Source organism: Diceros bicornis, chromosome 4 (assembly GCF_020826845.1).
Source record: "Diceros bicornis minor isolate mBicDic1 chromosome 4, mDicBic1.mat.cur, whole genome shotgun sequence".
NCBI classification, from domain to species: Eukaryota; Metazoa; Chordata; class Mammalia; order Perissodactyla; family Rhinocerotidae; genus Diceros; species Diceros bicornis.
In genome coordinates, this window is record NC_080743.1 from 34,924,580 (window position 1) to 35,060,643 (window position 136,064).

The 136,064-nt window shown below is 36.4% G+C and overlaps 1 protein-coding gene across 2 annotated transcripts; it reads left to right on the plus strand.

Annotated features, from left to right (window-relative positions):
• The first annotated feature begins 35,716 nt into the window (after positions 1-35,716).
• On the plus strand, positions 35,717-108,862 carry AGL (amylo-alpha-1, 6-glucosidase, 4-alpha-glucanotransferase). Of its 2 annotated transcripts, none has more exons than XM_058538617.1 (34): positions 35,717-35,779; positions 36,634-36,783; positions 48,128-48,338; positions 49,144-49,310; positions 50,208-50,411; positions 58,512-58,693; positions 59,097-59,208; positions 62,413-62,539; positions 62,894-62,996; positions 63,090-63,187; positions 63,841-63,980; positions 65,290-65,477; positions 67,172-67,295; positions 67,885-68,048; positions 68,331-68,432; positions 68,562-68,717; positions 68,817-68,967; positions 71,682-71,806; positions 71,893-72,005; positions 72,123-72,257; positions 74,776-74,906; positions 77,358-77,494; positions 77,745-77,878; positions 79,036-79,211; positions 82,203-82,305; positions 85,180-85,405; positions 86,621-86,732; positions 92,420-92,555; positions 93,576-93,688; positions 94,541-94,752; positions 95,997-96,094; positions 97,674-97,761; positions 97,871-98,004; positions 106,316-108,862. In XM_058538617.1, the coding sequence occupies exons 2-34, from the start codon at positions 36,702-36,704 to the stop codon at positions 106,431-106,433; spliced, it is 4,602 nt and encodes a 1,533-aa protein (XP_058394600.1). In that variant the 5' UTR covers positions 35,717-35,779; positions 36,634-36,701; the 3' UTR covers positions 106,434-108,862. The 2 variants fall into 2 exon arrangements, with proteins under 2 accessions (XP_058394600.1, XP_058394599.1); XM_058538616.1 differs by lacking the exon at positions 35,717-35,779 and adding an exon at positions 35,786-36,069.
• Positions 108,863-136,064: the final 27,202 nt, after the last annotated feature.

A 136,064-nucleotide genomic window follows, 5' to 3' on the forward strand; every position in this document is an offset into this window, starting at 1 on the left:
CAAACACTCACGAAAACAGCCTCAATTAAAATGTAAGTCTTCTCCAACTCAAAAGATAATTTTCTCTTATCTCACTTGATTTCCTTGTGGTATTGGATACTATTGGTCACTCCAAGTTTCTTGATATTTATTTTCTTAGCTTCTGTGACCGCACTTCCTCCCAGTTTTCCTCTGGTGGCTCTGACATGCTGTATTCAGCCTTCTACATGGACTTCTAATCATACTCTTAAAGTTTAGGACTTACACATTAATGTTCCTCAGACTTCCACTCTCAAATCTATTTCCCCAACCACCCATTCTCCAAGCTAGAAACCTGGTGCTCATCGTATGCTTCTCCTTTCACTTATCCTCCACATTTTATCAATCATCAAATCAATATTATCCTACCTCCATAATATTGCTCATAATCTTCCATGTTTTTCTAACCCCACTGCCACTATCTTAGTTCGGGCCCTCATTGCTTCTTGCTTCCTAACTGGTCTTCCTGCCTCCAGTCTTGCATCCCTCTAATCCATCCACTACACTGGTTTGGATGTGTCTTTCTAAAGTACAAATCATCACATCATTTCCCTGATTAAAATCTTTTCCTGTTTAAAATATTTTCCATATTTAAAATGTTCTGTTTTCATAATCAAGTCCAGCTCGATAGCATATCACTCAAAGCCCTTTAGAATAGGATTCCTGCTTACCTCTCTGGCATCATCTGCCGCTTACATACACACATTCTTTGCTCTCACCATTGAGAACACTTTACAGTGCCCCAGATGTTTCAGGCAGCTTCATGTCTCCAGACTGTGCCACCAAATGTTTCCTCTGTGGTCCCCCCTCATTGTCATCTAACCATCTCCTTCCTGTCCTTCAAAACACGGCTCCATTATCAACCCCTCAGTTGACCCATCATGCTTATCTGCTTTCCACGTGAGACTATAAGATCATTGTGGGCCAGATCTTACCAGACCTTATGACCCCTCTGCTTAGCAAACAAAAAAAAGTTGTTGAATTAATTAATTGACTAATTAATAATTAATTAATATGTCCTCCAATTTCCAACTACTCCTGAACATAAGCTTGCAAATGTTGGGTCTTCTGATAGGTCGGTCTTGTGATAGGTCTCTCCTCCCCAATTTTGACTTCATACTTCTGTCTTAGTGCTCTAAGAATTTACCCAAGTTCCACCTTTCTATGAGGCTAATAAAAGCCATCAGGAATATATTGGGAGCTCAGTCTCACCAGAAGGTAAGGTCTGGGTCCAGTTTTCATATCCAATGTGCCCTAGGCAAATGTATTTCCATAAATAATCCACCTGTGCCCACACCTGACCCTGCATTGTTGGCCCAGTTTATGCATCTGGCTATAGCCTATATCTCCCTCTCTACCACAGAAGCATTCTACAGAAACATTACAGACTACCATGATCATTTTTGTAATTTGTCAAAGTTCCTCTGAGAAACCACCATGGCACCTCATCTGAATTCAAATATTGCCTCTGGCCTAAGTTTTCTACACATCTTTGGACAATGGAGATTGTTTTGTGTTGAGATGTCAAAACCAGGGATGGTGGTGAGGGGTGGGGAACAAAGACTGAAATATCAGAAGATGAGGCCTGGGCAAGTTCACGTTCAGGATTAGCCTAGTTTAGGGTTGGATGTTGGAGAGTACTATGCTTTGAACAGCAAGGTACTCATCAGATCAGTTCTATAGACTGATCAAGCCTGCACAGAACTGCATGAAACTACCATCCATTGCCCTTTTGGTTGAAATTGAGCATGCTTCACAGCCAAGCTTGCCTCAATTTATGCCAAAAAGTGAATATATCAGCACTGTTTGAGTCTAAATGTATTTAAGCCTCTGTACCAGAGCTGAATAAATACTGTTCTGGTTTTCAAAAAGGAGTTTAAATTAAATTCTAGAAACTGCAGAGCTTGAAGCCAACCCCCTATAAAACTCTAGAATGGATAAAGTAAGAGACCTTTTATGAGAAAAGCAAATGCTAATCATTAGGAGCAACTTAGATTCACAAATAACTCACTACTACAGGTTAACTTCCTTTATATTATCAGACTGGTTTATCAGAAGCATGCCATTGACATAGCACAACTGGCTTTCCAATAACATATATTAAATTTAGTGTAGTTATAAAAAACTCCTGGTTATTTTTTAGGATCAAGTTGATGGTCTGTGATGAAAGTAGTCACTCCCTGTCCCTACTCTTGCCTTTTAGCACCACTTTGTTACTCTTAATCAAGTGTTTCATGGGGCATGAAGCATTTTTTAAATTAAGAATAAAGTTTAATATCAGTTATGATAACCATAGCTGCAATAGTGTAATTCATCTGGAAATTGATAAATTATCTGACAAGGTGTGAGGTCTCAGCTATAGGCTAAATTGTGCTCACTGCTGGATTTAGCGGATTTAAGCCTGTCTAAGCTTATTTGGGGAATTACATATACAGGCCCCACAGAGCTCTCCTTGTATGAGGAACTGAGGTACCTCCTGAGAGAGAACTTATCCTAAAGGAATCAGGCACAACAAGCTGATTCAGTAATAGAGTCTTGGTGGGAGGGGAGGGACAATTCTGAGCACACAGTGGTGTTTGTCAATTATATTTATTTCCAAGAACAGTCTCCTAGGACTTATATTGCAGTCCTGTGAAGAGAGGAGTGATATAAGTAAAACCAAAGAACTGTATTCATTATCTGTTGCTGCGTAACAAATTACCACACTTTTAGTGGCTAAAAACAACAAAATATTTATTATCTCACAGAATCTGGGCACAGCTTAACCGAGTCCTCTGCTCCAGGGTCTCTCATGAGGCTGCAATCAAGGTGTCTGCCAGGGCTAGCATCTCAACTAAGAAGCTCAACTGGAGAGTGATCTGCTCTCAAATTCACATGGATGTTAGCAGGATTCAATTATCTACGTCCTGTTGGACTGGGGGCCTCAGTTTCTTGCCTGCTGACAGAGAGTAGCTGCCCTCAGTTCCTTTTCACTAGGCCTCACCGCCACAGCAGCTTGCTTCATGCAAGCCCAGAAGACAATCGAGTCTCTAGCAATCTGGAAGTTACACTATGTAACGTGATAAGGGAAGTGCCAGGCCATCGCCTCTGCCACATTCTATTGGTTAGAAGCTAGTCACAGGTCCCACCCACATTCAAGGTGAAGGGGCTACACAAGGCATGAATATCAGGAAACAGAGAAAATTGAGACCATTTTAGAGTCTTTCTGTCTCAAACTGGTGTATTAAAAACTAAAAGTCACTGGGATACCAGCAGCATGGCTTTCGTACTGCTTTAACAGAGTGCAACACAGGGAAGAGAAACGCATTTAATAATGGAAGGTCTTTGTGAGTCTGAGAACACAGGGAACCGAGAGGGGACTTAGGAGCCATCTGAGGTTCAAGGACACTAAAACATACTAACAATTCTTTGTATTTTGGCTCAGGACCAGGCTTAACAGAAAATACTCAAGTTTGAATTCAGTAACTGTAAATAACCACATGATGGCAGTAGATGCCAGGAAATTCATAGTATTCTGAGCAACAGAGAGCACAGAAGAGCAAATTTATCTCCCTCTGTGGCAACCCACGTTTTCCTTTCTGTCTGATCATTGGAAGGAGAGGGAGGTAACTAGTATCCTTCTACCCACCCACCCTCAAAGCAGTACCCCAAAAGCATTCCTCCTGAAGAGTGAGGACCCAGACAGTTTGCTGCATTCCTCCCACAATTCCCAGGACAATAGTAAGGGTCTTAGGGAAGGGTGAATGAGGCCTCCTGAAATAGGTGCAGATGAAGACTTCTCCTATCAAGTACTAACAGCCAAATGTTTCAGAGCTTCACTAATTAAAACAGTGTCTTACTTGGTCTGGTAAAGCCAGTCTGGTTCAGAGTTGACACCATTGGGGAAATCCCAGGAGGAAAAAAGAATCAAATAAAAGGGGGAATATTATTTCTACAAATGAGACACATTAAGGAGAAAGACTTATTGCTATATACACATGCCTACACACACATACTCATATATTCACACACATACTGTGCAGAAATTCATATTTAGCACTACCCAGTAAGAGTAGGTAGATCTGGCATTAATACAACAAGAAGTAACTCTATCAATTAGAATGCTCCAAAGAAGTTTTATTATCAGGGAAGTTTTATTATCTGAGTATATGCATAAACTCAGAAATCTTAATAAGACTCTTTCTGAATATCTTATATCTTCTTATTAATCCACACCCAGAGAGGCTGATACCTGGCAATGTTAGGATTCCTTTGATCTTGGGATACCCTACAAAGGTGGCTTGCTTTGCAAAAGTGAACATGCCTCATATCTTTAGGTTCTTTTTCAAGGTAACAGAACCTTCCCTTTTGTTAACAGGTGGGCCAAAGAGGTAGAAAGTTGTAAGTCCCTTATCAAACCTGAACTGTCGTGCTTGGTCTCATAGAAATGACAATGGTTAAATAGCTAGTCTTGGAGGGATGATAAGCTCTAACATTATCCTCTGCCAATCCTATTCCCATACAAATCACAATAACATGCAATCATTTAGGGGTTACTAATTTGAGCAAAGATCTGAGTTAACTGAGAAGGTAAGCCATGCAGAAATATGGGGAAAAGATTATTCCGGGATGAGAAAGTAGGAAGAGTGCGCTTGTTGTTTTCAAGGAATGGCATGATGGGCAGTGTGGTTGGGATGCAAAGACAAAGGGAAAGAGCGGTGGGCCATGAGGTCAGAAGGAGAACTAGGACCAGATTTGTAGGGCCTTATAAGCCACAGTAGGGGCTATGGATTTTACTCGAGGTGTAATGGAAAGCCAGTGAAGGTTTGTGAGCAGAGGAAAAAACATAATTCATGGTTTTAAATGATCACTCTAAGACATATTCTAAATGTCATATATAACGTTTATGATATCCATGATTCATATTTATCTAGAGGGCTGGAGTAGGATGCTAGCAGGACAAGTGATGAGGTCTGAATTACAATATATTTTGAAGATAGGGCTTACAGAATTGAATGGGTTGAGTGTAGAGATGGGAAACATAGAATACAGAATTATTTCAAAGTTTAGGGAGATGATGAGAGAGGGTGGGGTGTTAGGGAGAAAATGAAGGTTTGGTTTTGGGCAAGTTAAATTTGAGATGCCCAGAAAGTTGAGAGTCATTTTAGACCTAGAACCAGCAGAATTGTATGACTAGTTGCACTGGAGTTAGCAAGGAGGAGGGAAATGAAAGAATCCATACTTAGTCAAATGTCTCTCGAGCTTGCTGTGTGTGGCTCTCAGATGATCAATTTCTAACACCTTCAGGTACATCCAGACACAAAACCAACACAACCAGGATTGAGACTCTCTGGTTTACAAGATGATGAAAAACTCAGAATATTTTCCTGCAATAATTGTAATATGTTGAGTAAATGCATCTGGTTCATATTTAGCTATAATTATAATTCAGCTATAATTCAGCTCTAATAGCCAATGGAAAAGACTTTTTTTCCTTTCAATTGGTAGTCACAATTTCCTTTGGATTATTTAGCTAAAAAACAAATATTATATTAAGATCACTCCCAGCATGGTTACCCCATATTTGCTGCAGGCTCTGAGTGGGTATTGTGTGTAACAACTAATTAATGAGCAATTATTACAAGTCTGTACTCATCACTGTGGGAGAACAACAAAAAAGAAATTGTTCCTGCCATGGATGATCTTACGACCAAGTTCAGAGACCAAGAATAATAGGAAACAATTAGAAATCAAAGCTAGAATTGTGCGGTATTCACTGCAAGTTAAAGTAGAGTGCATTGAAGAAAAACGATAGTGTGGGTTGGAGTACTTAATAAGGGCTTCATGAAGAAAGTATGCCTGGAATTAGACATTGAAAATGGACAAGCAAAGGGATAGGTAGTTTATCTCAGATGAAAAGATGTAAATACATAAGCTTGGAGGGCACTGAAGTCATGAGGAGATGGGTCTGACTAGAAAAGAGAGTATGTTTATGAGGGCACAGGGCAGTAAAGATAAATGGCAGAAGTACAAAAGTATAGTTGCAGTCCCCAACTAGCAAACAATGCATAATTATAAGCATACTACCAGCTTCTTTAATACCACACACACATACAAATATCTCATGCTAAAGCTGATGACCTTGCTTCTTACCTCCCCGAGAAACTTGAAGGAATCAGAAGAGAAAAGCATCCCCGACCTCCTACCATCACATCGCCCAACCTACCAGCATTTGCACTCTGTCGCTCTGGCTTCTCTCCTGTCCTGAGCATGAACTGGAGGTGTTCCTATTTATGGCTAATTCTTCCACTGTATACCAGCAACTCTCCCTGTGCAGCATTCTTCCTGTGCAGAATTTTTTCCATTTGCCCCTCCAGATCCTTTTTCCACCTTCCCCTACCCCACTCTCTGCCGGGAAGTCTGACCTGAATCAACAAGCTCCCTTGCCCTCTGGCTTCCAGATTATTTTGGCCAGTGGGAAGGATGGGGATCCCAGGAAAGGACAAGGGATGTATAGGAAGGAGGAAAGTGAAGGTAGAACATTTATTCTTCCAGCTCCCTCCCCACAGGTTGGTTCAGTCTATCCACCAAATGGCACAAATAGGTCTCTCCACACAGCTCTCATTTTCTGGGTTCTGATAACCTTTCCCCTCCCCTTGTCTCTTCATGCCAAAAGGTAGTATTGATGCCAAACCATAACTCACCCCAGGGTACTGCAGTATTTCTGTGTTTTCCTTATACTCTGACCACAATTTTGTATAATAAATAATCCTTTTTAAAACTCTCTTCAAATTATCCAATTTGTCTACACCATCTGCTTCTTGCCGGGACCTAGACGGATAACATTCCCCTTTCTCTCCTACATCATCAGTTTTTACCTCTCTCTTGAGTCCTATGATAGTAAATAGACATGCTGGTTTTTCTCACATATTATACACAAAAAAGAGGGTCCTCACCCCACATTCCACCTCAGCTACCACATCATTTCCTGCTCCCATTTAGGGAAAACTCCTTGAAAGATTTGTCTTACTAGCGGCCTCAGTTCCTTTCTTCCTCCACCTCTCAGGTCTTCAGCCCCACCACTCCACCAGAACTGCTCTCATCAGGTCACCGATTAAATCTCCATTCTTAGGCCTCTTCTTACAGGACCTATCAGCAGCATTTCATTCACTGATGTCTCTCTCCTCCAGGAAACCCTTCCTTCACTTGTCATACAGCATACCACGCTCTCTTGTTTTTCCTCCAAGCTCCAAAGTGGTTGTTTCATCTCAGTTTCGTTTTCTTTCTTTTTTTTTTCCAACCTCTTAATGTTGGAGTGTCTCAGGGCTGACATTCTGAACCCCTTCTCTTTTCTACATGCATCACAGCGGGGCTCTCACCCAGTCTCATGGATTTTGATACCATTTATAATATCAGGACTTCCAAGTTTATATCAGTGCCCCAGATCTCCACACTGAACACCAGATTCCTATATCCAACTGCCTCTTGACATCTCTACTTGGATTTCTAATATATATTTCAAATTTCACATGTCCTAAACTAAACTCCTGATCTTCCTCTCCAAACCTACTCCATCTATAATTTTCTTCACCTCATTTAATGGCAACTCCATACTTACAATTTCTCAGTCTAAAAATTTAAAGTCATGCTTGACTCCTTTCTCTTTCTCATGTCCAACCCATTAGGAAGTCCTATTGGCTCAACCTTCAAAATATAACCAGAATTTAACCCCTTCTCACCACCTCCACTGCTACCATCTCAGTCATATGCACCATTTTCTCAGCTGGATTCTTGTGACAGAGCCCTAACTAGTCTCCCTGCTTACACCTTTGCCCTCCTAGGGCTGCTGTCAACCAAGTAGCCACAATGACAGTGTTAAAATGCAAGTCAGATCAGGTCACTCCTCTATTCCAAAGCCCCCGTGGTGCCCTGTTTCACTCAGAGTAAAAGCCAAGTCCTTCCAACTGTCTACAAAACTCTACACCATCAAGCCCCTTGTTCCCTCTCTGACTTTCTCTCCTATTCTGCTCCAGCCACACTGGCTACTCAAACACATCTGGCATGCTCCTGCCTTAGGACTCTGTACCGACCAGTTCCATTTCCTGGTACACTCCTGCCTGAGATGTCAAGATGGTTCACTGTCTCACTTCCTTCAAGTCTTTGCTCCAACATCACCTTCTCAATAGGCCTACCCAACCTTCCCATTTAAGTTGCAACCCACCCCTACGATCCATTGGCACCTTCAATGCCCTTTATATTCACTTTATATTCACTTATTACCTAACTTGTTACATAATTGTCTTATTTATGATATTTATTATCACTTTTCTATCTTCATCCATTGGAATGTAAGAGCCACTCACTAGAATGTAAACTCCATAAGATATATCTGTTTGCCTAAAAAAAATGACTTGGCATATATTAGGTAATCAATAAAGATTTACTGAATAATTGAAGGAGTGAACATTTACTGAGCACTGTGCTAGATATTTTCCACTTGCCCCTCCAGCTCCATTCTCCACCTTGTTTTATGTCCCAAGAGGCAGACCTCTATGGCCTGCCTCAACAAATGCCAAGAGATTATTCCATTTAATCCTAACAAGTCCATAGGGAAGTAATTTTTATCATACCCATTTTTTAGATGAAGCATGGAGGCTGAGAAGATTTAAATAGCCTCTCTTTGAATCCAAGCAGTCTGATCTAGAGAGCACTAATTAATAAGCCCCACCCATGCATATCAATGTCTTATAAGAAGACAAAAGGAATCCAGAAGAAACAGAAATATTTCAGGAAACAGAAAAAAACTTAAAAAAAATTCAAAGAGATATGAGAAGATATTCTATCTACTTAAAAAAAAAGGTTGGGGGGAAAAAATGTTGATAGGAATAAGGAATAAGCAAGGAACCAGAAAGAATTCTTGAAATTAAAAATATGAGAGTCAAAAGCAAACATTTAAATAGAAATTGTGGAAGGTAAGGTTGAAAGAAAGAAAGAAAACTCCAATAAGCAGAATGAAGAACAAGCAATCAGATGGAACATATGGAAGAAACAATAAAAGATTCAGAGGATTGAGTTACAAGACCCAATATCTAATTAATAGGAGGAGAGAGATAGAGAACAGAGAAAATGTAGATGAAGGATAGTCTCAAAATAATAATACAAGAAAATTTTTCAAAACCAAAGTGCATTAATCTTCAGATTAAAATTGGCCCACCAAGTGCCCACCACAATGAATGGTCCCCAGGGAGAAGATAGGATATGTTTCCTAGAACAGAATTATCTCAAATAAAGGCAGTTCTCATGCTGGACCACAACACCTTCTCCAGGTTGGGAATTCCATCAGTTGGCTCAGTAGCCACCAGAAAAGTCCTGGGTTCCTGCTCTTCATCTGTCCTCCATGCTTCTTTCTGAGGAGCCTCAATAACTTCTGGGTCCGCTTCAACTGGATATGATAAGGGATTATCTCCTTCTTCCTTTAGGTATACTATGCCACAGTCTCCTCAAGCCCCAGAAGCCTAGGTTAATGCAGAGGGACTTTCTCAGAAATCTCTAGACTAGAAATAGGCACCAGTCTCTATATTCATGTTTGCCCCAAACTCCAGGAGACACAAGCCAGACTTTCCCAAAACTTGCATCACCATAATTCCATGAGAGTGCCAAGGTAGACCTACAGGTTCTGCAGCTCAGCAAGCAACCATCTGAGAAAGAAGATGCCCTTCTCCTCCTTCTTGCAGGCTTACCAATCTTTTCAATTAACTCTCTTAAAGCAAGCACACCTTTGTCTATATGTGTGTGTGACCACACACACACAAATACGCACACAACTCTGCGCTCCTCCCAAGGCTGCTTCCACTCCCCACTAACTTTGTCTTTGACAAAATTCCGCCTATCCAGTCTTCCTTCAAGCCCTCAAAGGCAGGTGTGAGGCTCAGTTGGTAGCTCTCCTTAGAATATGGAGAACTAAGTGCCTCTGGTCCTCACATCTGTGCTCTATCTGTAACTCTGGGAATAAGAATTCTGGGATACGAGGAAAAATCTCACTTAACATCCTGTTACACCTGGGATCCTGTCACACTGAATTTAGCCCAGGAGACCAGCCAGGTGAAGTCCCCAGGACCACTGTGGAGCAGCCTAGAGAGTGATCAGCCCTGAGTAGAGCAGAGGCAAGAGGATTCCAGGAGGGAGGTTTCTGGGAACAAAATGGTGGCAGAGGAGGTGTGGAATTATTAAAGAATAAGTTTACTGAATATGATGCAGTTTATTTGCGGGGAGAAATACATTATATGTTTGAAACTGACACTACGAACTTTTCAAAAAGAAATTTGCCACCAGTTGGATCTGACCTAGGGGGTGGGCTGGATGGGGGCCAGCCCAGTGGTGTAGTGGTTAAGTTTGTGCTCTGTTTCAGTGGCCTGGGATTCGGAGGTTCAAATCCTGGGCTCAGACCTATGCACCACTCATCAAGCCATGCTGTGACAGCATCCCATATACAAAATAGAGGAAGATGGGCATGGATGTTGGCTCTGGGCTAATCTCCCCTCAGCAAAAAGAGGAAGATTGGTAAGGTATGTTAGCTAAGGGCCAATCTTCTTACCCAAAAAAAAAAAGGGTGGGGGGAAGCCAAACACAGGTAAACTCAAGCCTTTCACTCCAACTTCAGAGTGCTTCCGGTTCTATCTGGATAAGGGAGTGACCTGCCATAGCTCAGTTTTACTAGTACTAGCATTATTACTTTGGCTGCCCTATGCTCCCAGAATAAGAAGAAATAGAAGATAACCTTGGAATGTTTTTCTGTGTGTTTTTTGTGGGGTATTTTTCGCTTTGCAAAGTCAATTAAATAGCCCCTTTTAGTTATGCATCTATAAGGCCAACATGCCCTCAGCTCTGGTGTGTGAGAATTCATTATCCTCTTAGCAAAGTCAGCCTCTCCTCTTAGTACAGCCATAGGGAGGGAAATTTTGCTTAAGGAAACTTGAGACCCTCTGTGAGGGAAAAAAATAATATCTTACTGCCTTTTCTCTGAGATCTGGAGTTAGGAAGCCTGGATTGTATGGATTCAGGCTAGTCACAGAGAAACTCAATGAGTTTCATGAACTAAAGTTATCACGGAAGCATAAAAGGAGGACCAATGCCCAGGACTGAGCCCCAGAACTGAGCCAAGGGAGGGAAAACAGTGATTTTTGAGTCCATAAGGCAGTGTGTGATGGGATCTGCCCTAATCCAGCCCACCTGGGGGCAAATATGCATGTGGGGAAGGTCACTGCGTGTATTTCAAAGATTAGTTACTGAAGTCTGATATTAGGGGCCCAGGCTCACTGCAACAGAAAGTCCATGAAGTAGCAGACTCTAGACTCTACACTGAACCTGCTCTCCTGGGTAGATCTGATAGATTCAAATCCTCGGAAAGCGGTTGGGGGAAGAAATTAAAAGAGCAATGATTCCGGAGTTATGATCAGTTTGAATAGACTCTTTTTCTCTAAGAATAACACAAGGCACTTGAGATTGCCTATCTTCAAAAATCGGCTACTGCTGGTTTTCCAGCCCCAAGGCAGCCCTGAAGCAGGGGACTAAGTCCCTGTTATGCAGGGAAAAATTCTGAACTGAGGACAGGCACCTCCAGTGCAGACATGGACTTGTCAACAAGACAGCATCAAGGTGGTCTGGATCAATCCCACCCTCACTCTCACTTGTTCCTAAGTACTATAAGAAGTACACAAAGATGCCAGGACAAATAAAAGGAGGACCCAAAGGGAAATGGGCTAGAATTGTCCCAGTATAGGCCTGTAGATCCCCATGCTCTGTTCTATAGCACTAATGGGAGCTATCTCCACCCCAAACTACAAAAACGTTCACCTCAATTACATTGTTTAAATATTAGGGTTTGAAAAGAACGTTTCGCAACTGAGAATAAGTGGGCCAACACGGTGTTCTTCCACACCCTCAGGCAGCCTCCATCCACTTGACACAGCTGTCTGCTCAAATCTGCCAATAGGACGGTTAAAAATAGATGGCCAGCTCCTGTAAAGGAGTTGCATGATTGATTTATATAGTCCGTCATATTTATCTGTCCAGATCAGTTGTCTCCAAACATTTTGGCTTGTGTACCCTTAAAAGAAATTTGAAAAACTATGTATCCTTCGTGAATTTTTTAAGTTGACCACCTAATATTTTTAATATGTTTAAAAGTTTATTTAACCATAGATTAATATTATTTTATTGCTAGAATGAGTCAGGATTCAGCTATTCTTGTTTTTCATTTATATTTATAGCACTAAAAAAACCTTGTTTTTACACATAAATAGATGAGAATGGAAGTTTTGTTAGCAAAACTTAAAATACATTAAGTATATATTTTGCGTCTGATAATTAAACTAACATATTAATATTGGAGTTTTGTGCCGGTCTCAGACTATCAGTAAGCAATGTTGTAGTCAGACTGGCCCTTGTGGTTCTTACTATGATTGTAAGATGCCCTTCAGCAATAACCATCAGGAAACTTTGAAAAAAGGAAGGTTTACTACTTACAGGACTTGGAAATTACACAGCTTACCTGGGGCCACACAGCAAGGTTGCAGGTAGAGAGAGAGAGCACACAGGACAGACCTGGGATTCTGCTTTTATTGGGGTCAAGGATGGCGGCCTAGGATATCACAAGCTCACTCTTTATTGGTGAATTTAAAACATAAAAGTAGGCATGTAATGCAAAGGGAAGAGAAAAAACAAGTTGCCCGGATGGTCAATTATCTAAATCAACCAAGATCTCTCAAACAAAGGAGCCTCAGTGCGGGGGAGGTGGTCAGGGTCTTTATCTGGTTGTGTGGCTGGGGATGTGTTTATTCCAGGTAGCCACCTTTGAAGTGGATGCCTCGACAATCAAAGATTAATTCAGGCACTTGCCTTACAAAAAAGAGAAAACTGAACTGTCAGGGTTTATACTACAATGGGAGAGGGAAGAATTAATCTTAATTTAATGAAACTGGTTTTCTAAAGCTTAGGGCACTATATCGCAGGTGATATTTTTGGAATATTTTGTTCTACATCCCATATATACTGGTATAGGTCCTGCTTTTAAGAGCATGAAATACAATGATGAGAGAAACAGAGAGACAAAGAGAAAGAGCAAGATAGAGAAAAGGTATCAGGTCTGGGGATGGATTCAGGTTTTGTTCAGCCTGAAGCCTATATAACTAGAGGTGCAGACCTCTTTAGAAAAATACCACATTATGAATAAAAAATTAGGTATAAAGTAAATATTTATGTAATATGAGAACAAAATCACAACAAATTACAAATTTTTAAAAGATGATAAATTCCAAAAACATCACATAACACTAGAAAAATATAACAATAGTATTCATTAATATGTCTATAACACTTTTTCAACAATTTTCGGTTGGATACTTTCAATCTTCTCTTTAAATGACAATGTTTTTTATATCATTTCCTATGGAAAAGATAGAAAGATAATCAAGACTTTCCTTCAACATAGTTAACATTCTCTTTTTTGCTTTTGATGGTTTAGAAAAGCTTCTTTCTGTTTCACCATTTTGGTAATTATTGGTTAAGCCACATCTATCATTTCCTCCCAGTTTCTTACTCAGGAGGTGCTTCTTGCCAGGGTAAGCCCTTAGAGATTCCAGCCCTTTGATTGGCAAGGCTATGGCTACAGCATCAGGGCCAGCTCTGCCAGGTCCTCCCTTTCCCCCTCTCTCACCTTCCTGAGTTAAGTGAATGTGTTGCTCTGACGTGACTTCCTCAGGAGTAACTCATTCCTTGACAAAAGTAAGAATATGAAAGAGGTAATGTGGTCAAATAAAAATTGTCATCACTCCAACTGTGCCATACTATTGAATTTGGAACATCCCAGCAAGGGTCAAATTATCCCTTTTCAAATGCCATGCCTCACCCTTAACAGACATTCATATAAGGCAGCAAAAGACAATGGCCTATGAAAGGTTTATAATTAAAAGAAATTTCTCCAATGCCAATATTTTGATTGTACCTCTGAAGTTTTTATACCCCAGAATGATGCATCGTGGAAGATTTGGGATGGATAACAGGTATTCCTTTCTTTTGAAAAGTAGGAAAATAGTGACTGTGAAAGAGAATTTGAGCAAGGGAAAAGGAGAAATAGCATCAATGTATATTCTCTAGTTGTTTGGTGTATTATTCTCTGAGCCTGTATTGTTCTCTGATTCGAGCCAACATCAATACAGCTACTTGCATTATTCAAATCTTTTACATCTTTAACTAACATTTTATCTGCTTCACCTATCATTAATTGTGAGATATGTGTTGAAATATTCCACTGTGATTGTGGATTTGTCAATTTCTCCCTATAGTTGTATCCATTTTTGCTTTATAAATATTGAGTATATTTCATTATGTACACATAAGTTTAGAATTGTTATATGTTACTGGTGACTTGAATCTTATCCTAGCACTTATCTCATTGTATTATAATCATTAGTTTATTGGTATGTTTCACCCATTAGAGTGCTGGCTTACTGAGGAAGGGTCAATGTTTGACTCATTGGTGAATACCCGGTACTGCTATTATAGATCAGACTCTCATTACCTCTTTCCTGACTACTAATACATCCTCTTAACCAAACCGGAAGTAAGCTGCCAATTTCAGCCCCTTAAAGTCCCTGTTAGATTAATCTTCTGGGAGAACAGCTCTGATCATTTCATTTCTTTTTAAAATTGTGGATTCCTATTGCTCATAGAATAAAGTACAAGCTCCATATCTCATCATTCTAATTCCTCAATGACTTGAAATTAGCCTATTTTCCACCAATTTTCTTCTCACATACAAGGGAGTCAATCAAACTGAAATCTTCACTAGCCCCACACAGATCCTGCATTCCCACTGCTTTCTGCATATAATATTCAGATCATGGTATAATTTCCCTTCCCACTCTGCATGTTCAAACCCTTTAAAGCCAATCTTAAAAGCTTGCTCTTCTGAAAGTTTTTTGGCATATTCACTCAAATAAAAATATTCTCTCCTTCTTTTGAATGGTATTATGGACTGGATGTTTGTGTCCCCATAAAATTCATATGTCAAAGCCCTAACCCCCGATGTGACTGTATTTAGAAATAGGACCTGTGACGAGGTGATAAAGGTTAAATGAGGTCATAAGGGTGGAACCTTAATTGGATAAGGCTGGTGTACTTATAAGAAAAGGAAGAGAACCCAGAGCTTTCACTCTCCATCATATGACGACACAATGAAAAGGCAGCTGTCTGCAAACCAGGAAAAGAGCTCTCAACAGGAACAAAATCAGTAAACAACTTGACCTTGGACTTCCCAGGCTCCAGAACTGTGAGAAATATATTTCTGTTGTTTAAGCCACTCAGTCCACGGTATTTTGTTGTTAGCTGATTAATACAACTAGTAATATACTGTTTTATCAATATCTCTTCAAGGCTGTAGATATTTTGCATTGGATCATCATTGCTCATTTGACAGTTATTTCTCAAATTATTTTTGCTTTGTTTTGTTTTGTTTTTGTGAGGAAGATCAGCCCTGTGCCAACATCTCCCAATCCTCTTCTTTTCTTTTCTTTCTTTTTTTTTTTTTTTTGCTGAGGAAGACTGGCCCTGGGCTAACATCCGTGCCCATCTTCCTCCACTTTATATGGGATGCCGCCACAGCATGGCTTGCCAAGCAGTGCGTTGGTGTGCGCCCAGGATCGGAACCAGTGAACTCCGGGCCACCGCAGCAGAGCACACGCACTTAACCGCTTGCGCCACCGGGCCGGCCCCTCAAATTATTAATGTCTAATAATTCATAATGAATCAAAGAACCCAGTGACCTCAGTGTCAGATAAATATTTTCATATGCATGCTTGCAGAGCCAGGTTTGCTTGTCGGATTTGTATTTATTTGGTATCTTTTCATCAAAAAATTGAGTCCTTGCAAGTTTGTTTACAAGATCTTCTGTGATATTTTAAAATTGAAATGGTTCATTGTTATGTAATCCTTTAATCTCTAAGACTAAGATGTTTGTTTTCATTGTCTGTTATGAAAAATTATGTCTACTTAATGTATTTAATACAGGAATTTGAATATAAAGACTCTGACTTCACTGATTCTGTTATAATTAACTCAACTAGCATAAAATACTGTTTGAATTCTCCTAGAATTAGGAAATCACCTATTTTCCTCCTGGCATAGGTTCTGCAAGTGAAAATAGTGAATGACTATAGAATCATTTTAATAACAATGCAGAATCTCTACTTTTTAATTTACACAAATGGTCTGTAGATCTTTTTAATATGCTTTGCATTTTATAGCATTTCTTTTTCCCAAGACTTTAACTTATACCTTACTCTGACAGTTACTACATGCCTACTATGTGTCATGAACTGTGTTGGCATTGCCAAAAAAATGATGAGCAAAAATTGTGGGAGAGACAGATGATAACTAAATTTTTAAAAATTACAGCCAACATTTACATAGTGCTTACTAGGTTCCAGGCACTGTTCTAAGCATTATATATTCAGTACATCATTTAAGTAACAGAACCTTAAAGGTAGGTTCTATTACTGTCCTCATTTTAAAGATGAGGAAACTGAGGCAGCAAGAATTTAAAAGCCAAGATTCCAAGCCAAGCAGTCTTGGCTCCAAAACCTCTTCTCTAAGCCACTCAACTGTACTCTGCTGCCTCACTAATCACACAAGTAAATGTAAAACTGCTACCGTGCCATGCAGCAAGAAGGAGATGTGCAAAGGCCATTAAATTCTGCTTGAGTTGAGATCTGAAAGACGAGTTAAGTCGGCAGAGAAGGGTGAGAAGAACATTCCAGGCAGAAGGAACAAGGGAAAAAGCCCTTCAGTGGAGCACGGTGAGGACAAAGGACTGAACCGTGGCTAGTCGGCTCAAGTAGGAATGCACGAGTGATAATGATATAAGATGAGGTTGGGGAGGGGAGAGAGGTGTGAGAGGTAGAGGTGGAGGCAGATCATTTAGGCCCTTGTAGGCCAATTTAAGGAAAAGTATTTTCATCTTTATCTGTATTATTCCGAGGAAGAAGGAAACAAGGAAGGAAGGAAGGAAAAAAGAGACAACCCAAGAGGTAAAAGGAAAATCAAAAGAATGTTAAGTCATTGGAGACAAGAGGAAAACGTTTCAAGAAGGGAGAGGTTAACAATGTCAGATGACACTGAGATATCAGGTATGATGAGAAATGAGATTTAGCATTGTAAAATTCCTTGGTAACCTTAAACAGAGCCATGAGGATAGAGCAATGATTCTCAAGCAGAGGTAATTTTGCCCTATAGGGGTCATTTGGCAATGTCTGAAGACATTTGTAGTTGTCACAGTTGGTTGCAGTCTTGGCAGAAGCCACAAGGAAGACAGAAGTGGAAAGTAGTATAGGGTACCAGCAACATTATTATTGAACAATACATCATGGAATCCTAGTTGGGCAGGGAGAGATGTGAAGGGAGACAGAAGGATTGGAAGAAAATGCATGAGTTAACATATAAATAGGAGGACATTTTTATCCAAGGCAAAAAACACAAATATGGCCAGTGACTTCAATCCATGTTACAAATATGCAAATTGACATATGAACTGTCCCAAATCAGGGTATGCAGAACAAAGCTTTGATTATCATCAATAAACGTGTTGTGCAAAATGAGTCCCTTTGTGGTGGCCACCTGAGGTTTACCAGAGCTCAGGATCAATTTTACAATATCATATTGTAAGGGTTAAAAAAACAGGCTTTATTGAGGAAACTCAAGGAATGAGCAACAAGAAAAGTTACAGGTCCTTTGATTCTCCCATTTTTGCCATGAAGAAGTATGTAGGGGCCTGGGCCATCTAACGGACACTCAGTCCAGTATGCCAGGGGAGAGACTCCATCCCACTGTTGCTCTCCTTTCTTATAGGACAAGCATGAGAGCAACCTTATCAGAAGAAGATAAGCAGACAACTTAAATGTTAGGCAGTCTGGACTGTATGCAATCTATATAGAGGAAATGACTGTGCAAGCTAGCTGCCCAGCACCTCAGGACAGCAGAGACCATAGAAAGTTGTAGTTCCTACTAATATAATGTTATATATCAATCATATCTCAATTAAAAAAAGAAATTTTCTTAAAAAGTTATAGTTCCTGCAAGAGGGTAAGATAATGCCATCAGTCTTATAGGAAGCTGAGTTCACGTTCTCCCGCTGGTTGAAGGCTAATTCCTGGTTCCAGATGGCTCATTGGTTCAGGTAACCAAGAGTGAGTTCTTAGGGCCACTTTTAGACAATCCCACTCCTTCTGCCATGAAAGTCTACGGATCATTCAATAAATGACATTTAGAATAGTTTGTTGTAAGTATATTTCAGCAGACTTCTCTGACTTTATTTCTTCATCCTAAGTTGTTTTCAGAGAAAAAGAAGAAACAGAGGATATGGTTTCGAAGTGAAGAGGGATCTTATGAAACAAACCATAATGTTGTTGGCACTTACCAACTAAAAATGTTGAAGTGTAACTTACAGAGAATATTTCTAAATGTGGCTTCTGATACATACACAAAAATAGTATATACATAAATCCCTAAATTTCAAAATGGCAACGTGTTCCATGAGAGTTTTTTCCTTTTATAACAAAGATGGAAAAAAATAGAAAACAAAGCTAAGAGAACAGAGAGGAGAAAACGTCCAATAAAGATTTCTCCCTTAATTTGTTTAGAGTTATAGGATAAAATAACAGAAGGCTTATGGCTAAGACACAGAAAATATAGCTATTGCTGGGAGAGATGAAATTTCTGAGGTCCAAGATTTCTGTAACGTTATGAAAAGCCAAACAAAACAAAAAGTTGAACGTGGCAGAGAAATTGACCATGTAGTCCTTTTGGTGGTTTTATTTTTAAAGGTACTCTAAAGCTACCTAAAAATATGCAGTATTGAAATTAATGGCAACTCACCTTTTTGATAAAATTCAACAGTAAACAGGACCTCAGTACCTTAATGCTGTTGAGAGAGATGCCATAAGAAAGTTTCAAGTCGACTGAAGAGAAAATACGTCTCCTGAAAGCTAGAGGTGACGCTTTGTCTCCAAAAACAAAAATCATCAGTGGAAAAGAGGCAAAAAATATGAAGAATGTAAAAGAAAAAAGTCCCCCTTCTCTGAAAAAAATAGCTCAAGACACACAAAGTTACGGGTTTTAGAATTAAAAAAGCATTTGACTGAATTGGCTAGCTGATGGCCCGCAGATTTTGGGAAAGTAGGAAAAAAGGGTCCCTAAAAGTGGAGGTTTAGGAAGGAATGAACTTGAGGCACAAAGGCATGACTAGAGCTTCTCAAACTTGAATGTGCTTGCCAATCACCAGGAGATCTTGTTAAAATGCACCTGGATTTAGTAGGTCTAGCATTAGGCCTGAGAGTCTGCATTTCTAATAAGATGATGCGTATGCTGCTGGTTTTGAATAGCAAAGTACCGATGACGCCCGACTTGACATATCTTCCAGAGAGCCCAAATAGAAGCTCTCCACATATTCATTCAGCCACAGAAAGGTACAGACCTTCCCAAGATTAGGAAATTGGTGGCACTGGGAAACAGAGTGTGTTACCTTTACATATGAGTCATTGAATTAAGTTTGCTTTATGCTGATCAAACTTACTACCATAACCCTGTCATGAGAATACTTGTGCAATTTTCCCATAGTCCTAGAAGCACTAACAAAGCAGTATGTGCTCACCTGCAACATCCCAGGAAAATATACATGGGGGTTATTACAAAACGCAGTGGCATCCATTTTACAAAGAAAATGTGTGGAAATGTTGCCGTTGTACGTCTGTGGACGTATGTGAGCAGGGTATCTCACTTAAGTCTCAGGTAAAGCACGTGCCTTATAAGTTGAACCATGTACTCAAGTGCCCAAACAGCACTGCTTCTTGCCCCTGTCCACTTGTGCTCTGTCCAGCAGGGAGGACTAAAGACATCTATCAGCAGATGGAGCCCTGCCAATGAGAACCACGCCTGGTATATGTCAAACGGTCTAGAATTAGCCTATTGTCCCAATGTTTCACTTCTGGGATGACATTCCTCAGCCTATTAAATAGCAGCAGTCTCCTCCCCAAATACCATGCCCAATTCTCACTATGTTTCCCCAGTCTTTTAGATCGAACAGCTACCCCTCACCTGATTTGTGTTCCACTCCTGCAACTAAGACTAGAGCCTGGCAAAGAATCCTAGACAATATGGCTTCTGGGGCCCTGATATTATGCTTAGTCCTTGTAGTCCTCTGTGACCTGTGGTCCAACTCCAACCCCAAGAACAAAGATGCGTCATTTGACTAAAAGTATTAATTAAGGCTATTGTTACCATGTTTCACCCAATCAGATTGAATCCTTGCCTATTTATGGCAGCCTGGATGGGATCCACACCATCTCTGAAATTACACTGTTTTATTCTACAAAATATTAGTTGTATGGCCTAATCTGTTCCCTTTGTCTCTATGTAATCCATAATATATTGTGGCTACACCTAGAAATCAAAAAACCTGGAAATTAGTTCCCTACCACCATTGACTAGCCAGATTATGTTACCCAAATCACTTTACATATCAGGACGTCATTTTTCTTATCTATAACATGGAGTTAGTAACTATTTTGTCTTCACAAAATTGTTGTGAGGATTAAATGGAATCATGGATACTACAATACTTTGAAAATCTATAAAGTACCATATAAGTGCCAAATATTATCACTGATATTGCAAGTTTAATTTAGCAGATGAATAAACTACTTTTAAAAGCAACTTCTCCAAGCACGGAGTAAAGAAGTGACAACATCACATTCTGCTTCTTGAACCCCAAGGATTAAGGAGACAACTTGACCCGTGGTTATGCTGCCAAATAAAATGCAACTAACTTGCACAGGTTTAAGTCTCCTTGAGGTACTGTCTAACAAAACATGATGACTGAACTTGTCACAACATTCTGTGGCTCACTTATTCTTTGTAGGAAAACTAATTCTGTACTTCCATAATTTTGATTTTTTGCTGAGAAATTCCATTTTGGTCCAAGTTCATAATATCTCAAATGAAGAGCCAGATACAAGATACCTGGTAGGGTAGACACTAAGTGTTATAGCACTGAGAGTGGTGATGAGAGTCCCTGGGGCTGAGCCTCATAATGGAGAAGACAGCTGTGAAGAGCATTCTTAAGCTTACCTGGAACACTGCCTGATCCACAGTGGACGACCAGTTCCCAACAGGAGTATTATGTAGCAGAAAGTACATTGCCAACAATGGACTAAGAATTATAACTCGCCCCTATATTCTAGGGCCCCACATAGGACCCCCAGGATTCCTGTGAATTCTCTGGGAGAGACCTGTTGGGAGTCTCAAGATGCCCAGAGATTCTCCTCCCCATCACTATCCCACGCCTCCTTGCCTCGCTGAGTGAGGTCACATCAGTGAGAGCATGCCAGGGCTTCTTCTATTTTCTGCTTAGGAAGCAGCTATCTTATGAGTCAAGTTGGCTAAAAGCCATCCAAGTCCTCCTGAAATGCAGCATTATCACACTGTATCTAGCAGAAATTCCTCTGATTTCTGAAATATGGACAGTACCTCACTCCGGATTCTATTCCTGATGCAGATTTTCCCCTATTTACGCATTCTAGATTAGAGATCATCATATTGATACAAAATTAAGGCTCTGTGAGTGAACTGTCTACACAACTAGTTAGTGGCTCAGCAGGGTCTACAGTCATCTTACCTGACATGTACTCCAGTGTCCTTCCTTTTATGGCACCTTGCCTCCTAAACAGTTCAGAATTAAGAACACAAGAATGTTGTTTGACATTTTTATTTTAATGTTACTATTAAAATATAACATGAGGAATTAGGAATCACTTCAAATTTTCATTACTTTTTAAAAATTTTATTTTAACATATCAAAGAATCAATAAGCCTTGGAAAGGAGAGAGAGAGAAGTCAAGATGGATCCTAGAGAATGTATTAAATGAAAATGGCATGATTTACAAAATCAGTTCAAAGACTAAATATTGAGTCTGTTCTGAATTTAACGTATATTTCATATATTTGTACTTCAAAAATACCATTACTATCAAATTTAAGCATCATTATTATGTAAAATGTAACTTTACTATGTTTGAATCTCTAAATAAATTCTTCCCAGTAAAACACTTAAAAAAAAAAAAAGAAAGCTTATCAGTATTTTTCTATTTATCCAAAGAAGCAATCATTTGCCTTGACAGCACATGTAACCTATATTCATGGAATAAACTTTCCAAAGTGCTGATTAATTTAATTTAACCTTAAAGTTTTGCTGATTATCCACTATGCTGCATTCAAGATATAAACCCCTTTATCACTGTGTAAGCAGGAAAACGATTCTCACTGTCACTGTAAATTGAGAACAGGGCTTTTTTTAAACCTTAAGCAATTAAAATAGATTGGCCTTTGTAGTTATACCCTTGACCTTTCCTCTGAGTTTACTTGAGCAGCAGTGAAACACTTCAGTCAAGTGTTCTGGTAAATTAAGTTGTGTTGGTCATCAAACTGAGAATCTATATAGCAGGTATCACTCATAGATTATACTTTATCTAATTTTATTTTCACACAATGTACTATGTGATGCTCTGTATAAAATGAAGACTTTCTTTGAGGGGTTAGTCAAAGTACCTTTATTTTCCAATTCTGGCTTTATATTACTGCTTGGCCATCTACCCTCAGACAGTTTATCAATTCTTTTGAGCATTGAAGAATACATGAGTCTATATAGCTTTGAAACGAGAAAGCAATCAATATTGACATGGCAAAAACAGTACAGTTCTTTCTTAATACCAAAATCTAAATTTTTCAGCTCAACAATACTGAATCAAATGGCACAACTGCTCACTTTTTCACTATTTGCAGTACTTGGATACTTCAATATTTGTACTTCACAGCATATTAACTATATGAAAGTTACTGAGTTTGACGCAATTTCTCTTGGGGAAAGGAGAGGGGAGAAAGGGCAAGGGATGCACCGTTGTCCTTTGATTCCCTCCCAAGATGTTTTATTAAGAGTTTCCTATAAAACAGGCAACAATCTTCACTTCTTGGTACTGGGGATTAAAGGGAAAAGATATTTCCTCCCCTCAAGGAGCTCACTCTCTGGTAGGAAAGATGAACCTATAACTGTTATTGTCAGGATATCTTATGCATTTTTCCATTTTAAAAGCTTTGTTTTGAGAGGTTTGTTTGTTTTCCACCCTTTTGAGCTGAGCAAAAGACTAATGAAATCAGCTGTCAAATCAACTCCCATTCATAAGTGAGAAAATTTAAAAACCTATCCAAAATTAATAAGAAGATTGCTACTTTTGAAAAGACAGTAAATGCAGCATTGGTACCACCATGTTAGCCATGGGCTTATCATACTGTCATGAGATATGGCAAATTCAAGCCCCCTAGCCTTTCCTGTGACATTTCAAAAGGGAAAAGGAAAGGCATGTTCCTAAAAAGAAATAAAGGATCATCTCAATTGATGCAGAAAAAAGCATTTGACAAAATTCAACACCCTTTCATGAGAAAACTAGGAATAGAAGGAAACGACCTCAACAAACTAGGAATAGAAGGAAACTACCTCAACAAATAAAAGCCATATATGCAAAACCCACAGCAAACATCATACTCAATGGTGAAAGACTGGAAGCTTTTCCTTTAAGATCAAGAAAAAGGCAAAGCTGTCTTTTTACCACTTTTATTCAACATGTACTAGAAGTCCTAGCCAGAGCAATTAGGTAAGTAAAAATAAATCAATAAATAAACAAATAAATAAATGGCATCCAAATTGAAAGGGAAGAAGTAAAATTATCTCTGTTTACAGATGTTATGATCTTCTAGTAGAAAACTCTTTTTTAAAGACTCCATAAAAAAACTGTTACAACGAATAAACTAATTCAGGAAAGTAGCAGGACACAAAGTCAATGCACAAAAATAAGTTGCATTTAAACTGTTACAACGAATAAACTAATTCAGGAAAGTAGCAGGACACAAAGCCAATGCACAAAAATAAGTTGCATTTCTATACCCTAACAATGAACAATCTGGAAAGGAAATGACAAAATTAATTCCATTTACAATACCATCAAAAAGAATAAATACTTAGGAATTAACTTAACCAAGGAGATAAAAAAAACTTACACAATGAAAACTTCAAAACATTGCTAAAAGAAATTAAAGAAGACATAACTAAATGGAAAGCCATCCCATGTTCATGGACTGGAAGACTTAATATTGTTAAATGTTAGTACTACTTAAAGTGATACACAGATTTAATGCAGTTCTTATCCAAATCCCAAGGACTTCTTTTGCAAAATAGAAAAATCCATTCTAAAATTCATATGGAATGTCAAGGGACCCAAATACCCAAAACAATCTTGAAAAAGAAAAACAAAATTGGAGGAGCCACACATTCTGATTTCAAAACTTACTACAAAGCTACAGTAATCAAAAAAGTATGGTAATAGAATAAAGACAGACATATAAACCAATGGAATAGAACAGAAATCCCAGAAATAAACCTTTGTACATATGGTCAAATGTTTTTCGACAAGGGTGCCAAGACCATTCAGCGGGGAGAGGATGGTCTTTTCAACAAATGGTGCTGGGAAAACTAGACATCCGTACGCAAAAGAATGAAGTTATCTAGACTCTTACCTAACACTGTATATAAAAACTAATTCAAAATGGATCAAAGACTTAAATGTAAAACTAACTAATTATAAATGCATATATAATATATATGTAACTATAACTATAGTTTATAAAACTATACACTATAGAACTATAAAACTTTTAGAAGAAAACATAGGGCAATAGGTTCATGGTATTGGACTTGGCAATGATTTTTTGGATATGACATGAAAGGCACAGACAATAAAAGTAAAAATAAATTGGACTTCACGAAAATTAAAAACTTCTGTGCATCAAATGACACATTCAACAGCGTGAAAAGGCAATTCATGGAATGGGAGAAAATATTTGCATATCTATATCTGATAAGGGATTAATATCCAGAATACATAGAGGCAAACAAAAAACCAAACAACTCAATTCAAAAATTGGCGAAGGACTTGAATAGACAATTCTCCAAAGAAGCTATATAAATGGTCAATTAGCACAGGAAAAGATGCTTAACATCATCAATCACTAGGAAAATGCAAATCAAAACCATGATAAGACACTACCTCACACCCATTAGGATGGCTACTATCAAAAAAATAGAATTGGGCCGGCCCCGTGGCTTAGCAGTAAAGCACGCGCGCTCCGCTACTGGCGGCCCGGGTTCAGATCCCGGGCGCGCACCGATGCACCGCTTCTCCAGCCATGCTGAGGCCGCGTCCCACACACAGCAACTAGAAGGAAGTGCAACTATGACATACAACTATCTACTGGGGCTTTGGGGGAAAAAAAAGGAGGAGGATTGGCAATAGATGTTAGCTCAGAGCCAGTCTTCCTCAGCAAAAAAAAAAGAGGAGGATTAGCATGGATGTTAGCTCAGGGCTGATCTTCCTCACAAAAAAAAAAAAATAGAAGTAACAAGTGTTGGCAAGGATGTTGAGAAATTGGAACACTTGTGCCCTGTTGGTGGGAATGTAAATAGTACAGCTGCTATGGAAAACAGTATGACAGTTTCTCAAAAAATTAAACATAGAATTACCATGTGATCAGCAATTCCACTTCTGAGTACATATCCAAGAGATTTGAAAGCAGTTTCTCAAAAAGATATTTGCACACCCATGTTCACAGCAGCACTATTCACAGTAGCTACAACATGGAAGTAACCCAAGTATCCATTGACAGATGAATGAATAAGCAAAATGTGGTACACACATACAATGGAATATTATTCAGCCTTAAAAAAGAAGGAAATTCTGACATAGGCTACAACATGGATAAACCTTGAGGACATTATGCTAAGTGAAATAAGCCAGTCATAAGAAAGACAAATATTGTACAATTCCACTTATATGAGGTATCTACAGTAGTCAAAATCATAGAGACAGAAAGTAGAATGATGTTTGGGGTTGGGGTTGGAAGGGGGGAGGAATGGGAAATTTATTGTTTAACAAATATAAACTTTCAGTCTTTACAAGATGAAAAGAGTTCTGGAGAGATGGTGATGGTTGCACAACAAGAATGTACTTAATACCACTGAATTGAACACTTAAAAATGGTTAAGATGATAAATTTTATGTTATGTCTATTTTACCATAATCAAAAAAATTGAGAGAAGAAAAGAAATAAAGAAATGTAGCTCAGTGTGTTCGTTCTGGGAGCCTTGTTCAATAAGATATTGAACTACTTACACAAGAATGAAAAAAGAAAAAACAGGGAAAAAAGATTTAAGATGATAGAAAAAGCTAGTCTAAGTAAATTATTCATTAAACTAGAAACAAACGTATAGATATTATAATTCATTTACTTATTCATTCCTTCCAACTTTCATTCATTCCTATAAGCATTACTGAATGCCTTTAAGTGCCAGGTACTACACCAGGCAATGCAGATCCTGAAATAATAAGGATAATATTTTTAAAGATATCAGTGTGCCTCTCTCATTTGCCTTTGCAACCAACATTTGGCACAAGACATCTGCCTTAGTAGGGGACTTGGAATCTTATAGGACGGATGCAAAGAGAAAGAAGAGTTTACATCTGACATTCAAAATAGGATTTTGCAGCAAGATTATAGGCATTTTTGAGAGAGAAAAACTTTCTAAGTTCTTTTCTCTCTCCTTTAACATATTAGGGGATGAGACTAATGAACTAGTTCCTGATAGGAAGGAAGGGAAACCCATTCCTTCTGGGTTTGAGTGATTGTGAAGATGAGACAACCTAAAGAAGAGAGAGGAAGGTGAAAAAAACAGTCTGATGTGTCCTGATGGAAGCAAGTCAGAGAAGCTGAGGGGATTATTAGAATAGAAATTCTATATGGGCAAGGATTTTTGCCTGTTTTATTCACTACTGTACCCCCAGTGCCTAGAACAGTGCTTAGCTCACAGGAGATACAGTATTTGTTGAATGCATAGAGGGCTTTTTGTTCTGCTCCCTGTTCTGAATTCTGGGTGAGGACGCAATGGAAAGCAAAAGTGGGAGTCCAAAAAGGGGGGGGTCCCAGCATAGTTAGGAGGGTAAAGCAAGGAAATCAGTTACAGGTAGGACCTAGTTTTCATCCCCAGCACACATTTCATGGACCCACCACGGCAGACGTGAGGTAACTCCCAGGCTTATGAAAATAGATGCCTTGGGCCTTGGACCAGGCTAAGAACATTTCAGATACTCAAAGGGTCCTGCAGTGAAAGTAGGACTTCAAGGAAGGCTGAGACAGTAGGGAGGGCCTCTAGCCTCTGACAAAACCAGAAAGAATAATCAGGAAGTTATCAGCTACAGACATCAGTAGCTTATGCCAACGAGATAACCAGGAATAGGACTAGACAAACGTACTTCAGGTGATGCCAGCCCCTGCACAATGACAAGTTCAAGGTCACAGAATTCAACTCTTCCAATGCAACAAGTTCATGTGAGACCCTGCCCTGTATGCTAGACACCACCTTAGAAAGGAGTAGGGAGAGGAAGGGGGATTGAAATGATAAAGCAATAATTTCAAAGAGACAGGGTTAAAGAGATTATTTAAATAATTGGATCAGAATTGGTTTTAAAACAGACTAGGCTAAAATTGTTTTTGTTTTCTCATGCTTACCTAGCAGTTGGGGAATGATAAAGTAGATCAGAGCAGTTGTTAAGAATAAAATATATATGGAAACAACCTAATTATCTGTCAATAAATGAAAGGATAAAGAAGATACAGTATATATATCCAGTGGAATATTATTCAGTCATGAGAAAGAAACAAATCCTGCCATTTGCAACAGTATAGATGGACCTTGAGGGCATTATGTGAAATAAATCAGACAGAGAGAGACAAATACTTTATGATATCACTTATAGGTGAAATCTAAAAAAGCCAAACTCATAGAAACAGAGAATAGAATCGTGGTTACCAGGGGCTGGGGGGTAGGGAAATTGGAGAGACATTGTTTAAGGAACAAACTTGCAAACGGTACATGAATAAGTCCTGGAGATCTAATGCATAGCATAGTGATTATAGACAACAACACTGTATTATAAACTTCAAAGCTGCTGAGAGACTAGATCTTAATTGTTCCCACCACAAAAAAGAAACGATAATTATGTGATGTGATAGAGGTGTTAGTTAACTGTGGTAATCATATCGCAATATATAAATGCAACAAATCAACATGTTGTACACCTTAAACTCACACAATATTATATATCAATTATATTTCACTAAAGATAAATTAAAAAAAAAAAAAAACACAAGGAAAGACTGAGAAGCTGTCACAGCCAAGAGGAGTCTAAAGAGACACGACAACCAAATGTAATGTGATGTCCTGATGGGATCCTAGAACAGAAAAAGGACAGTAGGTGAAAACTAAGGAAATCTGAATAAACTACAGACTGTAGTTAATCATAATGTGTCAATATTGGTTCACTAATTGTAACAAATGCATCATACTATTGTAAGATGTTAACAATAGAAGAAACTGGGTGTGAAGAATTCAGGAACTCTCTGTACTCTCTTTGCAACTTCTTTTTTAACTCTAAAACTATTCTAAAATAAAAATGTATCTAAATTTTTAAAAAACACATATATAGGGGCCAGACTGGTGGCGTAGTAGTTAAGTTCGTGCACTCCTCTCTGGCAGCCCGGGGTTCGCAGGTTCGGATCCTGGGCGCAGACCTACTCACCGCTCATCAAGCCATGCTGTGACAGCATCCCACATACAAAGTAGAGGAAGACTGGCACAAGTGTTAGCTCAGAGACCATCTTCCTCGAGCAAAAAGAGGAAGATTGGCAACAGATGTTATCTCAGAGCCAATCTTCCTTACCAAAAAATATATATACATAATGTTTTTTTACCAAAGTCCATTGGACTTTGTTTTATGTATATACATAGTTTACTTAGTATTTCTAAGTATAAATAATTTTACAACTCTGCCATCCAGAGGCAGAAAACACAGTTCCTGTCTCAAGGACTCTAGTGGGAAAGTGAGAAAAGGATAAAGGCGATTATCATACAACATGACACAAGATATCAAACAACAAAGAAGCATGAAGGAGGAGCACCTAACCCAGACCCACAGGAGGGAGGGCAAGGCAGCAAAGATTTCCTGAAGGAGTTGTCCTGAGATGACTGAGTTTTAGCTTCCACAGAAAATCCCTAGAAGCAAGAAAACAAAATCACTGCTGACACAGCCATATACAAAGTAACCAACATCCAAATTCAATTTACAAAACTTTTATTGATTACCAAGTCACAGGGATGATGTGAGCGCCCTTACTGAACAGAATCACTGAAGATGCAAATGAAATCACATTCCTCCACTTGCTCAGTATGTGACTTGAAACAACCTACTTAACCTTGGGGAATCAGTTTCCTTATCTTTAAATTGAAGGTAATAATAGTTTTGTTTTAGGAATTGAGTTACATGTGATGGGCTTAGAACGGTGTCTCATACCTCCTAGATGCTCGTTAACTATTAGCTGTTATTAACTATTTATAGGGTGTGTATTACTTTGCAAAACATTTCATACGTTTTATTTTTGTATATCTTTGGAAGACAGATTACAATTTAGGAATTAGGGCACAAACGAGGTTAAATGACTTGCCTAATCCCTGAAAAAGAATGCCTTTCCCTAATTCTGTTTTCTTTGAAGAAAGAGATTCCCTAAGCAAACTCCTGGCTTCTCTTGGCTCTTTGACTCACTCCATTCCTGGGGAGGCAGAGTGACTTACCTGGTTGGTGAATCTGGGAAGAATAACTGGGTGAGTTTGAGTCACGTCTGTTCCTCTTCCTCTGGGGAATGAGCATGCACAGAGGATACTTTCCTCAGCCCTTCTGCCACGGGGAGGGAAAGTTGGCCAGTTTTGGAGTTTGTTTCAGCTAGCTCATTTGGCTGACGGATCTAAAGCTGCAGTCTCCAACTGGACTTTTATTTTTTGGCGTTTGTTTGCTTAGTTTTCTGTGCGCCAGTCAATGATTCACCCCAAAGCTCTCTGACAGAAAACTGTGAGGTGTTTCTGAAATATCTCTCAATGTAGCCAAGCACGTTACATAATCAGTTCCATTTTTTTTCCTGGAGACATTCCTCCCGAGCCTTCCATCCTCCTGCTCCAAACTGTATTGCTTCGATAACAATCAAAACAAAAAATAAAGTAGCATGCAAACTGTGGCAGAGACCACTAGGTATCTGCCAAAATTATCCTCTCTTTCCTTAATAGAGAAGGAATTTGGCTAGTCACATTGTTGCCTAGATAAAGGTTACATTTGTGTCTAGCTTGTGACTAAGTTTTGGCCAGTGAGATACAAGCAGAAATGTTGTGTAGCATTTCCAGGAATTCTTACAGGCAGGAGGATCACCCTTCTTTTCCTCTTCCTCGGTCCTGTTCCCTGAACGTGGATATGATAGCTGGAGCTCTGGCAGCCTTATTGTACTATGATGGAGGCTACATAACAAAAGGGAGGAAGCTGTGAGCTAGACAGCGTCTGGCTTCCTGACGATTTCATAGAGCTGCCATGCCAGATTTGAATTGCTTACCTCTAGACTTTTACGTAAGAGTGAAATAAACCTATCTCTTGTTTAAGGCACTGTCGTTTTGGTTTTTTTTCTGTCATATGCAACTGTAGACGCCCTGACAAATACAGAAAATGAGCTTCAAGTCCTCCTTCCTTGCTCCTTTGTCTCCAACCAGATTGTCAACTCTAAACTCTTCTATATGGAAACTCTGGAGCCAGGATTCAACAGGAAGTTAAATTTATGTAAGGGTAAAATGATTTGGCTTTAAATTTGGGGCCAAAGAACCTTTAAAAGATCTATCCTAAGAAAAAAGAAAAGATCACCACTAAAAAAAAACCCTCTCGTTTCCCCCTATCATGGTTTCTCCAAGCATTCCATACACTGTTTTTAGCTAATTTGTTATATCAATGCTTAGGAATTTTTTAACGACTTTTCCTATGCAAGCTCTAAGAGTCCAAGATTTGTTTTTTGATTGAATAGAAACACAACAATATACACCTCTCTATATGTACATCTCAATAAGTTTTCTAACAAATATTTATTGCACACCAGTTAACCCTTACTTCATTTGTAGGCTCTATCCTTCCTCTATTTTCTATGATTTAGCTGAAACCTTGAGCTCTGACTTTGCTCTCTGAATTCACCTTTACAATCCCTCCTCACAGAGTAAGAGACCTTCCGATTACGTCTCTTTTCTCTGCCATGCCCCGGGAGTCTCTTCTCCATCTGCTTTGTCTGACTGCCACCCTCGACCCAACAAAGACAACTAGCCATCACCTCTTCTTTTTTTAGGCTATCATTATTAAAAGCCTAATTTTTCCTCAACACTACAATAGACACTTTAAATGCTTTCATTATTTCACCTAATCTTTTCATCTACCCTACAAGTGAGGTGTTGTTCTCTCCATCTTATGGATGAATCAACTGTGATTCAAAGAGATTAAAACTAATCCCAGGTTTGTTTGTCTCCAAAGTCCATTTTCTTTAAGTTGTATTATGTCCTTTTTAAAAATGTCTCTTTGGTTTTCCATACTCTGTATCATTCTATCAGGTCCTCCCACTTCTCTGACTTCGACTCTATTCCCTTTCCTTTCTTCTCTTCATCTCCTCACTGGATATTTCAAAACATGCAGAATAAATTACTCAACTTAGAAGGGATTCTGGAAACACAATCCCAAATTTTATAAGATAAAATTATTAATAATGTTAGTACATTGTCACTACAAAATAAAATACACAGAAAATATTGATTAATATAAAAGCCAAATAAGGCAGCCCTGTCCACTTCAGACCCAGAAGATCACAAGATTGGGACCTAACTATAATACCTCAAATAACTCCTTTCCTTTCAGAAAACATACACACACATACATAAGCCTGATGAAAGCCCCTTCGGATTACAGATCTTCTCTCAATCCCCAAGTGCGTTAATATCTATGTTTTAGAAAACACTAGAGTCACTGCCAAATAGCTGAGATTATCCATCAGTTTTTCCTCAAGGAGATTCTTCTCCTAACAACTCCAGTATGAGATTACTGTGTATATATAGATCACTGTCATGCACAGGACACGCACATGACAAATGTTGACCAAAATGAAGGCTGCACATGGCAACACTGTAGCCCTAGACTGCAATTCATTGGTATTCCAAGAACTTCACAAAGAGCACACAAGCGTGACTTTTCTTTTTAAAAAGGACACTATGTGGCTTGTAAAATTAATCTTAGAGACAGATCATATCAAATCATGTTTCCATTACTTAACAGTCTTCACTTTCTTTCACAATATGAAATCTCCAAAATTAAGGTCATTGGGATGAACAAATCTTTTAAAATTCAAGCATTTGTGTAAGAATAATTCACTACTAAAGGAATTCATTTCATCAATATGTTTTACTCCTTATATCTAGCTGAAATATTGGGCACTAAAGTGAGAGTTTTGCTGGAGAAAGGACAAAAGGAAAGGCTAATTTTGGAGCCTTGGAGAAGAGTGACCAACAGCAGGGAGTGTGATGAGACAATCATAGGAGAGACAAAGTGGAAGAGGGCATGGAAAGGAGAGTCTGAAGACAAACATAAATGTGAACTGTGCTTCACAGTATGGTCAGGGGCCCACTCTGATCTAATATTTGTAGTTACACAGTACTTAGTATGTGTCAAGCACAGTTCTAGGTCCTCATTTAATTAATAGTAGGCACTATTTTTACCCCTATTTTACAGTTGGAAAAACCAAAGCACAAAGAAGTTGAGTATCTTCCAAAGCTCCACAGCTAGTTAGTAGCAGAGCTGGGATTCAAACCCAGGCACAATTTCATAATCATGAATTATTGTGATTTTACACAGCATATACTCGAAAGCACTCAAACTTGTTTTTGTTTTTGTTTTGGTTTTTTTGGTGAGGAAGATTAGCCCTGAGCTAACATCTGTTGCCAATCTTCCTCTTTTTGCTTAAGGAAGATTGTTACTGAGCTAACATCTGTTCCAATCTTCCTCTATTTTGTATGTGGGATGTGGCCACAGCATGGCTTGATGAGCGGTGTATAGGTCCACGCCAAAGCTCTGAACCTGCAAACCCTGGGCTGCTGAAGCGCAAGAGCCCGAACTTAACCACTACACCACCAGACCGGCCCCTCAAACTTGTTTTTAATCATTACCTCCAGTAGGAATACATGACCCAGTGCATCAAAACTTAAGTAACAGAAACAGAAGTTTTGTGAAATAATACTCTTACCAGATGCAATGCATTCAGATTTTTCCTCTTTTAGTTTAAAAATTATTGGTTGCAACTAATAAATTGATTTAACAACCCTCAATGGGTTATGGCTCACAATTTGAAAAACACTAATTAGAGACCAGGGCTACAAATGATAACTTGGTATCTCCACTTGGATGTTTGACAGTCCTCTCAAACAAGCAGACAGTCATCTTTATTGGGTTGTGGACAGTCTACAACCAAACTCCTGAATTTCACCCTCCAATCCTGCTCCTTCCCTTTTCTTCCTCTCTCTTAAATGGTAGCTTCTTCTGCACTGTCCCTATGGCAGCCACTAGCCACATGAAGCTTCCAGCACTTGAAACGTAGCTATCAGAATCAAGACGTGCTGGAAGGGTAAAATACACACCAGATTTCAAAGACTTAGTGTGAAAAAAGAATCTAAAATATCTCATTAATAACTTTTTATATTTATTGCATGTTGAAATAATGTTTTACATATACTAAGTTAAATAAAATATATTATCAAAATTAATTTCCCCTGTTTCTTTTTACTTTTTTGATGTGGTTGCTTGAAAAATTTTAATTACCAGTGTGCCACATTATACGTCTATTGGACAGTAATGTTCTGGTTGCTCAAGCTAAAAACCTTAGAATCATCTTGACCCCTTTCTCTCCATCAGGAAATTGTGTAGGCTCTACCTTCAAAATAGATCCATAATTCAACAACTTCTCACCACCTTCATTGCTATACCTTCTTTTCACACACACACACACACACACACACACACACACACACCACTCTTTCTTGCTTGGATAATTGAAATAACTTCTTAACTGGTCTCCTTGCTTCCTTCCTCACCACACCCTACAGTTTATTTAGCTATTCCCTATAAAGTTGCAGACTGATCCTTTTAAAAGGTCTATCAGATTACGTCACTCCTCTGTTCAAGATCCTCCGGTGGCTCTTTTTCCCAGAGTAAAAGCCTAAGTCCTTCCAATGGCCTACAAAACCTTATAAGATTGGTGGCCCACGCCACCCCATCTATCTGTCCTAAATTCTTACCACTCTCTTCTTCACTCAGCTACAGTGGCCTTCTTGAATTCACCAAGTATGCTCCTATCTCATGGCCTTTGCACTTCCTGTAGCTCTGTAAGTAACCCTCTACCCTGGATATCCTCTCTTCTTTTTCTGTTTGGGATCAAACGCCAATTTATCAGCAAGTCCTTTACTGACTGTTGTATCTAAAACTACAAACCTCCCTCTCCTGACTCTTCCATACTTTCCCCTTCTCAGCTTTATTTCTTACAACCTTTAATTATCCTATATAATTTACTAAATTGTTTATCTGTCTTCCACCAAGAAAATGTAGGAGTTCCATGAGGGTAGTGACTTTGTTTTACTGCTGCCTTCCCAGCACCTATATGCCTGGCAAATCGTAGGTGCTCAATGAACATTCGTTGAATGAATAAATGAGCTGTGGGTTTCCAAACTCAGTTTTGGACCATTTGCAACTAGCCATTCTCACAAACCTACTGAAACAAACAAACATTTCAGTATCTTTAGTTTTCAGCCCTTATACTTCTTGGACCTACAGTAATTCCACAATAAAGAAAGCAAGATTTCTCTCCATACTCCAAACCTTTTGTCCATTTTCTCATGATCCTTAGGTGCCCTCCAAAACCTTGGAAGATGAGTTTTCCTTTTCCCTCAGGCATTAAATCTCCTTAGGCATCTACACCACATCCTGAATTTCTGGCCTAAAATATGTGCAACAATAGCCAATATAGATCCTTAATCTCAGACAATCTTCAGGTCTACGCTGTGTACATCACATACAACCAGACGTTGTAAACACAAGGGTATTCGCACCCTGGATTGTTTGTAGACTGGCCACACCTCACCTACCTAGTCCTTCCGTGTCTGCATTCAGGAAGGTGTGCGCTGTGTTAGGACTAGAGATGGTGGACACATGAAGGATGGAATGTCAGAGACTGGAACCCAGCCTCTTATTTCAGACATGGGGAAATCAAGGCTCAGAGAACTTAGGCCAAGTAAATTAAGGCCACGTAAAAAAAAAAAAAAAGGAAAGAAAAAAAGTCATAAAGACACAAAACACATTGTGGTAGAAAAGGCACAGGAAGCCAGGCTGCTTGCCTCCCACCATTAGCCGTTCCACAAAACAACCCCGTTGTGCAGCTCCACTTAGCTCACAGCCTTCCACCCCGGAATTTTTACGTCCAACCACGAGCTCGCGGCTGTTAAAGGAGCAGCGCACCCAGGCCTCGCACCTCCCCTCCGAGGAGAAGACAGAACGGCTCGCCCCTCGGCCGCAGCTGCCTCCCAGATTCCGGCTCCGGGCGACCACACTCTCGCGAGAATCGCGGTCGGGGCGAGCGGGTGCAGAGCCTCCCGGAAGTGGGCGAGGAGAGCTGTCCACTCCCACCCGGGGTGTGTGCGCTCGAGGCCGCTTGGGGTAGTGGGTCTCCTCGGGGACCAGCGCGAGGCGGGGTCACGGAGAAGCTCTCTGACGCTCACACAGCGGCCTCGGCCTGGCCCGGCTGCCGCTGCCCCTCCCTTTGCCCTTCACGGCGCCCGGCCCTGCTTGCCTGGGGCTCCTTTCTGCGCCCGGGCAGCTTGCCTTTCTCCTTTTGCTCTCCTTCCCGTCCCCTCCCCCGACTCTAACAGCGGAGTCGCGGGTCCTGCAGTGTCCCAGACGCCGCACGTACAGCTTGCTCGGTGTAAGTGCTAGGAATGCCGCTGGCCTCTCGGGGACATGCATTCTTTCCATCTATAACTCTGTAGGTACATCCTATGTCTACAGCAGCTATTCCAGGGACAACAGCTGTGTTCCCTCTGTTCTCATCTCCCCATTGGTGGCTTCCAACCCGAATTTGGGAATGGGGAAGATCTCCCACCTGTTATCTTTGAGCAGACTAATCTCTTGTAAGCAGAAGTGCCATTTGGAGACTTCAAAGCCATTTGGCTTGAGACTGGGGATTTTTTCCCCTACCCAACTCCAGGCTTTCCAAAACCTATTGCTTTTCTCTCAGAATACTTTAGTTTTTTGGTTTTTGTTTTAATTGTAAGAATCTACACTACAATATTTTTGCTTGGGTCTTATTGTGCTTGAAGGGAGGAAGCAGCTATCAATTTGCCTTCTCTCGTCTTATTTATAAGATTCATTCTTTCTCTTTGCCCTTCTAGGGTTAAAACACATTTAGAACATGTAAGTGCGGCTGTCAGCCTTAGAAAATTTAAGAAAATAGTTATTTTCTTTATCTTAATTCCTTTTTGTTTCATAGGGGTAACTCATTCGATTTCAGAGCTCTTTTAATTCTTCTGAAAGATTTCAAATCCTCTGGAAGCCAAAATGGGACACAGTAAGCAGATTAGAATTTTACTTCTGAACGAAATGGAAAAGCTGGAAAAGACCCTCTTCAGACTTGAGCAAGGTCAGTAGCAAGTTGTTTTATTAGCTCTGTGTCTTTTAAATTTTTAATCCATTGTCATATTAAATTTTTTAAAACTTTAAGATAGATATAATTTCCAAGGACCTTTCTAAAACTTGGTTTGTGCAAAGATGGTGCTGTATTCTAAAAATATCACTAATGAAAGTTGATTTTAGTTGAAAATATTTTATATCTATGTTAGAATGAGAGTAAAATAGTTCACTTTTCTTTGCATGCTAACTTCCACTTAAAACAGAAGTTGCATATATGATCAGAAGATTGACCGTATTATTTCTATTAGCATTTATTATTAAAACTTGGTAAATTACTTCATATGTAATTTTACTTTGAGTGTATCTGTAGTTTTGCTTTTTTATAGCTCTCTCTCTTTTCCTTTACTGGAACTTGGAATTAGTAAAATAGATCACAGCAAAAAGTAAAGAAATTATTATTTATGTTTATCAAAAGCCTCTCAAATATGGAGAAGGTAAAAGCTGAAAATATTTTTTTGCTGAATAAAAAGTGAAATAACTCATTAGGTTATGTTGAACTATATTTGAGCTGTGATTTAAAAGATCAAATTTTATTTTTATAAGACTAATTAGATACTTTATTTTCTTAGACTTTATAATTTTTCAACGTTGAAAAACATTTCACACTCATTTATGTTAATATAACTTGTGAAGTAGAAGTTTAACGTATGAAAAAATAAAATACAATCTCCTTTACTAGTGTACCAAATGGATATTGATAGTAGTAAACATTTTGAAGGAATTTTTTTTTTCCCCAATATCTCAAGAGTAATTTTTGAAAAAATTGCACTGGTCAAATGTGTTACCTCCATGCCAAATCTTCATTTTCTTCCAACTTTGGCATTTAAGATCACTGAGTACTTACTCCATTTTTGGCTTTCCTGACTCTGCACTTTGCTGGTTTTGATTTTTTTCCTACCCTCCTGAGTACTCCTGTCTACTTGGTGGTGTCTCTTGCTGAGGTCTCTTTCTTCCACATTTCAATTAATTGTGTCTATCTGCAAGGAATCCTTTCTTTTTCTGTACTCCTGCCTTCAAAGAACTGTCCATTCTCATGGCCTTGGCTGTGGCCTCCGTGCTGATGACTCCTTTTGGAAGAAGAGCCTTGAGCTTTGTTTGCTTCTTGGAAGCCGGCGAGTATAATGGCAAGAGTAGGGAACTAGAATTTTCCTGGCTCTGCTGCTAACAAATTGTTTGACTTTGGGCAAGTCACATTATAAACATTAATTTCTTTATTTGTGAAATGAAGGTATTAATTTTTGTTCGTCTACCTTCCTAAGTGTTGAGGCTCAAAATTAATAACGTATGGCTTTAGAGCCCTAAATCGAGATAAGGCATTGATAGATCACTATCCCTATCTATTCTTGCCCTAAATTCTTGGCTTCATCCCAGTATTATCCTGTAAAATAGCCTTAGGATAGCTCTGCTTGGATATGTTTAAATCTAACATGTCCAAAATCATCTCTTCCCCTTTCTCAAACCTTCATTTCCCAACTTCCCTGTTTATTTTAGCGATATCTTCATTTTCACAGTTTCCAAGGCTAGAAACTTTGTACTCTTCTTTGATGGTTTCTTCTCTTTAACTGCAGTCTCTCTTTAAGCCCTGTAATTTCTTTCCAAATGTTTCTGCTTACCTGTCTCTGTCTCTTCCATATGCCTGAATATGGATGCTAGAATAATCTTCTTATGCAGTCTCTTCCCTTTTTATTAATTGGTGTCTGTAAAGTCAAATTTAAACACCTCTGCCTGGCTTCCCAGACACGCTATAATGGAATCCGCCTTCCCTAGCCAAGATTTGTATCTCATTGTTCCCCATTATTAGTGTCCTACATCTTTACAGTTCCCCAGTTAATTCCCTCCCCTGTGACCTTTCACATACCTGTCCTTACACCTCCACTCAGGTCAGATTCCTCTGTATCTGTTAAACCCCTTTAGTGTCATTCTGTGTGTTGCCTACCTCTCAGCTTTCAGCTAAAATTCCACCTCCTCCATGAAGTCTTTCCTTAATTTTTCAGCATCTCCTTTTTTTGATTTCCAGTTACACAATGGGCACAGAATAATTAAGTGCTGAACAACGTAGCAGTGTCTAAAAGCTTGTTAGTCTTATAGTGTCCAATTAGAGTTTAAGACCTGTGAGGATAGGAACAATATTGCAAACTTAGTGCAATGTACAGCACTTCATAAATCCTTGCTCATTAGTTACTAAAATACAAAAGTTGTAAATTCAGCCGAGTTGTTTGAAGGGGGGGCTGTGAAGGGTTCTTGAAATAAGAATGATGTGGTTGACTCTGTAACTCTGGTTAAAACCAGTAAAGTCATTGAAATGATATAAATGGGAATGTGTCAAATATTTTTTGTGCAGTAATGATGTGATCATTTTATTTTAGAAGATAATTATAATGTGAAGGATGAAGAGAAGGGACATTGAAGACGAGAAATCATTGAGAAGGCTATTTTAAAAACATGTCTGGTTAAAGATAAGGATTTAAGTACATCAGAGTTGAAAAAGCAGGGACAGAGTTTGAGACATTTTAGAATTCATAGAACTTGGTGACAAATTAAGTGTGAAGAAAAACTCTGGCAGTTTTTGGTTTTCTCATATTTAATTGGTCATCAAGCCCTTCATTTCCCTTTCCTTTTCACTTTTCCCTAAGAAAAGATTCCTCCTCATTTTCAAGGGTAATATCTCTGTAGATTCTTCTAATTCAACAAGTACGAGACCAAATAATTATCTTTTCTAGCCAAATCATAGACTTTTCATGTATTCCCTATTTCATTTGTTCATAGTGAACAAAATCAGTTTTCCCCAAACCTGGAATTCTTCCATCTTTTGTACAGGTTTATCAAATTTCAATTTTTACTTTTTTTTAAAGAAAATATTCATAAAGCCTTGATTAGGAGCTCGAGTTTATATGAATTAAGTGGAGGGAACGAGATAGAAAAATTTAGTTCACAAAGAAATAGTATAATCACTCATCTTGCTAGTTGCCTACAAGAGGGATATGGCTAATCTGAGTCAAGTATTCCTAGTGTTAATATGAGGAATAAGATAGCCACACCGTGTACTGCTATGACCTAAGCTAATTTTAGCAAACAGCAATTAATTATGGAATCTGACATACTCTAGGTATTCTAATGTTTCATTTACTGTATATAAAAACTTCAGTTTCGGGAATTTGGATTAAAGCTATACAGAGTAACTGTATATCCTTGAGGATATGCACTGATCTGTCTGTTGGAATGTAGAAAGAAAATAGAAGATTTATCTTTATTTCTTTTTTTTTTTTATAATTTTTATTTATTTATTTTTTTCCCCCAAAGCCCCAGTAGATAGGTGTATGTCATAGCTGCACATCCTTCTAGTTGCTGTATGTGGGACACGGCCTCAGCACGGCCGGAGAAGCAGTGTGTGGGTGCACACCCGGGATCCGAACCCGGTCCGCCAGCAGCGGAGCGCGCGCACTTAACTGCTAAGCCATGGGGCCGGCCCTTTATTTCTTTTCTTTCTTTCTACCTATCTATCTATTTATCTATCTATCTACCTATTTTTGTTTATAAAAAGTGATTAAATTTTGCTAGTATACAAATTGACATTGACGCTCTCAGTTTGTATGTCAGATGAGTTATAAACAAAAAAGACATTCTGAGGAAAGAGTGGAGGTTGTAAATCTAGAAGGGGTTGACAGTCACACCATCACTGGTTTGCTTGCTGTATGTTGCCATGAATTACACTTTAACCTAAGCCAGGTTAAGTAGATATGCAAGTTATATGATCTTAAATAGTACAGTCTTTACAATAATTTGTAACGAGAGGTAGAGTAACCATAAATGCTTCTTACCTCAAGAAGTTGTCAGACTTAAAGATAAATTAGAAAGTGTTTAAAATTTGCTGTTTGAGACATTGTCCTTTTCAGCAATGACATGTAGCTTTTGGTAGTGTGATACTTAGAAAATACTTTCAGAAAAAATAAGCACAAGTTAACTTTCAGATAAACATGAGTGAGAAAGTGAACTGTTTTTTGATGGAAATTGATGCTATAGAGCAGAATCCAGCACATTTTTTCCTGTAAAGGTTCAGATAGCAAATATTTTCAGCTTTGCAGGCCATATGCTTTGTGGCATATGCTTTCTGGCAGCTGTTCAACTCTGCCATTGTACCATGAAAGCAACCATAGACAATACATAAGTGAATGGGTGTGGTTGTGTTCCAATAAAACTTTGTTAATAATACAAACAGGTAGTAGGCTGGTTTACCAACCTTGCTGTTTATAGCTTACCAACTATAGTTTACCAACTCTTGCTGTAGTGAGAGCATTTTGAATATGTATTTTTGTTAACACTTACATGATTTTACCCATATAAATGAATATCTGCCCACTTTAAAAAGTTTATAAAATTTTCTAATATCTGTTTAAAAATCTTCCAAATAAAGGATTTCAGTTGGTTTTTAAGTCATCTGTTTAATATATCAATATAGAACATCTTATGATGAGCTTGTGAAAACAGTTGATGTATATCAGGGAAAATATATATTTATTAGCATGTTTCAACAAAAATCTTTACATAATTGGTGAATCGGATTGAAAACTTAATGTCATAGATTAGTAAACATAGCCACAGAGAACTTATTCCATTGGATTTGGGGTATCTTTGTGTGGTTTTTTTCCCAAATCTGAGGCCATTAAACCAAGTATCAAAATAAACAGAACTTGAATCTTTAAGTTACTTTATAACAACATATGAAACCAAGACTTTTAAAATTAATGAAATTTATTTGATCACATTGCTTTCTCTGACATACTATCAATATTTTTAGTGAAAGATAAAAGATGTTTTCCATCCAGTAATAAATATAGTAGTTATTTTTAAAATATTGTTTATTTTATTTACGTCTTATCCTTATTTTTGTGTGTTATAATTTATATAATCTACTAAATCATCAGACATGTGTATAATATAAATAAATAAATATACATATTGGGACAATGCTTGTCATTTTTTTTTCCGAAGGCAGACCACTGATCCAAATACTGTTTTAGAGATTTGGGATGAGTTTTAACCTTTGTACTACAAGTTCTCTGAATTCTTGTGTAATTTTAAAAACAATATTTGTATAAACTGAACAGGGGACAGGTTGTTTAAATATGCTCACAGCTAACCTCTGATATTTGTACTTGTTCAAAATGACACCATTTCTTTTGTAACAAATTTAATCATTCTTGTAAAGATGTAGATATTTATGATTCTCACAGTCATTAAGTATTTCACTTCATGTTTTAATTCTTTGGGCAATTATTTCTCAATCAATCTCTTCATAATTGTGGCTCTAATTTAAAAATAATGTTTCCTCATTGTAAAATTATAGAAATGCATAAAAAATCTTTTTTCTATGCTTTTTGTTTCAAAACAAAATTGGGTTTATTCTATCTAAATAATTTTGAAACTGGCTTATAGTATTATGGTATGTGAATTCTACCTCCCTGCTTACTGCCACCTTTCAGCCATACTTTTTTCCAGAAAGGATGTAAAAAGATCTATGTAGTTGCATCAAATGTAACAAAACAGAATAAAAGTAGCCACATTATTAAATATCTTTTGATAACATGATTTATAATGGCTTTATAATATTCCAGCTTGCAGAATACCATAATTTGTACCATAATGTATTTAATCATTTGCAATCATTAATTATTTAGTTAGTCGTCAGTTTAATTATAATAAATGAAGCTGTGATGAACATTCTTTTTTTTTTTTTTTTTTTTTTTTTTGTGAGGAGATCAGCCCTGAGCTAACATCCGCCAATCCTCCTCCTTTTTTTTTTTTTGCTGAGGAAGACGGCCCTGGGCTAACATCGGTGCCTATCTTCCTCCACTTTATATGGGACGCCGCCACAGCATGGCTTACCAAGCAGTGCGTCGGTGCGCGCCCGGGATCCGAACCAGCGAACCCCGGGCCGCCGCAGCGGAGTGCGCGCACTTAACTGCTTGCGCCACCGGGCCGGCCCCTGAACATTCTTATATATAATCTATGTTTACATCACTGATTAATTCCTCTGAAAATATCTGTCTATGTGAAATTATTGGGTCAAAAACATAAACTTAGGGGCCGGCCCCCTGGCGTAGCAGTTAAGTGCGCATGCTCCGCTGCTGGCGGCCCGGGTTCGGATGCCGGGCACTCACTGACGCACCGCTCATCAGGCCACGCTGTGGCGGCGTTCCATATAAAGTGGAGGAAGATGGGCACGAATGTTAGCCCAGGGCTCGTCTTCCTCAGCAAAAAAAGAGGAGGATTGGCATGGATGTTAGCTCAGGTCTGATCTTCCTCATAAAAAAACGAAAAAAACAAACAAAAAAAAAACCCATAAACTTAATTGACATTCTTAGTATGTTTATGCCAAATTGCTTTATAGAAAAATTTGTGTATGTAGCTACTGGGAAAAGAAATTATTAGTTTCACTGTACAGTGTGAGAAGTAAAAGTGAGTCCCTGGATTTTTGCAAGGTTACTTAATAACTCCATTTGGATAATTTGTTTCTTGCTTGCTAAAGCTGTTTACTATGAATAAATTTATATCCATATTTTAGTCCAATCTAGGAGTATATTAGCAGTACTTATCACTAGATTGTAATTTTTTCCAGGAATGCTCAGAACTTCCATTCTCTCATATTATCCATGCTGCAGTATGCAAAACAGAGCATTCATATTTCCCTAAGCAAATATGGAAGTATTTAATTGGATCAGAGTGAATTGGAAGAGTCTAGCATTCTCTTAATGTCTTTTAGTGAAATCCTTTCTTCACAAAGAATATCTTACCCAATGTTCAATATTGTGGTATAGAATTTACCATCTGTCAGACATCACTATGAGGGATTTACTTCTACTAAAGAGCAATTTAGACATGACTGAAACATATCTCCATGTTTTCCATTTCAGAATTTGTCTTGAACCAAACTGACATTCTTTGTATATAAACAAACAGCAGTTCATATTCATATCTCTGATTCATATCCACCGCAACAGGGTGCATTGTAGCTTCCCCCCTTGCTTATTTGTAACATCTTTCTCTGACAGTGAAAAACCTGGCTCTCATCACCTTTGTTTTTGAAAGATATTTTCACCATATAGAATTCTAGGCTGACGGGGTTAACCTTTCAGTACTTTTAAAGATGTTTCTCCACTGTCTTCTTGCTTGCATTGTTACCCATGAGAAATCTGCTGTCATCCTTATCTTTGTCCCTCAGTACATATTGTATCTTTTTTTCCCTCTGGCTACTTGTAAGGTATTCTCTTTGTCACTGGTTTTGAGCAGTTTGATGTTTCTTGGTGTAATTTTCTTCATGTTTCTTATTTGGGGAATTTGTTGAATTTCTTGGATCTGTAACTTTGTTGTCTTCATCAAATTTGGGAATTTTTTAACCCATTATTTCTTCAAATAATTTATGTCCCCCCTCTCTCTCCTCTCCTTTGGGACTCTAATTACCTATATATTAAGCCACTTGGATTGTCCCACAGGTCATTAGTGCTCTTTCAATTTTTTAGATTCTTTTTTCTCTCTTGGTTTCCTTTTGCATGGTTTCTATTCCTGTGTCTTGAAAGTCACCAATCTTTTTTTTCTGCCATTGTCTCGCTATTAATGAATTCTATCCTGTGTATTTTTCATCTCTAAAAGTTTGATTCTCTGTGCTTTTTGAAAAATATTTTCCATGTCTTGACTTAACTTTTTGAACATATGGAATATAGTTATGATAACTGATCCTTTCTTATCTGCTAGTTCAACATCTGTGTCATTTCTGGGTCAGTTTTCATTGATTGATTATTCTCTTTGTTATGGGTTGTGTTCTCCTGCTTCTTTGTATGTTTCGTAATCTTTGTTTGGATGCCAGACATTGTGAATTTTACCTCGTTAGATGCTGGGTATTTTTGGATTCTTATAGATGTTCTTGGTCTTTCCGCTGGGATGAAGTTAAGTAACTTGGAAATATTTTAATCCTTTTGAGTTTTACTTTTATGATTTGTTAAGCTGGTCTAGAACTGTGCCCTGTCCAGGGCTCATTATTTCCTACCATGAAGCAAGTTCCTTCTGAACTTTCTACCCAGTGCTTCATGAATTATGAGGTTTCCCAGTCTAGCTGGTGAGAACAAGCACTGTTCTTGGTCTCAGTTATTTTCCTCACAGATGTGCATTGATCAGTACTCTGCTGCATACTCAGAGGAGACCTGCTGCAGATCTCCAAAGTTCTCTCTCTGTACAGCTTTCTCTTCCTCATGCACTACTCTCATCTGCAACTTCTAGCTGCTTTGGTCTCAACAGATTCTTAGCTCCATCTCTTCAGCACAGGAAGTCCATTGAGCTCTGCCTGGTTCTTGCTTCCTGCGCCTCAGCCTAGAAACTCTTTCAAGGTAGTAGGCAGGGGCAATTGTAAGGCTCAGCTCGTTATTTTCTCTCTTTCAAGGTTCACTGTCTTTCGTTACCTGATGTCCAGGGCCTGGCAAACCATCATTTCATATGTTTAGTCTATTTTTTGTTGGTTTCTTTCTTTCTTTTAAGTTTCAGGGAGGAGGGTAAATCCAGTCCCTGTTATCCCATCTTTGCCAGAAGAAGCCTGAGGTCCTTTACATCTTCTGTGTAGCTCTGTGTGGAATGCCCTGCTTTGGATATCTGTGGTCAACTCCCTCACCTCTTCTTTCTGTTTAGCAGTTTTTTATTGGATGCTGGACATTGCGAACATTCTATTGTTGTATCTCTGGATTTTGTTGTCTTGCATTAAAGGAGTGATGAGTTTTATTTTAGCAGTAATTTACATTATCTGTGGATCAGCTTAATCCTTTTGAGGCTTATTTTTAAGCTTTGATAGGAGAGGTTTATAGTAACTTTTACTCTAGGGCTACTTTAGCTTTACTACTTAAGGCGTGACTCTTTGGAATACAACAGGTGTTCAACAAGGCCTCTTCACTCTAGCTACTTAAAAATTGCAATGTCTCCCAGGCCTGAGTGAGCTCTGGGAATTGTTCTGTTTATAGCTCTTAGTAGTTGTCCTTTGCCCAGCCTCATGGAGTCGAATCCTGCTCATGTAGAGCTTATTATTCAGGCTGACTCAAGATGACCGGAGGTAACTTCCTGGAGCTCTTTCTTTGCATAGCTCCCTTCTATGCCATACTCTGCCCTGAAAATTGCTGTCTCTTCACCCTCCTCAAACTCTAATCTCTGTCTCCTCAACTTAGTGATACTACTGTTCCTGCTCCCTGTGTCACAGCCCAGAAAGTTCCCCAAGTCTGAAAGCTAGAGAGTTCATAGAACTCACCCTTCTCTCAGGCATCATAGTCCTTCAATACCTATTTCTAAAAACAGTTGTCTCATATATTTTTCCTAGATTTTCAGCAGAATGCAAGTCTAATACCAGTTACTCCATTATGGCCAGAAGCAGACATCTTCAGAATGATATTTTTAAGACACAAGTTAGGTCATGTCACTCTTCTGCTCAGAACTGTTCACTGGCTCCTCATTTCAGTCAAAGAAGCCAAAATACTTACAGTGGCCTGCAAGACTCTGCATGATCTGGCTGCTTTGTTACCTTTCTTTCCTCATATCCTACTACTCCTCCCCCAGCTTATTCCAGTCTAGCCGTACTGACTTTCTTGTTATTTCTGGAACCACTGGGCATGCTTCCACCCTAGGTCTGTTGTGCCCTCTGCCTCCTTTGCTTGGGCAGTGCTTTCCTTAGATGGCCACGAGTAGCCACGTGGCTAACTCCCTCAGTTCTCCCAAGTTCTTCAGCTTCTCAGTAATCATCCTATTTAAAATTGCTACCACTTCCTCACCATCTCCTCTTTTCCTCTGTTTTCCCTACACTCCTCTGATTTTTCTTTTTTCCCTTAGCATTATCCTTTCCTGACATACTGTTTTTTCTTGTTTGTCATGTTCATTGTTTAATGGCCCCTTTCCCCCTTTAGACCTCAAGCCCCACAGGGCAGAGATCACTGTCTATTTTGTTCCCTATTACACGGTATGCACTCAGTACATAATTTTTTTATTACTTTGTTGGATGTTTAGTAAATTGAGCATTAAAAGTATAAATATTAGTATGCTTCTTTCTTCTCAAAAGGTTCCTTAAGCTTAAAGATTATAACCAGCAGGACTAAATTTTCCTGCCTTCATCAGTTATTATTACCCATCATTAATTGAAATGTTACATCCATGATTAAAATTATGTGCCTTATATTTCTAATAGACTTTACTATAGTCAGGAATTTCACATTCTAATAATTATAATCAAAGTTTAAAGTCTGCCTTGAATCAACCAAAATTTTTCTTTCACATTAAAATTATAACTGTAATATGTTAATTTTTTTTCTTTTATAGCAGAATACTTGTAACACAGTATAGAAGTCTCAGATATATTTTAATAGAAATAGCCTAACTTACGCAAAAGTGGGAATGTTTTGGCTCTCAGAATTCCAAAAAAAAAGCTTAAATAACTGTACCAGGAAGAGTAGGGATATAGGTAGTAGTATGCCGGAGTCACTTGTGTTGGCTTACAAGAGCTGATTCTGCATATCCCTTCCCAATTCCATGTTCAATGATGTCATGTTGGTAGCTTGAGATTGACCATAGTGAGATTGTTTCCACCAGGAAGTCATCAAACACTGCAAATCAGGGCTCCTCACCCCCCACCCCCACACACACCGCCCCCCACAGTCCCCCACAGCCACTTGTTAACCCTTTATTACCACACCTCTGGATTTGAGCAGACATCAGCAACAACTGGTGTCAGGGACTCAAATGCCTCTAGAACTCCTCTTAGAAATCTGAATTCTGCCTCTCTAGAGGTTGACTTCTCTCAGGGACGATTGGCTTTCTCCATATGGTGAGATAGTTGTCCCATGATACCTCCCAGGTTTTACATACTCTGACACCACAGAGAACCTCACTTTTGCTGTTGCAGTTTGAAAAATACTAGCGAAGGTCTCTGGTTAGATGCCCACCTCTGGGCAGTCAATTCAGGGTTAGGGTAAGGGATTAGAAGGGGTTGAGGGAAATGGGGTCGTGTAAGAACTTGCATATCCCAAAGTAGTCATATGGAGAAGAAAAGAGGGACAGTACAGAGCAGACAATTCTATAATGAATACTGTTTGTTAAAATATAAAATTCAGCTAAATTGAAATACAAAGTAGTTCCAAACACAGCATTACATATTTGGAGTTATTTAAACATAGTTGAGAAATCATAGTTATTGTAATACTTTAAATAGAGCATCTATTTTTAGTGTGGTAATTTAAGTCCTACAATGAATTTATTAAAATGTGCTTTTTGTTCAGGGTTTGAACTACAGTTCCGATTAGGTCCAACTTTACAGGGAAAAGCAGTTACTGTATATACAAATTACCCATTTCCTGGAGAAACATTTAATCGAGAAAAATTCCATTCCTTGGAATGGGAAAATCCAACAGAAAGAGAAGATGATTCTGATAAATACTGTAAACTTAATCTTCAACAAGCTGGATCGTTTCAGTATTACTTCCTTCAAGGGTAAGTCAGGTGTACGGTATGTGAAAAAAAGTTAATGTATTTTATAACTTGAAGTTATTAGCTTGTAAAAAGTTACTATATGAACCATGGCAGTGCAGTTTTTACAGGACTTTCTTGAGATGCAAATAGAATGTAGTTCTTCGGTTTCTAGGAAGTAATTGTAAGGCTTATTGTAGGTTCAAAGTGTTATTACTTTTTTTTAAGTAACAGCTTGAATACTCTAGTCTTTTCATGCAACCTGATTATAAGATGCTGTTTACTTGAGTGCCCTTGTTATCACTGATAGATTTTAGTATACTTATTTTTCCTTAGAGCAACATTATTAGATATTATATATGTTGTATTATATCATTATATAGAGATTGAAAAGGATAAAACGTGACTTTTCCATTGAGTTTTATTGCAACTTTTCAAATGATTTTACATGCTTCAAAATATATGTATAGTGAAGAAGATTCGCCCTGAGCCAACATCCATTGGCAATCTTCCTCCCCCCTTTTTTCTTGCTTGAGGAAGATTAGCCCTGAGCTAATAATATCTGTGCCAATCTTCCTCTATTTTGTATGTAGGATGCCTCCACAACATGGTTGATGAGTGGAGTAGGTCTGCGCCCAGGATCTGAACCTGTGAACCTGGGCCACCGAAGGGGAGTGCACAGAACTTTATCCACTCGGCCACGGGTCGCCCCTGTGAAATATATTTTTAAATGGGACAGTTCACTTTCCAGTTAGAGAGTCAGACTGATAGATGAGGATTTTTTTTTCCAATCATTAATTGAGAAGTTTTTGTTTTGTTTTTTCCTTAGAAATGAAAAAAGCGGTGGGGGTTACATAGTTGTGGATCCTATATTACGTGTTGGTGCTGATAATCATGTGTTACCCTTGGACTGTGTTACTCTCCAGACATTTTTATCTAAGTGTTTGGGACCCTTTGATGAATGGGAAAGCAGACTTAGGGTTGCAAAAGAATCAGGTAATGTCAACTTTCTTTCTTTTCTTCTTTTTTAAAATAAATGTAATTATTCTCTGTGATACAGATTTCAAAGGCTTTGTTTCTCCTTTTCATTTTGTTTCTTGGTATATTTAGTAATATAAATATATAGAACCATATGAAATTGTTGATACTTGACCATTTTTAACCTACAAAAATGGCAAATTATATGGTTCAACTTAATAAATTACAGGACTCTAAGATAAAATGAGATCATTATTGTTTGACTTTACTTTGACATATAAAAAATTAGTAATAAACTATTAAGCTGTGTTAGAAAGTGTATTATCATTATATATAATTTTAATCCAACAAACACTGATTAACTGTCTTCCATGTAGAAGGCATGTGCTGCCATACATACCAAGAGTAAAATGAAACTTAAGTTGTATTTTACTTGTAAGTAAAGAGTAATATTAATTTGAATAATAATAAGTTGTATATAGTGTAAAGAAAGAAATGAGAACTTCACTGACATAACGAAAACTGAATACAAGTATTGTGGAACATTAGAAGTAGGGGAAAGACGTACTGATATACTGGCATAGGACGTATTTTCTACGTGTAAATATATCCATTCAACAAATATGTGTTGAACCCCTAATAGTAACTAGGGACTGTGTGTGATGTTTTCAAATATATTATCTCATTATCCCTGTGTGGCATGTGAGGACACTGATATCCTGAAAGATTGAAGTAGACTTACTTAAAGTCACTTGTGGTACAGCTAGGATTTGAACCCAAGTCTTTGACTCCTTTTCTAGTAGCATGGTTGCCTTGCTATTTAGAATTCCTTAAGGAAGTTTAAACTTACATTTTGCTTAGTTTTAGGTGTTTTTTTTCCTTACAGTGGTCTTTGTTTATTTTCTTGCATTGCAGGTTACAACATGATTCATTTTACCCCATTGCAGACTCTTGGTCTATCTAGGTCATGCTACTCCCTTTCTGACCAGTTAGAGTTAAATCCTGACTTTTCAAGACCTAATAAAAAGTATACCTGGCATGATATTGGACAGCTAGTGGAAAAATTAAAAAAGGAATGGAATATTCTTTGTATTACTGATGTTGTCTACAATCATACTGGTATGAGCTTTATTAACTACTTCTATTAATTTTGATGAGAATATTATATTCTAATATTTTATTCCTCGCTGTTTTATATAACATAAATTTTGAAAATACAAATGATGCTTAGATGTCCTTTAATTTAAAAATCACTTTATATAGTACCACTTTTTTTCTTTCAAAGAAAACAATTTAGTTGAAGATATAATCAATATATAAGTATTTTGCATGTGATGATTATAAAAAACAGGAGAGTGATCTTAGGAGGGACATAATGATCACATATTTCAACTTACAGTATTAATACTTTCCAGACCAACTAATGAATCCTATATCGTAGCAGCTTTGGTACAATAGCATATATTTGAAAAAACTGAGTGGTTATTATTTAAAGAGAAAATTATTGGTAAACTCTTGAAAGTTAAATCTGGAAATTGTATCTTTTATATGTTAAAAGAGCTTATTAAAGTTAACCTGTTTTGGATCCCAAGATTCCTTACCAATATATAATTCTGGGAAATATATCAGAGCTTCCCAACTGGTGATCCTCTGGGAGATGATTGCTCCCCTCACCTGACAGAGCAACTGGACCTGGGGAAACCTCTGGCCATGATCAGCTTTCAATTTAACCCAGTGTACCTTGCAAATATTATCTTCTGTGTGTGCCATGGTGTAGAAAAGTCCAGAAACCACTGATTTACATTTGTAAACAACAGGAATTCTAGGTAGTACAAAATATTTAACAATAAAAAAAAAATCTGGTGTGTTATAACGTAGTTTTCCAAGGAAGATATTTAAAAGCTCTAAGATTTGGTTCATCAATATAGATAATAATCTCTAATAATAATAATAAAACATCAAAGTTAGGCAAAGAAATGGATACATTCTAAAATTTGGTGTTTCAATATGCACATGGAAACTAAGCATCAAAGTCCACGGTGAAAACTTCTTAATATCCAAGAACTCAGTATTCTTCACTTGAAAATTTGACATTATTGAAAATTATTTTGACGTCTATAGTAATATTCACAGCAAATTGATCAAACCACATAATGGTATTCATTGTATGAGACAGGATATGGCTTAGGCAGCTATAACACAGAGGCAAAAAAATATAGTGACTTGAGACTGAAATTGTATTTATTTTTTATAAAAGATTAAGTAGGCATTCCAAGACTGGTATGGTGGCTCAGTAGTGATAGGGAACTAGGTTCCTTCTTTCTCTCATTGCTCTGCTGTCTCTAACACTTTGCTTCCAACTCTTAATCAAATATGGCTGCTTCAGTTCCCAATATCACCTTCTACCCTGTGGAAATGAGGGAAGGGAAGTCATGTCCTCCTTCCTGCACATAATCTGATGTATATATCACTTCTGCTCATATAGCATCAGATAGGATTTTGTCTCTTGTCACACGTAGCTATAAAGAAGGCTTGCAATGTAATCTTTTGTTTGTCAGCCATGTGTACAGAGGAACCTTGATAGTTCCATTACTAAAGGAACAAAGGGAGAATAAAATTTGGGGAACGGTAACAGTCTCTGTCAGAGACTATATTTGTGGAGCATTTGAGAGATTCTATGCAATATAAAAAAAGTGAACTTTGCTTAAGCCTTACCTGGAAAATGTTGCAAATCATAAAGTCCTTTCTGTGAAACAGGTTTTCATTAAAAAGTTACTATCCAGGGGGCTGGCCCAGTGGCATAGTGGTTAGGTTTGCACGCTCTACTTTGGCGGCCCAGGGTTCACTGGTTTGGGTCCCCTGTGCAGACTTACACACCGCTCATCAAGCCATGCTGTAGTGGCATCCCACATACAAAATAGAGGAAGATAGGCACAGGTGTTAGCTCAGCGCCGATCTTCCTCAAGCAAAAAGAGGAAGATTGGCAACAGATGTTAGCTCAGGGCCACTCTTCCTCACACACCCACACACGAAAGTTACTATCCAGGGGGAATCAACGTCCGGAATAGCAGTGTGAGGGCTTCACAGACCCTTTACCCAGCAAAACAACTATAACTGGTGAAAATTAATTCTTTAAAAAACTGTTTCGAGTCTGGGAATTGTCCTAAGGGCATTCAGCATATGGAGAAGTATTTATTCAAGAAAATCTACTAACTCTCGATAAGAACAGTGAGAGTCTGTGACATTTGAACCACGACCAGCTCCTCCTTCCCCACTCTGCCCCATCAGAGTGATGATAGGTCTACTCCTGACAGGTGCAGCCAATAACACAAGGCCTCCTTTCTCCCCAGCTCCCAGGATAGAGTTACAGTTGAAAGGGGCAGTCTTCCAACATTTCTCATCCTGCCCCCAGTGCTGTGTTGCAGAAACTCTCTTCCAGGCAAGAGCAGCTAAGAGGTATGGGGCTTGCTTCCTTCACCCAGCCCCCACTCGTAGATGGAAAGCTCTACTCCATGTGTGGCAGGTCAAGAATTCTTGGCCCCAATTGCCCTTGCCCCAGCTTGCTGTGGGGTGGAGGTTCTACACCTTGAGAGGTAAGCCAAGAAAACCAGTGGCTACCATCCCCACCACCAGCTATGGAGCAGTGACACAGGTGTTCTGCCTGGGGGAAGAGACCTGCAGTGAGAACAGAGTAGGAGTGAAATTGACTTTATTTGGTACATAGGGAAAGTTTAAGCCTTTGGACACTGTTGAAAACAATGGAGACTTTGGTGGTAAACAGTCAAGAGACTGGATTCTCCATGAGAGCAACATGCTAAACCATAGGCCAGCTAGTAGTTTAACAGAGAGAACTAGGGAAAAAGACAGCTGGAAGAGCCCTCCTGGGGTCAGAACAAGCCTCAAAGACTACCCCTGCCAAGGGGCCCAAATTTAGTTGGATCAGATTGTGGACAATTTATGCTCCAGCATATTATCAAAAATAATAGCACAGTCAGCCTCCATGAGTGGAGAGTAACAGCTGAGTGTGATAGCAATAGAGGCAGGCAGCTTAACAGAGTTCAGGGAAAGAGAGAGTTAAGGGAGCCCTACTAAAAACCACTGCTATCCCAGGCTGACTGCCCACGACCAAGGCTGCGTCCTCTGAGTAGCAATATCAGAGGCTGCACACTGAAGGGGAAATAGACTTCACTGAAATAGTCCAGCCAAGTCACAGACAAGCAACCAACAAGACCTTGAGGGGATGGGATCAGTATCCAGAGTTGCTACAATACATTATCTACATTGCCCGATTTTCAACAAAAAATTGAGACATGCAAAGAAACAGCAAAATGTGACCCATACACAAGAAAGAAGCAGGCAACAGAAATTGCTCTTTGAGAAGTCTTAGATGTCATACTTAGCCAATATAGACTTCAAAGCAACTATTATAAATGTATTCAGAGAACTAAATGAAACTGGCTTAAAGCAGTAAAAGAGGGCATGGTGATGATATCTCATCAAATAGAGAATATCAGTAAATAGATAGAAATTTTTAAAAAAGAACCACAGGGGAATTCTGGAGTTTAAAAGTAAATAACCAAAATGAAAAATTCACTACAGGTGTTCAGCAGTATATTTGAGTTGACAGAAGAAAGGATCAGTGAAGAGAGGTTATGCGATCTGAAGGACAGGAAAAAAAGATAAAAATCAACAGAGCTTTAATGAAATGTGGGACATCTTTAAGCACACCAACATATGCATCATGGAAATACCAGAAGGAGAGGAAAAAGAAAGAAAAAAACGCTTGAAGAAATAATGGCTGAAAACTTCCCAACCTTCAAAATTTGATAAAAAACATTAATCTTCACATCCTAAAGCACAGCAAATTCCAAGTAACATAAACCCAAAGAGAGCCACATTGAGACGTATCATAGTAAAAATTGTGAAAACCAAAGACTTAGGGAATCTTGAATAGTACCTTGAAAGACAGAGATTGCCAGAGTCAATGAAAAAACAAGATCCAACTATATGTTATGTACAGGCAACACACTTTAGATTAAAAGATACAAATAGGTTGACAGTAAAAGGATGGAAAAAGATATACCAGGGACTAGTAGCTCAGAGGTTCCCTCTCTGATTGCTCCTGAGATGGCACACCCTTGGGCATACACATGGTCTTCCAGACTGCCAGAGGTGAATGTGATTTTATTTTTAAGCCTGGCTTCCTAGGAGTTGCCCTGAGTCAGAGTAGTTTATTGTTCACTTGATGTTTAGTTAGAGGTTGTATTAAGTCCCAGTGAGCTTCTGTCCTGTGTTGATGGATCTGTATGTGGTTTGGTAAATGCCTTCAAGTCTTTCTCACGTACTGCTAGGGTTGCTCTGTAGAGGGTACAGCCTAGCACATGTACGCAGCCTTCCTAGCTCCCAGAGTTGCCTGTGATCCCAGGAGGGCTCTCTTTGGCTGTCTCTTTCCCTGGTTCTCTCTATTAAATGTCTATTTGCTCTGATGTTTTGGGGTTTTTTTTTTTTTTTTTTTTATACCATGGAGCTATACATACCAGCCTTATCTTAATTGCTCCTCACCAAGTTCTCCATTATTTTCAACAACATCCATAGGCGTGGAGTTCCCCACATACTGTTCCAAGTTAAATTCAGTCCTTTCAGGCAGAGCTCTTCATCCTTTTGGCCTGCCTTTCCCCCTGAGCAGAACACCTGTGCCAATGCTCCTGGGCCAGGGACAGGACCACTTTTCCTGGAGTGCCACCCCATTCTGGGGCCACTTGAGGCTGGAGGTGGCAGTCCCTGGTCTTCTCTGTTGCCCTTCCCCATGTGGAACCTCCACCCCACAAGTGAGCCCCGGCTCTCAGGGCCGATGGGGTCTCAGTATTCTTGGCCTGCCACGGCTGGGGTAGGATGTCCACCCTACCAGTGGGGGCTGGGTGAGGAAGGAAACCGTGGTTTTCTCTGCCTGCCTATCTGGAATAGAGCTGTGACATGGGGCTAAAGGGAATGAGAAACTCAGGCAGCTTGCCTCTCCCAGAGTGAAACTATAACCCCAGAGTAGAAGTTGGAGGGAGAGGGAGTCTCTATGTTGGCCATGCCTGCCTGGAGTAGAGCACCGGGGTAGGGCTTCCGTAACATATAGCTGGTTCGGTGGGATAAGGGAGCAGGTCATGGTTCAAATGCCATAGACACTTGCTGTTCTCACCAAGAGTTACTAGATTTTATTGAATAAATGTTTCTGCATGTGCTGAATGCCCTTAGGACAATTTCCAGAGACTTTAAATGATTGTATTTTATAATTTTCACCAGTTAAATGGTTGTTTTGCTAGGGAGAGTGTCTGCTAAGTTCCTTGCTGCACGGCTCCCTAAGTCCATGTTTCTTTTTTTTTTGTGAGGAAGATCAGCACTGAGCTAACATCTGATGCCAATCCTCCTCTTTTTGCTGAGGAAGATTGGCCCTGAGCTAACATCCGTGCCCATCTGCCTCCACTTTATATGGGAGGCCGCCACAGCGTGGCTCTACAAGCAGTATGTCGGTGCGTGCCCGGGATCCGAACCGGCGAACCCCGGGCCACCGCGGCGGAGCGCAAGCACTTAACTGCTTGCGCCACCGAGCCGGCCTCCCATGTTTCATTTTTAATTTTGATATATATTAAGACATAGTTTGGAGTTTGACTCCTCTTTTGTGTGGAATTAGAAAAAATACTTTTATTACCTAATGTTTAGAATTCATTTTACACTTGATTTTATTTCAAAAAATTGAGATAAGAAACAAAGTTTCAGGATTTTACCACTTAAAAAATTAGGGTAGCTTTAGTATTTATTCTTAATAAATTGGATATAATTATCATTACATTTTTCTCTTACATCTTCAATTTCAATGGCTGTGATGATGAATCTAAGGAAACCTATCTTGATTCAAATTTGGAGAATTATCAATTTAACTTTTATTACAAAATCTCTGCTCCTTATGTATCCTGCCTTCATCCAAGTGTTTGCTTATTATGGATATAAATAAATAGTAAATAAAGGACTTACTGAGTGATTTACTGAATAATAATGGCTAAAACAAAATAATAATGATTTTAAAACTGTAAGGATTTTAATGGGGCTCAGCTAAGTAAAGAGGCATGAACACATTCACCTCAGGAGCAGAGCAAAGTGGTGAAGATTGCAGGTTCTGAAGAGACTTCAAGTTCATTCCTGGCTGTATGACTTTAGTTGAGTTACTTACCTCTCTGTTCCTCAGTTCCTTATCTACTAAAGGAACATGATAGTATGTCCTACATCATGTGGTAGGTCATGAGGATTAACAAACAGTGCATTTAACTGCTTAGAACAGCTCCTGGCATGTGGTAGGTATTTAATAATTGTTATTACTTTTTATTTCATGTACATTACCCACTTAGGCTCCTAAGTATGAATTCAGAGGGCATTACTCCATTTTAAAGATCAAACAGAATGTGTATAATTTTTTTCTTTATTTAAAAAATTAAAACAAATTATCTTTAGTGTTATAAATACTTGGAATACCTTACAGAGCTCTTGATTCTGATTCTGAATTTACTAATACAAATAGATAATAAGAATAAGCTACACCCTTGTTCTTTGAGTATATTGCTTTTAGCAATTTCTTAGCCTCACTTTTATCAGTCTTATCAAAACAACACATCTTATTAACCACTCAGGATTAGTTATACAAAGAGGTTTCCCATGAGAGAACTGAATTTTCTTCCATCAGGATTGTCTAAGCAGAATCAAAAAAACAAAAAAGACCAAACACCTCTCTAGAAGGAAAGCTGCATGAGGGCGGGAACCTTGCTCACTTATTCGCTGCAGAATACCAGGCTCCAGAGCAGTGCCTGGGATATATCACATATTCAACGTAGATATATGTAGACCATATGAATGGGTTTTGACTTAGCATGCTGTCCTCAGGCAGTGCTGCCCATCAGGTGCGTGGGTGGGTGTGCTTAGGCCTCGGCTGAAGCCTGGGCCAGTCTGAGAGAGCTGGGTACTGAGAGGAGGGAGTGGGATGGGGAGGGCATGTTCAAAGAAAGAGAAGGACTAAGATATGTAGCAAACCTCCTTCAAAGGTTTAGGGGAGATGAGAAGGAAAAGGGAAGGGGCAAAAGAGGGAAGGAAAAATAAAAAACAACCAATATGGGGATGCCTTTTGTAAATCAAGGAAGAGGTATTTTGTAAATAAAGGAAGACTAATCAGTAATGGCAAATGTTGTAGAGGTTGAAACAGATGAAGACAAGAAAGTAACACTAAATTTCATGGTTAGGAAGCTTGGAGTATCCTCAGTGGAGTGCTGGGTGCAGAAGCAGATTGCATTGGGAAAAGGAATGAGAGTGTGGGGAGAAAGTGGAAGCAGCAGGTATTAGGTTGGATTTTCAAGACATTTGATCTTGATACTATTAGACTACGCGGAAGTTAGAGAAACAACTGTGTTTAGATAGGATGTGTATTTGTATTCTTAGCTTTGGGGAGATACAAGCATATTTAAGGATCCAGAGGAAACTCACTTCCCTCCCTTCCCCCAGAAAAAACACAGGAAGAAATGAATATGTAGGAAAAAAGATGTAAATAACATTCTGAGTTCTAAAGATAGATAAGAGAAAGAACCTACAGCTTAGGTGGGGCCAAAGAAGGGCCCTCTTACTAGGAGAATAAAAGTAAAGAGGAGAAGCATCTGGGGAAAGTAAAGGGAAAAGTGGGATATTGTCCTGCCCTAGAACCAAACAGCCTAAACCAGAGTTGAAGATACAGTTATCTTTCTGCTTTAACAAGGCAAGAGAACCTGAAATCAGGTCAGGAGCCCAGTCTGCCTTACAGGAAAAGATGTCCTTTGGACTGAGAAGGAGCATTCCAAAATATAGTTGGACTCAAGGACCATCAAAACAGGCCAAGGACAAGACCCTTCTTAACTCCTACCACAACAGTAGATATGTTATTGCAATGGCATTAATAAATCAGTGTTGCATCCTACCTACTATCAATTAAGAATTCCTAAAACAGAAAAGAAAAATGTATGGCGAAGTGGATGATAGTATACCACAGCCAAAAAAAAATTTTTCGTATTACAGTATCATTGTGAAATATTGATGTCTAATATATAGGAAGATGAATGGTATATGTTATTTTATTTCATCTTTAAACTTAACATAGATACTAACGTGCATACTTCAGTTTAATTACAAGATATTCTTTATGTTTTCTTTTTCTTTAAGCTGCTAATAGTAAATGGATCCATGAACATCCAGAAAGTGCATACAACCTTGTGAATTCTCCACACTTAAAACCTGCCTGGGTCTTAGACAGAGCACTTTGGCATTTATCCTGTGAAGTTGCAGAAGGGAAATACAAAGAAAAAGGAGTACCTGCTCTGATTGAAAATGATCATCAAATGAATGTCAGTATGTCTAGAGGACTACCACGCTAAAACAGAATAACAAAATTTCTAAAGTGCAGGGCCGGCCCCGTGGCTTAGCGGTTAAGTGTGCACGCTCTGCTGCTGGCAGCCCGGGTTCGGATCCCGGGTGCGCACCGAGGCACCGCTTCTCTGGCCACGCTGAGGCTGCGTCCCACATACAGCAACTAGAAGGATGTGCAGCTATGACATACAACTATCTACTGGGGCTTTGGGGGGGAAAATAAATAAATAAATAAAATTATTAAAAAAAATTTTTTTAAAGTGCAGATTAAATGTATGGTTGAAAATTATTTAGAATCTGTCTTTTAATATGCTAAATAATATTTAGTAAAAAGATTTTAAAAATATATATATATATTTTTTAACTATTGACATTTTTCAGTGCATTCGAAAAATAATTTGGGAGGATATTTATCCAAAGATTCGACTCTGGGAATTTTTCCAAGTAGATGTTTTCAAAGCAGTTGAGCAATTTAGAGGACTTCTTACACAAGGTAAAGGATATACACTAGAATGTTTCTATCAATTTTAAGAAATTTAAAGTTACTATTAACGGGCTAACTTAACACATTATTAAATCTGTTATTATATGATGTTTGCTGTTTTTAATACTGCAAAAAATATGATTCTGGAAGCTGAGAGCAGAGACATCTAAAGGGCATGTCGCAATAATACATAATTATTTCCCTTGGGGACTGTTGCTTACTATTGGTTCCTTAGCATAATGCTCAGAATACAGTGGAGCTCAATATATATTTGTTAGATGCATGAATGGGAAGTAAGTGGAGCAGATTATTTCAAGCTGCCAAAGGCTTGAAACAGGCTTTGAATCTGAGAGATGTAATGGTCTTCTGTTGGCTAAAGTAGGAATCTTAACTGAGGTAGAGGGGCTTCCAGCTGATGGTACCCCCATTTAGGCCACCTAACCACTGGTGAGACTAACCCAGATATTAGCCAGAACAAAAGGTAAAGAAACACATCTTCAGTTAAGGACATAACCTCAAGAAGTTAATCATTGTGTTCTCAACAAAGTAGGATAGGAGAAACCATGCTAAAAGAGAAATTAAGGTTTTTAGGAGGCAAATTGGAGAAAAAGATTATAAAGAATGTATCTGCAATTAGTGTAGGACAGCCTAACAGCGAGGCTCTTTACTGGATCTTCAAATAAGGAATTCTCCTTCTCATCTAGAAGGAGATGAGACTCTAGCTCTAGAAACTAGAAACTAAGAGTTAGATTAGGACCCAGAAATACTGCCTTCAAAGTAGAAGTCAGTTAGGTCCGGGAAGCTTAGGGTCAGATTCACACTTCAGCTTTCACAACTGTGTAACATTTTAATACATGAATTTTTTGTATTAACTTTCCTTCCTGTTTCATTTTACTAAAGAGTCTCCATCTTCCCTTCCCTCTGATATTTATAAGCTGTATTATTTATATGCAATAGTGTATGCTCACAGTAAACAAGAAAAAGCCAAACAGTGCAAAAATATAAAAAATAGAATGTGTGACTTCCTCTTCCCCAAAACCCACGTCTTAGAGGGAACTACCGATTAATAGTTTCTTGTGTTTCTTTTCAGACTCTTTTTGAAATAAATTCGAATTTTATATACATTTCTGTATAATTATGTATATATAAATTACAAACATAAGTTTTATATTTATATCTATTTTATACACATACAAATAAGACTACAGCATACAGACCGTTTAACAGCTTGTTCTTTTAGTTGACAATATGATTTTATTACAGCTAATTATTTCTTTTAACCTCTAGATAGCAATACACTATTTTAAAGTTCTTGAATTTCTTTAGCCTTTTTGATACATTATTTCGGTTTTTGCATTGTTCATTGATTCATTCAATACATATTTATTGAACCACATACTGTGTGCTAGGCACTCTTCCAGGCATGGGGAGTCAATGGTGAACATCACAAGCCCTTGCCCTAGTGGAATTTATATTCTTATAAGCAGTACTACAGAAAATATGTCCTGGTACATGTTATCTTTACTTGCTTATGTGAGTAAATCTGTAGGATAAATTGTTAGACATAGAATTACTGAGTCAAAGGGTATACAAATTTAGTGATAAATTTACAATACATATTGTAAAAATTGCTTTTCAACACAAGTTGTACCAGTTTACGTTATCAGTAACTATACCCTCACCAACATTAGATACTATTAATCTTCATAATCTTTGTCAATCAGGCAAAGTATTCCTTATTTTAATTGACATTTCTTTGCTAATTAGTGAAATATTTTTTCACATGTTAATTAATTCTTCCATTAATTGCCTATTAATATTCTTTCCCTATTTTTCTATTGAGTTGTCTTTTTCATATTGACTTACAATAATAATACATTTGGTGATTCCTTATTATACTGGCCTCAGATATGTCCTGCTGGTATGCTGTTGATCTTCTAACTCTTGTTGATGGTGGTATTTTTTTTTCAGTATAGTGAAATTTGTCAGTCTTTTCTTTCGTGGTTTCAGATTTCACATCATGCTTAGAAAAGACCTATCAACAGTCTATGTTTTCTTCTAATAATCTTATTTATATTTTACATTTAAATATTTAATATACTTGGAATTTACTTTTATATATTATATAAAGAAGGTATTTATTTTTATTCAAAAAATATTGAGTTGGTAATCTATCCTTTTTCACTGATTTGGAGGACTACCCTAATACTTCATAGTGTATAGTCATATAATAAATTTACATGGATCTGTTCTCTGTGCCATTCCAGTGATCTGTCTGTCCTTTATTCTACCAATACTGAAGACTGTTTTATAATTTACACTAATTGTGTAGCTTTTTCTCTTTTTCAAGCATTTCTTGGCAGTTTTCATATATTTACTCTTCCAGATGATCTTCAGAAACTAGATTTTAAGAATCTGTTTATATTTTATCTTATTTTGTTTGTGCTTTTTAAGCCATTTCAAAGTCTCTTTAGAACAAGCTAGATATTAGTTAGTTAATATAAGTCAAGCCCAGTGGGGCAATCCTGCACAAACACTTGATTTATTAGGAAGAAGTTCCAGAAAAAGAATGAAAATTCCCCCCATAAGACATTTATTTACTTTTTTCTTTTTTTATTATTATGTAAGGAATATGCTTATTGGTGAAAAGGAAAAAAGTATAAAAACAAACCTATGTGCTTCTTTCAGAGAATGCAAAGAAAGTCAGGTTGTTAATAAGACTTACTTTAGAATAGAAAGCATTCTTGAAAAAGAATTCCTGATGTTAGTGTATTTGGTAGCACCTGGAAAGAAAATTCGTACCGCCAAAATCCTTAGTGCCCTAAAACAAGTAGAATAAGCGAATGCTGACTGAGGCAGAAAAGTGGGGCTGGGGTTGAACTGTTGGGAATCCTTGTGTTTTTCTTCTGTAACGTTGTTTTTTCTCAATCTCTCAATCAATCTCTCCCTCTCTCCCTCTCTTCCTCTCTCTCCCTCTCTCTCTCTCTCCCCCTCCCTCTTCTTCCCTCTCTCTCTCTCTCTGTCTCTGTGTGTGTGTGTGTGTGTGAGATGGTATGCAGGAGGATGGAGAGGGAGGTAGGAAGGATGCTTGTGAAATAAACATTTGTTTCACTTTCTGTGAAAAAAATTGAGAATTAAAAATTCAGAATTAGTAACAGTTATAATCTCCTTGTGGATATTTGCATTTAAGATATCATCTTTTCTTTCTTTCAGAAAATAGGAAAATAATAACCAAGCCTGATCCAAAGCAACACCTTAAGATCATTCAAGATCCTGAATACAGACGTCTTGGCTGTACTGTAGATATGAACGTTGCACTAGCGACTTTCATACCACATGAGTATGTTATGTATTTTTTCTGTGAACTAAAGAATAATATTACTTATAAACCTTTATGGCTAGTATTATTTTCATACTATTTATTAGCAGCCTGAGTAGAAAATGAAATAAAGTAATTCACCATAATTGTACTACTTCAAACATGACATTTTCCGCCTTTTTCTATGTGCTGGTCCATGTTCCTCTACATGTGTATGTAAAAGTTTTTACAATTGGAAAACTTCTTCAGCCATAGTTAAGATCCTGATGAAAATATTTAAAGTTTCTATGACCCTTCTTAGAAAAATTTTAAATTAAAAATTTTAAATGGTTGTAAAACTCTGAAATAATGTTTGTCTTGCTCTATCTACTCTAGTAATGGGCCAGCTGCAATTGATGAATGCTGTAATTGGTTCCACAAGAGAATTGAGGAATTAAATGCAGAGAAGCATCAACTTGTGAACTATCATCAGGAACAGGTTTTATCTACTTTTGAACTGCTATTTTTCTTTGAGTCTTAATACTGTTTGTTGTTGTTGTTATTGACGTTAACATAATTTAATGTTTTCTAGGCAGTTAATTGCCTTTTGGGAAATGTGTTTTATGAACGACTGGCTGGCCATGGTCCTAAACTAGGACCTGTCACTAGAAAACATCCTTTAGTTACCAGGTATTCTATTTTTGTTTTCTTCTCATTAAAGGTTAAAAATTAAAAATTGTATTTAACTTTTCAAATTAACCTAAATGTTTCCTTTAAGGTATGACTTCAGTACATTTCTTAAATTGAAATAGAAGTTCTGATTTGGTAACTAGGCTTAATATTAATTTTGTTAGGCAAATCTTTAGTTAGAGAAACTATCATCAGTACAAACCAAGTTATAATGATTTACATTGCTGTTTCTGGGGGACTGCATACTTACTAATAAATTCAATGTTAATCAAATTGAGCAAGCATTTAGCTCCTTATCTTATAAGTCATGTGCAGCATAGATTAGGCAACTAAAGCATAGCAAAAACCTTTACAAAGTAACGTCAATACCTCAGTGATTTTCTTAGTAATTTTATGAGCTTTTTTAAGTTATTTAAAATGTTAACCAGATATGCTATAATGTTAACTCTCCATTCCTCAAATCCTACTGGATTTATTCAGAAAGTCTACAGAAGATTTTTGACCTATATTGAACTTTATTTCCCATAAATGGTGTCAAACTAATCTTATTTATTCTGTTCATTAGGGAAGAAGTTTAATTTTAATAGTGCTAATTCAAATTCTCTCCAAGGGGTTTCTCTGTATGGATTTAATATTTAATTCTATCTCCATAGATATTTTACTTTCCCATTTGAAGAAATGACACCCTCCACAGAAGAATCTATGATTCATCTCCCAAATAAAGCTTGTTTTCTGATGGCACATAATGGATGGGTGATGGGAGATGATCCCCTTCGAAACTTTGCTGAACCAGGTATGTCATTTTTGTTAACTTCTCTATGGATAGAGAGAGAAAAGTTCATGGCAAGCTCAAAATATAAACTTTTTATTGATTTTTTTTCCTCCATAGGCTAGTGGTTTTTAAGCTACTTCATCACAGAGGTGCCAGAGGTGCATACATTTTGAGAGAAAAGAGAAGGGATTGATAAAATGGATGGGATTCATCTTCTCCTTTCCCTTCCTACCCCTTATCTCCTCAAACAGAATGACTTTCATAAATCTATTTCATATTGTGGTCCTGCATAAGATTTTATTTGGGCAAAAATTTATTCTATTGCATTTTCAAGGACATTTGAAATCACTGCTATTACAATTATATTGCCATAAGAGATATTTTCACTTATTAGCCAGAGGAATATTAAGGTATTTGAAAGGCAGTTAAACTAGAAACTAATTGTTTTTAGGTTCCCTCTCACTCCTAGCATCTTATTTTTCTACAGCTATTTCATTGCCAGGAAAATTTTGCAGGGACCTATCACTATATTTATTTTTCAGCATTTCAGAATTAAAAGTCTATTTGAATGACATTAAATTTAATTCAAAAATCTCATTTTTAAAAAAACAATATAACTTTAGGTTTAAGTATCTGCCCTCTCCATTTCTAGCCATTCTAAATGAAAAAACCCATTCTGCTCTATGCCATGGATTTAATGTAACTTGTTGCCAAAAATGGGCAGCGGAGTGGGGATGGAGCTTTAAATATTTTTGGTAGAACTCTAGCTTTACAAGGCCTATGATATTACTGTTACTATTTTCCTTTAAGAAGGAACTTAAATTTTTGACATTAAGCACACATTTTTAGAAGAGACTATAAGCTAGAATTTTAGCAAAATAGATGAGATACAAATTAATAATTTTTTAAAACTTTATCCCACACCATTTTAGATATAAGTTTAACCAATATATAGTTTGTGGTAGAAATAGGCAATGTGATTTTAAAACAATAGTATTTCCTTGAAGTGATTATCTTCGTTTTATTTCTTTTTTTTTTTTAATTTTTTTTGAGAGGAAGATCAGACCTGCGCTAACATCTGCCAATCCTCTTTTTTTTTTTTTGCTGAGGAAGACTGGCCCTGGGCTAACATCCGTCCCCATCTTGCTCCACTTTATATGGGACACCGCCAGAGCATGGCTTGCCAAGCGGCGTGTCGGTGCGCGCCGGGGATCTGAACCGGCGAACCCCGGGCCGCCGCAGCAGAGCATGTACACTTAACCGCTTGTGCCACTGGGCCGGCCCCCGTTTTATTTCTTGAACCACTGAAAGCAAGCTCCTTTCTTAACAGGTTCAAACGTTTATCTAAGGAGAGAACTTATCTGCTGGGGAGACAGTGTTAAATTACGCTATGGGAGTACACCAGAGGACTGTCCTTACCTCTGGGCACACATGAAAAAATACACTGAAATAATTGCGACTTATTTCCAGGGAGTACGTCTTGATAACTGCCACTCAACACCAATTCATGTAGCTGAGGTACGGAAAAACAATTTGTCTACATTAAGAAAAGAAATTTGGTATTCTTTCCTTAAATAGAATATGCAAATACAGGTTTCCTTTTGCTAGTTGAACACCAGCATTGATTTGGTGGTAGTATTGAACACTTTTGCATGATTTGCAAAATTTTAACAGTCTTTTGATGTGGTTTCGTGGAATACTAGGCTATAAAGTTTAATGAGTTAATATTTTTATTTTAATTTAGGGAAGTAGATCATATTGTCTCTGATAATATATATACAACCATATTGCCATATATATTATTAAAATATTGTTACTATTTTAAGGAATTACTATTATTAATATTTTAATATATAAATATTAATTTGTCTTATTCTTGTTACTTTTTAGGTTGCTTTCAATATATTAGTAGCCACTGTGAAGTTGAATAGCTTATTACATATTATAGTGATTATAATATGTAACATAATGTTTATGTCAATATGTAAATTTATAATATATGTAATATAATAAATATGTAAAATTATAATATAATATGTAAGCACTAACATTACAGCATATCGAAGCTAGTTTTAGCCTCATTGATTCAATTTTTTATTAATTATTTACAAAAATGTAAGTGTAAACATAAAGGTTGTCTATTTCTCTTTGGCCTTTTTACAGTAACTTAAGCAATGCCAACATTTATAGCATTATCTTCTATCTAATACAGCTTTGTAAACTCTTATAATTTTCATCCTGTTTATAAGATCAAAAGATAACTTCCTAGTGACAACTTAGTTGTCACTTAGTTCTTTGGAAATGTGTACTTATCTGAAAAATATCTATTTCTATAAGTTTAAAGCAGTAAATGTATATGTTTCGAGTCCTGTGATGAAAAATTGATTTGATTTGGAAGAATTTAGTGAGCATTAGTTAAGGTGGTAGAACGTGTTTTAGCTCCAAAAAATGGCAGAGGGTTTTTTTTATTGTGCCTTTAGCAACAGCAAAAAATATATACTTGTAAGATTGTTATAACATTATGGCAAAACAGAATATTAAAACTTAATTTGCTTAATTTTAAGTTATAAAACCCTCTAGGATCCTACTTGTTTGCTGATAGAATTTCAAGTGTTTTATTAACCTTTGTGCAAACGTTATGTTAAAAAAAAATTGGAGAACTGATCTGATTTCTGAAAGATTAAGAGTTGATTATCATCTGTAGGAAAAGCTCACTCAATCTGGTCAGTCAGACCTAATCTTTGCAATGGCTAAATGATTCACCAGCAGGGAATTTATCAATAATGGCTTACTTAGTCAACTGCCTGGAAATTAATAGTGTGATTAGAGGTTATTAAAAACAAACATGTAAAACAGGGGAAAGCCTAGCAGAATTGTAGTGTTATGGTTTACTTTTTTTAATGTGACACTGACATTTTTATTCTTCCTTTTTTCCCCCTTGTGTCCCTATATCTTTGCAAAATCTAATCTTCCTTTTTAACTGTTTTATTCTCTTTATAAATTCTGTTGCCTGTGTGTATTGGTCTTTTTTATGTTTTCTTACATATGCACAATTAAATTTATTTGGAAATTCTTCTTGGATTTCCCTTTTGTGTTGCTGCTGCATGATATTTTTATATGTCACATCCATGCCTAGTCTTGCCTCCTATTCTTCCTCCCACCCCAACCTTGCTTGTCTCTTTCTGTTACATTTGTAACTGTGCTTTTTGCAGTACATGTTGGATGCCGCTAGGAAGTTGCAACCCAATTTATATGTAGTAGCTGAACTGTTCACAGGAAGCGAAGACCTGGACAATATCTTTGTTACTAGACTGGGCATTAGTTCCTTAATAAGAGGTAGGCCTGTTGAAGTGTGTTTCCCATCTAAAACTTTAGTTTTTGTTCAAGTAGATTAAAAGGCATTTAATAGCTTGATATACAATTTTTAATAATTTTCAACATAGTTATTATTCTTTTAAATATTCTACACAAAATTTTCTAATAGTTACTCAGTCTGTTTTTATCAGTAAAACATTCTACATTGGGGTAAAATAGCTCATTTTAAATTAAAAGACCAGTGGGATGAATTGGTGACTCACGAACAAAACCATTTTTTTGTTGTTGAAAATATACAAATCTGTTTTTCATCTCCTACTTGGATATATGATATAATCTTTCAATTTTTTTCCCGTAGATTTTATATAACCAACATCCTAATAAACAACATATGTTCCCTTTTACCTGTATGAGCCATTTCTCCAGTTAAGTTATAGAGAAGACTTTTTTGTCACTTAAACGAATGGACATTTGTTTAAATGGTTAAAGCAGTTTTATTTTTGACAATATTTATGTGGTCTTGTTTTGAAAGTCAGTCATGATAAGAAATATGACCTCTTCTTGAATGTTAATAATTAAGATTGTTAAAATATTCTGTAATGCTTTGCAGAGGCAATGAGTGCATGCGATAGTCATGAAGAGGGCAGATTAGTTTACCGATACGGGGGAGAACCTGTTGGATCCTTTGTTCAGCCCTGCTTGAGGCCTTTAGTGCCAGCTATTGCACATGCCCTGTTTATGGATATCACCCATGATAATGAGTGTCCTATTGTGGTAAGCGTCCAATCTGTTTCTTGTATTTACTTATTTTGCTAAGTGTTTTGATATTTAGTACTCTGATATTTAGTGGCAATAATATCCACATAACTTCAAAATAGTGGCTTAAATTTATAAGTGATTGTGGTACATAGTTTTTAGAATGTTTTGTTGTTTTAAAGCAAATTAATATATCTTATAGAATGTATTTATGTAATTATCCTTTTACTTCACTACGCAATAGGATGTAACTTTGCGTTTGAAAGAAAATAAACTTTTGTTTTTTTTATTGTTGTCTAGCATAGGTCAGCATATGATGCTCTCCCAAGTTCCACGATTGTTTCCATGGCATCTTGTGCTAGTGGAAGTACTAAAGGCTATGATGAATTAGTGCCTCATCAGGTTTGTTTATGTGTTGTTTTTTAACATCCACATGGCCAACAACTTTGAGCATTTTTACCAAAAGTTCGCATTGTAATTAAAATGTAGCTAAGTTTCTACATTCTAAGGCTAAGTTTCAATTTTGTTCAGATTTCAGTGGTTTCTGAAGAACGGTTTTATACTAAGTGGAATCCTGAAGCATTGCCATCAAATACAGGTGAAGTTAATTTCCAAAGTGGAATTATTGCAGCCAGGCGTGCTATCAATAAAATTCATCAAGAGCTTGGGGCCAAGGGTTTTATTCAGGCAAGAAACTAAAGTTTCTAAATTTCTTTCTTAAGATTCAATTTCGGAGTAAATCTTTCCAGTTTGAGCGCTAACGTGCTCTCTTTTTCTGTTTCTCAGGTGTATGTGGATCAGGTTGATGAAGACATAGTGGCAGTAACAAGACACTCACCTAGCATCCATCAGTCTGTTGTATCTGTGTCGAGAACTGCTTTCAGGAATCCCAAGACCTCATTTTACAGCAAGGAAGTACCTCAAATGTGCATCCCTGGTAATGCTATCTAAAAATGTTATTGTGATTATATTATATTGTTATATTAAATTATACTGTTATATTAAATTGTTGCTATATATCCTATATATTATAACACATTGCAAGTGTGAATGTAGTTGAGAAAAAGAATTAGAAATTTTTGGTAACTTATATTTTTACAACACGGAACAAAATCTGGACAGAAATACTTTCAAATGTTAACATTTTTTGAGTTGTGAAATAGTTTTGTTTTCATCTTAATACATTCCCTTATTTCCTAATTTGTATAAAATGAACATGTATTTGTTTTATACCCAGGAAAATATATATGTATATTCACATGTTTGTACATATGTATACGCATGTATATTTGTATGTGTGTCTAAGTGTGTTTTGGTGTATGTGTATGCTCATACATATACACGTGTAAACCAAAGTGGAAAATAGTTTAATATATAAGGCTCTTCATAATCCAACCTCATCTACCTTTCTAGTCCTACATCACTCCACTATTTCAGCCGAATAGATGTTTTCACTGCTCCCTGAGTAGTCTTACTTCCACCTATATATGAATTCTTTATGTCTTTCAAGGACTAAAGTTCCACCTCCTTTGAGAAGCTTTCTCTTAAGTACTCGATGATCTCTATAGCAATTATAGTCTCTCTCTATATCACTCCGTTGACACTTAATTATAAAATACATCCGTGAGGGTATATCTTTATCATTGCTTGATTTTTTTCTAGATGTGTGTATTTTATTTCCTTACTTATTATTATATATAATATATTAGAGCATAACATGCTCCTATGAATACAGCAACTGTCAAAGTCTGTTGATTAATTGAGTGAATGAAGATTCCCATAAAAATCTTCATATTCTATATTGGTTGCTAGTTGCTAAATATGCATAACTCCAATTTTTAAAAATTATCAACATGAATAGTTTTAGGGTTAAATGTTCATTAGTTTTTTTAACTGTTCACAAATTTATATTCTGTAATCTCATCTGATTGTTTCTAATGTACTGTATAGTTTTACATGGCTGCAATCAGTGTGCACAGTATTATCTCATGTTTTGTTTTGGTCACTAATCATTCTTAAAACATTTCCATTTTGTCAGTCAACAAAATTGTGATTTTTGTTATGTTCAACGTTTCATATTTTCTTATATTAGTATTCCCTTTTTAATATTATTTAGAATGTTTAGTAGTGTTCTTATTTAAGATTTTAATATACACCAGGAATACTTTTCTCTTTTGAACCATTTTCTTAGTATATATTTCAAGAAGGAGAACTTCTGGATCAAAAGGTCCTGTCTTGTCAGATTAATGGCTTAAAGCTTAATTATTTAAATAATACAAGTTGAAGTTTTATATATCCTTTGACCCAGCAGTTCCACTCCCAGCTATATATCTGAAAACCTCTCATGTATTTCCATTAGAGGACATGCACAAGAATTTTTTTTTTTTTGTGAGGAAGACCAGCCCTGAGCTAACATCTGATGCCAATCCTCCTCTTTTTTGCTGAGGAAGACTGGCCCTGGGCTAACATCTGTGCCCATCTTCCTCTACTTTATATGGGACGCCGCCACAGCATGGCTTAACAAGCTGTGTGTCGGTGTGCGCCCGGGATCCGAACCAGCGAGCCCTGGGCCGCCACAGCAGAGCGTGTGCACTTAACTGCTTGCACAAGAATATTTATTGTAACATGATTTATAATAGAGAAAAATTAGTGACAATGTTAATAAAATGAATGCATTTTGGTGTATTCATACAGTGGAATACTATTTGGCATTTGAAATAAATGAGCTAGAGCTAATACAGCAATGTGAACAAATCTAAAAAACACAGTGTTGTCCAATAGGAAGCAAGTTCCAGAAATATATATATATATAACTTGAATCCACTTTAATAAAACTTGGAAATATGGAAAATAATGTAAGTTGTTCAAGGGCCAGCCCCATGGCGTAGTGGTTAAGTTTGGCATGCTCCACTTTGGTGACCTGTGTTTGCAGGTTCACATCCCAGGTGTGGACCTACATCACTCATTAACCATGCTGTGGTGACAACCCACATACAAAATAGAGGAAGGTTGGCACAGCTGTTAGCTTAGGGCTAATCTTCCTCAAGCAAAAAAAAAGAGAAAGATTGGCAACAGATGTTAGCTCAGGGTGAATCTTCCTCAGCAAAAAAAATTAAAAATGTGAGTTGTTCAGGGAAACATACGTATATAGTAAAAATGCACAGGATCAGTGAACGCCAAACTGCTGGCTACCTCTGCAGGGGAAGGAAGTGTACACATGGGCTTCAGTTGGATTTGTAATGTTTTCTTAAGCTACGTAATAGGATCCGAGTGTTTTAAATTTTTTCCTACTTTTTGTATTTCTGAAATATTCCATTTTTAAAAGATGTAAGCCTTTTAAGTGATTTACTTTCTCTCTGCTCAAAATTAAGAATGTTGTATATTGTTCTCCAGAGCTAAGCCATTATTACTTGATAAGATCTCTTTTCAAATAAAGCTTTGTTAATTAAGGTGTGATTTTTGTTTTTTAAAAAGCATTGTGTGAAAAGTGCATCTTGGGTAGAATCATCTACTTTCAGACTGTTTTGTATTTTTTTAATTAACTGATAGTTCATATTCAACTTTAAGTTAAATGATTTCAAATGCTTTTAGCAATTCCCAATTTCAGAGGGTTTAATATGAAATTTTGTTAAAATTTTTATATATTTCTAGGCAAAATTGAAGAAGTAGTTCTTGAAGCTAGCACTATTGAGAGAAATACAATACCTTATAGGAAGGATGAGAATTCAATCAATGGAATGCCAAATATCACAGTAGAAATTAGAGAACATATTCAGGTATTTGGGACTCTCATCTTTCTACTGTGTTTAAGATTTTAAAGACAGAATTATTTATTGAATGGTTTTATATAATTTTTTTGAAGCTTAATGAAAGTAAAATTGTTAAACAAGCTGGAGTTGTCACAAAAGGACCCAATGAATATGTTCAAGAAATAGAGTTTGAAAACTTGTCCCCAGGAAGTGTTATTATATTCAGGTATGTTAATTAGAGTTCAAACTGTTGACCTGCTTATAAATAAAATAGTTTATATATACTGTTGATTTTGAGTAAATTACTCCTAAAAATTAACCATTTTTTAATAAATGTTTTCAGAGTTAGTCTTGATCCACATGCACAAGTAGCTGTTGGAATTCTTCGAAATCATCTGACGCAGTTCAGTCCTCACTTTAAATCTGGGAGCCTTGCTGTTGACAATTCAGATCCTATATTAAAAATTCCTTTTGCTTCGTAAGTATGCCTTATTTTATGGAGATTTGCCACTTTAATAACTGATAAATTACCACAAGCCTGATTTAAGCAGTTTTAAGGGTCTTCTATATTCTTGCTGCTCACAGGGTAGTCCCAGGACCAGCAGTGTCAGCATCACCTGTTGTTAACATTTTGCCCTGTTGCTTTATCATTTGTATGTGTGCTTGCATGCACGCTCTCTCACACTCATGCACTCTTTATATATAGATATAGATACATACATGCATACATACACACACATATATATGTCTCTGTATACATACACACACAAATTTTTCTGAACTATTTGAGACTAAGTTGCATACATCATACTCCTTACTACATCATTTTTTTAATGCCCAAGTATTATTCTAATGTATGGCTTTACTATAATTTATTTAATCAGTCTCCATTTTTTGGACATCAGGGTTGCTTCCAGTTATTCCCTATTATGTATGTCTTTGTACATTCATCTTTGCATAAATCCTTAGTTATTCCCTTACTAGATGGTCCCACATAGTACCGAAGAGTATGAGTTTTGAAATTTAGGGCTGATTTAACTCCAGCTTCGCCACTGTTAGTATGATCTAGGAAAAGTTATTTAGACTCTCTTCATTCTCGTTTCCTCATCTGGAAAATGGGCCTTGTAATAATGCCTACCTCTTAGATTTTGTAAGGGTTAACTAAGATATTGCATATGAAGCACTTAATACGATGCACAGCACATAATAAGTGCTCAATCTATGTTTGCTGTCATAAGGACTAGGATAATTTCCAGAAATGGAATTTCTGGGTTAGACTATATCCATATATATGAGGCTTTTAATATTACCAAATCCCCTCCAGAAAGATTATATTAGTTAATATATTCAGTTCTATGTAAGAGAGTCCATTATCTCACATCCTTACCAACACTGAGTATGTATTATTATAATGTGATGTTTAAGAGCATAGAATATGCTCAGACTGTGCTGCCTGACTAGCTGGGTTTGAATCCGATTTCAGACTCTTATTAGCTCTAAGAAATAAGATCTTGGGCAAGTTACCTAATATAATTATAGTGTCTCTCCTACAACGTTATGAGGTTTATTTATGTAAAACATGTACAACAGTGTTTGACACATAGTAAGTGATCAGTAAGTGTTAGCTATTACTAATCAAATTGGTAAATATAAAATACTTTAAAATGACATCCCATTTTAATTTATTTTAAATATTAACCTACATTTTTTTGTTTATCAGCCATTTGTATTTATTCAGTGAAATGTCATTTTACATATTAGCCCATTTTTCTGTTGTCTTCAATTGTTTTTGTTATTTTATTGGAGCTTTTATCATTAAGGATATTAACTCTTAATTTAAGCTATACTTAGTAAAGTAGTTGCATTCTAAAAAAATCTGTGATGAAGCAGTTTTGTGTTTCTGTGGAATGCTTATAAAATGCAGATTCCTCCTCAGACCTACTCACATTATCTTGGGGCAAGGCCAAGAAACCTGCATTTTAATAAGTCTCCAGGTAATTCTTAGGCAAGGAATTCACTGGCTACATGCTGAACAATACTGCCCTAGAATGGAGTTGGTACTGAGGCTGCTAATAGATTTGACTCAGACTCACATACTGCAGAGGGAGGGTCAGTCCCAGCTGTGAGCCGAGAGGCTAGCAGAGACTGAGGAAACAGAACAGCTGACAGCGATTTTCTAAGTTGAGACAGAACTAAAAGAAAAAGAAGTACTTTCAAGAGGATATGTGTTCACATAACATTCAATGGGATATGTATTCAGTTATATAAAATGAAATTACCGAGCAGCTAGAAGTGCAAGGAAGTAGGGTTTCAGCCGTATTCAGGTGTGGTCGGTTATACAATCTCACTGCTGGCTTTACAAATGGAAATCAATGCCATGATAGTTAGATACTTCCTTCTGACCATTAGCCAGAAGCATCTTTACCAAAGAAAATTCTGGCTTCTTGAATAACCAAGCTGAAGGGCAATGCAACTTTAGGAGAGGAGAGAAGAGAAAAGGAGAGAAATACAAAAGCTGAGTACTACATGATTTCTAAGGCGGTTAACTGTGACTTTTGGTTATCCCTTTACTGGTCCTTTGATAAGTATTTTGAGTTTAAGATAATTAGCATAAAAAGTTCTTGATGTCCCACAAAGGAGAATATAAAGGAGGGAAAAAACTAAGTCTGAACTAGAAAGATTGAAAACACAAATTTATAAATAAAGGATATAGCAATCAAAAGATTTTTCCAGCATCCTTCTAATTAATAAAATTTGGCACTTGATTATTTCCTTGGCTTGGAAGAAATGTTGCTTCTAATTCAATTTTTAGCATGTTTTATTCTTTAATTATTATTTATAATATATTTTATTTATGATGTCTATTATAATGCTGAGTTCCTAAAACATACATTGCCAAGACAACTTCTGGTTATGCTTCAGATTTTCTTTTTTATTTTTGTTGAGAGCAAGTATTCAGCATATTTAACCAGTTCTCTTTATTTTGCAATTCTTAGTATTGCGTCTAAATTAACTTTGGCGGAGCTAAATCAGGTACTTTACCGATGTGAATCAGAAGAACAAGAAGATGGTGGAGGATGTTATAACATACCAAACTGGTCATCTCTTAAATATGCAGGTCTCCAAGGTAAGCAAGTATAAGGATAGTTAAGCTTTTGGGGATGGGTAGGGTGGAGTTATATGATGTCTTCTTACAGAATTAAGAGTATCACTCAGAATTTGACTGCTTGGATTCAAATTATGGCTCTGCCACCTACTCATTGATTGACCTCTGGGAAGTAACTTAACCTCTCTGTGCCTCAATTTCTGCCTCTATAAAAGGTGAATAATGTTGCCTAATTCATAGGCTTTTTAAAGCATTAAATGAGATAATTTATTTGGGTCCCAAATGAGACTAGGTTGTAAATATAATACTTTCATCTAAATGGAAATATTTTTTCATTGCGTATTTGTTTTATCCTACAAAGAGAACTTATAGTAAAATATTATGTAGTTAGAGTAGTTGTAAGATAGGATACAGGAACTAAATACTTAACTATCAATTTAATCCATCTGGTTTGTAATATTTTCTTAGATTTTTTTCGAGGAAATTTGGTTTATCACATGTATTCTTGGTTCATATAGTTTCCCACTTATCATGCCTCCTTTTCAACTCCTCCTTATTTCTTTGTCCATCTAACCCATGTTGAAGGGCCAATTCAATTCTTACGTCTTCTGTAAAGCCTTCCTTAACTATTGCTTTTCACAGTAATTTCTTTGCCCTCCGGACACGCATTGCATTTATCTACTATACTTCTTATTTGGCCCTTGAAATATATTGCCTTATTTTAGTAATTTGCATAATGTATGTTATGAATCTTTATTATTGTGGTTAAGAGTTAGGCTTAGAATCAGACTCCCCGCATTATACTGACTAGCTGTATAACCTTGGAGTAGTTAAACTCTCCATCACTCAGTTTTCTCTTCTGTAAATGGAGATAATAACAGTACCTACAAGGAGTTACTGTTAGAATTAAATGAGTTAATACACGTAGAGCACTTAGACAACACTTAATGTATAGTAATTATAAGTAATTATTAGCTTTAAAACTCTACAAAGTAGATTATACCTCAGGAAAGAAGAATGTTTGCCTTTTTGGGGGTTCATATTTTTTAGCTTTTATACCTTCCAAGCACATAAGAAACCAAGCACATAAGAAGCTCTCAATAACTTTTTTTGAGACATTTTGCACTAATGACATTTTATTTTTTTCCTAAAATCTTCTCATTTTCAACACAAAATGTTTTGTGCTGTGAATAATAAAGAAATGTTTGTGTTACCAGTCTTAAGCAGATCTCGACTCCATTTCCACTCTGAGCCATTGAACTCCTACTTGACTAAGACCACACTTGTGAACTTCCTTTTGGCCTTTTTCTTTCTTCAAGTTAAGTCTGATTCTTTACTAATTCTCTTTACTTCTCATGAAATGATTTTACTCATCCTTTCTAAATATAATTGCCCTTACCTGATTTATTTTTTACTTTATACCAATCTCTTTTCCCTCTGACAGTTTAATATTTCCAGCAGGCTATTAATAGCAACCTAAAATTAAATCAGACTTAACCACTTCATTGACCTTTCTCTCCCCTAAACAAAATTCTCCTTCTCTACTTCCCTACATCTTATAATACTACATATTCAGTCATGTTGGAATCCAGGAATCCATTTTGGATCTGCTCCTTTCATCCTCAATATTCAATCAGTAATTATGATGTGAATTTTTTTCTCTGTTCTCTTTGGCATACCATATCCTTTCTATTTCCACAGTTATCACTGTATTCTAGGACTAAGTCTTATCTACAAAACCAACTAACTAGTTTTCCAACCTCTTGTTACCTCTTCAACAAATCATTCCATCCCACTGGGTCATCATCAGATCTGTTTTCTAAAACACTGCTCCATTGTGTCATTCCACTATTCAACAAATGGAACTAATTATTTACTGTGCAATATTTACCTTTCTTGAAAATGCTAGAGCATATGTAGAACATTATTTTATACTGTCTCATACTGTCTTGTTTTCTAGTTTTTTTGTTTTAAGCTTTGTTTCCCAAAGATTTGTAAGCCCCTTGAGGAAAAGAACTGTATCTTAAATTTATGTATTTATATTTTAATTTCTCAAAATATGTTATATACATAATAAAATTAATTAAATTCTAACTAAATACAGTCATGCGCCGCATAATGATGTTTCGGTCAACGATAGATCGCATATATGACAGTGGTCCCATAAGATTAATACCATATAGCCTAGGTGTGTAGTAGGCTATACCATTAGGTTTGTGTAAGTGCACCCTATGATGTTCACAAAATGACAAAATCACCTAATGCCACATTTCTCAGAATGTATCCCCGTCATTATCAAGCCAGTGTTGCCACTCTTATCTCCAACCCTGGGAAGTGTACTGTGGACTATGCAGCCATTGTATCTGCCTCTATATGTGTTCACCCTAAATCGTGAGAGACTAGCAGCAGCCCAGCTGTGGGAACATATTACCTCTGCCAGTAATACAGCATGATATTTCTCTGAATTTTCAGGATTAATGTCCGTATTGGCAGAAATAAGACCAAGGAATGACTTGGGGCATCCCTTTTGTGACAATTTGAGATCTGGAGATTGGATGATTGACTATGTCAGTGGCCGGCTTATTTCACGATCAGGAACTATTGCTGAAGTAAGTAAAGCTATATTCTAGTCCAAAGAAACAAGGGCACAATAAGAACTATATTACCATCTTATATAATACTTACATTATTTCTAACCTGAAACATTGTCCTCCAATCTTTATCATCTTTCAGTTCTAATAAATGGAAATACGGTTGATAGACTACTAGATAGTAGCATTACATGTTTGGATTTACCTTTTAAAATATGCCTAGCCTGTAAACACACCAAATTAACTTTTTAAATTATTTTTATCACAGGTTGGTAAATGGTTGCAGGCTATGTTCTGCTACCTGAAGCAGATCCCACGTTATCTTATTCCATGTTACTTCGATGCTATATTAATTGGTGCATACACCACTCTTCTGGACGTAGCATGGAAGCAGATGTCAAGGTATACCCAACAAATCTTGAGTAAATAGGCATGGCATGTCTGTGTAGAAACCATATCAGAGTCAGTTGATAAACGCTCTTAAAAGATCAAAACATGAGGAGTTCTCATAGACTCATAGAGCTGAAAAAGCGTGTAAGTGGATAGTAAATTTATTAGCATCCTTTAATCTGGAGCATACAAAAATAAACACAGATATTAAAATCTGTTCTATAAAGCTAAAAAAAAACAATGTTGAGGGGCAGGCCCAGTGGCGTAGTGGTTGAGTTTGCACACTCTGCTTCAGTAGCCCAGGGTTCGTAGGTTTGGATCCTGGGCACGGGCCTATTCACTGCTTGCCAAGCCACGCCTTGACAGGCGTCCCACATATAAAATAGAAGAGAATGGGCACAGATGTTAGCTCAGGGCCAATCTTCCTCAGCAAGAAGAGAAAGATTGGCAACAGATGTTAGCTCAGGGCTAATCTTCCTCACCAAAAAAAAAAGAAAAATGTTGATGGGAAAATTAATTGTTTTATGTTGTTTCTATTTATTCATTGACTTGTTAAGTTAATGGATACAGTTTTGAGAATATACATACACAGTTCTTTTCCTAGTTGTTCATTAATTAAAAGAAAAATATTCTGCTGTTATTATGAATGAAATTTGCCTTTAATGATGAATTTCCCTAAAATGAAACCACAGATCATAATGTACTAGCGAAGAGCCACCAAATTGATTTGGGGATAATTTCAGAAAGAACTAAACTTCATTCCTACCATTTGTGTCACAACAGGACTTGGACTTAAAGCTAGCTAGAATATTGGGTGAAATGAAAGCAGTTCTGAAATCTAACCAGATTGAATATTTTTTTCAATTCATATTACCATTGTTACACATTTGTGTAGAGAAATTATTTGAAGGAAAGAAACTAAGTAAAATAATACTGCTAAAAATTTTTGAATCAATGGGTATAAAATTTCAGTTATGCAAGATGAATAAGTTCGAGAGATATGCTGTACAACATTGTGCCTATAAATACAGTATAGTATTGTACACTTAAAAATCTGTTTAAGAGGGTAGATCTCAAATATTCTTACCACAATAACATTTTTTAAAATAAATAATAAAATTTTTTGCATTTCTACAAATAATATTTTGAACTCTGTCCCTTTGTTACAGCTTTGTTCAAAATGGTTCTACCTTTGTGAAACACCTGTCACTGGGGTCAGTCCAATTGTGTGGAGTAGGAAAATTCCCTTCTCTGCCACTTCTTTCACCTTCCCTTACAGATGTACCGTATAGAGTAAATGAGATCACAAAAGAAAAGGAGCAATGTTGTGGGTCTCTAGCTGCAGGTAAGAAATTACATACAAGTGTAAGTCAATACTGTAAGAAGAAAATGTGTAAGTCAGTATTATTCAAAGTAGAGAAGTTATGGGGAAATGATTACTTAAAAAAAAAACTCATGATGTTATTCAAGATTTTATGTTACTGCGTAGTACAAGTTCATAGATACTCACTTGTAAAAATTATAACCATGCTTACTATTTAATTATTACTGTGCAACAGGCATTTATGTGCATTTTTTATTGTGGTTAGTTAATCCTTTTCTTCTGCATGTTTTTATTTTTTCCAACTCGACATTTTGTATTTTCTTATCAGATTTGTTTTACAACCCTTTTTTCTAATGTTATACTTCTTTCCCAATTTTTAAATATTAACCCAACCTTGTAATTACCAAGAGATCATGTAAAGGTCCTCTACAAGTTACAAACACAAAACAAATGTTAAATAATTTTTTATTATGTGTCTAATTGCAATCAGATGTTTTCAGCTATATTTGTTGGGCATCCTTGCTTGCAAGTAGTATTAAAACCTGAATCTAAGTAAGCAAAATAGGCCAAGGGCTGGCTTTTGTTTTCTCTTTAATATATTTCAAGCTATTTCTAGAAAGTACTTAATATTTGAGACCACTGAAGTTTAGAACTTTCCAAACTAAACTGAAAAATACCAAATTGCAGGATGAAAGTAATAGTATTGTCTATGTGATTTCTTCTGTTTACCATTAAATTTGCATCTGTTTAAACCAAGAAAAAAGACTTAGTGGGACCCAACAACCAAAAAAGAAGTTAACTTTTTATTTAGAATGATCCTATGAACCCTCTGAATGTCTTAATTACATAATTGTGCTTTAGATTTTCACTCAACTATTTGCTCTCCTTCTGGTACTTATCTTTACCCCGTGAATCCATATGGATGCTCATAAAACTGAACTGGGCCATTGTGGAAAAAAAAATTGATATGCAGTATTTGGTTTTAAAGCCTACTGTTTAAAAGCTTTATACATAGAATAATGATCTTAGCAGTTTTGATCATGCACTGCTGTTGAGCACTCCCAAAATAAATATACTGATATCATAAATGATATACTAATATGTTATAATATATGCTATACCTACATATCAGGTAGAGTATAAAACAAAAATAGAAACTAAAAATGTAAGTTAATAAATATAAATAGAAGTTCTGATACTTGCTTCTAGCATCCCAAAGGAGTGTTTTCTATACTCCATACTAACAAAATAGACTCCGATTTGCAGATAGGTTTTTTGGGTTCATTTTAAAATGAATACCAAGGCCAGGAACACCTTCCTTTGGTGATAATAGTGCAAAAAAAAATTATAATGGTAAGCTTTTATAATAATTGACAAGGTAGAAATCACTCAGAAGATACGTGATCTATAAGTCATATACCCTTAGAGGTCAAAAAGTTACACAAACATTTCCTCATATGAGTGCTAGAGATTTTATAGTTTTGACTCTTTAACAAAGACATACTGCCTGTGTTTCAGGACAAACCAACTTAAACTCACTCCTGAATCTGTCTATACTCATATTTCATACAAGGTGTTAAATGGATTAAAGTACCAGGAAGTCTTTGTGGCACAGAGTGCTATATATATGTTAGCTACTGTCATCATCAAAATTATCACCAATCATATATAAACCATATATATCAACCATGTATAAATAATACATAAAGCATTGAGGGAAATTTTGCACCATTATTTTGGAGACGATGTAGAAAGAAATGTTTAATGTCACCTTTAGTTCTGATCCTTCTTAGAAGAAAATAATATCTAATCTCCAAGAAGGTGAAGACCCAATAAGCAGAAACTTCAATTGCAAAGTACACTTAGAAATTGCCAAAATTTTCTTAAGTCAAATTCTTTCACCTCTCAATTTACCTTTTATAATTAGTCTTTTCTTCATTCAGTAAATTTTTATAATGACATATTATGTACCAGTTACAATTTTCAATGATAGATATACTTTGGTAAACAAGGCAGATGAGGTTTCTGTTATCAGGGATCTGATTTTTTATTGAGGAGAGACAATCATTTATTTAACAAACCAGAAAACAAACAAAGTAATGTCAGATAGTGTTAAGTGCTTAGAAGATAGTTATGAATGAATGCTGTGTACATTTTATGTCCTCAGTTTTCGCTTCCTGAAATATTTGCTATATTTGTACTTTAGCACAGTTCTTTTTTTGAGTGAAATGCCATTTTCCTTTGCTTTACTTTCCTACTGTTTATTGTTTTTAGTACAAATATAGATAATTGTATTTCTTTACATGTTTTATAAGAAACCAAACTCAGTCTAAAAGTAAAATTTTAGATTTTATCCGTCAGTCATCCTATTTTATCTCATGCCTAAAGGCTGCAGTTACCTAGAATATTCAAGTTATTTGGCACCTGAAATCCTTGTTTTCATCTGTAAAAACTGTTTCTGGATAACAAAGTGTAACACTTTTAAGTTGTTTTGAATTAAGGGGAAATTTAGTAATAAAGTTTGACTCTAGAGTGATAGATTAATAAACATATTTAATTGTGTATCATTAAGGTAATCATTTCACATTTAGATTAATTTATTGCCTTTAAATTGCAAGTAGAATCTTTTCAAATATATCATTAATATATTAAGTGTTTGTTTATGTTAACTATTCGATCTCTAATTTTAATCTTTAATTTATTAAAAGAAAGTTCGTCTGTGTTTAAAGATTTACACATTCGAATCAATTCAGATAAGCACCACTCTCTAGCTCTGGTTTTTAATCTCTTTTGGTCACAGATTCCTTGAAGAATCTGATAAGAATATGAAATCTCGTTGCACAAAAGTTGACATAAGTATAGACACACATTTTGCAGATAATTTAGAGGGTTTGCAGACTCCCTGTAGCTCAGTCCTATAGTCCCCCAGGTTTAGACCAACTGGTCCATGGTAATAGAGTCCATAGGCTTGCGTGTATTATTAACATATTACTTTGTTGTGTTTTCTGTTAGGCTTACCTCATTTTTCTGCTGGTCTTTTCCGCTGCTGGGGAAGGGATACTTTCATTGCACTTAGAGGTCTACTGCTGGTTACCGGACGCTATTTAGAGGCCAGGTAGGAGATCTCTAAAAAGTTGCAAGGCAAGTTTGTGTCTGAATAAACACATGCTCTTCAAACTTTCCTTCTTATCCATCTATTCTCAACATTGCGGGGGGCGGGGGGCTGGGGTATGTTTTCCTTTAGTGTTTGTTTTTTGCATGTTCATTTGATAATATCATAGAATTTCAAAGGAGTGAAAATCTTTGAAGTTACTAAATTCTAGTCTCTCATGTTACAGGTCAGGTTATCTTCAGCATTTGCTAATTTATTTCAGCAAAACTAAAAAATGTATAACTATGTTACTAACATCACTCACTAGAGAGTAAAATTCCTATGCCTGAATTAAGTAACGTATAAGAACTCAGATGAACTTTTAGGTAAAATTTGAAAGTCTACCATTTTTGTCCATTTATAATGAAGACACTGCTGGCTCTTTGAGTCCTATAGAAAGAATTATAGTATCAGATTTTCCTCTATTTGTTGTCAGGCCATGTAACCTTCAGTTGTATGTTTTATAGACTTAAAATGGCATTTTCTTATGTCACAATAATATGAATGAATTTATCAGAGGTGGAAAAGAAAAGCTCCACAGCCGTGCCACTCAGAGTGTGTTCCACAAACCGTCAGTGGCACCGTCACCTGAGAGCTTGTTAGGAATGTGAATTCCTGGTCCCTATGCCGGACCCCCTGAATCCAAACCTGGGGGCAGAAGGGGCAGAGTTGGCAGGTGGAAATCTGGGTTTTTGCAGGGGCTCCAGGTGATTTTCAGCAGCCGAAGGCTAAAGTTTGACAGCACTGCTCTACATGTTAAGACTTTTAGCAAAAAAAGCCTTTGCATGATATACCTTGTTTCGATGTCATCAGAAAAATGACTGAAGTTTGCCTCTTCAAATGACAAAACTTTTATTTTTGTCCTTTCAAAATTGAAAATTTCTGAGTGGGCATCTGAAATGTATTATATTCTTCCTTGCTAACCTAATATAATAAGACCTTTTCTTATTGACTTAAGATACCAGTATGGAATTGTAGAAATTTGAGAGGCTGTTTGCTTCTTCCCGAAATGCCCCAAAATGACTGTGACTAAGAAGCAGGAAATGGAACATCAGGATTCAGCATAGTATAGTGGTTAAGAACTTGGGTTTGAGCCAGACTGCCAGGATTTGGCATCCTGGTTCCAAACTACCAGCTGACAAATTATTTACCCTCTTTATGCTCTCTGTAAAATGGTTGTGGTACTTACCTGACAGGGTTTTCATGAGGATTAAATGAGCTAATATAGTTAAAGCATCTAGACCAGTATCTGCCTCATGCTAAGCATTACATAAATGTTAGTTTTTTTAATCATTATTGTTTTCATTGTTATCTGGGCTCCCAATTATCACTTCTATGTAGTATCAAAAATTTCTGCTTCTTAATTTTACATGACTATCTAGTTCAAGAGTCAGCAAACTATGGCCTGTCCCCTGTTTTGTATGACCTGTGAGCAAGGAATGGTTCTTAACTTTTTAACGAGTCATTAAAAACAGAAGAAGAAGAATACATGACTGAGACCGTATATAGCCAACAAAGCCTAAAATATTTACTATCTGGCCCTTTACAGAAATGTTTGCCACCCCTGATCTAGATGATTTTCAGAGCATAATGTTTTTGTTAGGGCCGTGCTAGCTGCTGTAAATTATAAACTCTTAAATTTCAATCTTTCTTTTCACTTTCTTTTCACAAATGAAATTTATTTCTTGCTCCTCATCCAATATGGGTGTTCAGGAGGCAGCTTTCCACATAGTGATTCAGGGACACCGACTCCTTCATCTTGAGGATCTGTCATCTTCCAGGGCCTCCAAGGCCTCTCCAGTCAGCTGGCAGAGAGGGAAAGAGTCTGGGGAAAATACACCTGTTCCATGCACTTAACATACATCAGTTCCATCACATTCTTTTGCCTTAGAATGCAGTCATTTGGCCACGACCAGCTGTAAGGTAGGTTGGGCCATGTAGGAAAGCCCTTTTGGTGGACACATGGCTCTCTCTACCACAGGTATTCCTACCTCCTCACTCTGTAGAGGTCATGCACAGAGGTCTTCTTATTCAACTTTCAAGTATATGACATTGTTCTGGATGGTTACGACTGGAAGTGTCACTGTCCATACTAACACTTTTATACTGCAGAAAATAAGTTTCCTATTGCACTATTATTTAAGAGATGGGCATTAAACTGAGATATAGAATTAATTAAATTTCTAAAAGGTTTAGCCAAAAAGCACTGAGGCCTAGACATTTTAAATGACTTTTCCAAAGTCATATAGATGGCAACACTAGGATTTAAACCTCAGCCATCTTATTTCTTAGTTTCATCCTCTTTTTAGAATGTCATGCCATCTTACAAAGTTGTCATTTGGTATATGAAAGTAGAATAATACTTTAAAAGATAAACTATCCCCTACCAGTTTTTGATGGATCATGTTTTTCAAGGTCAGCTTTCACCCGTTTATTTTCTTATAAATTTGCTTTGCTCTTAGTATCTACTATTTAAAATAATAAAGTTCACATTGTTACTTAGATTTTGAAATACCAAGGATTTCAAAAGTAGGATCTAAAGCTGTGAGGGACCTTAAAAATTAACCAGTCCAATTCCTAACGCCACAGATGAAAAAACTATCCCAGAGAGGATAAGTTACACAGATTCTTAAAAGAAAAAGCCAGGGCTAGGATCAAGGTTTCTGTCTTTTAATTCAGTGCTTGTTCTATCATATTGTGACCACTTTCTGCATGAAAATACAAAGCAATAAGGGCAGGAGAGAAAATGCATCTGAAATAATAGTCACCAAAAGTGACTTCAGTTTTTTTAAGTGATTGTTTTCATGTCAAATGATCCACCTAATTCTGTTGTTTTAGGAATATTATTTTAGCATTTGCTGGTACCCTAAGACACGGTCTCATTCCTAATCTCCTGGGTGAAGGAACTTACGCCAGATACAATTGCCGGGATGCTGTGTGGTGGTGGCTACAGTGTATTCAGGATTACTGTAAAATTGCTCCAAATGGCCTAGACATTCTCAGGTGCCCGGTTTCCAGAATGTATCCTACAGATGATTCTGTTCCTTTGTCTGCTGGCACAGTGGTAAAAATCATTTTTTAAAATAATTTTTTTCCTGAAAAATGACTTTTAGCTTCTAATACAAAAATACATATATAATTAAGAATCTGAATCTTAAGCATTCTTCAAATATTGGTACCTATTTAGCACCTGCTAGTACCATGAGAGATTGCAGAGATAAGACTTACTCCTTGCTTAAAGAGCTTGCAACATGGTAGAAGAGATGATGTCCATATAATATGGTCATTGCAGAAAGAGGTGTGTGGGAAATGTTATGTAGTCTCATAAAAGGGAGAGAGATGATCTAGTAGGTGTGTCTCAGGGAAGACTTCAGAAAGTAGCTAATTTCAGCTAAACTGAACCTTAAAAGGTGAGTGGGATTTCAGCAGAGATGAGAAAAGTTATGGGAGGACATCAAAGATGAAAGGAATAACAAAAAAACAGGGTGAATGGAAGCATAGTTTAGGACACACTGCTCAGTCTCGTTGGGCTTTTGTTGTAGGGCACCTGCAGGGTAGTAAGAGGTTGTGGGGAGAGTGAACGAGGTTGTGGAGAGCCTTGACTACCAATCCAGGGAGTTCAGAGTTTATCTTATGAACAGTGAAGAATAAATAAACATTTTTGAGTGGTTTTTTCCCAGTCAATGATGTACAATGATACTGTACTTTTGCCACTTCTGAGCTGCCTTTATGTTATAGTTTGTTTGGTGTATTACTGTGGGGGACTTCTAAACTACCTCAGGGCTAATATAGATTTGTGTCCCCATGATGTTTATAACGTAAAGTATACAAAGAACATTTGTCAAAAAAAGTTTTGACCTGAAGTACCACTTTAGTATATAATTTATCACTATTACTATGTATGTAGATGAGTAAGAACGGTAATGCCAAATTAAAATTCGGATTTCTTTATAAGCTAGATTCATTTATTAGCTGAACAATTCACTGTAAGAAACTATATTAGCTCACAAGATTCAGTTTCATGTCTCAGCAAAATTACGCATTATTTCATGTCACAAACATAAATAGTCAAAACTACAATATGTTAAATATTCATATGCCAAAAGTGGGCTGTATTATTTGGTGTAGGAGCTGCTGCTTTCCCCAGCCCCACTCCTGATCCCCATTTCTCCTTCCAAAGGAAAATACATGTTTTTACAAAACATAAGTTGTGGGATTTGGGGGAAGATAAGAGAAATGTAATTTCTAACAGAGGTAACGTTCATTATGTCTCAAACAGGATCAACCATTGTTTGAAGTAATACAGGAGGCTATGCAAAGACACATGCAGGGCATACAGTTCCGAGAAAGGAATGCTGGGCCACAGATAGATCGAAACATGAAGGATGAAGGTACATAACTTCACATAGGAAAGATTTACTGATGAGATGAAATTAAACCTTGTAATTGTTCATTTATTTGACAAATATTTTATTTATGTGTAGAACTTCAGAATATAATAATGAAAAATATTAACAGTTTCTCAGCTTACCAATTTGGTTTTAGTTTCTCAAGGAAAGATGAAATTTTATATCTTTGTCAGCCAATTTGAAAGGTAATTTTGGTGGGTGCATTTATAATAATAATTGCTAGTAATTGAGTGCTTACTATGTGCTAGGCATTGTGCTAACTACTTTACCTGTGTTATTCCCATTTAACACTCCCAAGGACATTGGGCATTCATGAGTTATATTGTTCCCATTTTTATTGATAAGATGACTGAAGCAGAGTAGCTAGCGCAGTCACATAGCTACTAAGTGGCAGAGCTAGGATTTCATCCATAGTCTGTCTGTCTCTATAACCTAGGCTCTTAGAAAATACTTTTTGTAAAAAGGTTTATTTGTATACAGAGTTAAAATGATATACTTTTTTAACCTCTTTGAAGCTCATCATATTCCTATTCTATGGCACGCTATCATCACCAGCCAATGCAAGGCTAATGATAATTTATTTCATTTTATTACCCATTCCCCTTAGAGATATTCCAATGGATTTCTTGTATATTTATTTATTGTCTTCCAAAACATATATTGCTTTATGTGCTTGTAAATTTTTTTAACTTTTTAATTTTGAAACAACTAGAGACTAATCGCTGCAAAAATGATACATGAGTACCCTGAACCCTTCATCCAGCTTCCACCATTGAGGATCTCATAGAACTGTACTACAATATCAAAATAAAGAAGTTGACAATATAGTACTGTTAACTAGACTATAGACTATATTTATTTTTCTCCAGTTTTACATTAACTCATTTGTGTGTGTGTGTTTGGTACATTTTTACACCATGTATAGCTTCATGTAACCACTACCACAATCAAGATACAGAACTGTTCCATCACCATCACGTCTTCCTTGTGCTACCCCTTTATAGTCACACCAACCAACCCTGGTCTCTGGCAACTACAGTTCCCCCTTGGTATCAATGGAGATTGGTTCCAGGACCCCCACGGATACCAAAATCCAAGAATGCTCAAGTACCTTATATAAGATGGTGTAGTATTTGCATATAACCTATGCATATCCTCCCACATACTTTAAATAATCTCTAGATTACTTATAATACCTAATAGATTGTAAATGCTATATAAATAGTTGTTATACTGTATTGTAGGGAATAATGACAAGAAAAAAAAGTCTGTACATGTTTGGTACAGATGCAATCATCACAGGCCTTTCGATCCATGGTTGGTTGAATATGCGGATGTGGAACCTGCAGATATAGAGGGTTGACTATACTAATATGTTCTGCATCTCTATATTTTTGTCATTTTAAGAATGTATATAAATGGAATCATATAGAATGTAACTTTTGAGATTGGTTCTTTCACCAAGCATAACTCCCCTTGAGAGCCATCCAGGTTGTTGCATGTATCAGTAGTTTATTCTTTTTTATTGCTAAGTATATTCGCTTTCATGGTTGTACCATTCATATGTTGAAGGATATTTGACCTGTCTCCATTTTTTGACTAACACAAATAAAGCTACTATGAACATTCATATACAGGTTTTTGTGTGAACATAAGTTTTCATTTCTCTGGGATAAATGCCCAAGAATGTGATTGGGTCGTATGGTAAGTACATGTTTTGTTTTATAAGAAACTGCCAAACTGTTTTCCAAAGCGGTTGTACCATTTTACATTCCCACCAGCAAACTGGAGAGATCCAGTTTCTCCCCATCCTCTGCAGCATTTGATGTTATCACTTTTTTTTTATTGTTCTGTTGACTTCCTGTTTCCACTATTGCTATTGAAAAGTTTATTGACCTACATCTTACTCCATTAGCGGTGATCTACTCTTTGTTTCTTGAAGCTTTTAGAACCATCTCTTTGTCTTAATTTGGGATTTTACTCTAACTTTTCTTTGTTTCATTTGGCACGCTATGAGCCCTTTCAATCTGAGGTCTTTCATAATTCTGGGATATTTATCATTTTATTTCTTCATATATTTCCTCTCCTTCTCTTTCTGCTTTCTGGGAGTACTGTTATCTAGATATCTTCTTGTTTATTTCTAACCCCATAGATTTTAGCTCTTTTCTTCTATTTTCTCTTTTTACCCATTCCTGCTGCCTCTGGAGGATTTTCAATCTGATCTTCCATCTCATTAATTCATTCTTCAGCTGAATTCATCTACCATTTAGTCCCTATTGTTTTTTATTTCAACTATTAGAAATTTCAGACCTAACATCTCCGCTTAGTCATTTTTAATGACTTTTTGTTCCTGTTTCATATTAATAATATCTTGCCTATGTCTTTGAGGATATCTTTTTGCTTATTTTATATTATTGCTTCATGTGTTCCGATAATTCTGCTTGATGTGGAATATGTTGCTCGGTTTCTCTCTCTTTTATAGTAGTTAGACTCCTCTTGTATCTACTGTTTATTTTTTCCCAATAAGCTCATGTTCCCTCGATTATTAGCTACTCTGTTCAGCGCTAAAAAGAGACAGTCTCCTGAGGTTCTAACACAGCAGCCTGAAGAGCCGAGGTAGAGTAGAAGTCCGGGAGTGGCTGGTCATATATCATGTGTTTTCATCAGTTTCTCCCCAAATATCATGTGAGTTCTTCAAATCAATACCTTACATGTACTTCTGTAGTTTCTCCAGGGTTGACTTTGGGAAGGGAGGCAGTAGCCTAGGATACTTTGCCATCTCATCAGGAACTGCAAAAATAGGTTTTCTTCACACCTTCTTTGTGCATTTGAAGCAGCCTATTCATTCATAGTCATTTTCACCTATGTCCGTTTTTGTATGTATTCCTCTGACTTTAGCTAAATCTCTGACATAGCTAAATCTCTGAGAGTAAAACCACTAAACATTAATTATCCAATTATTTTCATATATTTAATATCAAATGAATTAAAAAGCTCTTTGCCTTTGTGTATTACTTGACAGACATTTTCCAGAGGCTAGTACTTCTATCCCTAGCTCACAATACAGGAAATAGGAACAGCAGGTAAAAGTAGCTTGCCCAAGGACATACATGGATGATCCCTTAATAAACATGAGGGAAGCACTCAATCTTACCAGTACTCAAATTCATATTAAAGTGGGTCACTGTTGTTTCCTCTACTAAATTATCATAAGAGACAGCACAGTAGTGAATGACAGCACTGATGCTGGAACCAGAACTGCTATCTTGAAATCCCATCTCTGCTCATTGTCTAGCTGTATTCCCTTGGATAAGTTTTAACTTCTCTTTGCCTCACTCTCTTCTATGTTTGTAAAAAGGAGATAATAATAGCACCTACCCCCTAAGGTTGATATGAGGATTCAATGAAATATGTATGTTAAAGCACTTAGAACAATGCATGGCACATAGTGAGTACTAGAAGTCTGCTATTTATTAATAGCAAAAAAACCAATGTATTAGTTTGCTGGGACTGCCATAACAAAGTACCACAAACTGGGTGGCTTAAATGACAGAAATGTATTGTCTCACAGTTCTGGAGGCTAGAAGTCCAAAATCAAGGTGTTAGCAGAGTTGACTCCACCTTAGAGCTGGGAGGGAAAGATTTGTTCCAGGCCTCTCTCCTCGGCTTGTAGATGGCCATGGTCATGTTTACTTCGCATTCTCCTTGTATCTTCACATCATCTTCCCTCTGTGCGTTGTCTGTGTCCAAATTTCCTCTTCTTATAAGGACACCAGTCAGATTGGATTAGGGTCCACTCTAATGACTTTATGTTAATGTGATTAACTTTGTAAATTCCTATCTCCAAATAAGGTCACATTTCGAGGTAATAGGGGTTAGGACTTCAACATATGAATTTGGAGGTTTAGACTATTCAACCCATAACAAATGGTAACAACAACAGTTTTTAATTTTGAGAGGTATTCATATACTGCTGATGGCATTGTAAATTGATTCATTCTTTTTGGAAAGCAATTTGGATATCCAGATATGTTTTATGAGATATAAAATATTCATATGCTTTTGTTCATGAATGTATTTCACTTCTGGGACTCTAGCCCATGAAATAATCTAAAATACACAAGAAAGTAATATTACATAACGATGTTGATCATAACATTGCTTGTAATTACCTAAAAGAATGAAACAACCATTATGTCTAACAGGAAATGTTTGCATTGACTTGAATGAAAAATTTTGTAACTTCTACAAATTGTAACTATTAAGGACTATAAAATATATGGATATCGAATCTAATAAGTGAAAAATAGTTGGATATGAAATATTTATGACAATATTTCTATTATGTAAAGAGACTAGAAAAGAATATATAAATGTAATAGTTTTGTTAGGGTAATAGGGTTATGGACTTTTTTTTTCCTGCTCTTTTTTTTAAACGCTATTGTTTTTAACATAAAATAATAAGGTTTTTAAGTGATCTATTCCAGATATTTCAGATAACTCACTAACTCATTGGCAAATTTTGATGTAGACTCAAGAATCTAAATTCCTTCTACAGTCCTTTGTATTATATACTACATTATAATATTCTAAATTATATTTTAAACAATAATTAAACCTCATTTAGTTAATTTATTGTCTGTAGTGGTAACATACAAATTTTATACTTAATTGAGCTGGTAAGAATTACTGATACTTCACAAGGAAACTAAGTAGAAATAGATTTTATATTTAAAGAACATTTTTGTGACATCTCTGAATCATTTTAGTTTTTAATTTTAATTATGAAACATTTCAATATACAGAAAATAATGTAAATTACACCTTTGAACCTAGAACTAAAATTAGTTATTAGCATTTGGCCATATTTTCTTCAGATCTTTCTCTTTTGTTTTGGAAAGAAGGAAACCATTATAGACTTATCTAAAGCTTCATCTCTGTCTCTTTCCTCCCTCTTTAGAATTAATGACTATCCTATAATAAGAGTTTACATTTCCATGTATGTTTTTGTACTTTGTGTTTATGTGTTTGAATATGTATAAATTACATATGATATATATAATGTAGTATATATTCAGTATATTATATAGTATACATTCTGTATATTATGTTATATACTATAGTATAATGTGTATATATGTATATACTATATATAACTATTTTATATGCTTTTGAGTTTTATACAAATATTATCATCTTAGACGTAGCCTTATAGATATACACGGTTGTATATATTAGTATTATCTATATTTTAAACTTTTACAGAAAAGGTATCTTTATTATGCATATGCTTTTTGCAGCTTGTTTACTCAATCATTTTGTTTTGGGAATTTATCCATTTTGATTCATGTAAATCCAGTTTATGAATTCTTAATGGCATAGAGAGTTTTCCATTGTGTGAATAAACCATAGTGTTATCCATTCCTCTACTTTGCAGTTATTTATTTTCTTGCTAATACAAGCAGTGTTGACATGAGTATCTTTGTACATGTCTCCATGTACACATAGGTCAGGGTTTCTCTAGAGTATCTATCTAGAAATAAAATTCCTATGGGGTAGATTATGTACATCTTCAGCTTTTAAGGTATTACCAAATTGCTCTCCAGAGTAGTTGTCATAGTTTATTATATTCCTTTTAAATTTATAAATGTTTTACTTTGCTTTTTTAGGTTTTAATGTAACCGCAGGGGTTGATGATGAAACGGGATTTGTTTATGGAGGAAATCGCTTCAATTGCGGCACATGGATGGATAAAATGGGAGAAAGTGACCTAGCTAGAAACAGAGGAATCCCAGCCACTCCAAGGTCATGTTTATTTTATGGTGTTTACATAATTATACCCTTTTAAAGTCACATACTTATGGAATCTTTTATTCTATTAGCCAAGAAGTCTTCATATTAAATCAGTCAAAATCTCGCTTCCTCCCGCCACTTCCTCTTCCACTCACCCCACCCTCTCCCCTAATATATACGTACACAGTCCTCTTGGCATAAGTCATCAAGTAAAGCTATCTGTTCTCTTCTGGAAGTTCTCCTGGGTTGATTCTCTATAAGCACCTCAAAGGAAATTTTGATGATTCATTATCCCTGTGGTTAAGATATTTTCTTAACCTGAAGCGCTTTCATTGTAAACATTTCATTATGCCCATCTTTTGTAAACATAGAAAACAATCAACTATCCTGTCCTTCATGAAATCCTTTCACTTTCTGAACCTTTTTCCCCCCTAATTTTTTAATCTTTTATCCCGTCATTTTTTATGATTTCAAATGCTTAATACAGTATCAGTTCTGAGAAACTATTTTCTTATTCTAAATTTTATCTTCAGTCAGAATTGTCAAAAAAATTATTCAGTAGTAGCTGTCGTTACATGCTTTGCAAATTCTTTTAAAAACCTATTTGGTATGTTATTAGATCTTGTACTTCCCTTTCATTTTCCTTAAAAATTAGCCTTCAAATTATGTTCATCTTTCCTGGTTTTCTCCATTCTTATATCCCGTGTTTGCTATCTTTTCTTTGGTACTATGTTTCAGTATTCTCTGATTCCATATTCCTACCTTTTTCTAGCTGTCATCCCCTTTTACTCCATAATCCCAGTTCTACTTTATAGAATTTTTTAAAAATATATTAGGAAGGTAAGCAATGGCAAAATAATAAAAGGAGAGATTTCTTATATATACAATACACATTCCTATAAAGTGAGGGCTTTTTTTATAGATAGTTGTTTTTATAATACATTAGTTATATAATTCACCAAAATTGTTTATTGAATACCCTTTAAATAGTGCTTAAATGACTCCAAGTAACAGAATAAAATTTAATTTTAGAGATGGATCTGCTGTGGAAATTGTGGGCCTGAGTAAATCTGCTGTTCGTTGGTTGCTGGAATTATCCAAAAAAAGTATTTTCCCTTATCATGAAGTCAGAGTAAAAAGACATGGTAAGCTGTTCATTTTATTTACAAAGAAACTTAAGAATGTACCGTCTATATTCTTAACCTACACTATCATTATTGACTCAAGGAACTAGGATTAGAAAACCCTTAAGATTAAGAGGGGGAAAAAAACCATTAATTTACTAGTATGAAAATTGTAACTAAGATTAGAAAACTCTTAAGATTAAGAGGAAAGAAAAACTATTAATTTACTAGTATGAAAATTGTAACAAACCTGGTTAGTAACCATATTTTTATAGCAACTTTGAACTGAGATATGAAAAGCATCATAGTTATTGCCTTTTTGTGCTTTTCTTTTTCCTCAGTGTGACTGTGAGCCAATTGCATTTTTGTGAACAATTATGAAATCTTTACAACTCTTTTTCTAGAACTGTGCTGTCCAATAGAAATATAATTTAAGCCACATACATAATTTAAAATATTCTAGTACTCACACTAAAAAAAGTAAAAAGAAACTAGTAAAATTAATCATGAAATTATTCATGAGCTATTTTACATTCTTTTTGGGGAGTACTAAGTCTTAGAAATCCAGTGTATATTTTACCCCTCTGGCACATCTAAATTCAGACTAGCCTCGTTTCATAGCTCAATAAAGGTAACTTTATCAAACATATACAAGTGATACAAACAAAGACAAACAAAGACAAATCAGGGATCATTTGCTATAGTCTAATCCTTTTTTGGTATTATAATGAAAGATAATTTTTAATTTCAGGCTAGTGCCTTTCAAAAGACCCTGGATAATTTATTGCCTAAATATTACTCTTTGGCTATATAACTAAATATATGGATTTCTTTGAATGCTTAAAAACTGCCAAATCTTTTACCATGTTTCAGGAAAGTTTGTGACAGTCTCATATGATGAGTGGAACAGAAAAATACAAGACAACTTCGAAAAGCTATTTCATGTGTCAGAAGACCCTTCAGATATTAATGAAAAGCATCCTAATCTGGTTCACAAACGTGGCATATACAAAGATAGTTATGGAGCTTCAAGCCCTTGGTGTGACTACCAGCTCAGGCCTAATTTTACTATAGCAATGGTTGTAGTAAGTGACTTGTTTACTATTTTCAAATTTCAAAAATGTCGTGATAAGATTTATTTAGTCTTCATTCCCATTTGTTTTTAAATTTGTTTAATTGCTAAAAAGTGTATGGTTTACTAGCTAGTTTTATATAGTCTTTTCTAATCAATAAAGCATTATGCATATCTCCCTTAACCTATAAAATCTGGTATCAGAAAATAGGAAATAATGGATGATGACTAATGAAATGCTTCCCCAAGGTCTTTCACATCATAATACACACAGAAAATAATGATATTTGTACGGCACACTGGGCTAAATGGACTAGGTTGCTTGTGCCGAATCCAACTGCTTGGGTTGCTCCAGGCCCCACCCAACTGCCTTGCAAGCTGAGGGCATCTGTTTTTCAGCACACCTGTGCCGTGACCAGTGCCTCAGCACACTAGTTGGAAAGATCTGGACTGGTGAACTACCGTGGGTAGCTTCAACTCACATTCTGTGTTCTTTGTTGTATTGCTGTAATTAGTTCTAACTAGCCAAAAATTCTAGACTCTCCTCATTTTATCTCTACTTAGTCCAAAAATAAACTGCAATAATAAGTAAAATAGAGAAGGTATGTGTCCTTCCATGCCTGCCTAGCTGTTTCCACTTTGTCAAAGAGTTCCAAACATAGTACTATTAATTATAGTAGAATAAAAAATGCAAAGATACATAAAGGTAGCTTCAGTTCAGTGTGCATTTGATTTCATTTAACCATTAAATGAATGCAGATTCTTAGTCACCAGTGGTTTCTCTCCTGCATATCACCAGTAAATTTACTCATGCTATTGGATTGCAAGTCCTTCTGTATTTTATTATGACCCCAGAAGCAAAAAATAGTTAATTACCAGATATACTTAAAGGAAGCTATTGTAAATCTTCTGAAGAATGAATTAGATGCGTTTAAGTGTGTTCTGCCTTCATCGTAGCTGTGGCAACTTCCTTTTGCCTTCCTTCCTTTTGGAGCTGGCACACTTTCTTGAAATGACGCGAGGAAATAATCACCTCTAACAACTTTATTAACTTCTAAAGCCAAGAACAGTGCTTCCAAGGCAGCCTCACAGGATTAGATCTGGTTAGGCTCAGCACTCGAATTCTGACCCACACTGTATTTTTAAATAGTTTTCAGTCTTTGCCAAGTGTATGAATAGTTTATGTTGCACTTTGGGTGGAAACTAATTCTTCTGTGATCTTAAAAAGTTTGTATATTTGTTTTTGACATTCATTAGGCTCCAGAGCTCTTTACTCCAGAAAAAGCATGGAAAGCTTTGGAGATTGCAGAAAAAAAATTGCTTGGTCCCCTTGGCATGAAAACTTTGGATCCAGAGTAAGTTAAAATATAAGTATTAAGAGTGTTGTTCATATTATATTTAATACATAATTACGTTTAATCTTGGCATTGAAACTTTGGGTCCAGAGTAAGTTGGAGTACAAGTATTAAGAATGTTGTTGATATTATATTGCATCAACCATAATTTTTTTGCTTATCAATAAAATCTCTAAAATTGCATTCAAGCTGAGTTTTTAAAAATACCTTCTATATCTTCATTAAACATCAGTTCAAAATGCCTTTGATTTGTCCTACAGTCAATAATCAATAAAAGAGGTTTAAGTTTATAAAACTAATATGTCATGAACATTTTCTAATGCCTGTTTTTTCTGATTGTAAAAGTAATAATTATTATGGACATTGGAAGTATAGACATATTGTCTCCTCAGAGTTGATCTTTATTTTCTAAGTGGTTACTCCTGGTAGTTCCTTCCATGTTTCTGCATAATATGTGTATGCAGCTGTTTCTTGATTTTTTAAAATATTAGACATTATTTGTTTACTGCTTGTGATGACAGATGAGGATTTAACTCTATCCTCACCTCACCACCAACCCTTTCTCTCCTGCCTATGTAATTACACCACCATTTTTATTTAAACCAATAATAATTTTGTTTTTGTTTTATGATTATGTATTTATGCCATTTATATTCCCCTTCTTTTCCAACTTTTGTTTTTTCTTGAATTTCTAATGACCTTTCTGTTTTTCTTTCATTGTTTTCCCGTAAACCTTAACACCTGTCATCAATTTGCTTTCTATATCAATATATGAGAGAGCCCCATTTTTATATAGTACCCTCGCTTTTCTAGATTTTTCCTAATTTACTATGTATTCATTTCAGTCTTGAGATGCAAAATTTTATATGTGTACTTATCTGCATTCTGAGGTGTTCTCCACATTTTCAGAGGCCTTAAGAACCACTGGTCAAAACTAAAAGTCACAGTTAAAGCTTACTCATGTGGCTAGTTCTGTCTATCTCACTAAAAGAAAAAAAAAAAAAAGTAATAATTAAACTCAGTATAGATAACTGTCTTATTACCTGTTGCAATAAGTTTATAATACTTTAGTTTATAAGTGTGTATAAATTCTCTATGTGTATTCAATCGCTATTTGTAATCTGATAATATACTAATTTTAATTAATTTTAAAATAACTTTATGGAGAAGTTTAAAAAACAACTTCAATATATAATAATTAGTAAAAACCTTATCTTTAATGTTTACTGATTCAAATTATTCTGTGTATATTTTAATTGTTAGAAATATATTAGAGGCCTAGTGAAATAATTGACTTTAATATTTAGTGTCAGGCTAACTCCTTGAAGGGTAGATACCTATTTTATATTCTTTTCTATGAGCCAGTAAGTATTTGTTGATCATTCCCTGACGCCTGATTAAAGGCCTCTGAACTTAGAGTATACTCATTTAAGGTTAAATGGATGATGAGCTTATTCTATAGATTGGAAGACAAAATAAATTTGCTTATTTCTCTTACCTTTGCTTTTGAAAAATTTTTCTAATGCTTTCTATATACCATCTGATCTTTTTTTTAACCTAAATTTCAATCATTTTGCAGTGATATGGTTTACTGTGGAGTTTATGACAATGCCTTAGACAATGACAACTACAATCTTGCTAAAGGTTTCAATTATCACCAAGGACCTGTAAGAATTTCATTTCTCTTCTCTGAGTTTTCAGTTAAAGTTATTTTTCAAATACTTTTAGATATTCATAGCTCTTTTTTTTTTTTAACTTTTAAATCATCATTTATAGGAGTGGCTGTGGCTCATTGGGTATTTTCTTCGTGCGAAATTGTATTTTTCCAAATTGATGGGTCCAGAGACTAATGCAAAGACTATATTTTTGGTTAAAAATGTTCTTTCCCGACATTATGTTCATCTTGAGAGGTAAGTTGTTAGGGGCATGTAATTTCCATAACTAGCGTTTAGTGAATTTATTAGACATTAGGTAAATGACATTTCCTTAGAAGTCATATCTGTATACCCTAGGTATCCCAGTGAAATTTGAAAGCTTTATTCTTTTTTTTTTTCTAATTTTTATTTATTTATTTTTGCCCCAAAGCCCCAGTAGATAGTTGTATGTCATAGCTGCACATCCTTCTAGTTGCTGTATGTGGGACGCGGCGTCAGCATGGCCGGACAAGCGGTGCATCGGTGCGCACCCGGGATCCGAACCCAGGCCGCCGGTAGCGGAGCGGGCGCACTTAACCGCTAAGCCACGGGGCCAGCCCATGAAAGCTTTATTCTGTAATACAAGTTCTATGATGTAATTTTCCCCTTCCTTTAATTATTTTAGGTTATTATTTATTTTAATTTGAAGACTTGATATTGTGTGATTTATGCTTTGATTTTTAAAATTTAGCTGATATTTTTGGATATGGTTAGCACAGAATAATTATAAAAACTAAAAGTATCAGGCTGAGCCTTTTGAATTAACTGATTTAAAGATATATCAATAAATAACTTTCAGAAATTCTTTCATTAGCATTAAAATATCAGAGTTGGTCTTTTGACGATTATTTCAAACCCATTTGTTGCCTCCTTTGTCTTAATTATTAGCAGATAAATAGTGTCAGAGTTATGTGTCTTTATGATACAAATTCAGTCAAAAGCTATCTTCATTTCTCAAATTCTAGATTAAACCTAAATATATGTCATCTTATTGCTCAGAATGCAATAAGCATAACAGCATAAACAGCATAAATTTTATCTCCTTTATTACAAGAACGTGAGAGACTTCCATCTGTGACCATGAATGTTGTGTCAAAGTTTGTTTTCATTAGCTTAAATATAGTCAAAGAAAACCCCAACCCTGCCATGCTTCTTCTGCCTCATCTAGAGATTGAGTCTGAGTCTCTCTGGGGTGAACATTCTTATATTCCATCTTTTATTGCCCCACAGTATTTCTCATTATTTGCGTTTATTTTCTCTTTCTTCCCTTTTGTCCATGAGAAGGACACTGCATTGCAGGGATCATTCTTCTACTATGATCTCATCCCTCCCACCTGTTCCGTGACCTGGCCCCAGTAATTATCCTCTCTTGGTGTTCCACTTGATCCTTCCCCTGTAAGCTACAAAGATATTTGTCAACCCATCCTAAAATAAAGGCCCTTCATGCTGTTACTACCTCAAGCCTTGTCCTATTCTGTTTTCTTTTCAGCACACTGCCTATAGGAGTAACCTTATTCCTTTGCTTTCTGACCACCCACTTAGACAATCCGGCTTTTGTTTTTCCCTCACCACTCTGGTGAAGCCACTCAACAAGATCCTTTCCGGTTCCCAGGTCCCATGACCTCCTTTCACTTCTCTTCTTTGACCTGACTACAGTATTTGACATTGTTGCTTTCCTCTTTTCGTGAAAAACCTTATGCTATCTGTAGCCTTAGGTTTCCCTTGTTGACCTCATAATAGTAACAACTAGAATAACAGCAAATATTATTGAGTACTTAACTATGTTCCAGGCATTGTTCTAAATGCATTTATATAACATTACTCATTTAATCCAAAAAACTATATAAAATAGCTACTACTACTATTATTATATTATTGTTATTATTCACTTCTCCACTTATATGACTGTAGGCAAGTTGCTTAACTTTTCTAAACCTCAGTTTCCTCATCTGTATAAGGGATGTACTGGGATTGTTTTGAGGATTAATATATTAGTACATGTAACATGGACAGGATACTAACTCAGATATGAGCTATTATTAGTTGTCTCCATTTTATAAATGAAGCTCAGAAAGTCAAGTAATTTATACAAAGTCAAATGGCCAGTAGTGTGGCAGAGCCCTTACTAAACTCCAGGCAGTCTGGCTTCACAGCCTGTACTGTTAACCACTCCGCTGTTGGCTTTATGTACTGGCTTTTCTTCCTGGCACCTCAATATATTCATTCTCCAAAAATCTATCCTTGATCTTCCTTTCTTTTCTACCTACATTTTCTCCTGTTATATTTCATCTAATCTCATGTCTTCACTCTTCAGATAATTTTTAACTCTTTCATAAGCTCCACTTCTACTTTTCAACTACCTAATAAACTTACCCTGAATGTCCTTCTGCCATCATTCATCTTCTCCCACACACATATTTTTTCTTCCTGTAGTTCCCGTTTCTGTTACTGTATTACCATTATCTGTGCTCTGCAAGCTCAAACATACCAGGTAATTTTTAATTTTACTTCATTACCTCTCAGAACATCCAGATCATTGTCAAGATTTGATTCTAGCTCTATACCTTCTTCTAACAGCCCATCTTCTCCCTTTCTATTGCCACTGCCTAATTTGTAACTCATAACCTTTTCTCTGAAATAGGCAGTAGCCCCCATACCTCTAGTCTCTCCTCCCGCCATCTTGTCATAGTACCCCAAACAAGATTAATTTTGTTGAAATGTAACTCACAATTTTAATCTTACATTTAAAAAAATCTTCAATAATTCTCCATTGCTACAGAATGAAATCCAAATTCCTTAGTTTCCATAATTTTTTCTCAAACTACCTTTCCACTTTTATTTCTTACTGTTTCTTGTAGCTACTTTTGGTAACATAATAGCTTCGAGTGTGAGCTTTGAGTTCAGATTGGATTTCAAATTCTGTCCTTGCTACTTACTTTACATGTGACTTTGAGCAAGTTACTTAACCTCTCTGAAATAAATGTCTTCATCTGTAGAATAATAATAATAATTTCTCATTATATGCTCTCAAGATTAAATGAAAATAGATCAAAAATACTTGTCACAATTCAAGAAATGGTTTCATCTAAAGTGAATTATTACTCTTTAAATTATGTGTGGAGTCTGTAATGATGTCAACATTTTCATTCTTGATATTGATAAGTTGTGTGTTCTTTCTTTTTTTCCTGATCTGCCTGACTAGAAGTTTATCGATTTTACTGATTTTCTTGAAGATCTAGCTTTTGGTTTCATTGATTTTTCTTCTATTGTTTTTCTGGGTTTTATTTCATTGATTTCTACTCTGCTCTTTATTATTCTCTTCTTCTTCTTACTTTAGGTTTAATTTGTCTTTTTCTAGTTTATTAAGGTAGGGTGGAGGTCATTGATTTAAAGACCTTTCTTCTTTTCTAATATAGGTGCTTACTGCTATAAATTTCCCACAAAGTACTAAATTAACAGTACCCCACAAATTCTGATATGTTGTGTTTTTATTTTCATTCACTTGAAAAAACTTTCTGTTTTCTCCTTTTATTTCTTCTTTGACCCATAGGTTATTTAGAAAGGTGTTATTTAGTTTTCAAATATTTAAGAATTTTCCAGAGATGTTTCTGTTATTAGTTTCAAAATCAATTCCACTGTGGTCAGGTAATATACTTTATATGACTCTAATCCTTCTAAACATATTGATACTTGTTTTATGGCTCAGAATATATTCTGTCTAGATCACTACTCTGTTTGCAAGTGAATAAAATGTGTATTCTGCTATCAATGAGTGGAGTATTCTATAAATGTCAACTAGGGCAAGTTGGTTGATAGTGTTGTACAAAGTACTTACAGATTTTCTATCTACTTGTTCTATGAGTTACCTAGAGAGGAGTGTTCACATCTCCTACTGTAATTACAGATTTGTCTATTTCTCCTTGCAGTTGTATCAATTTTTGCTTCATGTATTTTGAAACATTATTAGGTATATAAATGTTCCAGATTGTTATGTTCTCTTGAATTGATCCTTTTATCATTGTGAAATGGCCTTCTTTATCACTGACAATATGTCTTTGCTCCAAAATCTACTTTGGTATTAATATAAGCGCTCCAGATTTCTTTTGATTAGTTGTTACCATGGTATATATTTTTCCACCCTTTCACTTTTAACCTATTTGTATCTTTATATTTAAAGTGGGTTTCTTGTACATAGCAGCATATAATAGAGTCTTGCTTTTTTATACAGCCTGATAATTTCTGATTTTTAATTGGGATGTTTAGACCATTTACACTTAATGTGATTATTTGTATGGTTAAGTACAAATCTAATGGTTTTCTGTTTATCCTGTCTGTTCTTTGTTACCTTTTTCCTCTTTTCCTGCTTCTTTTGAATTGAATATTTTTATTCCATTTTATTTTCTTTGTTGGCTAATTAACTATTCCTATTTTGGTTTTTTTAATGGTTGCTATAGTATGCAATCTTATAGTATGCATCTTGAACTTATCATAGTTTACATTCAAGTGATATACCATTCAAGTATAGTATAAGAACCTTAAAATGGTATAGCTCCATTTCTCTCCTCCAGGGGAGGGGTGCTATTATTGTCATCTATTTTGCTTTTACATATGTTATAATCCCCACACTACATTGTTTTTATTTTTGTTTAAGCAATCTTTTGAAGTTATCTTTTAAAGATATTTAAATAATACAGAGAAAAGTCTTACACAATTACTCACATAGTTTCCATTTCCAATGCTCTTCATCTCTTTGTAAATATCCATATTTGCATCTGGTTTCATTTCCTTCTGCCTAAGGAATTCCTCTATCGTATCTTATTGTGAAGGCCTGCTCATGATGAATTCTTTAAGCTCTTGTATGTCAGAAAAGTCTTTTTTTTGCCTTCACTTTGGAAGATATTTTTGTTGTCTATAGAATTCAAGGTTGACAAGTTTCTTTCTTTCAATACTTTAAAGTTGTTGCATTGTTTTGACAAGAAATCTGCTGTCATCCTTACATCTAATCGGCCGTTAATTCCATTCGGTATATTTTTCATTTCATACATTGTAGTTTTCATCTCTTGAAATTTGATTTGGGTCTTTTTTATATCTCCCATGTCTCTGATTATTGTTGGAACATATGGAATACAGTTATAGTAACTATTTTAATGTCTTTGCTAATTGATTTCTAGGTCAGTTTCACTTGTGATTATTTTCTTAGTATTGGTCGTATTATCCTGCTCTTTGCTTCCTAGTGTTTTATTGGATACCAGAAGTGAATTTTACCTTGTTTGGTATTAGATTTTTTGTATTTCTGTAAATAGTCTTGAGCTTTTTTTTTGGAATGCAGTTAAATTATTTGGAAACAGTTTTATCCTTCCTGGTCTTTTAAGCTTTGTTGGGCCTGACTAGAACAGTGTTTAGTCTAGGGCTAATTATTCTCCGCCTAATGAGTCAAGACCCTTCTGAGTTCTCTATCCCATTTCCATAAAATTATGAAGTTTTCAAATCCAGCTGATGGGAATAAGCACTGTTCCTGACCCTGCATGAATGTCAGGTAGTACTTCATCTAATCCATTAGGGTGGTTCTTTCCCCATCCTTGGTTAGTTTCCTCTTGTGTATTCACTGATCTATACACTGCAAATACTTGAGTGGGACCCTCTGCATATCTCCAGAGGTCCCTCTTTGTACAGTTCTCTTCTTTCTGGTGGTCTGTCCTGAAAGTTATAGCTGCCTTGGTCTTCCTGGACTCTCAGTTCCATCTCTTCAACTCAAGGAGGCTGCCAAGCTCCACCTGAGTTTCCCTCCCTGTACCAAATCTTGGAAACTCTCTCAAAGTATGGTAATCATAGGACTCACTTCATTTTTTGCTCATTTCTCGGGAATCACTGTTCTTTGTTGCCTAATGTCCAATGCCTTGAAAATTATTGCTTCATATACTTTGTTCTTCGATTGTTTCAGGAAGGAAGGAAATTCTGTCCATGCTATTCCATGTTAGTCAGAAGTGGAAGTCCTTCCTTGCTTTCTGGCCCAGTAAGATGTTCTAGGTTCATCTTTTACTTTCCCTGCCCCAACCCTAGAACTGGGCAATTCTCTAAGGAGCCCTGGTTCTTTTTAGTGACGAATGTTATTTAGAAGCCCAGATCTGGGCACTTGGTGTATTCGTTGCTCCTGAGGAATCACTGTTACTGTGCCTCCCAGTAGATAGAGCTGGAAAATATTTATGTAATACGTATACATAGATAAGTACATACATATATTTTTACATCTTTATGTAACTGTCTCTATATATTGAAAACCTGCATTCACACCAGTTCCACTCAGTATTTAATTCTATTTTTCTCCCTTTTCATATTTGTCATTCCCTTTTCCAGCAGTAACTCCCCACTCCCTGCCGTCTCCAACACATGAACTTGGCTCCCCCTGCTCTGGCTCTGATACCGCATGCTGGGATGCCCCAAGACATAGATGCCCTCTTCACCCTGCTTGAGCCTGACAGCCCCATGCAAGGCCACTCTTACATGTAAATGGCCTCCTCGTACCACTTGGGCTCTCAGCCACCCCCACCCTTGGTGTGAACTCCTTCCTCACACCCCTCAGGCGCTGACATCCCACCCTGTGCTACTCCTGCTACCCTTCTCTCCTCTCTTCCCCAATTGTGGTCACCAACCTTCTTTGTCACCAACCTAATGACTTGAGGAATGAATTTTTCAGAAAGGAAGGGAAAGGGGACTTCTTTATGCCAAGATGGATATGTTCTGTGTTCCAGTTCAACGTCTAATTATGAGCAGCATATTAGTGGTTCTGTAGGCTTGTTTTGTTTCTTAATTTTGGTACTGTGTTGTTTTGCTAGGGCTGCCATAACAAAGCACCACAAACTGAATGACTTAAACAACAGAACTTTATTGTCTCATAATTCTGGAGGCCAGAAATCTGAAATCACGGTGTCAGCAGGGCCATGCTCCCTCTGAAGGTGCTAGGGAAGGCTCTCTTCCAGCCCTCTCTCCTAGCTTCTGGTAATTCCTTGGCTTGTGGCAGCATAATTCCGATCTTCACATGGCATTTTCCCTGTGTGCATGTCTGTGTCCAAGTTTATTTCCCCATTTTGTAAGGACACCAGTCGTGGTGTATTAGGGCCCCACCCTATACCAGTATGACCTCATCTTAACTAATTACATCTATAATAACCCTATATCCAAATAAGTTCACATTCTGAGGTACTGAGGGTTAGGATTTCAACATATGAATTTTGAGATATTCAGCCCGTTACAGATACCTAGGTACCCAACTTCAGTAATTTGCTATTTTGCTCTGAAGTAGTTCGAACACTGGGAAACAAATAAGTTTTCTATATTTCCCATTTCTCTATGACAGCTTTTTAAATAGGGTACCTAGCTGATGTTAGTTACAGTCATGCACCACATAATGACGTTTTGGTCAACAATGGACCACATATATGACGGTGGTCCCATAAGATTAGTACCATATAGCCTGGGTGTGTAGTAAGCCACAACATATAGGTTTGTGTTAAGTGCACTCTATGATGTCCGCACAGTGACAGAATTGCCTAACAATGCATTTTTCAGAATGTATCCTCATCTTTAAGCAACACATGACTGTGTTAGTTGTTATCCAAAATATTTCCATATTTACCTATTGGAATTATTTTTCCATTTTTATTATGAAATATTTAATACCTACAGAAGAGTATATGTAACGTAGCCATGAGTTACAAAGCATAATAATGAAATAAACAACCCAACTTAAAAAATGATACATTACAGAATTCTCTATTTTTTTATTTATATTTCATATTTAAGGGATTACAATGAAATTAAGAATAAATTTGATATGATAATAATACTGTGTTGTGATAATGAGACCTGGAACAAGTTGGTAACCTCTATAAACTCTTACCTGCTCTATAAATAGGAATGATTATGATGCCTACCTTATAGGATTGCTGTGAGCATTAAATGAGATAATGTATATAAAACACTTAGTATTAGAACATAATAAATGCACAATACATACTAACTGTATTATTATTCAGTAGAATGAGAAATTAGTATAGAAATGCAGACTGTTTTTAATTGGCATTTTTTTCCTAAACATAGTTCTCAGTGTTTCTTCATTGTTTCATATTAATTTTACAATTTTGTCAAATCAAACATAATACATCTACATAATTACAATTTGAGTCTCATAAACTTACTCCAAAAGGAATAAAATTAGGCCTGAGAGGATATTTTTCTCTATATTTATATATTGCTTGAAATGGTAGTTTCTTCTGTCTTTTTAATACATAAAGGGATTTCTTTGTGTTTGAAAGTCTTAAACCCTAAAGATTGAATATCAAAGAATAATTTCAATCTAAATTCTTCATACATACATCTTTAGGGTATCCTGTTTTATTTTGTAGCAAATGACTATATATGATTGTTTTTTATACTAGAAAGTAAAAGTACCAGGCATTTGCCTATTTTGTTAATCCAAATAAGATATGTGTTAGATTATATCTTATAAAATGTCTTTTCTTTCTTTAAGATCCCCTTGGAAAGGACTTCCAGAACTGACCAATGAGAATGGCAAATACTGTCCTTTCAGCTGTGAAACACAAGCTTGGACAATTGCTACTGTTCTTGAAACACTCTATGACTTATAGTTGATTCATGGATATTTATCAAGTGTGCAATCACTTGTATTGTCCAATGCAAGGTCATAATGTAATGTAAATGCTTTCTATGCACAGGCTCAAGTCATTTTAAAAATCTCTTTCATATAATATTGATGCTCAATTAGGTAAGACTTTAGAGTATTTTCTTTGTTTTAATGTACAGAGGTAGCTTTTGATTTGAATCAGAAATAAAAATTATTACAAATGGAATGTTTTTCTTTTGAATTCAGAAAGTATTCTTCAAATGCTTAGAAATAGAGTTTGAAATCCAGAGTTTGAAAAAGGAAAATTATGTAATCTTCTATTTGTACATAAGCGAAAATGAAATATGACAGTGTAATAATGAAAGAAATGGAAAAGTATCTTTAAATTGTGGTATATATTTTATTCAGTAACAATACATACTGAATAGCCTGTGGTTAATTAATGTTCTCACTTTTTACTCTATTATTCCCAGCACCTTCCACACTGCATTCAATAAATAGTAACTAAATGTTGGATCATGGAAGTGTCCACCTACAATATATGTTCATAAATGGGGCACAGATGTTCATAATGTGCTTTTATTTTTTTCACTAACATATTAATATCTTTTTAATATAATGAATGCCAGCAGTATATTTAACATAATTCACTTGTGTTAATGATACATAGGATATATGAAAAAAAACATAAGCATTAGGAATTTATTTCCTAAAAACGGTTTTGTAATATTAGCTTTGAGTTCCAGTTTCCTACTATGAAATGGTTTACATTTTCAAAATGCAAATTTCTGGACACATTTAAGAGAACTTTAAAGAAAAACAAAAGCTATATTAGTTTTCGAAAACTTAATTATTTTTAGTTTGTGTGTAAAAGTCTATTGATAGATCATAGTAGATACTGGTTTCCCATTAACTAAAACCTACATTGACAAGTTTAGCACTGAAAACAATTTTAACATAATAAACATATAGATAGGAATTCAGTAGTTATCTTGAATTCAATAAAATCATTTGAAAAGTTTTTTATGTTATTTTAAGATACCTTAAATCTGAAAAAGTCATAAAAGGAAAAAAGGTTTTAACATTTATATGAGTTAACATTTTTGAACAGTACTTGTTTTCTAGATGGAGTTTTTTTACTGTTTTTGTCTCAAGAAAACATTTAAATGAGATTATTATACTTTTAGTTGAAAGAAAATAGTTGGCAAAAATCCTTTCATTACTATTTAATATTATTCAGTGATATATTTATAGTTAATAAAATAATGGTACAGTAACACTTTTCTCAGTTAAAAATCACAAACCCACCACCTTAACGGTGACTAAGAAATAAAAATAAAGAAGAAAAACAAGTAAACTAAAACTTCTGGGTAGGAAAAATATATAAATGCTTCTGATGTCAAATTCCCAGGCTCGAAAACTCGTGCAATTTACTGTAAGATTATCTGCACACCCTTTCTCATAGCTGACCCTGCTTTAGAAATAGTTTGAACTAGCTTACTTTTCTAGTTTCCCAACCCAAAGCAGATTAAATCCTACAGATTTAAGGTCAGTTGTGGTAGTAATCTGACTGCTATCTATAATAAGCACATTGGTTTTCAAGTTTCCCTTCCTTCTTCATTGCTCAGTGTCTATAACCTTGTCTACCCTGTGCAGTTAAAAGAAGTGACCTTCCTTGAGAGAAAGAACCATTAGTCATCAAAGGTTTATGTAGTTATGTTGCTCTACTTTAACTTCTATGTTAAAGGTAGTAAGAAAAGTAACTGAAAACCAGCATATGTAATGAAAGCAAGAAGTAATAGCTGATAGTTAAATGTGATAAATAAATAATAAATAATGAGTTGAGAATTTTCAAAACAGCCATATTGGGTTATTTATAGTACGGCAAATACCCACCTCGGTAGTTTTTTAGGATATCGTGTTGCGCTAGAATATTAAGTGGTTCATATTCCTAATAAGTAATATTAATGAAAGAACATTATTATAATCTGCATGGTCTATTTTAAAGTTTAAGAAGGCATGTTGCACATCATGTCATCAAAGGTACTTAAAATAACAGTTTTAGACTTTAAAAGGATAAATGTCATTTGACTAAAGAACATTTAAATAGAATGCTTCATTCCTGAGTGATGTTGGATGAGGTACCATTACATTACATGTCGACAATGGTTCTATGCCTTGGTTCTTCACTAATCCAAATCAGTCTTACTCTTTAACATGGGAAGTGAGTTTGGCAGTTTAAGCAGTATGCTGTGATAATTTTATAAGTTTCTAAGATAACTGAGGAAACATGAGACCTGTCATCATACCTGTGAACATTATAACCTGTGTGAATTGTGATCCATTTCTAATATGTCTTCAACTGCTCTGTCTAGTGGGCAAGTGTCATTTTTATGTCTGTGTGCCAAGAAAATAAAAATGTTTTCTAAAGGACTGTATTTTTCTTTCATTTGATTATTTACCCATTAACTAATTTGCTGCTGCTGACTACTACCAGTTATTCAGGTGCTTATCTTTTTGCAGGATGTATGTAGGCAGAAAGAAGAGGAAGAATTTTAAGCTGTTTGGTAATTGGTTTAATTAGCCATGTTGAAATTAGGAGCAAAATAAGCTTTTGATGTATAAATAGATCTGTTAGCAACTATACACTCCCCTGGTATTTCTTGAAACCTTTTACGCTACCGTGAATTTTACTTTTCATCAACTTATTAAGGGCAAATACTACAGGCCAGAATAGACATAATGTAGATGGGTGCCTCTGGAAAGGGCCGAAAATATTTTTTCACTTTTAATTATGCTACTGAATAATATATACATATATATAGAATAACATTTAATGACCAAAGTTAATCTGTTTGGTCTTTGCCTTAATTACTGTTGGTTCATTTTTACTGCAGATACATATCTTTATCTTCAGATAAAAAGTATTAACCTGAAAATCCAAACCTCTAACCATCAAACAATTTTTATGGATGAATTTGTCAGACTTGCCAAACTTACTTATGTAGATCCTCACTGTGCCAAAATAATAGACTGAAGTAAGTTGCTTAGTTTTATTTTATTTTATTTTTTATTTGTGTGAGCCTTGAATTATTAACTAATACTGATACTTTGTCATTTGGGCTGCAATTGTTTTTTCTAATATATTTGCTTTGTTATTTTGGTTAGAGGTTTTTTGTTTAACTTACAAACGCTTTTAATTTTTCTTTAATCAACTCTTTTACTACTTTTCTTTGTGAACTCTTTCTTCAGAATTTAATGAACATCATTCAATAATTTAGTAAACATTGCTTCTGTGTTCTTCTGGTTTTATATTTATATGTTTTGTAGCAGCATCCAGTATAAGGTGAGACATTATTTAGGTTGTTTCCAAATTGTTATATTCCGAACTCATTAATTGAATATGATTTATAGTGATTCCTTTTTTCAGTTATTGACTTCTTATTTCATAGAAGGGTATACTGAAATATACTATTAAAGTTATCTGTGCCTATTCACTTATTTAACTATTACAATTTTTTATTTAAATATTTGTTAGAGCTTTTTCTCTCTCACCAATCCCCTACTCTCCTTTTTTAGAATCTTGTTTTATAATCGCACCTATTTGTTCTTCTTAAAAGTATTTTTCCATATCAAAAAAGTATTCTCTTACCATTTTTACTAAACTTGTACTCATGCTATAGGTTATTTTGATAAGAACTGACGTTTACAGTATTTAATCTTCTCATCTAAGAACATAGGTGTCTGCATTTTTTCGAGTTTTTTTTAGCTTGCTGGAATTCTTCCTAATTTTTATGTTTTTGGTTGCTGTTATGTATGTGATCCATTTTGGTTTGACTTAATAGCCAATTAGGCACAATTACAAAATTCAAATTCAACAAACTTGTATGAACCTCTACTATGTAACAGGCAATTTTATATTGGAAGTATTATACCTATTTTATAAATGAGAACGTTGCTAAGTATCTCACCCTAAGTCACACAACTGATAAATTATTGGACCAAGACTCAACTGCTTATCTTCCTACCGCAAATCCTCTTTCAAAGATCCTCAAGATGGCAGTCTTCTGTGCTCGCCTTCACATTTCTTGCTGCCATCCATCCATAGTTCAAGCTGTGGCTATTATCAGTTGCCCATCTGATTAGAGAAAGCATTAGATCCTGTTCTGCTTGGGTCTAGGTATACTCCTTTATTATCACCTGGTCACAATGCTATATCTACAGCCGTCTGCCTTAAGAAGATAACTGATATATTCCTGGCTACATATTCACACTCAAAGTGCCAAGCATGGGTTAGGTTACACAACCTGGATAAATTTGCAAATGTAAATGTCTTATCAAGGTGAGACACAGAAAAGTCAGAGACAACAAGGAGCATAATAGTTAAGAGATGGCCAACTGTCAAACCAAAAGTGGATACACGAGAATTTTGGTCAAAAGTTAGGGTTCATTCTCAGGCAGGCAGAATACCAAAGGAAGCAAGTTATATCTATGGAAATTTACTAACAAATATAACACTTAATTCTGCAAATGTTTAATGTTAATATATTTATTGTAATTGATATATTTTGAAAGTGCAAAACTGAGCACTAAGTCTTATTAGACACATTTTCTTGCAGTCATGACATAAAGGAGAAGTGCTCCAAAAATGATTCACCTTGACTCCTGCATCACATTCAATGGATCACAACATCTTTATACGTCTACCTGATTAGGTTCTCATCTATTTCCCTCTTTCTATTTGCACTTTTGTCTTGTCCTTAGATTAACATAATAATTTCTTAATTGATCACAACTTACTCCATCCCTCATAGAACTATGAGGAAAACCTTTCTTGAACACTGATTATATCCCATCACTACTCAGAGGACATTTGGGATCCTCTATAATTTGGCCCCAATCTCTTTCCAGTCTTGGTACAATGACTCTTTGCTCTTTCCAAAGCTGATTTCTTTCCTCTCTGGGCCTTTGTTTCTTCAACTGCAAAAGCATGGATAATGGTAATACCTACCCTGCAAAGCAGTAAAGATTCATGAAGGCGACCCATAGTATATCAGGATTAAGTTTGACTGCATATAACAGAACCCAAATAACAGTGGTCTAAATGAGATAGAGGTCCAGAGGGGTGCAATCCAGAGCTGAAACACTGGTTCCTTGGTCATCAGGAACCAAGGCTAGCATCTAATGACAAAGAATATTCTATCATTTCCCAGACATAATTTTTTTTATGTGAGCTCGTCCTCTTATGTTGCGATGTTGTGTGCAGAGATGTACAACAATCTATTCACTTATTTTTTTTATTTTATTTTTTATTTATTTATTTATTTATTTATTTTTAATTTTTTGTTTATTGCAGTAACATTGGTTTATAACATTGTAAAAGTTTCAGGTGTACATCATTGTACTTCACTTATTTTAATCAGTGGTTTCTCCAAATTATTTTTTTTCTTGACTTCTCAAAACTTGATCTTAGGGAAATAAGAACTCAAAGCTTACATCATCTGAATTAAGTGCAAAGTTTATGACTTGGTTAAAATAAGAACAAATTTTATAATTCATAATTTTATACTTATATTTTGAAAATGTATAATTTAATACATTAAATTGTTAAAAAGCAAAATAGCTATTGAAGTTTTTACTAATAAAGCAAGATGGAATTTTTGTTGTTTTTCGTTTGGTTGGTTTTAATTCTACTTTGGTCTTTCTCATCATTGAACAAAGGGAAAAAAATGTATTTCAGCAGACAAATAAATAGTTTGGAATAAGTACCTAGAGAGCAATTGTTTAATAGACTTAGACTTCTCTGGTTTCTGAATGTCTTTAGAAAAGATAAGCCTTTTTTTCCTTAAGCAATTTCGAAGCACTAACTCTAAGATCTAGAGTAACTTTTTATTAGAGTTTCACTTAACTTACTAGAATTCCGCTCTGCTTACTCAGAAATAAGCAAATGTGTTGCTCCCCTCAGGAGATCTTCATTTCTGTGTGTTTCTCATAATGTGATTGTTCCTTTGGACCAAGTATGATTCTAATATTTAAAAAGATGCCATAAACTATTAAGACAGCAATCAAAAAAAAGATGCCATTTTCCATAAAACATCGTCTCCTAAACCAGTGCTTCCGACCTTTTACATATTGTGGAACATGTAGAAAAAGATATTTAAACAGCATTCTGTGGTAAAGAAGAGAAGGATGCTTCTGGCTGGTGACCACTAGTCAGAGAAGGGTTGCCTGAAGGGCTGAGGAAAACTATCTCATCACTCTTGTTACTTTATCATCATGAGGTCCCACGTTGGTTGGGAAGCTGCCTTCAACACAGGCTACTTTACCTTGTGCCCAACCTAGCAAAGAACAAACCATTTATAATTAAAGGGGAAAATGCTTATGTTGGACTTCTTAAGGGGATGGCTTATCAGTTTTCAGCCTAGAAACTTCTTAAAGAAGGAATATTCAAGTAGAATTGCTTTCCTAGAGAAAAAGAAATTGTGTTGAAATATATTGGCCATATAAAAGAGTATATAACATATATGCACCTTTAAAGAAGAATAATTAAATGAACAACAATGAACCCAACACAGAGTAGAAAACTAAAACAAATTTCCTGTCCCTATTTTAAACAATACTGAGACCAAAGAAAGATAATAACTGTTTGTTCCAGGAATTCTTGCTCTAGGAAGATAAGACTGCAGACCAGCTAAAACAGCTTGCTCATCAGTATTTTTTTGAAAATCGTCTTGCTCAACAAGATTTGCTTCAAAACATTTGCCTCATTTTGTCCACCAATACAAAACTATTATTTTATAAACTCTTGACTAATCCCAACCAGCTCCACCTTGCAGGGCCTGCCTTAAATATCACCAGCCAAGTCTCAATACTCTGTAAATACCTTTCCCTAAGTCACTCCTCTTGAGAAACTACCAAGACTCCGTTAAGATGGTTTTCCTTGCTGCAATATGTAATGCATGATCAACAGGTTTTTCTGGAGGTATCTGTGGGAAAATTTCATAGAGCTTCAGAATAGAATCTTAGAAAGTCACTGTCTGCCCCTCCAAATCAGACCCTGCTCTGCCACTGGGATGTCTTCCCTCCTGATTTTATGTTAGTCATTTTCTCACCTATCTCTGTAGTGTTATATATGTATATCTTACATATATTTTTAGTTTGGCCCGTGTTGACCTTTATATAATGGAAATCCTAGTATTTCTAAGCTTTTGTAACTTGGAAAAAACACCTTGTTTTTGAACTTCACTCCCATTAATGGGTGTAGCTCACAGCTCATTTTTCTTCTCTGCCATAGTTGATTCCATTGTTTGAATAAACCACAATTTATATATCCATTCAAACAATTCTCTATAAGAAAATAACAGGACCTTTAGTCTCTACAGTTCTTTTGTATGCAATATGTGGCATATAACCATAAATATAGAGACATTTGAAGAGAAAGGAAAACGTGATGGATAATCAAAAGACAAGGGAAGCAGATCAACAAATGACACACATGTAAAGGATAGCAGATCCGACTTTTAAAATAAGATTATAAAATAGTAAAGTAGAAGAAGAAAAATACACTTCACAAGATGGAGAATTTCAAAAGAGAATTGAAATCTATGTAAAAGAATCAAAAGGACATTTTAGAACTCAAAAAATATGAAATCTGAAGTTAAGAACTTATTAGCTGGCTTTACAATACAGAGATTCCTCAAAAGATTAAAAATAGAGCTACCATATGATCCAGCTATTCCACTTCTGGGTATTTATCCAAAGAACATGAAAACACCGATGCATAAAGATACACGCACCCCTATGTTCATTGCAGCATTATCCACAATAGCCAAGACTTGGAAACAACCTAAATACCCATCAACTGATGAATGAATAAAGAAGATGTGGTATATATACACAATGGAATACTCCTCAGCCATAAAAAAGTGAAATCTTGCCATTTGCAACAACGTGGATGGACCTTGAGGATATTATGCTAAGTGAAATAAGTCAGACAGAGAAAGACAAATACCATATGATTTCACTCATATGTGGAAGATAAACAAACAAAAATGTAGATACAGAGAACAGATTGGTGGTTATCAGAGGGGAGGCGGGGGTGGGAGGTGGGTAAAGGGGTAAAGGGGGACATTTGTATGGTGACGAATGGCAACTAGACTTTGGTGGTGAACACAATGTAGTCTATACAGAAAAATAATGATGTACACTTGAAATTTATATAAGGTTATAAATCAATATTACCTCAATCAAAAACCTTTTTTAAAAGAACTTATTAGCTGGTTTTAACAGCAGACTGGACACAGCAAAAACAGAATTAGTAAACTCAAAGACCAATCAATAAAAAATACACAAAATAGAACACAGAGAGAAAAATCATGAAAAGAACAGAACACAGCCCGTGAGACAGGTGGGACTGGGTCAAACAGTCTAACACACGTGTAATTGGAGTCATCGAATAGAGGAAAGAGATAATGTGGCAAAAGGACTATTTGAAGAGATAATGACTGAGCAGTTTCCAAAACTGTTGAAAAAAATCAGTCCCCATGTTAAAGCATCTCAGTGAATGCCAAGCAGCATAAAAAGAAAACCACAGCTAGGTACATCCTAACCAAATTTCTGAAAATAAGAGAAATAGAAAATCTTAAGACATCCACAGGAAAAAGGAAAGATTACCTACAAAAGTGTAATAATAAGACTTATGACTAATTTGCAACACAAACAATGGAAGCCATAAAACAGTAAAGTCATTCTATTCTTATTTATTTAGAAACAATTTCAAATTTACAGAAAAGTTTCAGGAATAAGAACAGAAGAAAGACTACTCATATACCCATTACCCAGATTCAACTATTATTTATATTTTACCCCATTTGTCATATTATTTTCTTCTCTCTTTCTCTCTCTTTATAGATATAGATACATATATATACATTTACTTATTTATACTTATGTATGTACACGTATACATACCCACACATACATGCACACATATATATGTGCTTGCTTATTTATTTATTATTGATTGATTGATTCTGAAGTATTTGAGGGTATGTTATATACATGATGGCCCTTTAACCCTAAATAATTCAATGTGCATTTTCTAAGAATAGAAACATCTTCTTACATATCACAGTACAATCATCAACTCCAGTAAATTTAACATTGATAAAATATTCTTATCAAATACACCTTCTTATTTCAGTTTTGTCAATATACTCACCATGTCCTTCATAGCTTTCCCCCTCTCCAGTCCAAGATCCAGTTTAGGGACCAAGACTGCATTTAGCTGTCCTATTTCTTTAGTTCCCTTTAATCAGGAACATTTCCACAGTCTTTCTTTGTTGTTTGTTTATGACATTTTTGAAAAAAAGAAGTTACTCCACCTTTTAAAAAATAGGACATTCTTTATTCGGGGTTTATATGAAATGTCCAGGAAAGGCAAATATATAGAGACACAAAGCAGACTGGAGCTTGGGATGAGAAGAGGGAGTGACTGCAACTGAGCATAAGCCTTCTTTTGGGGATGATGGGAATGTTCTAAGATTAGATTTTGGTGTTGGTTGCACAACTCTGCAAATTTACTAAAAATCATTGATTTATATACCTAAAATGATTTGATTTTATGGTAGGTAAATTATAACTCAAAAAAAAACTTTTTTAAAAGTCAGATAAATAGATGCAGAGAGAGGAGAAATTCAGAAAAACTATGATCAATATCCTCTGAGAAATAAGAGAAGATATTGCATTCAGAAAACAAGAACAGGATGCTACTTTTTAAAAAGGAATTATTTGGGGAACAAAAAAAGAGCTTTTAGATATTAAAAACTCTAGCAAAAAACAACTGTATGAAGTTCCAGAACTCTCCCAGGGGAGCCAGAATGATGTTGAAGGGAGATCTCAAGATGACAGCTGTAGAGCAGGCCTATAGATCAACCAGTTCAGCTCAGAGAGCTCAGTGAAGTGGGTTCTCCAAATCATTAAAGTTAATGGAATCCAATGTACGTAAATTTTAAGAGGACTCTTAGGTAGAGAAGTGGGGATTCATTGGTCCTAAATATTTAGAAAACTAAGCAACAATACCGACCAAAGAAGATAATTAACATTACAGAAAACAAAATTTTGCAGAAAAGGAAAAGTAATTAAAGCATAATGTATAGCTCAGCTCTTAATAGAAGTTAACAGAGTTATACTATAAATGGTGAATATTGAATTTACCAAAATTATGATGACGTTCTATTGGGAGGACAGGGAATGGTTTTGGTAGGGGCAAGGAGGGAGGCAGGGAGGAATGTGTATGTGAAAAAGAACCACATAGTCATCTTCCACAGAGAGAAGACAGTAATACCTAAAACTGGAAAAAGAAGAGAGAGCGATAGAAGCATGTTTTATAGCAACATGGAAGTAATATCCATAATAATCAGTTCAGAATTGAAAATGGTCGGAGAAGCGTGAAAGAGGAGTGGGAGTGAGGGCTGGGTGGGTGAACTGCTATTTCAGGAACAAACTTACAGACCTCTTACTACCATGTGCAAGGACAACTTTGATGAAAAATAAAAAACAAAATGAGAGGTCAATCAAAAATTGAACCTAGAGAAGAAAAAGGAAGCACAGATCCATGTCAGGGACATTAAAGGACACATCTGACCTCAAGACATCCCTGTCTGCCAATCGTTGCCAGGAAGCTAAAGGGACATAGATTCGTAATGAATTATGTGAGTCAGGTGTTGCTTTTAATAAGAAAAAGATCCAGTAATAGCAAATTGGTGATGTCTTCGTTCCTGAAAGTTATAATATTCAGAGACTAAAAATAAATGTCATCTAAATTTTTTTCAGAAACTGCAGATCCAGGAAACTCTTGCAAGTAAGAGGCACTATTTCAATGTGACTTTCCTGCTCCTATAGACCAGATCTCCTTATTATACTCTCTCATGGGACGCTGTGAAATTTCTTTGCAATATTTACATGGTTATAATTCTATATTAGTCATTATTTGATTAAATTATTTCCCCAGCTAGATTGAAAATTCTACCTGAGAACAACGTGGAGCACAGTGCCTAGAATATGGCGATGGGATTCAGGATACACTACCACAAAATATGGCACCTTGACATGCTGAATAGTTTAAGCTGCAGGAGTTGGAGAAAAAGGCTGAAGCAGGAAGGTCACCCTCATGTGAGTGGTGCCCTCCCTATACTCTGAGGAAAGGAGCATCCTTATCTCCAAGACGGAGGGACGCCAAGAAGACTCCAGACAAATGGGCCTTGCTAAGTTTCCCCAGTTTACCACACTTAGCTCAGACTCTTTCCTCTATCATATCATTCCATGACTTTCCACTCTTCATCAAACTTACCATAAAAACCCTCAGGCTTAACCATTTCTTTGGGTCTTCATTTCCTTACAAAGGTTCCCATGCCGCATAAAAGTTATATTAAATAAATTTGTATGCTTTTCTCCTGTTAATCTGTCTTTGTTTAATTATCAGACCCAGCCAGGGATTCTAAGACGATCCAGGGAAACTTTTTCCTCCCCTCAGTTTCTGGAGCCCAACAGCCACCATCACCTGGAGATATCTTGCTAGTCGAGGAGGTGCAGTTAGGAGATCCTGGACCTCTGACAGGAGCCAGCAGAAGGTAAGAATTCTGACCACGTCAGTCTCAGATCTCTGTCTGTGGGGACTGGTCAAGAGGAGGTGGTAAGAATATTTTCATTTCCAAATTCAGATTAGCAAGGGAAAAACATTTGTAAAAATTAGCTCTTTGGATTGTGACTCTGGTTAAAATTTGATTTTGGAGGTACCCATTGGTTATCGATCCTTTCCTTCCCAGGGACAGCTATTGCTTTCCTATATGTCTCTTGTGTTGTGTCCTGAGAACTTGGCTTTCCACCTGCCGGGATGCACAAGTTGCTGGTTCTTGTATGTGCAGGCGGCCAACTATCAGGTTGGGGGCCTCAAGACTACACCCGGACAAAAAGGTGGGTTGCACCCAATTTGCAGCTAATGTCCTACCAACCATTGCCAGCTTTCAGTGAAGGGCGTCTAAGTCTTTGTTTCTTTTGACCGTTTGAGAGTGGTTCTGGATCTTGGGCGGATGACATGTTTTGCACTCTCTTTGGAGCCACCTCCTGTGTCCACAGTTAAGTCACAAAAGGCTTATTGGTTTTGATTTTGAGTCACTTAACAGCCATACCTCAGGTTTAAATATATATATATAATAATAATAATTTTTAAAAAGGAGTTCAATACTGCCCAGAATATTTACTGTTTGGGCTGAGACCTGAAAATAAGATATTTGAAAGGATTTTTTTTTAAGAGTTCTACGATCAGAAGTTATCCTAATGGGAAGCTGATATTCAGAGACCGATGGGCCTGATATGTCCATCTTCAGGCCCCCACCTCATCCATCCCTCTGTCCACCCCTGCCAGACCTTAGTTCACTCCAGTTCCTACAGTCATTTGACCTTTGGGCTTCCTATCCATCATTGGGGGCTCTTAAAGGATTCGGGGACCCTCAAAAGCAACTACCTGAGGCTGAAAAGGAAAAAGCACTGGAAACAAACTGGATGTTTTGGCCACTGGAATGAGCTCTGGAGATATCCAGACTCCAGCTGTCTCCTCCATCACGTGCCTAAGAGGTAGTCCACAGCTTCGGTAACATCACTTATCAGGGCCGGGGGGTCTCGAAGGTCTCCTCCACAACTATTGGTACACAAGTAACCTTAATTTGTCCCATTTGCCAGAAACGTAATTCTGATAAAAATATAAGGTGGAGAAAAGACAAGCACTAACTATTTTACATAAACCAGTGTGCTTATATGACTATGTTTTACTGACTTATGGCTAAAATTTTAGAATGAAAACTGTGACATCTCTACTTACATCTGTCTGTATGTTTCTGTATGTCTATACACATGTATGTTATAGATGTGTGATATTTTCCACCTCCAGATGGTATTACCAAATTAATTTATAAAATCCCTTAAAGGAGTTCTATTGAAATTGGCTTAGAGATAAAGGAGGACTTAGATAAATTAAGTATTCCTAAAACTTTCAGAAATACAGAAACTAACTCAATTTTTTTTTAAGTTTACATGATCTGGAATAATCTTTAGTAAATAAAGCTAGCTTTAAAATTGTTGGTAAAATAAAAGCAGGCATGCCTTCAAATTTGTCAGCATTAAATATAATGCAGACATAAAACTTTTTTTCTACCTAGGTTTACTAGTCAAACAAGCTTATGTTATTTCTACTAGATCTTTAAGATTATAAAACTATAAATCCTAAGAACAAAATGTAAATAAAAATGAATTGCTTGATGCATGTCAAGACGGCAGCCAAAAAAAAAGGGGACGTAGGGGGAGAACCATATGTTTAACTTTAGCCTGATTTGTCATCAAAAAAAAATAACTTAAGGTGATGACTTGTAAAAATACATCAAGTTTCTTTGGGCGTATGTCATAAAACAGGAAAAATGTAAGGGTGTCAGTAGGTTTTGTGTTTATCAATCAATGATAGTGAGTTTTCAATCAATTTCACTGCTACTTCTCAATTATAGAACATATTCAAACGATTTGCCTCTTCTCTTAACTGAGTTGTTTCTAAGCTAAACATGGAAAAGAAGATAGTTTTAATTTTTTCTTTGTGGAAATCCGGCACTTAGAGATCCTGACTTAGGGAATTTCACAAAGCTAGAAAACTAATCTGGATTATTCCTGGAATAATGAGCAAAGATTGACAATCTCTCAATCATTCCCTTTATTAAAGCATTCTTATTCTTATTTAGGCATGCTTTATAAAGTCTTCAAATTAGCACCAATTTCTTTTTTAACCTATTAATAATAGAGTATTAGTCTATGTGCTAGTAGTTATTCCTACTTATATGCATTGTTTTCCAAAATGGATATTCTGCTCAACTAAAATACATTTCCAAAGAGCAAATGTTATTTTCTCCTTGGCTTCCATTATAAAATTGGGAAATTATTCATTTGAAAAGTTAAATACATGATCAGGCTGAAACTTCATGGGAAGGAATAATTATAGTGTACTGATCACTGATCATTTCTTTGATAATTTCTTTACTCTAGGATCTTGCATTTCCATTTCAATATCAGAAATTTCTCCTTTCCTTAGGTGGTGTGGCATTCCTTACAGCTCCTTTAACTAATTCCTTCCGTTTCTCCTTTCTTTACTGATTACTATAAATAAAACGAGGCATTTCATGCTTTACCCATAGATGGCGCCATCTACTACATAGATTCTCATTAGAATATTCTTTAAAGTTTGGTTTCCAAGATATGTGAGATAACTGTGCTATTTCACGAATTTTGTAATTAATGTCTTTAATTGTTTAAAATATATCTTTCTTCTGGCTCTGAAGAGTAAACACATTTTTATAGTTACTGAAATAAATGCTGTTTGTATGTTTTGTTGGTTTTTGTTTTTAATTTTTTGTTTCTAATGTATGGCCTGTATTTCGTTAAATCTTTTGAGAATTACTAATGGAGTTTTGAGGTTTCCCCTAGTAGAAGAAGGTGCCATGAGTACATGGTCTTTCTTGTTCACCCCTGTATACTCCAGCCTGGCATATAGCACATGCTCAATAAATTAATGACCAAATTTCGTTTTCTCAAGACTGATAACAGGGGAGCACAGTGACTGTGAAATATTCACAGCTAAATTGAAATTTGACTTCACAGCTAAACAAATATTTTATTCTATCTCCTAGGCCCTACAACTCACAATCTGATATATATGCAAAGCTGGTAACCCTTCTAACTCACTTTGAACTTTTGGGAGTTCTTTATTGAAGAGATCAGTTAGAAATTGGGACTTGGACAATAGTGGGGTTTGGAAAGGTCTAAACAGGCTAACATCATGAGTAGAGGGATGGAAGTGAGAATGAGTGTGGTATGTCTGTGAAATGTGAGCAGCATGATTTGATTAGATTATGATAAGATTGGATACAGGATACAGGCCTTGAAAAGCAAACCAGAATGAATACAAATCAGCTACACCCGCCAAAATGGCCAAAACAGAAAAGAGAAAATACCAAGTGTTGACACAGATATGGAGTAACTGACACTTTCATACACTACTTGAGGGAGTGTAAATTGACACAACTGCTTTGGAAAACTATTCGGCACTACCTCATGAGCTTAAACATACCAGCAGTTCCATTCTTGAGAAATGTGTTCCTATGTTCTACAAAAGACATACACAAGAATGTTCACAGAAACACAACTTACAATAGCCCAATCTTGAAATTTCCCAAATGCTTGTCAACAGTAGAATAGATGAATTCTGGTACATTTGTATGGTGCTGTATACAGCAATGAGAAGAATGAACTACCACTACAGCAACTGTAGGGAGACAAATCTCACAGAGTTGAATCAGATGCAGTAGAGTACATACTAAAAGATTCCATTTACATAAAGAATACAAATGAGCACAACTAATCTATGCTATTGGACATCAGAATAGTGGTTTTCCTTGTGGGGAGTGCAGTGCCTAGAAGAGGCCATGAGAGAGGTTTCCGGGCGCTGGCTACGTTCTGTTTCTTGATCAGCTGCTATTTATATGTATAAGATCAGTGTGTGAAAAATACCTGAGCTGCACACTTACAATTTGTGCACTTTTCTGTCTGTAGGTTAGGGTTCAATAGAAAGTCCCCCCAACCCTGCCACAAAAAACTGTTACAGAGCCCTTGAATTATTTCAGTAGTAATTGAACCTATATTTTGTACTTTACCACTTCAGGTTGCAGAGAACCACTATCTGCTGTATGAAGTAGTCTTTTTTTTTATTTATGCTAAATTTATCCTTTCAGAATTATTACTCAATTTGATCAGTAAACCTGTGTTTATATGAATTATATTTATATAATTAGCTTGATTATTTTTATAGGCTTCTAGCATATCCCAAATCTATCTTTTCATTTATAATCAGTTCTCTCTCTCTCTCTCTCTCTCACACACACACACACACACACACACATTTTATACACTTCTAAATATAAGTAAGGCTTCAATGCCTTATCCAATGTTACGTAGATTTTTAGATGCAGGTATCCCGAAGCCTAGATCAGCAACCTTTTCCCTACATCTCCATGGTATAAGAAAAGGGCTCTGGGGGACTTCCTGGCTATAAGCGCTGCCATTGCCATCTGTGACGACATAGGGCTCTCCAGTCATCCAGACCAAGGTATAAAATCGACCCTGTGGTGGAGAGGTCAGGGAATTCAAGAAAGTTAAAATTCTCATCAAAATGATATCAACATTTATTTAAAGTGTTTGATTTCTAGGGAACATGGTAATTCTTTTTGGATTCTAAAGAGAATTCCTCCGTTAAAAAGCCCCTCATTATTTCTAGAACGTCACAAAAAGCCATCTTTGAAAACTTAGGTACAATTAGGCTTCTTTTGGCCAGAGTCTTAAACTTACGATTAACTTTAAAAAGAAGTCCCTCCAAGAGCCAGTCTTCAAGCTCACTGAAGATCCAGGAATATCGTGCACGCTTCAGGGACGCACCCACTCACTGCTGCTGAGGGCTGCTTTCGAGGCTTAGCAAGTTCTGGCCAGCGCCACTAGAGGGCAGCGTGTGCTCACCTCACTTCTCTGACTCACCCGCCTGCCCCCGCAGATGCGAGTCAACAGTTCTCTCCAGGCGGAGAAACCAACACTTTTAGCCTAACTCGGGTCTTTGCCAGCCAAAATCAGGGCAGGCATATTTGCTTTAAGTTTTATAGTAAATCTAACTTTACCGTAATTTCAGCTGTAATATAAATTATACTATAAGACATGGACTTTTTTTCTTTCATAAGTGAAACTTGGCTTTCTTTTTGGATCAGTTGAGCATAATTATTTCTGCTCCACCTTGTAACCCTTTACATAAGCCTTTCCAAATATTCCCAAACTTCCCAATAGCCTTATGGGACTGGTGATATTTCCCTTTGAGATGAGATAACTGATTCTAAAAGAAATGAGATGACTTTTTAACAAGTCACTCAGTAAGAGATAGTGCCAATTATGAAAGTCAGCTCTGAAATTACAGATTCTTCACGTTTCCATTCATGATGTGATGGTAATTTTTCCAAATCGTCATCAGTCTCTTCATCAGTAAGTTCATTCATGGATCTTTATCGAAAAGAAATCTCTTATTGTGGTAAGGATTTCTCAATCAATACATATAGCAAATCATCACGTTGTCCACCCTAAACTTACACAATGTTACATGTCAATTATATCTGTATAAAGCTGGAAAAACAAGGAAAAGAAACCAAGGACAAAAACCAAAATTAAATTCATATTATTTCAACAATAGATAAGGTCGAAGTTTTAATTCATGAGAAAATTGAAGAGTTTTTTTTTCAACCAATAAAGAGACTTTAATTTCAGTTTAGTAATAGTAGGCGGAAAAAAATCCTTGTATAAAGCCTCTTTGGACAACAATGCCCATTAATAAGAGGTGAGGTATTTCTATGTAGCCCATTTGGGTCAGGAAGATGAGATTCCCACTGCCTTCAAATTATTTCCTGGAGTTAAGGGTGGGTAGGAAACTGAAATAAACAGACATGGGGGACATTTCCTCGTTGCAAAATATTTGAAGTTGGAGAGGTTGAAGATAAGCTCGGTGATCTCAAGACTTGGTAAAACGTCTAAGCATTTGATGACCCTTATCAGTTTAATCTTTTCCCTTTAGTTAACAAAATCACTTAATCATTTCATATTTTGTTCACAGTCAATTTTGGAAGAGAGCCTCTCCTACTCACCTCAGAGACTTTCAGGGCTCATGTGTCAAGAGAATTTTTTAAAAACATGAGACCTAACTGTACTTAAAATATGACACTTTACTATCAAGAAGAGAGATCCATAACCTTGGTCCTCTTTTTCCTGGAAGAATTCTGGCTTTTTAAACAAGTTGTAAAGAGAGAATTAAGTTACCATCAATTTCCTTTTGGTGTTGGAAGAAAAGAAAAAGATCCTGGATATGTTTGAAGGGTGTGTTTGAAGGGTGTGTTTGAAGGGTGTGTTTTCTCCTCAAAATGATCACAAATTGCTCTTGAGTGTCCTTTCTAGTCAAAGTTAGTGTTTTTGAATAATAAATGTGAAGAAACTGTAAGTCCAGCATTACTTTCATATTCATGACACAGATTTATTTGTAAAAGAAAACAGTTGTGAATAGGGCTCATCATACAGATGATTCTCTCCTCATTTCTCCTTAATTGGGGAGCTCAGGTCATTATGATTGAAAAGCCAGAGTCCGAAAAAGAGAAGCTTTAGACATTAAGTTCATCTTTATATGAAAGATGACACGAGTGGAGCCATATTAAAATAGAGCCAGAGCAGCTATTTTGGAGGAATTGCCTTGCACATCTTGTTTCCTTTATCTTCCAAACTGGATCAAACCGCCAACATTCCAAGAAGTCAGTAAGGACAAGAATATCCTGTTTGTAAGGACTAATGGAACTGGATTTTGCTGATGACCGAGTCACTAACCAATCAATGAAGTACAAGTCTAGCCTTTTGCCTGATGACTGAAGCTCGAGCCAATTTATGAAGCACAAACCCAGCCTTACCTCTCCAGAACAATGAACTCTTCCTTAATACAACTGACCTCATCTTCCTCCTTTTTTCCCATAAAAACCCTGAGCCCCTCTCCTGTAATTGGAGCACATTTGAATTTCTACTCAAATCTGTGTCTCCCGAATTGTGATTTTTGAGACCCAAATAAACTTTTTGCTTCTCTTCCAGCTTATGCCTCTTATTTGTTGACATATACAATAAAGAGTTGGAGAAAATTGGGAAAGGAAAGAGAAGTGTTGGAGACTTAGATGAAAAGGGTGATATAGCTGAGTCCATTCCCCCCCAACCCCCGTCTATCACCCGATTAGATGAAGATTTCTGTCCTCTATCAACTTTCTGAGTCTTGCTCTGAAGGATGATCCTTCAGATCAAGTGTACAGTAATATTTCCCTGAAGTAAAATGAATTTCACAGGTAATGTTCAAACTTCTGTTTAACTCTAACCCTTAGCAAGAGATGCTACCAAGAATGCTGACAATTCAGTTTAACTCCCTGTAAAACACCTCTCACACTCTCCAGTGGAGATGTTAAAGTTACTAAAGAGCCATCAGCTAAAGAGAGAAGAGACTTAGGGGAACTTTGATGATTAAAAAATAATTCAGAAAGTACAAAATTTGGCATCAAGAAATTGAGAACTGAGAGTTCAAATGAAGGAAAGATGGCAATCATCTACCCAGTTCACCAGAAGGAGGAAGAAAAAATAAATCCTGAAAAATAGTAACTAGGATATAGTTCAAGAAGCAGACAGAACATTCAGGTCTTGGCCTTCCTTCACTCATAGACCAGCGTTACTCAGGATGCTTCACAGGCCAGTGTATGGAAATGAACTGTGTGTTATAGGTCTGCAATTAGAGAAATAACAGAAATTGAGAATAAGCATTTAGAAAATTTTATAGCAGTCTCACATTGTCTGATCAGGTTGATTTTTATTTCCTTTTTCCAGTAGTTCCTTTTTATGGTATTTTACCAAGGTATGAGTCCAGAATGATTTGCGGGGTAAAGGGTTGGTCCTTCACTGGGATAATTTGAGAAGCTCTGCCCTGGTCTCCACCAAAAGGAGGTTCAAAAGTGTCAGGGCTTGTCTGATGTAATGGTAGGAGAGAGCCAACAGCTATCTGCCTCCATGGTCTCAGGAGCTTCATTAGAACAAACTCTTCCTAAAGGTTGAGGAACTAGCTTAATGAACTTGACTCAGTAAAAATGCCTTTGCCATGAGAGGGGAACAGCATTTTGAGAACATTGCAGTGGTTGTCAGTCAACTCTATTTCTGTTTTTCTCCAAGGACATGTAGGTCTGAGACCTAGAGAGAGACAAAGCTATAAGAAATGCAGAAAGATTTTCCCTGAATGTTGTGAAACATCAAGAAAGAAGCAACACTAGCTAGAGACTCCCTCTAACAGCGGATAAAACAACGGGGAAGGAGGCATTGCATTTCTCACTGCAGACCCTCAGTTTGCCCAGTTTGTTTGTGGTAATTGTCCAATTTGTATAGGAGGTGGAAGGGCTGGAGCTCCTGGGTTCTGTTTCTATCTACAAAGGTGGTGGCAGCATTGGAAGAGGGTGTGATGTTTGGTAGAGCAAGGGTAGCCATCACGGGGAGGCTAATGTGCAATTGAGTGCATGAGCAGTGATCACATAACAGAGCCATTGCAGCAACCGGAGAAGTGAACTTGTTTATGAGAAGTGAATCCCAATAAAACCAAGGGTGCGTGTGTGTGAGATGTCTGCAGACCTTGCATTAGAAGTGAGTGCAAAACCCCTGGAAATTTGAGCTTTTGTTGTTAATACATGGAGTGGGTAGAGGAAGAGGACCCCCACAAAGAAGGTTGAGAAGGAGCAAAGAAATAATCAGAGAAATAAGGGACAAGACAAGAGAGTGGTGTTATGGAAACCAGGAGAGTATCAATAAGCAACACTGTAAAATAGGCAAAGAGATCAAGTGTGATGAGTATCTACTGAATTTAGCAAAATTGAGGTCACTAGTGACCTTGCTGAGGAGAAGAATTTTGATAGTGTGTTTGGTTGAAAGCCCTACTCTAATGGATCAGTGGTAAACAAGAAGTGAGGAAGTAGAAACATCAACTGTAGACTACTATTCTTTCAAATCAGTTGATAGCTAAGGGAAGAAGAGATCAGTGGAGGATAATGTCAAACAAGGGTGTTTTTTTAATAGGAGAGATTTAACCATGTTTATATGTTGAAGGGGATGAATGATAGAGAAGAGTAACAACATGAGCAATCAATGGAGTAAGATGCCTGGGGATGAGGGTGCAGACTCGGGGGGGATCATAGCATAGACAAAAGTATTAACCACTGAGAAAGGAGAAAAGGTACAGATTAGTGAAGATGCAGAAAGGTTTGTCAGGGGTTGTATTAGTTTTCTATTGCTGTGTAACAAATTACCACAAATGTAGCAGCTTAAAACAACACCCACTTATTAACTCAAATTCTGTAGGTCTGAAGTCTGACACAACGTGGCTGGGTTCTCTGGTCAGAGTCTCACAGGGTGAAATCAGGGTATCAGTTAGGTTGCAGCTCCCATCTGGGGCTTGAGGAACTTTTCCAAGCCCATTCACGTTGTTGGCAGAATTTAGTTCCTTGCAGTTAAAAGACTGAAGCCCCCAGTATCTGGCTGGGTATCAGCCGGGGTTCACCCTCAGCTCCCAGAGGCCTCCTGCAGTTCCTTGCCATATGGCACCCAGAGGCAGTTTACAACATGGATGCTTGCTTTCTTGCTGGTCAGCTGGAGCACGTCTCTCTGATCTTCTCTTCTGTGACTAGCCAGAGAAAATTCTCTGCTATTAAAGATCTCACCTGATTAAGTTAGGACCAGCAAGGAGAATCTCCTCATCTTAAAATCAACTAATTAGGGACCCTAAATACATATACAAAGTCCCTTTGACTATTGTCAAAGACAAAAACTGGACAGGTAAGGATATTAGTTTTATTCACGCTATTGCAATAGGGAGAGCACCCCAGACCTAAAGATCGGAGTGTCTCAGCTGGTGGTTTTGCCTTAGAGTTTCATAGAGAGGAGTAACAAGTTGCGGATGGAGTGATCTACAGTTGGAGATGTTTTGCAAGCAGGGGAAGTCTCCCTCAGTCAGTTAGTTGAACAGGATATGTTTTTTCCCCTGTGAATAGCCAGTGTATTAGTCAGGATTCTCCAGAAAAACAGAACCAGTAGTATCTATAGGGATATATAGATTTATTATAGGAGAGGAGATTTATTATAGGAATTGGCTCACACAGTTACGGAGGCTGAGAAGTCCCACAATCTGCCATCTGCAAGCTGGAGAACCAGGAAAGCTGGTGGTATAATTCAATCTGAGTCCAAAGACCTAAGAATCAGGGCTGATGGTGTAAGTGCCAATGTGAGTCTGAAAGCCTGAGAACCAGGAGCTCTGATGTCTGACAACGGAGAAGACGGATGTCTCACCTCAGGCAGAGAGTGGACTCGTCCTTCCTCTGCCCTTTTTGTTCCATTCAGCCCTCAAAGGATTGGATGCCTCCCACCCAGCCAGCCACATTGGGGAGGGCCCTCTGCTTTACTCGGTTCACCAATTCAAGTGCTAATCTCTTCTAGAAACACCCTCACAGACATGCACAAAAATAATGTTTCACAAGCTATCTGGGCATCCCAGTCAAGTTGACACATAAAATTAACCATCACAGCTAGTTTCAGTGGACAAACAATTCTAATCTCAGCTAATCAATCATGAGACAAAGAACTTCTAAGGAGGAGGAGGGTCTGTTTGGCCTTCTCAGCAGGTTCGTGCAAAAGGGGAAAAGTATATGTTTGGCCTCCTTACAGGTAAATAGTGGAGTAATCCTCAAGTCTTGTTGGAATCATGAGAAAGTATGGACAGTGAGTCTTATCTAAGTCGTATGGGGAACAGTGTTTCTTTGCAGCAAGCCCTTTCCTGGAACACAAAAGTTTGCGGGGGTGGATTTCTTAACTTGTTATCCTCCAAGAGCACAAGGCGCAGGTGACATTCAACAACGTCAGTCTTTTGTTCAAGATGAATGAATATCATTTTTCACTGAACAACTCAGAGGTAAGAATAAACCTCCTGAATGGGGCCAAGCAGAGTCCAAGAAATAGTCTCCAAAGATCTCTTTTCGGCACTGTTTCTACAAAATCATTTGAGCCGTTTGTGCAGAGGTGATGGAAAGGTCAGTTGTTTTGGAGTCCTGGACCTCAGGTATCTTAAAAGAGATAAATAAAATAATAATAATAAATGACTGAAATAAAAAAGGAAAATATAAATATGAAAGTTTATATTAAAGTAAATAGCCTCAGGAACTGAATCTGAGAGTAACCAGTCCAGTAGATTCCAGGAGGAATTGAGTTCTTTGAAGCTAAGATGTTGATGCTTTTTTTTTTTTTGTGAGGAAGATCAGCCCTGAGCGAACATCCGTGCTAATCCTCTTCTTTTTGCTGAGGAAGACTGGCTCTGAGCTAAGATCTATTGCCAATCCTCCCCCCTTTTTTTCCCCAAAGCCCCAGTAGATAGTTGTATGTCATAGTTGCACATCCTCCTATTTGCGGTATGTGGGATGTGGCCTCAGCATGGCCAGAGAAGCTGTGTGACGGTGCACGCCCGGGATCCGAACCCGGGCCACCAGTAGCATAGCGCGTGCACTTAACCGCTAAGCCACGGGGCCAGCGCAAGATGTTGATGCTTTTGATGATGTTGTCCACAGCCTTGGCTGTCACTCATGCAAGGGCATGCATGAGCCACTGTCTTGCTAGGCTTCTGTACTGGCCCAGACAGTGGCTCGTCCGAGAAAAATCCAACCCATTCATGGTCCGCTATGGTGATGAGTTCTTGAGTACTTCAGTGTTTTTATGCAGTCTTTTGGTTTTAGCTCACAGGCCTTCTTTAGATTCTAGGGGAAAAGTCCAGTGCAGTGTGTGAAAGGAATCTGGGTGGTCAGGTTTTAATTCTTGAATGCTGAGTCAGGCAGGAGGGAGAAAATTTGGAAAACTTAGTTTAGATGATTGTAGCCAGATATTGAAGGAATCTGGAAGAACTGAACATCTGGTAAGTGTTAATGATTTGTGCAAGGTAACAGGATCCAGTCCAAATTATAGGTAGGTACCCAAACTGGTTTTTCTACAAGGGGGGAGGAAGTCACTTAAATCTCCATCAGAGAAGACAGAGTTTGCATATCCATCAATTACCTGCAATTTACAAAGTCTGCAAATAGCACAAAGACAATAAACAAGGACAGGGTCTGATAACTCCAACTATTGCTAACTCAGGGCTAGAGTCGGAAGGGTGTGCTATAGTTTTCCAAGAGTCGGAAGGGTGTGCTATAGTTTTCCATTGAAACACAAAATTTCTCTCTACAATCACTCCCCTTTTAATCAAAGATAATCTCAAAGAAAGATTATTCTTGATCATGAAATAAAACTGGTCTCATTAGATTTGACATGATTATTTACATAGGTGCAGCAAAAACGGTAATTTATCCTATAGTACTTCTCAAGTTTGCTTTGCTGAAAATTTAATAAGAAATGTCAGATGGAGCTTTTAAATGTCTCTTGAGCTAAGAAGCCAAGCCAAGAACTCGCCACCAGATTTCACCTGTGGTACCTATAAATTTGGGTGAACTCTCTTCTCAAACTCCCTAAAATATCCTAAGTTTCCTAGGCCTGCCAGGACGTGACCTTCATTACCCACCCTGTGAACCAGATACCAGTCCAGTTTTCCTAAGCATGCTGTGTAAGCATTAGTGCCATAAAATTAACCACACATAGTTCCTTAAAATTATCTGGTCATATCTGATTAAATGAGCTTGATTCTCAAATATAACACTCCAGGTAAGGCCTTGGTGGCATAACCAATGTTTTCAATTAAGTCTTGTTAACAAGGAGGAAAACTTTTACTGAAATTGTGCAAATACATAACTATATTGCCGTGAAAATAAGAATGCTCAATAAGAGTTTTTGAATTCTGGAGGGATCAGGCAGGGAGAAAAAGATAGATGTTTCATTTCTGTTTATAAAAGTAGAGTTTACTAAATTATTATAAGTTATAGGTAGCTTAAGAGGGAAGAGAAAGAGCTGCCTTATATCCAGAAAATATAACAGTAACACCAACAGTATTCTAAACAAAACACAATCACCCCTCATCGGTTTATTCGGTCCTGTGTAATTAATTCTTGTTCTACTCCATTTTGGGTTGGCAGTCTCAGGAACCCACCTGTTTTTGGACTAGAGATCTGGAATCCTGCCTCAATCTACTGATATGGACTCAAAGTTGTTTAAGCAATGCCATCAGAAGCCTGTGCCCCAGATACACTCTGGCCTGTGGCTGATTGCAAGGCCTTTCAGGGAAGCATCAGAGTACAACACAAAACTATCTGTAGATGACGAAAGACTTAAAATGGCTGCAGTTAACTTATTACTGATAATTTTCAAAAGCAAAGGATCTGAGGAGAGTTCATTATAAGAATAATGAAGCTGGCAAAGACAGTTGTTACTGTGGCATGCAAAACAAAATAAAGTCAATCCAAAAGAGTTTTAGACAAAATGTCTACAAACATAATGATTAATCCTATTTTCAAAGAACAGTGGATATTACATTTACTTTATGAAAATAATCTTTACAGATGAAAAAATCTTCAGATTTAACATATAATAATCCTGAAACATAATATACCATGGATATACCAAGTATATAGTTAGAATATACCAAGAGTACATCAAATTTATCAAGTAAAGAGATTCAGTAAGAATGGGTTAAGTCCTAAACATTTGTATATTCATAAAACTGTGATATGAATCCCCAGTTTAAAACCATCGGACTAGAAGATGCTAGATTCGAATTAAAGAAAGAAAGTGGTGACCAAATTAACATTTTAAAAAATAACTGAAATTATGATTGTATTCAGTATATTCTTGTTGTCTAATCAGGCAAAGCAGCACGGAGACTCTGATAAATAAAAACATACCCGAGACAGTGAGGATATTGAAAAATCTCTAGGAACTTCTTAAACAGCATACCATTTCTGAAATATTTATATTAATAACATTTTACTCATAAAAATTTAGCCTAGGGAAGGTTAAGCATTTCTTCTGATTTGACAACTCTTCCCAGGCAACTCGTCAATAGTAATGTATCAAATAAACCTAATTATTTCTAGAAACTCTTTTTATAAGATAAAAGAACAAATTCTTTATGATTTTTCAGGGGCCCCCTAGGAAATCAGTTTTAGGTATAAAATACATCATTTAGGATTTGATGTTGGGAAAGCAAAATGTCACAAGTCGTCAGGAGGTTTGAACACTTGCTGAAATAGGATCATGGGTTACTGGAAAAACAATACTTGGTTACTTATTTAACCAAAATGACAATAAAAGATTTTAAATGTATACACAGGAGCTAACATGATTGTAAAGAACCTTAGCTCTTTCAAAAATAGGAAGATTTTGTTCTCTTAAATAATCAAGGACATGATAAAATCAACATAAAGCACAGGAAATAATCCTCATAAGATACAGAATCTTTGGCAAATAACTCAGAAGGTAAAGAAAAGTCTTTTACAACCTCTTACTAAATAAAGCAGGCAAGTAATCCAAGAAGATTTTGTCATTTTAACAGAAAGAAAACCAAATGCTAGTTCTGCATCAGTATACAGTATTTATTAAAACTCTTTTTGACAATCTTATAAACAAATCCATTAAACTTTAGTCAGCCTTGACCAGCACAATTAAAAATCCCTTTCTGAGAACATTCTACAACTTTCTATATCCATTTAGATTTTTCCTACACTTTGCTCCTTCTTTCATTCTAGAACAAAGAGTCATTTTACTTTAGCACAAACTACTCTTTTTGTTTAACAAAACCCATCCTGCACACCTTCCATACAAAGTCGTTCCTCTCTGCCACCATTGCTCCGAGCAGAGTCTCATTCACATATATTGATTATAGTTTTTAACCACAGTCACTTCTATTTTACAAAGAAAGCTAGGAGGTTTGTAATACACTGGCATTTTTAGCACCCTAGCAGAGCTTATGAATGTACGTCTCATAACTTTTTATAGCTTCACACATCCCATACTTGCAAAAATGAACACATTCATTAACAGATCCAAATATATAGCCTCTGTGTATCATAGAAAAATGAGAGGCAAAAGGTATATAAAAATTATATAAACTTAAAATTCTGCTTTGCAATTAAGGTTTCAGTATCCTATCCTATTTAGAAATGATCTAGGCATCTAACGAATATCCATTAATTAACTCAATTTAGCATCAGTACAAGATTTTAAGTTATCTAAAGATCTTGGAAACTATTTCCAAGCTCACATACTACCAAACACAATTACTGTTGAAATAAAGTGCGCCAGGATAATAATTCAATTTGGTTAAACACAAATTTACATTTTTAATAATTTTAAACATCTAGTAGATGTAATGCTAGCTTATTTCATCAGTAAATCTGTATAAGTTTAGGAAAAACATACCCAATTAGAATAAAAATGTATGCTGGTATTATACTTAATACTAACAACTCAGAAGACATAACTATTTTTATTAAATGAACAAAATTAAACTAGTCTCATTTGCCAAAGATTTACCCAAATAAGGTGAACTCAAATTCTTAAACCATTTGAGTTAGTTTCTATAATAATATATATTTAGCATGTTGAAATTATTAGAAGATCAATTTCCTTAATTTCTGGGAATTTTAGGAATTGCATAAGGCTCACTTTTTTCCTAAACCAATCCAAACAGAACTCTTTTAAGAGATTTTATAATCTAATTTGTTAATACCATCCAGAGGAAAGAAAATATTACACACTCATAGATACATAAATATACATACAGACCACATAGAGAGCTTAAAGCTTCAATTAAAATATTTCAGTCAATTCTGTATTTCAGCCAAGCAGAAATATAAAACTTACTGGTTCATATAAAAGAGCTTTTCTGTTCCCATTGAGTATAAATTATTAATTGACTTGAGTTTAAAATAGACAAACAGAAAAGAGTAACAAGCCAGATTCTCTGCTATCTTTCACCCACAGAGGCAAGATTTCTATAAACCATTTAAGTCATTTACAGAGATCGTCAAAACGTCAGACCCTGAAGCCGAAAGAAGCTAGCACGAGAAATCAAGCCAGTACTCAAAGAGAATAAAAATCGAATCCTTTCTCTGCCACTGATGGACAGGAGTCTGGAACACAGAACCAGAAGTTGGACTCACTGTTGGATACCTGGATCGCCAGTCAAGATGGAGCACCAGGGCTTGAGGAGTCCTCCTTGCCTGGGTGGAGTAAAGAGGAACAGAAGGCAAGACCAGTCCTGTCTGATTAATGGCACCGCATTGTTGAAGAGAAAACTAGACAAGCAAGGATGTTGATTTTATTCAGGCTATTAGGGAGAGCACTCCAGATCCAAAGATCAGAGTATTTCAGAAGATAGTTTTGCCTTAGAGTTTCATGGAGAAGTGCTATGATCTGAATTTTTGTGTCCCTCCCAAATTCATATGTTGAAATCCTAATGCCCAATGTAATGGTACTGAGGTCCAGCCTTTGGGAAGTGCCTAGGTCATGAGGATGGAGTCCTCCTGAATGGGATTAGTGTTCTTATAAAAGAGACTCCACAGAGCTCCCTAGTCTCTTCTGCTATGTGAGGACACAGCTAGAAGACGCTGGCTATGCATCAGAAAGCAGGCTCTCACCAGACACCTAATGTGCCAACGCCTTGATCTTGGACTTGCCAGCCTCCAGAACTATAACAAATAAGTTTCTTTTGTTTATAAGCCACTCAGTCTGTAGTATTTTATCATAGCAGCCTGAACTAAGACAAGAAGGATAAACAAGTTGCAGATGGAGTGATTTCCAGTTGGCATTGTTTTGCAAGCAGAGGACGTCTCAGATGGTTAGTTGAACATGAAATGTTTTTCTCTGTGGATAGCTAGTTTCAGGCAGACAAACAGGCGTAATCTCAGCTAATCGATATGAGACAGAGAATGGAAGTTGGACATTCTGAGTCTGCCCATGTCAGCAGGTTCATGTAAAAGGGTCTTGTCACAGGTAAACAATGGAGTCATCTGTAAGTTTTACCAGAACCACAAGAAAGTTGCACAGCAAATCTTATTTAAGTTGTATCGGGAAAAATAGCTCTTTGTGGTAAGCCATTCCTCACAACATAAAAGGGTGGAGGAATTTTGGAAAACGAAATTGGGAGGATTTCTTAAGCCTCATTATTTTCCAGGCTCAAGGAAAGTTCAACATCGTCACTGTATAACATAACCTAATCATGGGCATGACACCAGGGATGGAGAGCATGGCGGCCATCTTAGAATTCTGCTTACCACAGGGGTAGTGTAAGAAGCTGAGAAATTTGCCTAATAACTTCAGTTTTCTCTTTGAGGTGTATGTGTGAGGGGAAGAGTTGGTATAAGGGGGAGGTTGGCTAGATATTTGTGAAGGTTTGAAATGACTATTGTGAGAAAAAGAGAGAGCTGACTGAAGATCACCATGAGGTTCTTATGTTATTTAATATCAAAGACCAAAAATTTGCAATGGTTCTAATCCACTAAGTTATGTGGTTGTGTAGTTTTCTCCAGGAATCCTTGGCTGGTTGGTCAACTGAGTGTATGAGTAGAAAAGGAGATCATTAGACTGATTCAAGTTAGGGTAATTCTGAGTGAAATGGAACAGAAGTACAAGAAGACATGGCAATGGACGGTAACGGGAAGAGGTTATGGACACTGGGGGGATCAAAGCTAGATAGAAAAAGAAGAAAGAGGGGAATAGATAGAATAAGGCAAATGGAGGAAAGAAAGTGACTAGAAATCCTGAAGAGTTCAAGTAAATATAAGTATAGTGAGAGTAAAAAAAAATGACACAGCTGAAATGCAAAGAAGTCTTGGATAAATACTGGAGTATTGCAGTTTATTATTTCAGGTTTAGAGCATCATGGTGGTAAAGTCCAAAATGCAGCCATGGGTGTAAGTGGCTAAAGTAGAGTAGAGGAAGTAGACTGTAAATCACATGGTTATGCTCCTGAGAAATGTAGAGACGTGGCTAGCAC

Bases quoted from the DNA above. Each gene is read 5' to 3' on its own strand.
- AGL (XM_058538617.1), top strand. From the start codon at position 36,702: ATGGGACACAGTAAGCAGATTAGAATTTTACTTCTGAACGAAATGGAA. The intron at 67,296-67,884 runs GTAGGCCTGTTG...AATGCTTTGCAG, and splicing joins CATTAGTTCCTTAATAAGAG to AGGCAATGAGTGCATGCGAT. The intron at 72,258-74,775 runs GTAAGTATGCCT...TGCAATTCTTAG, and splicing joins TTAAAAATTCCTTTTGCTTC to TATTGCGTCTAAATTAACTT.